A 144,179-nucleotide genomic window follows, 5' to 3' on the forward strand; every position below is an offset into this window, starting at 1 on the left:
TAATGACGACCCGTTAGTTCCCGAAGATGAACACCATAAAGCTCTGTCCAATAGTGTGCCATTTCAGGAAACCCCTTCATTGACGAATGCGAAAAGAAAAGTTTTTCTTTATAATCGTGGAGACTACGATTCAATTAATTTCGCCCTTGAACAAGTTGACTGGGCTTCCATTTTCTCTACCTCTCAAATATAACCAGCGCTTGACGGTTTCTATACGTTTTTGAAATACCTCATAAATCTTCATATTCCTCACAAACTTTCGTGGAACTCGAAATATCCTCCTTGGTACAGTGCTGCCCTTATTAAGGTAACTAAGGAAAAATCAAAATATTTTAGCAAATATAAAAAACACAAGAATCTGGCTGACTATGACGCATTTTCTCTGCTTCGTAAACGGCACAAAGACTTATGTCGGAAAAGCAAATCCCGTTTTTTGAGTAATATCGAATACAATATATCCTCAAACCCTAAAAACTTCTGGAGCCACGTCAAATCTTCTAACGCATCCCAAGGTGTCCCAAAATGTATGCATTTTGGAGAGCTGAAAGCCAATAATGGAACGGAAATTGCACATTTATTTTCCAAATATTTCAGCTCAGTTTTCAGTAAACCCTCCGATTCACTTACGCTTGATCCAACTGACGTCGGGAACCATACATCCAATATAAGCAATATTGAGGTGACACGAGAAATTGTCTTAAAATACCTTAAGGAAATTGATACTCGCAAAGGTGCCGGTCCTGACGAAATACCTTCAATCTTTATCAAACAATGTGCACACAATCTAGCCTTACCCCTTTCTTTAATTTTTAATCGTTCCCTAACCGATTGCACTGTCCCTGTTATATGGAAATCTGCTTATGTGTCTCCTATCTTCAAAAATGGCAAAAAAACAGACGTTAAAAACTACAGGCCAATCTCCAAACTTTGTATATTTAACTAAATTTTTGAAAAAATAGTCTATAACCAACTATATTCTGCTCTTAAGCCCAGCCTGAATACGACCCAACACGGTTTCATTAGTGGTAAATCTACAACCACAAATCTTTTAACCTTTACAGAGTACCTGCAGGATAATTTGGATAACAGAATACAAGTGGACACTGTCTATACCGACTATAGTAAGGCGTTTGACAAGGTCGATCACTCAACCTTGTTGAACAAGCTTTTAAAGATTGGTATTCACGGCAATCTTTATCGTTGGCTCTCTTTTTATATCTCCAACCGTAGTCAAATAGTAGTGGTTGCTGGATTTAAATCCGACTCTGTTGCTGTTACATCGGGAGTTCCTCAAGGCAGCCTGTTAGGACCGTTACTATTTAATATCTATATCAATGATATTGGTCGCTGCTTTTTATACTCGCAGACCATCTTATATGCAGATGACATGAAAATCTTCTCACCTATTAAATCAATCGAAGACTGTCACAAGCTGCAAAAGGATTTACAAAGTTTAAACGCGTATGTTAATGCCCATTGTCTGGAATTAAATATATCCAAATGCTTCATCGTACGCTTTACTAGAAACAAAAACATATTTATGCACGAATACTCAATTAATCATCAACCTTTATCTACCAAATCAGAAGTTAAGGACCTTGGGGTTATACTTGATAGTAAACTGAATTTCAATAAACATATTGACCACGTAGTCACTAACGCATCTTCTATGCTGGGTTTCATAATCCGTTCCTGTAAACAATTCAAAGATATTGCTACTTTCAAAACACTGTATTTCTCATACGTTCGTAGTATCCTTGAATACGCATCACAAGTGTGGAACCCAGGCTATGCAATACATAAAAATAGAATGGAAAGTGTTCAAAATAGATTTTTAAGGTACCTTAATTACCGCTCCTTTCGATCTCATATTAGTAATGAAGACTCTGCAAAGTTCTTCAATATACAGACGTTAACTCTCAGAAGAAATATAGCAGATTCGGTAATGTTATTTAAAATTACACACAACTTAATCGATAGTCCTGATCTTCTTCAACGCCTATTATTCCATGTTCCCAATCGCAACAGCAGACAGTCGCTTACTTTTAATCTCCCTTATTGTAAGACCAATTCCAAACAAAACTCATTTATCTACAGATCCACCCATTCATTTAACTTAAATTACTACCATACTGACATATTTAACTCGACCTTACGTAACATAAAACAAAAACTCAATAATCAACAAAACTCATACTAGAAGTTCAATTCCTATATATTCCCGTCCTTTGCCTCTTAATCCTTATCCTATATTTCCCCCTCCTCCCCCCCACCCTCCTTTATTTTAATATTTTCTAACTAAACAAGAAATTAATTTAAGAGAACATTTCTATGACATTGTATACCATTAAATATTCATCAGTGGAAAGTTCGTAATTGGCATAATTAATAATATTATTATTGTATCATTATATAATTAAAGATTTGCTGTCAACTTTTCCAAATAAATAAATAAATTTAGCATTGTCGGTGATTGAATCGGTACATGCGTGCAATCTATAGACCCAATAACTTATGGAAATCGCGCAGTTTTGTAAAATGCCCTCACTGTCGCCGCAATTTTACCATTCCTTGTTTGATGATGTTTCAAAACGATTGTCTGACAGAATCGATTTGTCATAAACCATCTCTAACCCTGCCCCTGAGTGAAATGAATAGTTTAGAATTAGAGGTGGGTGAGTGGTATATATATAGCTCGTCTTGATACTTGGAAGAACTGGTACAAGTGAGAATAAATACTTATTCCAAATAACTGTAGGTACCTACTTAACAGGGATGGTCATAGACATATGAATATTAGTAGACCTGCCCTAAGTGATTAAAAGCGTATTATTCCCCACTCCCCATACCGGTTCCATTGGAGCCGGCTGGGCTCGCGTATGGCCTCCCTTGAATCTTGAGAATGTGACGTCATCATTCTTGTGCGAACTAGCGTCAAGCTATGGTCGAGTTCATTTTACGAAATAACACGGCAAAATGGTGGCTTGCGCTATGAAAACTTGTAAAAATAGAAGTGAAAAAGAGAATAAACCCAATTGTCGTATTACATTCCATAGGTAAGCATTATTTTACTTTGTTTTAACCTTATTCACATCGTATAATATGGATCAGTTTTAGAAACAAATACTATCACGCCATGGACGCGAAACACAAAGCCGTGCACAAGAATTAGGGATGTGCCTTCGCCTTTTGCGCTTTGATAAAATACTTATAGTATCATTTGGAACTCCGTCGTATTAATAAAGGATAATAAACCAATAATTTTTAAATTTATTCCACTTTAATGGCGTTATTACTAAACGAGTTTTGAACTTTACATAACTCATAAACAACACTTAATATAGGATAAATGGTTGGTAGATCAGTTGTGAAAAATTGGTATGTTTGGAAGTAAAATGTAGGTACAGTGAGCATGTTTGGAATGAAAAATGTATGTGTCATTTTGCTGTCCGATGACATTTTTTTATCTATTAAAATTAAAAATATTTTCTATCGCACGTCACCACCGATCACATATTATCTTTCATACTATCACACATCGCAACGGACCACGTGTTAGGTACGCGCTTGTTTCGTATGTATGGTACTGCTGGAACGAGAAGGAGTGCATATCACGTAATGCGCTAGGTTATACCAAGTGGCGATGTGTGATAGAAAATCATGTTTTTTGTTTTTAATTGAAAAAGTGTCATCGGAAGGCAAAATGATGTCCAAATTTTTACTCCAAATACTCTTAGGAATCGCTGGTAAAAGCTGTGTGTATATAATTTCATTTGTTTTTTTAGTTGTTTTACTTTTCTATTATCTTCTTAAAAGTGAAATGTTATATATTTTCTTAAAATTGAAATGTTATATATTTTCTTAAAGATTTCAATATTTTATTATTAATAGGTACAGAGCGGTTGTGACAACCCTCCAACATTGGTCGAATGTAGCGATTCTCAAGTGTGCGCATCGTTGTTACTGGGAAGTAAATTATGAACATTTATAAAAGTGTCTTAACTAAATACGTAAACTAAATATTCGACTCTGAAAATAGAAGAAATTTTTTTTGCCGAATTTGGACTTCGCAAATTTGTTCATAACGTGGCGAGTAATTTGCGCTCCCATGTAAAAATGTCTATTCATTCAAAAGCAGATTTTACTTTTAAGAACTAAATGGTGATATTATAAGGCGAGATGCCTATATACTATCAGATTGATTTATTGACGAATCACAGTCAGCTTTACCCTCTTCGTTCTTCAACAGTTGATTTTACCCCTCACCCTTAATTTCTAGTCTATTAATATTCATATGTCTGTGGGGATTGTATGCCCAACAATTTTATTTCCCTAGATATCAGAATAGATTTGTTTTGTGCGGGGTATTGCTCAATCAGGAAAAACTTATTCCCCACAATATTTTACCGACGAGTCAATTTGACGAGTTACAGCTCGATCGGATGTCGGGAAGTGGGTTAATTTCCACTTCCAAGGTTTGCATTAATTCGTTCACAAAAACAATTGAAATTCAAAAAGATGTGTCTATTTAAAAAGAGGTAGAAATTGTAATCTTTGGTACCAAATAAAAAACGAAAATCCATATTATTATAATTTTTAATCATATTTAGTCATATTGTATCACATTGTTGAATGTTACAATACATAACATTACATCCATTCATAATTAAAGTATTCATATTAAAAAAATATACTTCATTCCTTCTATATATCTATTAAGTGGGAATGTTTGTAGAGGAGAATCTTGTCTGAGAATATTTTAGATCTTGAGGCTGAGAAGTCCTATTATGTATTTACTATGATATGATACTTGTACATTTAATTTGCATTGTATGCAATACATATCAAGACAAACGAAGTAGTGGGTTCACATTACATTTCCTTCTTATTACATATTATATCCACCAGAGTCGCTTAGCTTGGGACTGTTTAAAACTCCATTATATTTGAATGGTCGCTGTGAAATACTAATTTTCCCGAATGATAAAACCCGTTACAGCTTTTGATCAAATTGTGATTGGCTGTCATGTTGTTATGCTTGTCAGCTGATCACAATTTGATTGAAAGCTAAAACAGGCAGAGAATCAGAGGCCAAATGTCAAACTTCAAAATGGTGCTGATCGTCGACTTGATGGAGTTAGAAATAACCCAACCTTACAGTTACTATGTCTTTCTTCATGCGATATTCTTGTAGTTATTTGAAAGGTCAATAAAGTGTGTACAAATCATAACAAAACAAAACATTGTTAAGAATGTTCACTTTTGAGTTTATTATAATGTGTTGATCTTTCAAATAGCTACAAGAATATCATACGAAGATCCCAGGGCTTAGTGGTAATTAATAACAATGGTAAACTTGTTTTTCCAATTAACAAGTTTAAAAAAAGTTTATAAACAATTATTTCTTGTAGTAATTAAGTTGAAACAAAGTTGAAGTGATATTGGACAAGTTTATCATAACAATTATTTAAATAATTTGGATAGTGCCAATAGATCTTCTCACAGAAACTCTAATCTACGACCAATTGCACCTAAATAAGGAATAATTATCCTACTTACTTAATGTCAACAAGCTCCGGAATAATAACAAGGTAGTATCACATAGAATGTCATTTTAAAAAACAGTAAGGCCGTTAATTTACTCTCAATTTACAGTGAAACTCTCGTATAAGGTTTTCCAAGGAACTAATAATTATATATGTCGTTTCACTGTGAATACAAAGAGATAACATAAAATTACACTTTCCAATCTTCAGATGGCTTTATAAACATTCATTTTTTTGTATATTCTTTTCAAAAAAAAAATATTTTACATTTTTTTTCCTTATTTGTTAAACCTAGGCTTTGAAAACTTTTTTTAATTGAGAATAATATATTATGATACATGGTTTTAATAATTTTTAAAATTGTTTACATATTTCAGATACAATTGTTTTTTTTTTTAAATTAAGTTTTTATTTGTCGACTTGATTTTCGAATTTCAATAATTTTCGTAGTTGTAGAGTGGAAAATAAAATGCATTTTTTTCCTTGCTCCACACAGGAGGTCCTGAGGAAAAAATCCCTTATGTTTTTCTTGCCCTGACGCGAGTAGGCGGTATAAAGGGGACACTTTCTTTTGAATCACAAACCATGTTACACAAACCTAGCGTAGCCGCTAAACTAATTGAAAACTGGGATGTTTTTCTTGCCCTGACGCGAGCAGGCGGTATTAAAGGGGACACTTTCTTTTGAATCACAAATCACGTGTTACACAAACCTAGCGTAGCCGCTAAACTAATTGAAAACTGGGATGTTTTTCTTGCCCTGACGCGAGCAGGCGGTATTAAAGGGACACTTTCTTTTGAATCACAAACCATGTTACACAAAGGCCTATGTCATTTTTGGGGATGCTGTGTGGGGGGTCTTTTTAGGGAAAGGAAGGAGAGGAAGTAAGGTATGAAGGATGGGTAAATATGTCCAGGAGCGACAGACGTATGAATCCTTCCTTCCCACTGCAGTGCGAGGCGACGGGTCGAGAAAGTCCAGCTGGAGAGGTCAAAAGGTCTCCCTCAACCAGTCTTTCCCGATACGACCCGCCACGCAGTAGTTGGGTAGACGCATCCGCCACCAAAACAATATTGATATTTATTTATATTTCTGGTTCATTGATTAACCATTTTACCGGGTCAAGTTAATATTTCCACTTACCTAATCCATAATAATACATGAAAATTGCTTTAAATTAATGCATCCACCATAAAAAACACAAAACACTTTTATTTTATGCAGGCGGCCTTTTTTTATCTTTGGGATTGTGATTTCACTCACATAATACAAATTATATAAGACCTACCCTTCTTTTAAATAAAAGATTATAAATAACTTTATTTACATATTTAATTCACTATAATTGCGGAATGATGTTAAATAAGTGAAATACTGATACCTACAATGAAACCCTCTTATAAGGTTTTTCAAGGGTCTGAAAAAACTTATATAGAGACCTTATAGTATATGAGGGTTTTACTGAGATTGTTATATGAATATCATAGTAAAAAAAAAAGCTTGATAAGCAAATCAAGTTGAAAAATTATTATTATATTATTTTCTTTAAAGAGCCAAGTAAATACATAATTTCACAAGCAAACATTTAAAAAAAAATAAAAATACATTACACCATAGACAAAAATTGGAATTCTATTATGAATATATATACACAAATGATAGTCAAACAGTCTGGTTTTGAATATGTAGTAAGTATCTATGGAGAGTTCTGCGGTAGATCTGCAAAGTAATCTATGCAGGTGGCCAAAATAGGAACTAATGAAAAAAAAAACAATATTTTCAATTCATCTTTATATCTTGTATACAAAACATTAACAGCAATGAAGCTCCGCTCGCATAGATAAGTTTGTAAATATAAAGCAGGTTAAATATTATCAGAATATTTTATGTTAATTGCTTTGGTTGGAAGATTTTCAAATAATTTGCAGCTGTTTTGAACAAAAAGCCAAATTGTAAGATTAAAGTGAGCAGCAGCTACCAAGTAGACAACATTATAAGTAAGTATTTATTCAAATATGCACGAGATAAATCTAAATCTATCAATGAGATACATCGATTCATTATCAAAATATGTATAAAAATATAAATATTTTATCAATACAGTGAAACTCTCCTGTGATGTTATTCAAGTGACAAAAAAATAAGTAGTTATGTGGGAACCTTATAAGAGGGTTTTACTGTAATTAACCCCATACGGTAAAATTGGCGAGAAGAGGGGTTACGCAGTTGGAGTGTGGGTGCTAGGAGGTGGACCTGATGGACTCCTCCAGCAAGGGAGTGGTGCCCCCGCTCTCGGAAGCTCGTTGCGACTCCTCAATGGACCACTGCTCCTCCTTAGCGCTGGCGAACATGAGATAGAACAGATTGCAACCCAGATTCACGGCGGAAGCCAGGTAGAACACCACTCTCCACTGGCTGAGGGTTTCCTGTAATACAATATTGCACAATGAAACGTTGCTTCCGAGATATAAAATAATTAGAAGTAATCAAGTATCATATATGCAGTGCAGGAACGTGAGATATCCTCAGAAATGAACGAAAACATTTAAAAAAAACCACCCCTATCCCTTGAAGTAGAATTTTGATAATTTTTGATGGAATTTAGCACACTTGACCTTCAAAATAAGAGGAAAATTACTGTCTATGTGTGATTTCTAAAAACTCTTCGTAAAGTCTGGGACTTCAGCTAGAAAGAATTATAAAACAGACAATTTTACATGGCAGGACACATGTAAGGATGGAAGATTGCTGAACTCCAAGTAGGCTTCTTCATAATAACCATGCAGGAAAGAATGGTGGATGGGGTGAAGACAATCACATCCTCGAGAACAAGAAGCTAGAGGAATACAGCGTGAGACTGAGTAATGAGTGGATTAACTGACCTGCCCTTGTATAATGACTCCAATGGCATAGGGAGCCAGGAAGCCGCACAGGTTGGCCGCTGCATTGGTGATGCCGTACATAGTTCCCGCGTACTGCGGAGAGAGAGTCATGTGGTTCATCTGGTTTCCTGCATAGACGGCTCCCCCAAAGGCTCCTGTGAACGCCAGCAGTAGTAGAACAGACAGCTGGTCGCAGCCCACCCAGGCCACTCCCAGCAGGCCCAGGGAAGGGACCACAGACGCTAAACAAAGAGGAAACTAATTATTCTGCATTCAAAATTTGAACATGACTCGAGCTATTACACAATATAAAATATATATAATGTCTGCACTAATGTATATATTAGTGCAGACCTGGGTAAAATCACGGATATAAAAAAATCCCGATAAAATGCTTGGAAGCAACTATATTGACCACTATACGACCACAAATGAACAAACATAAGAACGGCAGTATAATTATGTATTTTTGAATGTTACGTAAACACATCCGAAATGATATTGTTTAATAATACATGTATGTTCAGGACTTGCCTATTGTGTTCCACAGTTTGTAGGAATTGACCTGGGATATGTAGTCCTTGAACACAAGCCAATCTGCAAATATACTGATCACTATTCCCGCCAGCCAAGAAGTCAGGTAAGGCATGGCACTCAACAGAGCATTCTGAAAGTGAACAAATTCTAAATTAAATCCTAACTAAGATATTCTGCAAAAGTCGGCCTCCGTTGTCGAGGAGTTAAAGTTCTCTAATCCCGGCGTGCACAAGTAAATTTTATTTGATTAATTAAAATTATATGTAGTATATTTGCGGCACGTTCCAGAGTGGAAGATACTCTCAGTATCGCCCTGGTGCAAGACCACCATTCAGAATTGAAACGTTGCTTGAAATGGCTTTGGCCGTGTTTGGTGACTAGATCTGAATAGCCAGGTACTACCCACCTTCCTCCTCCCCATCTCCTTCCCCTCCCCACTTCCCCCAGCCTCACAACATATCCCAATTAGGGATGCCATAGTCTCACTAGCTCCAGATGGGTGGGAGCAGTGGAGACTCTTCAATTCAATTCAGTCTTCAAGGGACCGAAAAACCTTTTATTTGCGAACCTTGTGTATGTTTCACTGTTTTAAGGATTGTGACAGATTGATCAGAAAGGTTACTCACCCGCTCTAAGTTCATGTGCAGGATATTGTTCATATAGGAGGGGAGCTCCGTGAGCTGCGTGTAGAACTGCCAGGACATGCCGCACTGGGTGATGAGGATTGCCCACAGCGGCACGCAGCGGGCAAAATGACCCCACGGAATCGGCCCATGCTTTCTCTCCGCCTGCTGGGGGGATAAACAAACAATATATTCAGGTGCAAGATTGGTTGCTGTCACCTTCAATAACTATACAGGGTGTCCGTAAAGTGCACTAACTTCGGGAGGTGATTCTACATGATGGTAGGAGTAAAAAAGATAAATAACTTTTTCCGTAATTCCACCTTTTTTTCCCATATAAAAGTCCTTGGTGAAGACAAACTTACCCGAAAAATTCACTGTGAGCTTGCCGAGAACGAGGTGGCAACGTTGTGATCGCCCCGTATCCATTGAAACCGCAAGTAAACAATAACATTAGGCTGAGTGTTGGAAGTTTACAACTATACTACAATTCGTATGTTTTAAACTAAATTCAAAAGAGAACTGTACTAAAATTAACAAAATGTAGTAACACTTGGAATGATAAAATTATTTAACTATGCCACTACTTTTGACTAATTTAACGAATTTTCAAATTGTCCACTTTCCTTTTGTATTTACATCATGTAGCCCGTAAACCCAATGAATGACTGCCCATTCTTCATGGGCGAAGTCACAGCAATTAAAATTACTCACAAATAAACACAATGTTAAAAGTAAGTCTTTAGAAAAAACACGCACTTAATAAAGATGTTCTTTCAAGTAAGTCTTAATGAATGCACACTAAGATAAAGACATACTACACTAACATGTTTTGATTAATCTTGTTTTTAAAGTTAAACACTTCTAGATACATCAAATGATGTAGATTCACCAGTTTTCCGCCTGTACACAAATACTAACATTAGAAGTGTCATTACATTACGCGTATTTCTTGTATTTTTGAACGAGTTCAATATTAAATTCATAGTTTAATTTTTATCTAAAAAAAACATGTTGAAAATTGCTACAAAATATGACAGTAAACTACACTCCAAATACAGGCTTACTGCTGATGGCTCTGTTGTAACCTTCCCTCTTTTTCATGGCTGTAGACATGAAACATAAATAGATAATACAACAGAGCTCTCAGCAGCAGGAGCTTATTTCGCACATTTACTTATAGCACATTTACACAACACATCTGTCTGTACAAGATCGCTAATACCTTGTACCCCCGATATCAAATACCTTGTCTCCCGCCTTCCCTCTCACTCACTCTCGTACGAGTTCAGTGCATTCGCCATTCTCTTCAAGATCACATCTTACCGCTAAACTAGCAAATTCGCCCACGGCCTTTCCGCAAAATAAACTATCTCCTAATAACTTCACCGCCCGCTTTGAGTGTCGCGCGTCATCTACCTGCAGAGAATTTGCTCCAAAATATGTGGTGAGTATTTATAACACATTTTCTGATTTGTGCAATGGTCCTTCTATTAAATACACAATTACACCATTTACAGATCATACTGTGTTACTGTTTGCAATATAAAGATAAAATGTCAGTGTTATTAGTGCATCATGTCAAACATGACGTACTCCCGCCCGGTCGTCAATGGAGATAAGGAGGAATGAAATGCATTATGCAAAAGTAATAATAATTAACTAACACATGGTGGAATGTTATGACCTCAAATCTCCATATCTATGTCACACATTTAAAAAATATGTACGTATAATTAATTAATGTCCACAATATTATATTATTATTATTTTAAAAGAACAGGGTGATTGAAATAAAACCTGTGCTTCTGGGGAGTCATTTTTGAAAAACACTTACAAAAATCACAGTTAATAATTACAATTTTGAGAACGAAAAAAATAATTCTGTTAAAATATTATATTATAACTAACTGACGTGTACCCGTCGTTGCTCAACTTTACTCTACTTTCTATAAATATAATATTCATGTCCGGAAGAAATTCTCTAAATGATAGTGAAAACTCAATCAAAATCCATTGAGTAGTAGAGAAGAACTAAGAGCACAAACAGACAGACTATAGGTGGGTACTTTACCACTTCTCTGAATTCTTCACAAAATCAGTTCCAATTCCGAGTCATATTAGATTTATAGTTTTTACCGAGTTAACATTGTGCCACTTCAGATTCTAGTCTTACGTATGTTTACTGTTAAATGGTTGTTTCAAAGCTTTACAGTTTGTAGCAGTTCAATGTTGCCTGCTACGTTTTCACTATTATTTTGTGACTTATACACACTGGCGCCTTCGAGAAGAGAGCTGGAGACTGACGACACGACGGGACAAATTTAGTAGCATTCGGGCAGCCTTCTGGGAACCACGCCATTCGGGAGAGGACACGAGCGAGCGCTCCAGACGACATTCTAACGACATTAATCACGACATTTTATCGGTAAGAAATGACGCAGTAGTTTTGTTAAACGTTTTGGCTGGTCATCGTTTTGCTCCCGTCTAAATTTAATAACATGTAATGTGTTGTTGGGCGCCCTCTTCTAGTTAAACAGGTCAGAACATTATGTTTCACACTTTGTCACACCTATTTAATTTGCTACCTATTTTAATTAATATCCGAGCGCTCAGAACTTCATTCTGACGCTAACGCCTTGGGATGTAACATTTTATTTGTTATTTTAGATGTATCTTGCTCTTGCACTTCACGTTGTTAAAATAAATGCTTGTTGAAATTCTTAATTCTTTCATTATTGCAAACGTAACAACCCGTTGTTGGTTCCCTTTCAGATTGTTGCAATGGCGACCCTCGTGGTTATAGCCGTTTTTAAATTTACAATAGTTGCAAACTAATTAAACTATTAATTGTTGCAACAGTGGTTTTATCTTCTGCTACAAGTTCATGATGCATATGCTGAGAGTTTAACAAAAATTGATCGACACTACAGCTCACCTTTTTGCTACTTTAGAAAACAAATTTATGCTTTATCAAAACAAACCAAATTTATGAATTAGTTATACTCTTTGGGTATACAAGAATTATATTTAAAAATTACGTTAAAAAAGTAGCACGATAATTTATAAAAAAATATTAAACATACAAATTTCTGTTTTCATTGCATGGGTGTATACTCAAAGTGATTGCGTATTCCTGGGTAATGTGTAAAATTATTCAAGTTCAATGAACTTTTAGGACGGGTTGTTTTGGAGAATTTTAACAATTCTTCAAATTTCAAAGTTAATTTTCAAGTTCTGTGAAAGAAGTTTTCAAGGTCTGTTATTATTTCAGTTCTTTCAATCAACTAGCCTATAATAATATAAAAAAAAAAACTAAATAGGACTTTCACAGAACCTGAAAATGAACATTGAAATTTGATGAATTGTTCGAATTTTGCGAAACAACCCATTTAAATTTTGTAAATTAGAACTAAATCACATCAGACCAGCGATTAAGTAGGTACCAAAATTATGTTATTAATTAATAATTCTTTATTTGAATTGTGTTTTTCTTGTTTAAATGTTTGACAGATGTCTTAAATTTTCAAGTTTACTAACATTCCAAAGATAAATTTCTTCTTCTGGAAGGGAATGATCCTGAGGCAAATATTTTCAGTTTCACAAATCCTATAATTACAGTATCCCATGTTTGATAAACTTGTCAAGTTCTGCTGCATGCTTAATTTGCAAAAAATATATAAATAGCAATTGGTTTCTATTTATGTTAAGAGATGCGTTGAAGTTACATTTTTTCTCAAACAAAGTTAAGTTTGTAGGTTAGGAAATTTTATTTTTTTATTTTATAAATTTTAAAAGATAACAATTTTGTAACAAATTCAAATATGTATAAATTATTAAAATAACCGGTAAATATTTACCTACGACTACCGTTTTTTACACGCATTTAAAAATAAACAATCATTTGATTCATCTTAATGACAATAAACAACAACTTTTTGCATTTATGATTTTGAAAAATATTGATATTTAATATTATTTACGAGAAAATTTATTAATTTTCTCCTATTCCGCCTCACTCTTAATACGCAATATTTCACTTTCAGATAAATGGATTTAGCTTTATTAATTCAAAACATGATTTATTATGTCGGGGGAGACGGAAAAATGCGCACTTTTAATTTTAATTTCGTTTATTAAGTCACTTACGCGATATGTCAATTAGTATGCGGCGCCGCCGAAAGCGACTATATTCATATCAAGAGTTGGATTATATTCATAATATCGTATCATACCTACAAAATATTTCATAGACACTGCTGCCAACCAAAAAAAAATTAGTATTGCCATATAAAATAAATAATATCATCGTGTATAATTAATCCATATTAATATGTAAGTCAATGTATTATTTATAACAAATAATCAACATATAATTAAATTAAATAACCCGAATAACAAACAAATAGAATAAAATGTGATTAAACGTATTCCGTTTAGGTAGTTTAGGTTCGGTTAGGTTAGAACATGGAAAATAGGTATTAGAATTAAATCACAAACAAGTCTATACAAACCTAGCGTAGCCCACATACTATTTGAAAACTGGGATGTAACTCTAAAGGGGACGCGAGCAGGCGTTATTAAAGGGGCATTTTTTGCTATAGAAAATCACAGTTAGATTAGGTTAGGTTATATATATTCATTTAATATTTTCAAGATTTTATTTTCTTTAACTGAATTAGTTCGTAGGTAGGTACTGTACCTAACCCGCGCACTGGCTAGGTAAATAACTAGTTGTATCAGGAATACAATGTCACATTATTTTGTTTCTTTGAAATCTCGTGTGACATCAGAGCATTCTGGTCGCTTGCGGGCTCAATAGGTCGAAATTTTTGCAAACCCAGTTTGCCACCTCTTACCAGACCTGACGGCTCACTAGCAAACACCGCCACCGAAAAGGCAAACCTTTTAGGGAAAATGTTTGCGGAAAACTCGACCCTCGACGACGGGGGTGCTGTTCCGCCGTCGGTTCCTCACTGCGGCTTCTATATGAAAAAGCTGAGGATCCGGCATCGGGATGTACTCCACGTCATACGGGGGCTCGATGTTAACAAAGCTAGTGGACCTGATGGAATACCTGCCCTGGTATTGCAGAGGTGTGCTGCGGAAATAGTTCCAGTTTTGACAAAGCTCTTCAAAATGTCCCTGAAGTGTGGCACTGTGCCCTCTGGTTGGAAAAAAGCGGTAATTCACCCTATTCCCAAGAAAGGTGACCGCTCCAACCCGGCCAACTACCGCCCCATAGCGATCACATCAGTTCTGTCCAAAGTGATGGAACGTGTGATCAACGACAAACTGCTCACATACCTCGAGAAGAACAAAATTATCAACGACCGTCAATACGGATTCCGGCGGAACCGCTCGTGCGGTGATCTTCTCGCGTATGTGACGCATGTTTGGGGGCGGTGCCTGGAACGTCACGGTGAGACCCAAACGGTCGCACTAGACATATCCAAGGCCTTTGACCGGGTCTGGCACCGAGGACTTGTCAACAAATTGCATTCTTACGGACTTCCCGCATCCCTGTGTACGTGGATTGCTGACTTTTTAAGGGATAGGTCGATTCAGGCGGTTGCTGACGGTTTCACCTCTTCCTCGCACTCCATAAATGCTGGCGTCCCACAGGGATCGGTTCTGTCTCCGACTTTGTTTTTGTTGCACATCAATGACCTTTTGACATGTGCACCGATTCATTGTTACGCGGATGACAGTACAGTTCATGATAGCTTTTTGTTTGACAAGCCCCCAAAGGGCACACAAACTCCAACGGCTCGGAGGGCTTTGAAGCAGAGAATGGACGGTTATCTCGAGAGTATTTCCTCCTGGGGTAAAAATAATCTCGTCGAATTTAATGTTTCAAAGACCCAATCCTGTCTGATTACGTCTAAAAGGGATCCAAATGATAATCTAGTCTCATTCAACGGAAGCAATCTTCCGAACAGGCCTTCCATTGATATGCTTGGTGTAACTATAAGTGACCAGCTCAGGTACGGGGGCTCCATCGAAGCTAGAGTAAAGTTGGCCTCTCAGAAGCTGGGCGTACTGTACAGGGCCCGCAGATACTTTAATAGTACACAACTGCTCACCCTGTACAAATCGCAAGTGCGCCCTACTGTCGAATTTGGCAGCCATCTCTGGTCTGGAGCCCCAAAATACCTGAAAAAAACCCTTGACTCTGTGCAGAAACGGGCGGTCCGTTTGATAGATTCCCCAATCTTAACAAACGGACTGCAATCTTTAGAGCACAGGCGTCAGGTAGGTATGCTGTCCTTGTTCTATCGGTATTACAATGGAAGATGCTCTGAGGAACTAGCGTCATTGATCCCTTCGGCACCGGTGCGTAGTCGGGATACACGCCAAACGCGCGCCCAACATTTGTACACAGTTGACACTTGTCACATGAGAACGGGTCGCTTCTATGATTCGTTCTTAAGTTCAACAGCTCGGCTGTGGAACGAACTGCCGGCCTCTGTGTTTCCTCCCTCCTACAACATGGGACTCTTCAAGACCCATGTTCACTCCTTCCTCTCCACAAAAAGACCCCCCACACAGCATCCCCAAAGATGACATAGGCCCTGAGGGAAATTATTTTCTTCAGGGCCTCCTGTGTGGAGTAAATATAAAAAAAAAAAAAAATATCGCGTAAGTGACTTAATAAACGAAATTAAAATTAAAAGTGCGTATTTTTCCGTCTCCCCCGACATAATAAATCATTTTTTGAATTAATAAAGCTAAATCCATTTATTTTAAAGTGAAATATTGCGTATTTACCGTGAAGCGGAATTCGTAACCTTTACCGAAAATTTTCCATACGACACACCATTTTGACACACCGAGTTCTCGCATACTTCGCGTTTGTTATTACGTAGTGTACGGCACTGCCAACATAACAATTAAAAAACACAATCGGATAGTTTTTAAAATTTATATGGCAAAACGGTTTTTTATATCATAGGCAATGAAAAACATTTTTTTAAATGATGTGTTAATTTATTTATACATAAAAAATATTGTAAATAAAAAACCCGTTATTTATTAAAATTAACGTATTAAGGGAAGGTTTTTTGGTAAAGGTTACGAATTCCGCTTCACGGTAAATATGGAATGTTTACTTTGAATTAATACTTGAATTTAGTTATATTGTTACTAAAAGTTACTATAAATGTTGGGGAACCTTTAACCTTTTGAATGCCAGTAGGTAGAAGTGTAGATGTGCACAGCAGGCCGTGAATTTTTAATCGAAATAAATCATTTTTAAATCTTATTTTTATAAATTAACAACATTACACCTTGAAAGGATATTTAAATGACTTACCAAATTTATTCAATATTCAAGAAAAAAAAAAAAAAAAAAAAAAAAAAAAAAAAAAACGGGACATTATGTATGATACAGAGGCTCAAAGAAGAGCGAGTAAACTCGCTATTTTTCTATGGCTGGCCTGCTGGGCACGGCCAAGAATGCGAGTAAACTCGCTCTTGGCACAGAAGCGGTTAATAACGCCTGCTCGCGTCCCCTTTAGAGTTATATCCCAGTTTTCAAGTAGTTTGTGGGCTACGCTAGGTTTGTATAGACTGGTTTGTGATTTAATTCTACCTAATCCAACCTAACCTAACCTAACCTATAATAATCCAACCTAAACTATCCTATAATAACCCAACCTAAACTATCCTATAATAACCCAACCTAACCTAACCTAACCTATCCTAATCTAACGTATATATTAATCCAACCTAACCTAACCTAACCTATCCTAATCTAATATATAATAATCCACCCTAACCTATCCTAATCTAACATATAATAATCCAACCTAACCTAACCTAACCTATCCTAATCTAACATATAATAATCCAACCTAACCTAACCTATCCTAATCTAACCTATAATAATCCAACCTAACCTATCCTAATCTAACATATAATAATCCAACATAACCTAATCTAACCTGTAATAATAATAATAAATTTTGTGAATGTTTACTTAAACCCCTTACATGAATTGTTGTATTAGTGATTTATGTTGAAATCAAGTGTTGTTTTTTAAACGGCTTCATGCTTTTAAACGAGTCACGCTCCGCGCTAAATGCGTTCCGATTTTGGCGAGCGTCACTCGGGCTCAAATGACATTGTAGGTATCCTCCAGATGCGGCAAAATATCTCATCAGCCACAAGAATGAAACCGATGTCAGAATTTAGATAAAAATTCCCTGTTTACGAATATATCGTTCGGCCAAAATTATATTAAGGAGAACCTTGTGGTCTACGCGGGTAATTTAAAAATGTCGCTAGAAGAAAGGTATTTTTCGCTTGAATAATCGCGTAGACCACAAGGTTCTCCTCGGCCGAACGACATATTCGTAAACAAGGAATTTTTATCTAAATTCTGACATTGATTTCATTCGTGTGGCCGATGAGATATTTTGCCGCAACTTAGGATACCTACAATGTCATTTGTTAGGTACTTCTCCCCACACAAAAGTTGGCTGAACGATTTTTTTTTTTCATAACAAATTTGCAATCAACTTTTGCCGTTAGTTTTGGTAATGTGGCACGTCGGATATTTTCATCCCAAAAATGACACCGGAAGTCGTCGCTTTCCAGGACTCCTCCCGGGCCGAAATCTGGATGAATGCGTTTTTTTAACTAATCTTATTTGGGGTTAAAGCCCAGTACTAATTTGGTTCATGTGGCCTATGGGATGGGATTTTTACGGTCATCGCTTGGACTAATACTAGGACGTGCCCTATGACCGTCTCGTAGTCCGCTGGACGAAAGTTTAGTTATAACAGCAATTTTTATTTTTAAGGTACGTACATTCATATATTCTTTTATTTATTGTTAATGTTGGCGAATCTGCTACAATAGAAGCTCCGGTTCCATCTACGTCAAACGTGCCTAAAATTAGCTACCTGTGTCCATCCAAGGCCCGAAGGATGACCAAACACCGTTGCACCAGATGTACAAAGGCTATTTGTGGTCCACATAATGTTGACATGTGTGGTCACTGTGTAGACTGATATTAATTTGTTAATTATAAACAGTGGCGGTTTTCTCTAAAGTGCGTTTGTGCGGCGAACCCCCATTAAAAAGATGAGATAATAAAACATCCTTGTTTTATAATAATATAAGCACATTATAGATAGCACGCTATTAAAATTTCGCCTTCAAAACCCGCGCCACCGAAAAATACGATACCCATTCCTAATTTGTGCGAGTTGAAATCCGCGCCAAACTCTTCATACAAAATAATCTTAGCCGGTACAGACCCTATGACGGTGATATATACAAAATTTGGTCTTTCTTTGCAAAAATAAGACAAATTGTGTGCGCCGAACACGCGTTATGATACCACGTGACCTCCGAACATTGACGAATGTAACCGAAGAAACCCGAGAACTTCGCGGCCGACGTTTAACCTTTGAACCATAGGGATGCAAGATAAGTGTTATTTTTTTTATGTTATATTATGGTATTTAACTTTGTAGTCATTTTTGTACATATTTTGTTTTCTTGTTTCTGCATTTCTCCAACCGTTTGCTTATGGCATTTGTAAATCTACTACCTATTTTTAAATTTATTTCGTGCCACCTTTATTTGTTTTTTTTATGTTTTAAAATATCTATTATATATTCTACGAAATTATTCTTCTCTAAAAAACAATAATAATTAGCAATATACCTACATTGAGTGCTATAAAAACATTAAACAATTTAATTCCTATAAAACTTTTCTCATTATCTAATAATTGTGTCTAGGTAAAGTGATTTAAAAACAATAATATGTAGGTACCCCTCCCACTAACTTTATTTAAGTTGTGTGACTGCTACCGTATTCGACTATTTGACGAAGGACAACAGTAAGTAAATTTTAATTAGATTTGTTTATCTTCTCTTGAATTTCTGAACCCCCTGTTAAAAAGACCACGAACCGCCACTGATTATAAACCTTACTTTTGTGCCATGTAACAAGTTCCTATCTTAATTAAATATTTTTTATTTATTTATAGTCTTTTATTGCATAGTCCACTCGACGGAAGTGTAGTTACAATGAAACAATGAAAACAGTTTAGTTATCTAGGGTTAAAGAAACCTGATTTTTTTTAAATTCTTTTTATTAAAAAACACTAACATTAAGTGGTTTTAAAGAGCCTTTGCATGCAGTTGAATTCGACTAGTTTACCTATATTTTTTCACGGGTCTTCGCTAGTCTTAAACTAAAATTACATCTTTTTATGACGGGGTAGAAGAAAACAATATGAATTAAGTTTTCATAAATGTTCAAATAATTAAGGTTCTAGCACTCTGTAGATGAAATATGCAAATAGCTACCAGTTTATATTGCATTAAACATATTGCTTCAATAAAGGTTATCTGCCACTGGTGACTAATATAACTGACCTCGCGGAATCTCCACACACTTGTGATGGTATTCTATTGCTGAATACACTTTGACTTTGTTATAAGTACCAACATTTAGGACGGGTTGTTTCGGAGAACTTGAACAATTCTTCAAATTTCAAAGTTAATTTTCAAGTTCTGTGAAAGATATTTTTAAGTTCTGTTTTTATTTCAGTTCTGTCAAGCAACTAGCCTATAATGATATAATAACAGAATTTGAATAGCACTTTCACAGAACCCGTAAATGAACGTTGAAATTTGATGAATTGTTCAAATTCTCCTAAACAACCCGTCCTTAGGAAACCAGTATTTTGAAAGATTGGTATCTTACACTCCCTGAATAAATCAATTGGATTGGTTGGAAGAAATTGTCACCAGCAACAAATTGAGGCGGACGACGAGCGGGCGATTTGATTTTTATACAAAATTATTATTCCGGGATTGATGAAATTTTGTACACTTGACTGTCTACATTAAAAGATAAGAAGTTAAAAAAAAACAATAGAAGTGTACATATATCTTGCCAGAAAATCAACAGCTTGCTTGGAAATGGGATTATCTTATTTATACTGTCTGATTTTCCATTTCATATCATTCGCTGTGCTCATGCTTATCCTTAACATTAATTTCATTCCATTCTGTCAGATATTGTCATAAAACTAATAGTTTACAAACCACCAGATTCTGCTAGAAGCCGTAGTATACATGTAGCCGAAACACATTTCAGTGTTTCACATACAGTTTCAGATAAAGCAACTATAGTAACAAAAATTATGGTTGTTTTAATTAAGAACTGTTATGCGTAGTGAAAGAGTCTGCATCATAAAACCGGGATTAAAAACTTAAATGTCAAGATAACTAACGTGAGGTCCTATGCTCCATGAGATGTAGTCGCGCTCCTTGGGGCAGATGCGCGGGTGTGTCTGCGGCGTGTCGTAGACCAGCAGCAGCCAAGCCACGTACCAAAACAGACTGATGCCGCCAAACAGGTAGAAGCACAGTGGCCAGCCGCCCCCGTACTCCAACGTGCACAGCCATGCCGACACAGGCAGCGAGATTATGGTGCCAAAGTTGGAGCCTAAACAATTTAACAAATGTTTATATAATGACGAGAAATTAATACGTAATTAAAAATATGTATTACAAATAACACTAGAGTGACAATATTAACCTCAAATTCTTTACGTTAACCCTCGGAATGCGGGAGTTTTTTATACAGCCTGCGTATTATGAATTTAATTTCAATCATCAAATAAGAATAATTGAAGGAAATCTCTGTACAAAGTTGTAGGACTTGTACTTGGACATATTTGAGACTTTTATTGGGGCTCGAATTCAAGTCAAGCGCAACTTCTTAAGTAGTTGCCTCATTGCAGAGAATCCTGACCCCACTCCAATTTCCCTGGTGAACAAGGCTTCGCACTCCTCGTAGTCCTGCGCTGCATGGAGAACTGACATAGGTGATATTTGACGATTCCAACGCATCGGTGATCTTTGCCATAAGTTTATTATATAAAGTGATTAAGTTTATATGCAAACATGAAGGTACCTGCATAGACCAGTGCAGCAAACTTGGACCTTTCTTCCGGCGGTATCCAGCGGGCCAGCATGGCGTGCATAGCAGGGAAGGTGACTCCCTCACCAATGCCCTCGAGCACCCGGATGGCGATGAACATGGGATAACTCCAGTAGGCGGCCAAGGGGCTCAGCAGTGTGAACAGGCCGGTGAGCAGCACGCCAACGCCGAACACTCGCTTGCCGCCAAACAGCTCGGCCAGCCGACCGCCGGGTATCTGAACATGTAAATGCAGGTAGACTTTCCTTTAATTTAAGCTCTTAAAACTCTCGATGAGCCGATTGTCGCCACATTGTAACATTGTGGGCAGGTCAAGGTAGTATATTTGTAAATGTGATGTAAAGCTGGATTAAATGAGGGAGGAAAGGCCCAAGTAGCTCCTTCAACATGGGTGTTGTTTTACATGAAGAGTGATTTATTAAAGAGAAACACTGCCAGTATGAACAACGAATGGGTGTTCCGCTTGTACGGTACGATATTTTAATAAAATGTCTATTTAATCATACTACATACAGCAAAAATTTTATTAATTTTAATTTAGCTTACCTGCGTTAATACATATCCATAGAAAAAAGATCCTAAAACAATCCCTTGTTGTTTTTCATCCCAATTAAAGTCACCGTTTCTCTGAAAAAAAAAAAAAAAACATAAAATTATAACACGGATTACCATATAAATATCATATAAGGAAGTAGAGTTGGGTCAATTGATCATTTTACACGACCCGGGTCACTCACAACCTGCTGGCCAACTGATCGGGTCGAGAGTATCTGCTCTTTTATTGTCATACCCGACACCCGAATCCTGTACCCGATCATTCAAAGAGTACTTTTGTTTGACGTAGTAGATAAATGATACCCAATTTTAGATTTCAGTTATGTACCATCTCTATTTGTCTGTTTTATTTTTAGTGAAATACCGCAGAAGAGTCCCAACTGCTCCCAACTGTTTGGAGCCAGTTAGTCTATGGCACCCCCAATTGGGGTATTTTGTGAAGTAATTTCAGTCACACCTGTGATGTACAGGGTGCGCCAGAGAAACTTACTTATTTGAAAGTTTAATAAAAACAAAAGCACTGTAGTTATTGTTGTAATTCTTTTTTTATTTGAAAATGCAATGTATCAAGTTTTTTTTCATACTGTTTTAAAAATTACATCTTTTAAATGGCGACCCTCATCGCGCATACACTGGTTAAGTCGTTTTTTGAAGTTTTCGTCCACTCTTCTCAGCATATCAATCGGAATATTGGCAATAGCATCAGGAATGTTGTTCTTCAGGTGATTTATGGTCCGTGGTCGATCGACATAAACAAGGGATTTCAAATAACCCCATAAAAAAATCACATGGAGTCAAATCCGGAGAGCGCGCCGGCCATGGGAGATCGTCTCGGAGAGAGATGAGGCGGTTGGGGAAATGTTGTCGCAGCAAATTCATGCCCGCTGCTCTCTAGACCACAGCATAATGGCAACTGACGAGAATGGAAAACAAACTTGGGGACGTCCTCCTCCAGATGCGCCCCCTCCCGCCCCTCTACTTGCCCAACTCAACGGTCGGGAATTTTTTCAAATAAGTAAGTTTCTCTGGCGCACCCTGTAGATTGTAGTATTCGACGCAAATACCAAAACGCCACCCGCTATCTTTTATTTCATTCATACGTACATAATCTATGAATGTCTTATCTTTGTCATACATGAACAAGTTTGAATTAAGAATTTATTGGAAAGAGTGTTTCTTACTTGGCACATTTACGAACAAACACGTGACATGCGACATGCGTAAAATTTTTGTATATGGTGGATGTTTGTCACCTTGAAAACAGGTCATTTTTATCCTTTTTAAGCTGTGGTATGATTTGCTGACGTCTGTGTTACCTCCCTCCTACAATACAGGACTCTTCAAGACCAAGGTTTACTCGATCCTTTCTTAGAAAGACTTACCAAACGGCATCCCCAAAGACAACATAGGCTCCAAGGGGATATAATATATATATAATATATATAATAATAATATATATAATATATACATAATATATACAAAATATATATATATATAATATATACAAAAACCCTGAAGAAGTGAGCGTTGCTCATGAAACATGTTGGTAATAAACAATAAAAGTGGTTAAAACGAAGTATTTTATTAATTTTTAATATAATATATATATTTTTTTTTTATTATTAAAAGTATACAATACAGAATATAGTATATTATATAAAGCATTGTACTCCCAGGAGTTAATAAACTCATTGCGGGAATGATACGCATTACATGAAACATATAGTTGTATGTATTAAATGGACATATGATGGGACATACACAACATTATTATTTCAGATAGTCATTAATAAGTTGAAGTTTGAGCATGTTAGTTTGGGTCTTTTTACATTGACTTGCACATTTGATCTCGTTGGGTAGTTGATTATATTTTGTGTGAGCTATGTATTCTAGGGATCTTAGTCCATATTTTGTTGATTTGATTTTTGATATATGAAGTTTGTTGTGATTTCTTGTGTTGTGTTGGTGTACGTCGCAATTGTAATAGAGTGTAGTGTCGGAATGTGCCGTGTAGTGAATGAATGTGTTAATAACCTATTTGTATAAATATAAATTGAAAACGCAAGTAATTGAAAATAAAATACCAAGGGTATTGTGGTGTTGTCTGTTGGGTCCAGCGCCGGGCAGACGTCCAGTGTGGTGTTGGTTATGTTGTTTGCAACCACAGTGGAGTTGACCATGGCCACGATGGCCACTGACAGGTTCACCCGCATCGCGTACACATTGGCGAACCCCAGGAATCCCATGATCCCCAGGACTGTGCGTGCTTTCATACATTGCGCCGTGTCAACCACTAGAACATTCAAATTAAATGTAATAAACTAACCACACACAACTCTCTCCTGGTAAAATATAATCTGTAGGCCACCCCCGAGTGTTTAGCTACGTTTGGTGACTGAGCAGGGGTGTGCCGGTTCTTGGAGTGAATGTCTGAGGAGACTGGTTGAGGGAGACCTTTAGACTTCTCGATTCATCACCTTGCACCACAGAGCAATACGATTGTCACTCCTGGACACACTGAGCCCCAAATTCCACTCCACCCCTCATACCTTTTCCTTCCCAGAACTTCCTCTCCTTAAAAAGACCCTCCACACAGCATCTCCGAATATGATATATGCCCTGAGGGAAATTATTTTCCTCAAGACCTGCTGTGTGGAGATAATGAAAAAAAATGGCCGTTTAATATCGAAAAAATGTGTAAAGAAGAACCTAGGAAAGGTATGAGTGTCTATTAATATTGCTTATTATTGTACATGAAACTGTATATATTTATGCCAAGAAAGAAATAGTGGAACATTGCTTAATATCAGTAGGCAACAATATTACTATCGCAGTATGACTATATCGTTTTAAAGTACCATTTTGGTGTGACTCATAACAATTTATTTACACAAAGAGATTATTAACAAAATAATGTTATCGTTTTTACAGATACCGAATCTTTTATAAGATCACGACAAAATACATAAGACTAGTTATATTTTTTTGTAAATAATAAAATCGGCGTAATTGTATATTATTATTATCATATACGAAGCCAAAGTTTTTTAGGTTAACTGTTTATAATGACATAAATTATAGAGGTCTACCTGTTACTGGTATTAAGTTTTGATCATCGATTGCTTCTTCGTTATCGAGATCAGAATTGTTGACTGATGCGTTCTCTCCCGAGGCAGCAAACATTTTGAATTACGTATAATAAACGTACTCATTTGTCAAATTGACCGAACAGTGTTTACAAAGACATCGCAATAATATGTCAAAAATATAACTATCAACACTTTTTGTGTTATACTTATTTACATTGCGGAAACTGGGAGATGTTAAAGATTAGATAGGTTTTTGAATAAACTGGGTTAAATTGTTTGTAAAGATGACTAAACGGAATGGGAAAAGGAAACAAAGCTTATCTATTACAGTTATCTGAAGTTTGAAGACATTAAATGTGACGTAAACGCAAAGTACACGCCATAGATATATTATGACTATCTGTATTCTACGGAGTCCACACACACTCACGCCTCCCCCTTCTGTCAAACGTCAAATAATCTTCAAATAATATGGTCAAGTCAAACTAATGGCTGTTTTACACGGTACTTTGTTTCATACCAATCCCCAAGTTTCGCTATATACAGGCACTTTTCGAAAAAAGACTCATCGGGCCGCTTGCAAGCTCGTGACGTAGCTCGAAGTCCATTTGGAGTCCGAAAGGGAACGAAGGGATGACCTTCTTCACTTTTCACTAAGTATATAAGTAATGTTATTTTTTGTAAATTTCATCGAATATACAGACGACTTTAAAAAATTAAAGTCGATAAAATGTTATTTTTTAACACTAACAATTGGTATACAGTAGTGAATGGTAGAAGTCGGGGACGCCTTAGGAAGACTTGATGCATTATCTCTAATGATAAACGGAGTAGAATTAAAGTCGATGCAATGTAGTTTTTTAACAGTAATTATGTGGTATACAGTAGAGGTGAGTCGTACTAGCTCGTCTTGATACTTGGAACAACTAGTACAAGTAAGAATAATGACTTATTCCAATTACCTTTACCCTAGTATTTCGCACTTGTACCCAGATAGTTGATTTATGCTTGTACCTACTTACCCACCTAGCGTGCACGTCGCCCGTACCAAATACTGCGACGAGACGTGTGATGGCGCCTGACGGAACAAATATTTGGGAATAGGTGATATGAATTGTGGAAATGGAAATGGAAGGTGTGTGTGTGTGTGTGTGTGTGTGTGAATACTTAATGTAAATACCGCCCAACTGCTCCATGTATCATAACTGAGTCTGGAGTATGGCATCCCCAATTGGGGTATCTTGTAAGGCGGAAGGTGGGGAGGGGAAGTGCCTGGCTATTCAGATCTGATTACCAAACTCGACTAAAGCCTTTTCAAGCATCTTTGGAGGATTGGTTATCATCGCCAGTTTAAATGGATTGTTGGCTAAATGATTCTACTCACCTAAATAAGAAGAGTATTTCCTTGGTATTCAAATACTAGGGAAACACAAGCCAGTCTTAGAGCACTCCAAGATGTCCTTGCGGAAAAGCAGTCTAGAGTGTCAAAGGACCAATAGCTACGGATAAGCGGATACATATCTGAAGTTTTCCGATCAGTATCACAGCTGCTGTTAGAAAGAGAGGCTTTCAAAGCTGATCTGGCAACAGCCAATGCCAACTTAATGGTGGCAAAAGGAGAAACTACCATTGAAAAAGCCGAAAACCAACATATGCTTCAAAAAATCTTGCAGCTGGAGTCGGATCTGGGACCGGTGATGCGCAGAGTAGCTGATGCCACGGAGGCAAGCCTTTCATTTGCGGACATGGTCAAAAATGATCTTCAGAAGACGGCACCACCAATCAACCGCTCAGGACCTAAAGTTGGGACCCCCAAACCAGCTGTATGCATCTTCCCAAAGTTGGACTCTGTAAAAGACAGTGAAGGTACAAAGCAGCTTCTAAAGGACGTGTTGCGACCATCAAATCTTGGGATACGCGTTACGGGTATGAGGAATATCCGAAACAAAGGAGTTGTGATCCATACTGCCACTAAAGAAGATCAAGAAAAATTTTTGAAAACCCCTTGCCTAACTAACTCGGACACTCTGAGCGCCAGATTACCTACAAAACGGCATCCACGAGTGATTTTTTTCAACGTTCCTCGTGATTTAACAGACGAGTGCTTCCTGAAAAGTGTCTTAGCAGGAGTACAGGACAAAGCAGACCTAGAGTCCACAATCAAAAATTGTAAGCTTAGTCACCTAGCTGGCGCTCGAACAGGAACAACTTGCCACAGAGTCTACGAGGTTCCTGCTCGCACACGACATGTGTTGGTGGAGCAAGAGAAGGTTTTTGTGGAATGGAATGTGTGCCGTGTCCGTGATTTTATTGGCCTTACAATATGCTCCAAGTGCCAATTGATCGGACATTCTTTCAAGTTTTGCAAGGACAAGCAAAGATGTGGACACTGTGCAGGCGAAGGTCACGCCAGGATAAACTGCCCAAAAGCTGCCGCCGAGCCAGTTTGTGCTACCTGTACCAGGTTTGGGAAGCCCGCAGCACATCCGACTGGAGACAAGGACTCATGCATGCCCGGCCTACAAAGCTGCCCTTTCCAAGGACTTTGCCACTATTGATTATGGCCGATAATTATGTTGAAGAAGATGACGAGGTAGAATTCGATAATACTAATGATTTCCAGGATTGGCTAAATGTTCATAGTAACTATAGTATGGAAAATATTAATATTGTTCAGTTGAATATTAGATCGATTTATAAATACTGGAATACTCTGAATGTCTACTTAAATTCTTGTTGGAAACATATTCATGCGTTAATGTTATGTGAAACCGCTATAACATCAGAGCTAGTTTGTCTGTATAATATTCCTGGATTTAAATGTTACAATTATTGCCGAAGAAAAAAATCGGGTGGAGGTATATTGTTGTACGTTCGAGATGAACTCACATTTCAACAGAAGTCAATAGAAACAAATCATTTTGAATGTGTGCTTGGCTCTATGACACTTCCAAACAAGAATATTTTAAACATCATAGCTATATACCACCCTCCCAACTCCAACAAAGTTCAATTTCTCAATGAAATATCTTCCATTCTGTCTAATATGTATAAGACCCAGAGAAAATATTGTACTTATAGGAGATGTTAACCTAGACCTTTTAAATTATCAAAACCCACTTATTATGTCCTATGAAAATATAATGTCTGACAATTATTTAACCAAATGCATTTGTAACGTAACTAGGGAAGCGGTTCTAGCAGGAAAAATTACTCGTTCCTGTTTAGACCACATATTTGTACGTTTTAATAGCGGATGTCAACAAAGCAATACTCTTTCTTCATGTGTATGTAATAATATTAACATAGCGGATCATTTTTTAACTGCAGTCAATATTAAATATATTGAAAGGAAAAAAGTCGTAGAACACGGGGAAAAAATATCGATCTTATCCCAAAACAAAATTGACAAAAATGTTTATAATTTTAAGTGGCATACCTTGTTTGAGGAGCAAGATTGCAATATGTTATACACTAAAATTAAAAATAATTTTCAGGATTTGTATGAACAAAGTAAAATCGTTATGTATTATAAACCCAAAAAAAGACCCCTCGCAATAAAATCTTGGATAACTTCTGATATATTAGAAAACATAAAAAAAAAGATTTACTGTACAGAAGGTGGAAAAATACTCCTACCAATAAATTCTTTGAATTAGAATATAAAACTTACAGAAATAAGGTTACAAAAGAAATCATTAAATGTAAGTCTACCCTTTTTAACAATAAATTTAAAAATTATTTCGGAAATACCAAAAAAACTTGGGATGAAGTAAATAAAATATTAGGACGCAAGTCTAAAAGTAGTTGTGACGAAATAATCTCAAAATATATGTTAAACACGCATAATGAAGAAACCGTAGCAAATATTTTACGAGCAGTGTTAGCTCTATGATACATAAATGTGATTATATAGCTTCGACCGTCAGACCGACAGAAGTTCAACATAGTATGTACCTACCAAGAGCTACCTGTGAAGAAATTAATATCATTGTTAGCAAACTAAACAATTCAAAGTCACCAGGGATTGACAATATTCGAATGTTTGACATTAAGAAATATATGTATTCATATTTTAGGGCCTGTCATAACTCATTTTATCAATATAATTTTAAAACAAGCAGTGATTCCCGATGAACTTAAAAGTAGTATCATTAGACCGATTTACAAAGGCGGCAAACATACAGATGTACAAAATTATAGGCCAATTAGCATTTTGCCAGCTCTAGAAAAAATACTTGAAAAATACATTTCTACAAAACTTAACAAATATTTAGAATCCTTCTCCTTGCTAGATCCCAACCAGTATGGTTTTCAAAAGAAAAAAAGTACGGAAATGTTGCTTCAGGAATTTTCAAATCACGTAAATCATGAATTAAATTTAAAAAAACATGTGTTGGTTTTATTCATAGATAACTCGAAGGCGTTTGATACCATTGATAAAAATAAACTTTTAGAAACAATGGATGCAATAGGAATACGAGGAAAGCTACTAGTTTTGTTAAAAAATTTATTATCAGATCGACAAATAACAGTAAAAATTCTAAAAAATTTTAGCAAAATAAAATATATTTCAACAGGTGTTGCACAAGGGTCAATTTTAGGGTCAACCCTGTATATTATATACGTCTCAATTATGAGTAAATTGTTTTCTTTCATCAAACATTTTGTGTACGCAGACGATACGGCACTCGTAATATCACACAAGAATTTGATTACTGTAATGAACCTTATGCAGCTTGATTTTATTGCTCTCCTAAAATGGTCTCATGACGCGGGTCTCATAATAAATGCCAAAAAAACTAAAATTATGCACATAAGATCACCACACGCCAGATACAATTTAATCCCTTCGTTATATACACATACTTTTGACTGCTTACACAGAAATGTTGCACAGCCCTGTTCATGTGAAACCATTGATTTTGTCAAAAATTATGTATATTTGGGTGTTACTATTGACTGCCACCAGAAATGGGATGTACACATTACTAATGTTTGTAAACGTCTACGGTCTATTGTGGGTAAAATTTATAAAATAAAATATTTTGTGCCTGTAAGTACTTTAAAATTAATTTATCTATCTCTGGCTGAATCCACAATCCGTTATGGAATCACTTCTTAGGGACATTCTTGTAAAACTAATATATGTTATATCCAAACATTACAAAACTCCCTTACAAAATTGTTAATCCATAAATATACCAATGCACACAGAAACGACACTAAATTAATATATAAGTCTCTGAATGTTTTACCTGTCAGAGGATTATTGTTTTATAATATTGTAAGTCAACATCTTTATTGTCTGATTCCTTGTATAGGGAAAGAGTTTTCCATAAACATAATACAAGATTAACCCAAAATGAAGGATTGGTGGTCCCAAAATGTACCAATAAATACGGTGAAAGAACCCTAAACTTTATTGTACCCAGAATATTTAATAAACTACCAATGACAATTAAAAATATAAACATTTTTACAGCCAAAGTCAAATATAATCTAAGGAAATGGCTATTAGATACTGAGGATTTATATTGATGCACTACTGAAGACCTTGTTTTCCTAATTGGAATTCACATTCTAGGGAAATGGAAAATCGTTATAAATTTGTATTACCTTATGTATATTAAAACCATAGAAGTACTTGTTGATTATATTCATTTGTTCATATTAAATTCATTTGTGCTTGTTTTTGTTATATGAGGCTTATACTACTTCTTACATATTTATATTTATACAATTCTGTAATTTAACCAACTTGTCATTTATTGTTAATTTATCATCAACATTATACATACCTACATACTGTTTTACCATTGTACCATGTTATTGCAAAAATGTTGTCATTATGTACCTGCTGACAAACTACATAAGTAGTTTAGCAGGTTTGAATGTTAATAAATAAAAAAAATAAAAAAATCACGTAGGCGAGTAAGCGAGATGCCTATAGATGTCCCCTGCCCACGGTATGTACACGCAAGATGTGCAATACTTAAGAACAAATACTAAGTACGAAATTATCTTTGACATAACTGTTCCAAACATCTGTTCTAGTATATACGCTTCACCTCTAGTATACAGCAGGGAATGGTAGAAATAGGTGGGGACCCCCCAGGAAGACATGGCGTGTTTAAGTGAAACAAATACTTATTTATGGTAAAATTTGGCGTGAACGCCATGTCAATGTTTGATGAACGAAGCGAAAAGGGTGTAAGGAGAATGTATTACGTGAAAGTGAATGGAAGAAGACGAGGATGCCCGAGGAAGGCACGGCACGATCAAGTGAAAGAAATACTTAAAAAAAGAAACTTTTTCAATTCTTAACAATAATATTATTTCCACCCTAAAACTACACCCAGTTTTCAGAAATCCGTCAGCATTTTTGTAGATTTGTTCATACCACTACATATTTTGAATACCACTGTTGAATTTGGCAGCCACCTTTGGTTTGGAGCCCCAAAATACATGACTACGTTCACAAATGGGTGGTCTGTTTGATTCCAAACGATTGCAATCTTTAGAGCACAGGTGTCAGGTGGGAATGCTGTCCTTTGTTCTACCGTTATTTGAATGGAAGAGTCATTTATCCCTTCGGCACCAGTGCATAGTTGGGAAGTTTATGCTTGGTGGCATTATTTAACTCATGAGAATGGGTCGTTTCTACGACTCGTTCTTGAGTTCGGCGGAAGATTAAAAAAGATAAAATTTTTATTTCCTAAACTTCACACCGAAATTTCCCTAGAATTTCAGAATGGATTCGTATGGGGTATTCTTCATTTGTTCAGTACCATGTTGCTAGAGAAAATCTGTGAATAATAATTCCCCACAATATTTTCAAAGGGAATATTTCAGGAAAAATTATTCCCTACGTAGTTACGACGAATTATTTCCCGAAACGTAGGGTAGCTACGTTTCGGCAAATAGTTCCCCACAATATATTGTCGTGTCCTCTAGTACGTTCCAGATAAAAGTTTTCGACATTTCCTCGGAATATATCAAAATTTGACCTAATTTAGTCAACATACCAAAATTTCCCTAGAGATTATGCCTTTTCCCTAAAAATAATTTTCTCCCCCAGATCTATGGAAATTTCCCTAGACATCACATCACTGCCTCCCTTCTACAATGTTGGTCTCTTCAAGACCCATGTTCACAACCTTATCTTCTTGAAACACACTCCACACAGCATCCCTAAATATGACATAAGTCCTGAGGGAAATTATTTTCCTCGGGGCCTCCTGTGTTGAGTTAATGTTAAAAAATACCTCCGTCTTTATCTATGTTAAAACTTGACTTATTTTAGTATAATTATGTTGCATTATAAATAAATTGTATGTAAAGATCTCGTGTATTATTTCCTCAAAATAAAAACTTTAAGTAGTATAAAATAAAGTGGCTATCCGCATCTCTCTGTTTGTGCGCTTACTTCTTCTAAACTACGCATCGGATTTTAATAGGGTTTTCACTATCGTTTAGAGAATTTTTCCCGGAAGGTTTTTGTACACAATACATGCATATAAATAGAAAGTAGAGAGAAGTCGATGTTTTGTAATCATGTCGTAAAAAGATTACTTTCGGGCGCTTACATTGCTAACGCTGGATAAACCTTATGAGATACATCAAAATAATGTACTGCGGAATTTTAAAAAGGCCTACAGAATAGTCCCCGATGGTATATGAGAGAACCGGTAATTTAATGCGTTGATTACAACTTACATTAAGTAATTACTTACCCTTAAACAAATCATTAGCCAATCTAATAAAGGGAACAAAGGGGATGAAAGACAAATATACAACGTTATTTAAATAGGTACAAAAATAATGTTTATTAAACTTTTATAAATAATTAAACAAAACAATAATATCCTATAATGTACAAGGTAGGGCAAAAGCAATGTCATAATGTAAATGTGCCATAATTTTTGCAAACGGCGTCAAATGTCATTGGGCTTTGACATTTATGTTGTAGAGAGATAGAAAATTAGTTGACGACAACAAGCAATGGAGCGATACACACCTAAAGATGCGGAATTATTGTTATTTCATTTTTGTCATCCTGCACCATGTGCGCGAATGATTAAGCTTTTGGCTGAGCGTCTCGCGCAAACCTTCAAATAAACTTTCCGTGAAAACAGAGCCCAATTTTTTTAATTTCTACAAAATGGCAGCTAATTCAAACTATGACATTAAGACCGGAAATTGGTCAAATAAGCAGTAACAATAATTCTCTATCTGTCTACAACATAAATATCAAAGCACAGTGATATTTGAGGCCATTTCCAAAAATTATGGCACATTTTCATTGTGGCATTACTTTTGCCTCTTCTTGTATATCGTTTACAGAAAACATCAACAAATTGTAAATTTTTTTAAATTATTTACAGTTGTTGTGAAGGGGAAGCAGGAATTGTACAAAAGTGCAAATAATATCGGTAGTAATCTTATTCCCAAACATTTCTTAATTACTAAGGACGGGCTATTTTACAGAATTTGAACAATTCATCAGATGTTAAAATTCAAGTTCTGTGGAAGTATTATATAAGTTCTGTTATTATTTAATCACGGGTCGGTTGTTTCACAGTACTTGGATAGTAACCGAACTTGAATATTAACTGTGAATTGTTCAAATTCTGTGAAACAAGCCGCCCTAAGAGGAGCTATGAATAATTATTGCAATAAATATACAAAAATTTAATTTTGCATTGTATCTTTTTCAATCATTAAGGTGCCAAAACACCCATGCATAAAAAAAATATCAACTATGTACATACATATTTATAACTCTCCACTTACTTCAGTTTAAAAATGATAATCAGATAAAACAGAGCACGGACAAAACAAAATATGATAAAACAATGGTTGGGTTAGGTTTGGTTTGTTTGTTCTTGTTTATTTGTTACTAGCTGTACCCCACCACGCGTTGCTGCGGCTCAGTATGTCTGTGCAGATAAAGAAACAATAGCGCGTTTTACTTTTACATCCAACAGGTGGCAAACTTTAAAAAAAAAGGTTTACCTGTTACAGGTGTCATCTATATAACATAGATATATTTAAAAAAACGCATGTGTATTGTAAAAGGGCGCAATTTCCCTGTGAGAGGTCCATTGCAAAAAGGGTGCCTTAGTACATATCGGCGTTAGCTCAGGTGGTAGAAGGTGAGGTCATGATCATCAGGGGTCAGGTCAGCTTCTGCTTTTACACGGGGAACTGATTAACAAACAAACCACTTCGAATTCGTCAAAGGAAACGCATTAATGGGGTATGATAGTATATTCACAAAGCACAATTACAAACAGGTACACAAATGAGATGGGTCAGTTACATCCTAAATATCCCTAGCGTTTCGTTAGGAACAATCTCTCTTGATAATTTAGGTTCTGGCTGGCAAGCGTGGGTGTAGGCATAGATCAAGTCACAAAAGGCACATAAAAGGTAAAGATAGTTAGTCCGCTTACATGAATCTGTAGTAGGTTTCGCGTACATGATAAACCACAAAAGGAGGGTTATCTTCCGTACTGTACGCGCTATTACGCGTACATTTCTCCATGGTGAGTAGGCACAGCGATTAGGTACAGGCTTTGAAAATACTTGTACAATGCGGCCGTTTATTTAGGCGCGCAAACACGGCGTCCTCGTTGTTAGCAGAACAGACATGTAGGCAGGGCCAAAGCTAGATTGTGAGTGAGGCCGTTGGTGGTTTGAATGCCGGCGAGTGTGGCGTGGAGCAGTTTTACCAACTTGGCCGTGCGCGAGGCAGGTGCGCGCGCACAGTGACAATGGTAACAACCACCGCTTACTGATTTGAATTCGCGGGAGTTTTGAACGTGTCCGATTCGTTACGTGACAGTATTCTAATGCAATTTTGTGTCAAAATTTCAAAGCAAACCAACATTTACATATGTTTTTATATATGTACCTATATTATATAGATGTCATCTGTGACAGATAAAAACATGCCTTTTTTTAAAAAACGCCATCTGTTGGACATAAAGACAACACACACTATTGTTTCTCTATCTGCACAGTCAGACTTAGCCACAGCAACGCATGGCGGGGTACAGCTAGTTTGTTTAATAGAATATGTATTTTTTTCATTCAGTAATTTTAGTTCAGTGTTTAGACGAAAAAACGTAAGTTGAGATATTTAAAAAAAAAAAAATAATATGTATATTTCTAACAATAAATTTTAAAAGCTTATTTCAGCACCATTCAAAACCAGTTTTTAGTTTTCAGATGTGTTCACAACTATCCCATGTATTTGAATATTATAGAAAAGCAGATTTACACACAAATTCTCCGACCTTGTGATAGCATTTTTAAGAAATATAATATATGCTGTCAATATGCAAACGGAGGTACTGAGGGGTTAAATATATTCCATTGTATTCCCAACAGTTACTAAACTGATTGTGGGATCATATGCAGTACAGTACAGTTTTTTATATATTATTATTTACATACGTAGGTGTAAATTTATATTTCAGTGCCGTCTCACATGTTGAGACGTTAGTGCAGAGGTCATGTATTTCACTGTCAACTAAATTTATAATTTATTAGCAGTGCTCAATATGAATTTAGATATTAAAATTTTCCATGACTAGTTAAACCAAGAAAAACACTTATTTTCGTCAGGCCTTAAAATTTCAACTAATCTGAAAATGTAAACATTTGGATTTTATAATCGTTGACTTAACAAAACTGTTAAATGCTGAAAGTTGTTATTTAACCCCTAGGAGCCGTAACCCTGCATTTGCGGTGTTGAAGAATCACGTCAAAGCACTGCAATCGTAGTGTTAATCTTATACATTCATTTTGCCGTCGGATATTACCTCTACTGGGTTAGTTAAAGACAAAAATATTAAATGTCACCTTATCAAGTATGAGATTGTCTTTGATTTATTGAAGTTTTGTTGTCGGCTCCTACGGGTTAAATACTAACTTTATTACTGGGATTTGAACGAGTTTCGACACTCTTAAAAATATAGCATTTTGCATACTTATTACATATTTTATAGCTCATGATGGAAATAACGGAGCGGCCTAAAAATAATTAGGCTAGAAATTAGACAAACAAGTGTGCAAATTTCATGATGCTTAAGCTCAATATTCGAGAGAATTTCTGTTTTAAGGGTTATCCAATCACAGTATTCGTTTAAACTTTCTATGTATTCAACAACACAACAACAAACAGTATTTCCAGGTATTTTGTGGTTATTGGCTATATTAAAACTATGTTCCTACCTAACTTGTGACTATCCTTTGTCAAAACACAAAATAACAATATGAATCTTATATAAATTGTACCACAACCGAGTTGATGTCTTTTGCTAGTAAAAAAGGGACTTTAAACAAATAATAAATTAAGTAAATTTTAAGTAATCTTATAAATAATTTTTTGAACTTGAAGGTGTATGTTGGCACGATAAAGCTATTTTTTGCTGGAAAATAAATTAAATGAGTATTAAAAAAATGTTGTGTCTGTGTATAGGAAGTTGTAGGGTTATGTGTTGTGGGCTTCGCGGTCCATATTTGTGTCTGGTGTCTGTATCTTATTTTAACATACTCTCTGCGGGAAAGGTAGTTTTCTACGGTAGTTTTTCGCCCGCGTAGTGTTAATATTTTTAAAAGACCATGTTATTCATAAACCAGTCAAATTTTGCAAATTGTGGGTTGCTTGGTTTATGCATAACATGGCCAATTGATAATAATAAAGTGTTAGCATTGTGACACATACGACTGCAATACAAAACTTGATTTCTCAGTCCGTTGTGTCGTATCGCGTTCCAGACTAAAAGACGTATATGTATGTTGTATCGCATCACATCTCCTCTAAAATTATGTCAATAGACGTGTCTGTGATCGTATTAAATCACCAAAGACAGAGGATACACATGCGTCCATTTTAATGATGACCTATAAATAGACTACGTGTTAGTTTGTTTGAATGTTTTAAAAATGTATTTTCCACCAATAATGAAGCCATCGTGCAGACACACCAATCGTATAATATCAATCTCCAATAAAGTCTTTTATCGCTCAATATAATGCATATATATTAAATAATGAACCCAACAATCCGCAGTCCTTAACCAAAATACCGCATTTCATAATCATTACCCACTGCCTGAAACATTTAGATTATTTGGCCGTTTGATCAGTAGGGCCATATGGCCATTGCAACATACGGCATGACGAAACCCATGATAACGCTGGAGATGAGGTTTACGCTGTGGTTGTCGAGGATTCGCCAGCCGCTGATGTGCTTCACTCCCTTCCCGGGAGATGCAACGATACGTCCATTCATGTCTATTCCTGAAAAGGATATCTCAAATTATTAAGAGAGTGGGAGAAACACAAATAATTGATCAAATGACCATCACTCTGTTTCCAGTAAGGGATAGACAGAGAGGACACCACTCTGTCTTATTTCATTCACATTCATGCATTCTAACTCTAGTTTTTTATTCACTTGGTCGAGCTATGTCTTCCGTCCACTCTTTCTTCCGTTCAGCCTCTCCAAATGTCCAAACCTTCTAAGCATCCCTTTCTTAATCTTGTTCACTACGCTTTCTTCAGCATTGCATTCTTTATCATTACCACGATCACCACGTAACACCATGTAACAAACAGGGTCAAACATGATTTTACCACATTTACACCTCAGGGATTATAGTTTTTTTTATGTGAATACCGCACAAGAGTCCCAATTGCAACTGAGTTAGTGAGTAAGGCTGTGGTATCACCAATGGGTATGTTGTGAGTTTGAAGGTAGTGGAGAGGAAAGGAAATGGGGAGGATGAGGGTGGGATGTACCTGGCTATTCAGATCTGATCACCAAACATGGCTAAAGCCATTTCAAGCAACATTTCGATTCTGAGTGGTGATACAGAAAGTATCTTTCACTCTGGAAAGTACTGCAAATCTACTATATATATATATTATTTAAAGCTGGTTTTTGAACCCGCGGATTGCTAGTCGCGAGTTTTACCCCTCGACCACGGGGGCCGTATTTAGTCTGTTTCATCTTTTCTCTGTCAGTTCCATGCGTCACTGCCATACATCATCAGTATCAGCACTCTATGGTGGATTGCTGGCCTCGCTTACCAGAAAACTGTAGGGTGGCTCCGAGCAGAGAATCGACGAGGCTCCCCACGAGGCCGGCAAGCAGTCCCACGAGGAGTATGGGCCACTGCACCGGGCTGTTGGCTAGTGTGGCACGGTCCGCCATGTACACCACCGTCAGGTAGTGTGCCGATCCCACCTACAGACAATTTAAACAGGTTCATTTATGCTGTACTTCAACCAACTAAAGACTGTTTTCCAGCGTTGTCCGGAATGAAGGTCACTGACAAGTGTATGCGTGCAAGTGTAAGTGTATGCAACTGGATGAAACAGGAGACAGATTCTATTTAATGAAAATCACTTTAGGATACTACACTATTGGGTAGTGTAATTTACGCTCGGTGGTGGGAAAAATCTAGGATTATTAAAATAATGGATAATATAATCATTACGCTTTTATTGCCTGTGTGTTGTTATATTGTGATGGACTGGTTCCAGTTTGTATTACCTTGGTGTAGTACTTCAGGTAGAGACTTTGTGGATGATCTTTGAGTAATATCAAGGATCGGTAGAGTTAACCACTTAATGCTTTTGAACGAGTCACGCTCGCACGCTAAATGCGTTCCATTTTCTGCTAGCCCGAGTGACGCTCGCCAGTTTCAATTCGCAGCGTATTATGTTTACCTAACAAGAGTAAGGCTCGTCAAAGTTAGCGATGTATTTTACGCAGTTTGCCTCAGAGATTGGTCGTGTTTTTGAGCTTCTTATTTCGTTTTTACTATATTATTTTCACATTTTCGTGTATGTATGGATGCATCCTTTTATTAAACCTGATTTTTTTTTTAAACACTTTTTATAAAAAAACCCTAGCATTAAGTGGTTGATTGTAAGTACACTATTTACAATGTTTATTGTCGCACTAATTGTACAAGATACTTAAAGGAACATTAGGTAAAAAGACAATACGAAAGCAGATGGTGACCGGGTATGTCATCAAAATAACAATTCAACACACCTACAAAAAGTGATATAAAGTCATGAAAAGTGATGAAACAAAAACCAGGTTAAATAGGTTACTTAGATAATTATTAAACCTAGTTTTTGTTTCATCACTTTTCATGACTTTATATCACTTTTTGTAGATGTGTTGAATTGTCATGTTGATGAAATATCATGGAACGGTCCACAAATAATAAAATATTTCGTTGTTTTACATCCACTGCTGAGTCAAGGTACCTTAGAAACAAATTTAAAATGTTCGTAGTCATCAATGTCCTTTTTGTTTGCGTAATATTTTCATATTCTTAAAATACCTATATAGGCTTCAGCAATTTGCTAATGTGTGAGGGGCTCGTGTATGTCAGTTCCATCACTGTTGACGCAAAGTAACATGGAGATCCTTCTTACGACCCCTTACCATGTAGCAGTTCACTTTTGCCCCGCTACGGTTCAAGAATACTTCACGAAACTCTATCGAAAGACCGCCTTCATCTATGGCACTCTTGGTCTATGGTTGGTCGAGAAGGAATTCCAGAGCGCCAGTACCAATCGGACAGCCTTGGAGCGAGATCGAGTCAACAGGAAGGATTCGGGCAACTGATCCAGACGACAAAATTACGGGAGATGCTGATGGCGGATTTAGCTAGTTTGAAGTAATTGCTGGTCATCATGTCTATCTTAAAAATTTTACAGTTCTTTCCTAAGAGCTGTATGACGCAGGACTTACCCCTTAACGTCAACGTGTCTAGTTTTCGAAAATTTTCCACACTGTAGAAAGATAACACGGCAAAGTTTAACGGCGCAATCAAAACTCATGACGAATGTCAAAAATTTCGAATGTTTCGCTAGTTGCTTATGAGTACCGTTAATTGAAACATATATTTCCTCCAAGATTGAAACTAAGAACTTTGCAATGAAATATGGTTTGTGTTCACATTTTGAAAAACCTTTGATGGAGCAAAATATTAGTACAAAAACTGCATGCTTTAAACGATGAATGCGGTAAAATGATACGTAGAGGAACGATCGATGCAATCTATTTTTGCGAGTTTTTAGTGAAATCAATTTGGGACTGGAAGAAATAAACGGGAAAGATCGATCGTGAATTCACTGTGTATAGAAATACACAAAATAAAACTTATATTTTTTCATTTTTTTAAAAAGAAAAATGTCTAGATTTTTTTTCAGCTTAGGTGTGCTCTTCCAAATAAAATATAATAATGAAATAAGAAGAATTTATTTCAGAGAACTTCTGTTGAGCATTTGCGCATTTTTATTTTGATGTAGCTGATTTAAAGGCAGGGTTGCGGAATTAATGGGATAAATTTAATGTGGTTTACCATCAAGCCGCCAACAGCACTGAGGATGATTCCTTCAATGCTGACTCCGCCGTTGGTGCCGCGAGGAACCCTCTTCCAGTTGGTGATCAGCCAAGGGTCCCCGCGGGCCAGGACAGTGCCCAGCTCCGAGGCCCAGGTGTCTCCATTGCAGCAAGCAAATGATCCTGAAAGTCGAATGATTCATGGTTCAAAATGGTCAATATTATTATGTCAAAGTTTATTTGGAATGGCATGTCTGGTTGCGTTGACTAAAAGTGTGGAAGATACTGTCAGTATCGCTTTTGTGAAAGACCACCATTCAGGATAGAAACGTGGCTTGAAATGTCTTTAATTTTTTTTTGACCAGATCTGAATAGCCAGGAGCTTCCCAACCTCCCTCTTCCCTTCAGCCTCACACCATATCCCAATTGGGAATTTCAAAGTCCCCACTGGCTTCGGAGAGCCGGGAGCAGTTGGGGCTCGGGAAATGGGTTCGGGACACCCCAAGGAATCATGGCAGAATCATATGAATCAAATACTTGAGGTTGCACATGTTAAGAGTCAGAATTGTACTTGTTTAACCGCTGGAATGCCAAGTTATCCGCAGAGATATCTAAACTTAGTACCCGTCGAATGCCAGCTTATTCTTAGCGGATAAGCCGGCAGTTTAACTGACCGGCAAACGATTTATATTTGGCGGGAACTTGGCACACCAGGGGTTAAAATAATTAAGGAAAATCCAGAATTTTCAGTAAGCACAGAAAAAAGTATTTATTTTTGAATAGCAAGGAAATCAGAAACCGCTGTGGGATTCAAAATCAATATCTGACTGGCAGCAACGCATATTATCAACAAGATAACTGGCAGACCTTAAATATTATCATACTGACAATGAAATACTAATTGACCTGTTAGTGGCCGAGTTGGTCGTGAGTTCAATTCGTCTACTAGCTATATCCTCCATCAAAATCAATCTATCTGACTGGCAGCAACGCGTATTATCGACAAGGCAACCGGCAGACCTCGAATATTATCATACTGACAATGGAATACTTACTGACCTGTTAGTGGCCGAGTTGGTCATGAGTTCAATTCATCTACAAGCTAAATCCTCCATCAAAATCAATATATCTGACTGGCAGCGACGCGTATTATCGACAAGGCAACCGGCAGACCTTGAATATTATCATACTGACAATGGAATACTAACTGACCTGTTAGTGGCCGAGTTGGTCATGAGTTCAATTCATCTACAAGCTAAATCCTCCATCAAAATCAATATATCTGACTGGCAGCGACGCGTATTATCGACAAGGCAACCGGCAGACCTTGAATATTATCATACTGACAATGGAATACTAACTGACCTGTTAGTGGCCGAGTTGGTTGTGAGTTCAATTCATCTACAAGCTAAATCCTCCATCAAAATCAATATATCTGACTGGCAGCAACGCGCATTATCGACAAGGCAACCGGCAGACCTTGAATATTATCATACTGACAATGGAATACATACTAACTGACCTGTTAGTGGCCGAGTTGGTTGTGAGTTCAATTTGTCTGCTAGCTAAATCCTCCATCATTGCACAAGTAACATCTTCCGTTTATAATTATGGTGGTAGAAGTTTTTCAAATTTTGTCAGATTATTCGTAACACGGTAATGTTAGTCTATCTTTAAAAAAAAAAAGCTTTTTAAAAATGAAAGAAATTTGTTTGGTTCATTACCCAAGACTCCCATGGCCAACCAGGATGGTCTGTAGTCCCAGGAGAAGTTAACAGGGCGCTCACCACAGCCAGCATCCAGGAGGTACAGGAAGCTCAGCTGAGTAGCCATCCCCCCGTTGCACAGGACATGCACCCACGATCTTTGTCCACCTGCAAAATGATACAATAATAATTTTCTTTCTGGAAAGACACTGAGAAAACCAAGACAAGAAGCATGCTGAAATGAATAGGTAATTTAAAAATAATTATTCATCACAAAGCAGAAGTTTGGTTTAGCGGTGGACCCCAGGGGACGCACTTGGGACCACCACTATTTATTTTTTTAATAAATGCTCTCAAAGTTTTCTAAAGATGTATATAAATGTGTTACATTCAAATATTCAGGACTATTCACGCTATTGAGGACTGCCATAATATAATGAAATTTTGCACACTTGACGTTTGAAATAAGAAAATTTCTGTTTACTCTGAAATAAAAACTCTGCATAAAGCATGGGCAACGCCGGAGACTTCAGCTACTAATAAATAAAAAAATAAATAGTACTTTCTTAATTTTGACGGCTTCTAAATTGTTTAATCTAATTCCTATTCCGTCGACGAAGCCTGAGATAAGCGAAACTTGGCTGGCTGTCATCTATTAATTCAATAAAAGTGGTGTATTACAAAGTGTGTTTTTCATTTAGTAAGACAATCAAAATAGTTCAACACAAATTCCAGAGTCACAAGCATTTCAGACTCTGACCGTCAGAACTGATAAATTAAGATTTCTTACTGACAACAGTGCGAATCATTAGTTGAGTGACAGAAAGATTATTGCTGACTTAGTCAATCTTTTTTAAACTGTCAACTTAATAATGAATTGTCGGGATTTATTATGCTTATTTTATAACAACAGCTAGATCAATCTACCACATCTGTGTAAATGCTAGAATTCACAACCTAAAAAACAAATACGGGCACATAATTAATATCTTCAATTCAGCAGAAAATAATGCATAATCTGAACTAGTTGAGTATTTTAGCTGATAATGAAATATGTACAAATAATGTAATATATTTTACTTAATTGGTTCATGTTTTATAGTTACATGTTTTTATTTTCTTTGTTTTATTTGTTGTACCTACTCTTTATTATGTATTGTTTATATTGGTTAAAGAGATTAATGATGATATTAGTTAATGAAATACATATTTCCGGTTAATAAAGATTTATGCCTACCTTCTTTATGATCTTCTTCTAGCTTTGCTTTCTGATGTTCTCTGAATTTAGTCGCTTTAGATGAGGTTAAAAAGAAGACAAGTAGACAGGCGAGGAAGCAGTAACTTCCGATAGTCAGAATCATTCCAACAAAGAAGCCAAGGAATGCCCCACTTAAAGTCAGACTTTTTCTCTTCAATCCATATGTGATGACTGTGAAACAGCTTAAACTGGCCACCAGCCATCTGCTGGGATGGATTATCAAATACTCTGAAAAAATAAAAAAAGGTTATACTTAATAAAATTATACTTCTGCATTAACCTGCTGGCATTCAGCTATGAACACAGCCCTTCAAATGTCTCGTCAATTTTGCTGATTGGTGACCGTCCAAAGATGACAAATCTGTTTAGGTCGTCAGCCCATCTCATCTACAGCAACCTCTGTTTCATTTACTCAACTTTAATTGAACCCAATTATATTTGAATTCCAGTTAACATCTTCCGACAATTTTTTGTATTTCTTGGGCATTAAATATGCAACATTCTAAACACTTTATTTTTGAATTTTTTTTTTTACAATGTAACTTGTTACTTATTTTGTATGATTCGCTACCGGTTTCGTCATGTCCATGTCATTCACTAACGTTTTGAATGGTTTTAAAAACGCTTGTGAATGACACAAACGTGTCGAGACGGGTAAACAGGGTAAGACAGGTAAAAGTAAAAAACAAGGAACAACTGTACATTATAAAATAAAACTATTATTTAAATTTCTTAGTTGTGCCAAAGTGCCAGGCTTAGTTCCATTTGAGTGTGTTATCACTAATTCAGTCATTCCAACGTTGTATCAATAAAGGACAAAAATACTTGCTTTTGCAGGTGAAACAAATTAGAAAGCATGCCATAAATAAAATATCTGAGGTTCACTATTGACTATGTTGATTGAAAATTGCACAAAAACTAGGTGCTCCATATTAGATAGTATATTCAACTCCCTGCTATGAGGTAACTGCTTTTTAAAACAAACATACAAGCAAAATTAAAAATATTTTTATTAAACTTGTCGAATTCTGCTGCACGCTTAATACGCAAACAATATATAAATAGCACTCGGTTCCAATTTAATTTCTACAAGAAAAAACTAATTATGTGGTGGGAGATGGTAAAAGATGAATTGGTAAATTTTGGATAGGGCCTGACACGCTTATTACGAATAATTTTTAGAAAAAAACTTTATATTCGCCTTAATTACAATAAAAGAAAACTTTTTGCATTTCGGGCGGCGGAAAATTATGCATTTTGATTTTCAATTGCGTAAAACCAAAATTCACTCCGCGAATCGATGTGGCGACATTAGGAACGCACTGTTATGTTGGTATCACTGATGCATTAACAAGAGCTAAATACGACCGTTGCTATCTTCGTGGGATACCTAGGTTTGTGTAACATGGTTTGTGATACAAAGGAAAGTGCCCCTTAATAACGCCTGCTCGCGTCAAGGCAAGAAAAACATCCCAGTTTTCAACTAGTTTACCGGCTACGCTAGGTTTGTGTAACATGGTTTGTGATACAAATCCATTTGTCTTCCACGAAGTTAGCCATAGTCGTATCTACGCAATGTATCAGGGATACCAACATAACAGTGACGTACCTAATGGCAGCTGATTGCCGCCGCATCGATTCGCGAAGTGAATTTTGGTTAACGCAATTGAAAATTTAAATTCATAATTTTCCGCCGCCCGAAATGCAAAAAGTTTTCATTATAGTAATTAAGGCGAATATAAAGTTTTTTTCTAAAAAATATTCGTAATAAGCGTGTCAGGCCCTATCCAAAAATTACCGATGAATTAAAGTTCCATTTTTTCTAAAAAATGTTCTCAGGTTAGGAAATATGCATAAATTATTAAAATAACCCAAACCATACCTCAAAAACCTGTTTTGTACATGTATACTTAAACCCCAAACTATTTAACCCACGACTTAAATAGTCGTCTCCATTAGATATTTAAGTTAAAATTAAGTGTTGTTTTTAAAGAGCCTTTGCATGCAGCGGAATTCGACAAGTTTATCATTTTTTTTTAAATGCTTTGTGTCAGCAAAATGTCGGCTGAGTTTAACCGCAGAGGGCAGGCAGTTTCATAGCAGGGAGTGAAACATCCGAGCCAAAAAAGGAATATTTTATCATACCATCGTACAAATCCTTTTCTTTAAAGTACGAATATCCAACGTTGAACAGCCACATTGACATGGACAGGGGAATGGCCAAAGCACAAGCCAAAATGGGTAGCAATCTTTTATCGGATTGCATCTTTGAGGTGTTGGTATTTTCAGTTTTTCTTACTGACGAAGACATCTTGTCACAGTCCTGAAAAAATATAAGATTTAATTAGCACAATGTTTTAATACACGAAGTTCAAGAGAACAATAGAACACCTAGAAAAATGAGTGAATTAGCAGTTTTATAAGAGAATTACAGGACTTTCTACCTTTGATTAAAATGTTTGTATAAAATATTATGGTTGAATACTGGCCGGATGTGGCGCCGGTATCATAGAATAAAAAATATATTTACTATGATAACGATAAAATGGGACAAATTTCCTTGATATTTTTATTTTGACCATAAACTTTCTTGACGTTTCAACGAAAGTTTTTCTATGGTTTATTCCGTCAAAGTTCAAAAACATTTTTTTAAAGCTACATCTACACCATATCTACACGAAAACAACGTAAGAAAAACTTGTCGAATTCCGACTCACGCGTTACACATAAAAAATAATATAAATCCCACTTGGTTTGAAATTAACTAATACAAGAAAAACTATTTATGGTGGTAAAAGATGCATTAACATTCCATTTTTTCCTCAAAGTTAAATTTAAAGGTCAGGAAATACGAATACATTATTAAAATAACCCAAACTAACAACCTAATAAACAAATTTGTTGATTTTTACACCCCCCCCCCCCAAATGTAAATAGTTATCACCATTAGAGATTTGTTGAAATCAAGTGTTGTTTTTTTTTTAATTGCTTTTGCATGAGGCGGAATTCGACAATTTTACCCAGAAAAATTTTAAAGGTTTTGAAAAAGTAAATTAAATTTTATTTATTTATTAAATGTATTTATAGTTCTTTCGAACAAAATTTTTGCTTATTTTCAGAGAAAAGTATTTATTTTTATTGTTGAAAGGTGTGCTTGTGAAGTTATGTATTAAATTTAGTAGCCATATTTAGATAGAAAGAGATAAAATACTTGACGTGTGGGTGACAGAATTGACGTTAGAAACATTAATAATAGTAATCACTAGGTTCTAGAATCGTTTTAAAGAAATAATTTTATTCTAAATTGTAAAATGCCTCCGGCAATAGACTTCGATGAGTGCCTTCGAGATTCTCCAAAGTTTAGGCATGTATTATTTCACTTGTAATTACAATTGATTATTTTTCTAACTACTCCTTTTTATTTACGTTTTTATTATCTCTAGATCTCAACTGGAAGAGGAGGAAACCAGCATCGAACAGTTGGAACTGAAACTGGATAAAGTTTTAAAGATGTGCGGTCTTATGATCGACAATGGGAAGGCATACGTCGCGCAACAAAGGTTTTTATACATCTGCCTTGTCGGTTCAATAACATGAACAACACTGACGCATTCAATTACTAACGGTTTAACTTGTTTTTATCGGTTATTCATGTTTTGGTTCAACTGTCACGTCTTGTTTGTACTTTTAACATTATTTTTACAAATGTTTAATCAAAGTGATGGGATTATATTATACTGTTTTAGTAAATAATTAACAGTTCACTTTACCGTTGTCAATTCCTTAGTAACAGCCCTTGGAGAGTCTTGGCCATCTCCGGGAAATGGCTCCGTTCCTGCCGGTCTCCTGCTGCTCCCTTCACTTCTTTATGATGCCCAAGAATGTGGTGTTTACCTTCACCCTATCCATTCACCTATGTATAGGTCTCCCAACACTCCCTCATCCTGCAGGCTTATTAGGGAGAATCCTCTTTCTTAGTTAGCTATCTTTTATTCTTGCTCCCCTCAGTTTTGTTATTTACGAGTCTTTGTCGATTGGCAAAGCTTGCTTATAACATGGTAATAAAATATAATATTTATGGTGACAGTCTAACAATCAACGAGTAAACTGCTTCAAATGTGAATCTATATACCACCCTTGCAGGAGCTTGCAATCCATAGAAGCAAGAAAAGAAGACAGAAAACAAATGTCTTTTCCTGGGGGATGTATATAGCTTATATGGACTGCTGGCCCCTGTTTCCTTGTGATGTTTATAACAATAACACGTCTAATATTGTGTTTGAAATTGTAAATTGTCTTGTCGATCGTCTTGTGATGTTGAGTTTCTGTTTGGTTGCAGTTTGTTTGCCAATTCTTTGTGGGAGCTCAGTTTACAGTTTGGCGAAGAGCCCCCGGTCATGTCGGCCCTGAACCGCCTCATCCACACCCTCCAGGAGATGAACAAGTTCCACACGATCCTGCTGGACCAGGCTTCCCGCACTGTCCTTAAAAACTTGACAGCTTTTATCAAAGTGTAAGATTGTTCTCTTTTCCGTGGCATGGAAAAAATGAAGAAATAACGCTTTCAGTGTTTGTATTTTAAAGTCATTTAACAACCATCTTCGTGAAGAAAAGTCATAGTTTGAATCCATTAGTGCAGCAGTACCCAACATTTGAATTGACTTGGTGGCCCATTACTTAGCCACTAAGCACATACCCCAAGATGGGAATCCCTGCATTAGTGCAAAGATAATAATCCGTGATTGTTTTTAACTAATGTTTTTTTCATTGTGATTTGACATTTTTATAATGCTTTATGAAAACTGCACGTTAAAAGTTGCAAAGGTATCTCAAAAACATACTCATTGGGTACATTGCTCTTTGACCAAGAATAAACTGGATAATTTGAAGTAGGTATTTAATAGTGGACAGTAAGTATCAAAATTAGAAAAGATGTAGTTATTAATATCATGTCATATCGAAGTAAAGGAGTTCTGTTATATTTTCAGTGACATAAAGGGAGTAAAAGAAAGCAAGCACTACTTTGAGAAGATTTCAACAGACCTCGATGCGGCCCTTACTAAAAATTCACAGGTGAAAAATTATTCTAATTTTGTGTTTTCAACAACCAATCTTGTTGTTTTATTTCAACTTATTTATATCTTTAAAATGGTAGATGCATTTTAAATGATTTTAAAATGGTTTGTATGATTTATGTTTGACCATTGAGGAATTTATATCTCTCTTATCAATGGGTTATATCACTAATCCTGATTACTGACTACATTTTGTATTTTGTATTTTTTTTCAAAATTGTTATTTTTTGCTACCCGTCATATAAACATCGTCTAGTGAGGTGGATAATATAGATTCATAAATGCCCAGGTTGCTAGCAATGAAATAAAAAAATTGTGTGGTTCATACAACTTAAAAATTAACAATTAACATGGCAAGTCTGAAGATATGTGTGGAATACCTAGCGGCCTTGAGGTGATTTTGCACAAAAACGGCACTACGCAAATCATCCAAATATTATCATTATAACGCTGTAAAGGTTTTCTTTGTTTAAATCAGAGGTTCCCAAAGTGGTCTATATGGACCCCCAGGGGTCGATATCGGATTGCTGGGGGTCCATGTCAGCGAGAAAAAAATTTAGGGGTCCACAAGATTCAAATGGGGGTACATACGAGCCGACCCCCATTTACCTCAAGTCAACATTTAGGAGTTCCGTAAATGACACAATACACCTAACACAAATACATAACACAGTTTACGTAATAATAGACTGAGAAATTACTTCTTTGATATTTGTATTTTTATATTTCGTAAAGTTGTTTATTGAGGTATATGAACATAGATATATGTTCCTTTTCTCGTCAGAATTAACATATTGAAGCAAAACATTGCACATCGGAAGCCGCGAACTTTCCTAGATCCCCAAAATGTTTTTGAAAAACGTCCAGGGTAACGTTTATCAACATTTAAATGTACTTCACACAAACTTAAAAACTAAGTTTGAGGACATTTTGACTATGGAAATGGAACTTCGAAGAATCGGAAATTATGTGACAAGAAGAAATGACCGGAATAAGCACTGATAAAGAACTTACGGGGCAGTTCTGTAGGGCCAGCTACAGAAAGAAATTCCCGTTGCTTATCCTGCTTGATTTTCATTTGGTGTAATACTTCACAAGGGCGCTCCTGTCTGCACAATGCAAATACAGAGGAACTATACCGCCACCCGGTTGTTGGACAGGCAAGAAAAGGGAATCTTTTTACGAAAAAATAAACGATGATCAAATGGGACGTTAATAGTTTTAGGAAAATTCAATATTCGGCAGGAAGGGGGTCTACGGAAAAAAAAAAAATTTCTACGGGGCAAAAAAGTTTGGGAACCTCTGGTTTAAATGGAGGAATGTGTTTATGGTAAAACCATCTATTGATCGTGTGAGAAATGTGGAGATCCGCAAAGAATGCAAGGCTGATGTAAGCGTAATGAGTAAGATTAAGAAAGGGACGCTTAGATCAACGAAGAAAGGAGTTTAATGAGAATATATGATTCAAATGCGAACAGTAGAAGAAGTCTGAGAAGCCCGAGGAAGAGATGGCATGATCAAGTGAATCAGATACTTGAGTCGGGCCGTGTCAAGTTGTCAAGAGTCAGAATAATAAGACAATGTATGAATGTGATTGAGTCAAGGAGTGTGGGCCAAGACCGAGTTGTTTGGCGGTCTGCCCTCTCTGCATATCCCTTAGGTGAAAAAGTGTAATGGTTAGTTAGTTACTTAAAAATCATACTGATAATCAAAAGAGCAGCAACAATAAATAGGTTGACATAATAATAGATTCTTGTAACACTACATAGGGGGGGTAATCCCTAGAAAATCTCCTAAACTGAAGGTTCATTAGTATGGAGAAAAGTAATGTAACTTTGTGGCTTAGAAACGGGGTTTATATCAAAATTGCATTGTACAATTTAATTATTAGATATTAAGTAAAGTTATTTTAATTGTTGGGTTCAAGCTCACATTATTAAATTTATTTATTTTTTGGAATAACTTTATTCAGTAAAACCTCAAATTGTAATATTTAATTATTGAAGACAATATTAGCGATTTCTAAACGAAAATCTGAAACAGAAAAATCAGAAACAGAAAAATCAGAAACAGAAAAATCAGAAACAGAAAAATCAGAAACAGAAAAATCAGAAAAGATACGGTTACATCTAGGACTCGAACCCAGGACCCTTGCCTTGCCGGGGCACCGCTCTACCACTGAGCTAATGGGACCCTATCCGCTTCGGTCACTTTTAAATCGCTAATATTGTTTAGAAATCGCTAATATTGTCTTCAATAATTAAATATTACAATTTGAGGTTTTACTCAATAAAGTTATTCCAAAAAATGAATATTCATCATAGACTTGCAGAAAAGTCAATAGATGTCACACATTAAAATAAAATAAAAAATAAGATAGGTTTATCTAAAAGACGCTGTCTAGATTGCATTTAGTTCGGGTTGAATCTTGCGATCATACATAAAGATAGTTTCCAATAAATAATGTGCGGTGAAAAAATGAAGACAATGTTGGTAGTTCTTATTCAAAGTATGATACAGTTAAAAGTGACCGAGGGGGATAGGGTCCCATTAGCTCAGTGGTAGAGCCGTGTCCCGGGAAGACAAGGGTCCTGGGTTCGAGTCCTAGATGTGACCGTATCCTTTTCTGATTTTTCTGTTTCAGATTTTCGTTTAGAAATCGCTAATATTGTCTTCAATACATAATTAAATATTAATTTTTTTGCCTAAATTATTTAAACCTCATCTTATTTCCAAAATATCTGAAGCTTATATAATCTCCAGGCTTCCAAGAACCGTCCCATTGAAATGGAAGAAGCAGCGAATCTCCTGTCGGCCACCAGGTCTTGTTTCCGTCACACGGCTCTGGACTACGTACACACACTCACAATGATTCGAGCCAGGAAAAGGCATGAGATTTTAGCCACGGTGAGTGTATTCACTTATTAACAAAACACCCTTTGCATCCATTCCTAGGAAATACTTCCTTCAAATAGAGTAGTGGAAGCATGTCATCGACGCTACAAACACAAACACATCAAGGTGTCCGTGTCCGGGGGTTAAGTGCATTATCGTCAGAAGTGGTTCTACAAGAAAGTACAAGTAAAAAAGGCATGAGATTTTAGCCACGGTGAGTGTATTCACTTAATTAACAAAACACCCTTTGCATCCATTCCTAGGAAATACTTCCTTCAAATAGAGTAGTGGAAGCATGTCATCGACGCTACAAACACAAACACATCAAGGTGTCCGTGTCCGGGGGTTAAGTGCATTATCGTCAGAAGTGGTTCTACAAGAAAGTACAAGTAAAAAAGGCATGAGATTTTAGCCACGGTGAGTGTATTCACTTAATTAACAAAACACCCTTTGCATCCATTCCTAGGAAATACTTCCTTCAAATAGAGTAGTGGAAGCATGTCATCGACGCTACAAACACAAACACATCAAGGTGTCCGTGTCCGGGGGTTAAGTGCATTATCGTCAGAAGTGGTTCTACAAGAAAGTACAAGTAAAAAAGATAATTTATTTTTCGGAATAACTTAATTGAGTAATACCTCAAATTGTAATATTTAATTATTGAAGACAATATTAGCAATTTATAAACGAAAATCTGAAACAGAAAAATCAGGAAAGGATACGGTAACATCTAGGACTCGAACCCAGGACCCTTGTCTTTCCGGGACAGTGCTCTACCAACTGAGCTAATGGGACCCTATCCCCCTCGGTCACTTTTAACTGTATCATACTTCGAATAAGAACTACCAACATTGTCTTCATTTTTTTCCACCGCACATTTTTATTGGATAAAGATAGTTATTATTATTATATAATGAGCAGGCAGCATTCTGCTGATGCGCTCATATCTGATTTCACAACAAGTTTGACAGTAATTGAGTTGTTTTAAGTTTGAACTAAGTCCTTTCTTCTCTCCAAATGTGAATCCAATAGAGCTTTGAATTGATTTATATTTGTTGCATCGATGACATGTTGTGGGAGTTTGTTCCAAGCATCCACTACTCTATTTGCAAGGAAGTGTTTTCTAGGATTAGATGCAAAAGGCGTTTTGGTAATTTTTTTTGAGTGTCCACGGAGATTTATATATATATATATATTTTTTTTTAATTCCTTTATTTTTCCCAATTTTTACATTAATTACATACAATATTATATAAATCAATAAGAATAATGGGAACCCACTAAGGCGCAGCCTGTGCGTGGGTAATATATTTAAGTTATTATTTTATTGTACCTAGAAATAAACAAATTGTGGGCATATAAAATAAAAACAAGATTACATTTTGTATAAGCGTTTTGTATAAAAAGTGTTTATAATAGTGTATAGTGAAGTTATAAGTGTTTATTGTAATATATGTAATATATGGTGAATATTTTATGAGAAACATAAATTGATACAAATTAAATTAAAAAAGTTTCAACTGCTGTGTCATTAGTAGTGAAGATCTCTTGGATGCCAGGGCAACTGTAATATCCAGATAAAATTTTGAAAGTCTCGATCAAGTCACCCCTTTCTCTTCTTTCTTGTAAGGTTGGTAATCTTAGTTGCCAATTTAAAATATGACATGCATAGAGATATCTATTGGGACTATTGAGAAACAGTTTATTGATATTACCGACTTTACAGTGATCTACCCAAAAGCTTCACATGACGGTCAATATGTGTCTCACAAGCAGGGTTGTCACATTTCAACGTTTTGTTTCTGATCTTGTGTCAGATATTGTTTCGTCGTTGAAATATTATAATTTTATTGCCTTTTATTTACTCTGCGAAAATTCGATAGCGGTGTTGGTTTATTTTTACGAAATAACCATTAATCATATTTAGTATATATGCACTATAATTTCTGTATTGCTGTTTGAATCCATCATATACCTTAGGAGCTAGGAATATATACAAAATGTTGTCGAAACGATGTATTCATTTTTGGTACTTTCCCTCTTTTGTTCTGAGCTTAGTCTTGTCGTGTAGCTGTGATCTCCAAGACTATGAAGCTTGGAGTTGTTCGCATAGTACATTATAAGTGCTTGTATATAAATCTGCCTTACATCTAGTAATTTTGTTATTAACGCTAACTTAGTTCGAGATGAAAAGATCAACCATATAACCATAGATGTACCACTCAGCCAGTACTCAGCTGTCAACAGTTTTTTCCAAAGACATTCAGAGGTTTTCATTGGTGGATATAGTTAGGCAACAATATGACGTCACAAGTCATGGAGATCACCGTGTCTTTTCTACGGTTCCAATTTTCGATCGGAGTTATACCCCGACTTTGACACTTAGGATGGGTTGCTTTATAGAATTTGAACAATTCATCAAATTTCAACGTTATTTTTCAAGTACTGTTATTATTTCAGGTCTGTGAAGCAGCTGGCCCATATTAATACAATAACAGAACTTGAATAGCACTTTTACAGAACTAGAGAACTTTTAACGAGGAAATTTGACTAATTCAAATTCTGTGAAACAAATCATCCTTAAACTAAAAAACATTAGTAAAAGAAATTCTACTTCAATGATTATAAGGGGCAATACTGTACTAATACATACTTATACTAATTATGATTATATAATTTTGTAGAACTATGCAATGTTATTTTTTAAATCTTTTGTTTATGTAATTTTAAAGTTGAGTGTTTATTCATGAGGGGCGAGCAGATAACATATCTGTTATCTTCTTCCTTTCCGCTTGTTTAGACGGCAAATTATGGCAATTGTGATAAGTGGGTGAATAATCAGTTTACCTTTAGTCATGTACCTGTCTACCTGTGGACAGTCAAATTGATAGGTGTGACTAATTAGTACCATTCGTCAATGTGGTTTTTGTGAAGTACAAATTTGCAGTTCAGATTTTTGAATTGTTTAATTATAAGTTTGCGCAGTGATGGAAGTAGAAAGTTATCTTAGTTCTAGCACCAAAGGAATTTGTGTACAATGTGGTATGTACTTATACTCTATCAAATCATCCATCATTCTCAACAGCTGAATACTGTGCTCTAGTATGGGCTAGAAGCGCCCACTCTTCCATGGTCGATGTTCAACTTAATGCCACAATCCGAACCATCAGCGGGACTATAAAATCTACACCTAACCCTTGGCTCCCCGTACTTGCAAATATAACCCCGCCAAATATCAGGCGAGAGATTGCAACACTGAGGGAATACAAGAAGGCGCTACCTTTGCACAATGTTGTCTTCTCTCACCTGCATGCTGTTTGAAGTCCCGAAAACCATTCTGGATGTAGAAGGAGAGAGGCTCCTTCGAGACTCCAGAAGATAGGTGGAAACTTGAATGGTAATCAGCCAACGTGAGAAATGGCCATCCCATGCACGACCCCATTAAGAGACAGCCTGGATTCTCACTGCCTCGTAAACTCTGGTCCGCCATCAATAGGATAAGGTCCTCTTGCAGCCACTGTGGGGCCTTAAAGAGTCGGCGACGTGTCAATGCGGTGCGGTGCAGACCACAAAGAATGCCCGCTGCATTCGTTCCCCGGCGGGATCGATGAGGTTCACAGTGCTACGCCTGAGGCTCCAGACTGACTCACTAAACTAGATGTCCCCCTTTGAACCTCCCACCACAAAGAAGAAGAATCATTCATAAATTTTAAAAAAATTATTGTATACCTGGTTAAATGATAATTTTTCTTCATGTTATATATAAATTTTAGTAATAAATTTCTTTATCCTAAAACTTGTCTTTCTGGCTATCACCCATGAAGCCGGCAGTTCTCTTCAATTTTGTTATTGTTTTTCCAGACAGCAAATGCTTTACAAATTTCGTGATGCCATACCTCACCTTTTCAATTTTTTTTAGTGGTTTTCTGCTCATGATTAAATACTTCAATTACCTTTTGAATAATTTTCTTGATTGTTTGACTTCTCTCGAATATTAGTAAGATGTTTATTGCTACTTTGGTATTATTAGATGTGTTGAACGTGTAGAGCGGATGGGCAGAGAAAGGAGCATCAGAATTCAATTCAATTCAGTTTATTCATTTTAAAAACATTTAATTTTAACAAGTTTTTAAAATATATTGGGTCATGAAAATTCTTACATTAATATAAACAGTGGGTATATCAACTATACTAGTCATAATAGAGCTTGCCTTTTAAAGGCAGCTTCATTGATGCTAAAAATGTCCATATCCGAATTGATTCTGTTCAACAGCAAGAATGCTCTCCCCACAGGCATGACCGAGTATATGACCAGCAAGTAAATGTAAGAAAAAGACAAGGACAAAAACATATATCGAATACTTGATTCGGGTCATGTCAAGAGTTGACATTACATAAGAGTATGTATGAGAAGGGAATGTAAGTGAAGCAAGGAGTGTGTGCCAAGATAGAGCCGTGTGGCGATCCTTCCTCTCTGCTTACCCGTGATGGTTAATTTGTTAGCTAATGATACTCAATTGAGTTTAGAAATCATCCATTTTATTAAAATATGCATTTTTGCTTTCTTGCAGTTCCTGTCATATATGCATGCCTGTTGCACCTTTTACCACCAGGGAGCAGACTTGTGTGAAGACCTCGATCCTTTTCTCAAAACTATAGCTGATGATGTGAGTAAACCAACTTCCTGACTTCTCGTCTCTTGCTGACTTTCCTTAACTCTTTAAACTTGTGGCGTTTCGATGCTAGGTACCCCTGTGCGTGGCACTTCTTTGTTGATAATATGTGTTTGCAAGACAACTGTTGTAACGTCCATGTACTAGAGCTGGGTCAGTCGGTCATCAATCGATTTCAAGTATCTACCATCTCTATTTGACTGTCGCGAGAACAAGATTTGAGATGTCCGATCTACAAAATTCTTTCATCTATGGTCACTCACCACACCGCCATTCATCACAAGACACGATAAATATTTTTTCAAATAAAGTTAATGCACATTGTAGACTTGGAAGTTTTTAAATATTTCTTCTGTCGGAGTTCTAACAGGAACTTTTAGAATTATATAACGTGGTTTGTGTTATGGGGTCTTGTTTTGGTATTAGTATCATATACTTAATATATATATGTGCTGTGTATATACCACGCATACCTTTTTTGTATCTTTAACCCTTACCACTCATTTGTCGGGTGCCAGCCGACATCACTATTTGTACGCTACAACTCAGTTGTAGCGTACAAATAGTGCACGACTTATCTTGTCGGCTGGCGGCCGACAAGATAAGATGTGCGCGCGCGGTGTATTTTCGTGCTCAAAACTTGACACGTGACGTTGTTTCTTGTGATTATTTGATAAAAAAACATTTAAATTCACATTTTTACAAGATTTTGACTGTTTTCCGTTTTTATTTTACTATAAAATAACCTTTGCAAATTCACATAACCAAAAATGGCCGGAACTTGGCGTGATATGGCATCTGAATACCAAGTGTTTTCGGAAGATGAATCTTATGAAAGTGACAATGAGTACTTCATTGCCAAACTAGACAAAGGTTCTAAAGACTGTACTGTGTGCAGTAACAGAAAGATTCCAGGGGGAAGACACGAAACAGTGTGGTTTTGTGAGACCTGTTCCAGAAAACCTGGTCTCCATCCTGGAGAATGTTTTAAAAAGTACCATACTATGCAAAAAAATAAGTAGTCCATAATTTTTTCTGTGAAATGTTTTTTAGTTGAAGAATAAATCATAACAAATGAATTTTTAATGTTTTTTTTGTAACTGCCTATCAATAAATCTATACCATCAACCATTATTTAAATTAGAGTTGGCTGACAAAAAATGTTAAAAAATAATGGAGTGGTAAGGGTTAAGGTACTTGAACTGTCACACTTTTTTTACTTCTCCCAGTTTTTTGTTTTCTTTAATTTTGACCATTTTTGAAGTCTCAAATCTAACCATAAACGATGTTGAATTCTTAATTCTGGCTTATATTATTTAAAAAAGTGTATATTTAACCCCTCTAGCGTTTGAGGTCATATATGACCGGGAATCCATATTTTAAAAAGGTATTTTTATCTTTTTTCTATCATTCGGAAATACATAATTTTTTTGACGTTAGAAAGAAAAATCATAATTCTTTCCAGTTTGCCTCAAATATTTAGACTGGAATCCATAAAATCCTGAAAATAGCCAAAATGAAGAATTCCTTTTTTTGTGCCGCTATCGTAACAATCGGATCAACTTTAAAAATTATTTCTTATTTTTTATTATATGAGTGAGATAAAAGTGAAGGTAGAGTTTTCTTACAAATTCCCTAAACTTGTAAAAAAATTTAATTTAAGAAAAAAGAAGAGTTCTCTCAACTATTTCTATTGTTTTATTATCTACCGGATCTGCCCTAATGATGGACACTGCAACGCTGTCCGAAACATCGGCTAAAGAAGGAGTTAGCGCAACACGGCATAACACCCCAAAAACAAACAAAAAAAAAAAAAAAAAATGTGGTTATCGTTTTTGACAACATTTTTTACGTTTGATACTAAAATTTTATTATTTAGAAGTAGTAATGTTAATTTTAAATGCATACAACGTAAACATAATTTTATCTAGTTTTTAAAACAGTAATTTTTTTTACGGAAAGTTAAAAAATAAGATGTATATAGCACATTTGAAGTACACAGAAAACATTACAAACTGAAAAAATGTTATGAAAGTACTGAAGGGTTCCCCTTTCATATTTGACACCTCACAAATCTGAAATCAGGAGCCACTATTTGCAGTTGCTGATGTAAACAAAATTATAAAGATGCTGATTGCCGATTTGAATGAAGAATGACAGAGGTTCATACAACCAGGTCTAACTAACAATTTTTTTTATTTCGTTTAGATAAGGGATTGTTCTTGGAGGAAAAGATATTATTCCTCCACGGGATTGTTGGATAGGATGTTGTTGTTATTTCTATTGCTAATTAAATATCAATAATAATAGATTTTTAATTTATACAAGCGCTGAATTTATAGACAACAACATCTTGGAAAAATACTAGATAAACTAAGATCACAATACATCTGTTATTGTTTACTCAACATTAGTTTGATAAGAAATGAGATTATTTTTGCTATGTAAGTATTTAGCCACCAGATTTGTATCTTAGATAAATGGGTTGATATTAATGATATCTCCATATGTAGCCGTGCCCTCACCTTATCTTAATTTGTATTATTTGAATTTAGTAACTACACAACATCAGATGATACAACTGGTGTGAAACTGAGGTTGTTCATTTGGAAGGTATCAGTAATCTATGTATGTACATAATATATATTAATTTGTAAATGTTTATAAGGTTTGGCAGACTGAGTACATTTGTCATAAAGCCGTGGAGCCAGGGCGCTGATAATACCTAAAATATTGCAATGGTGTTAGTGGCGCACAAGCTGCTAAATGGGCACATTTGCAATCCAGATATTCTGGAACGAATTTCTTTTTATGTCCCTGATAATTTCATCAGAGCTAGACAGCACAGATTATTTATTTTTCCAAGGGGCAGGACCAACCTACCAATGATCATGCCTTTGGGGAGAATAACTACTTTGTTAAATCACATTTCTTCTGTGATTGACATTTTCAATTTGAACCAAAGAGAATTTAAGACGGCAATAAGCATACTATTTAACAAATCTGGTTAATCAGATAGTATTGATGTATTTACCCATGCAAATAAATGTATGTATTGACTTCTTATAAACTGTAATTTATAAACTGTTATTTGTGAAATGTAAATGGAATATACTGTTTTTCACAATAAATCAATAAAATAAAATCTTATACAGCGCCCTGACTGAGTGCATGATATAGCTGAAGTATGTTTGTGGTAACTGAATATTGAATAAGGAGATTCAAATATAATTCAAGGCTGATTTACACATTGTCAACAAAATCTTGAAATTTTATAAAATGAAACTAAATTTTTTCATTACTAATGGCAATACTGATTTTAGAACAAAAATTATTATTCAAATTTTTAGTTATGTTTGACTTTCAAATCTGACAAGTTGACTAAACAGGAGAAATTACATACTTTGATTTTTGTTGATGTTTTATTTAAAAAAAAAAAACCTCTGCACAAACTACGCCCGTCTTCCACATAGTTTTTGAAGTGAAACTTCTTTAGGCGCGTAATGGATTTTCGATGGACGGAGTAAAACCGAGTCAGGATCGACACGAAAATGCGGGTACCCCCACCACCGCTCACCGTTCACTGTCCCTCTCTCACCATATGCGCTTGTTGAGGTGGGGGAGCCGCTCACGAACGTTCTCTCTCTTCTCTTCTTTCCTCTCTCTCAGACACCAGCGAACTGCGCCACGCCAAGCATCAGCTGCTTGGTTAGTATACTGCGTCGTGAGTGTAATACGAGTGAAATACGTAATTGATTGTGGTTCATACGGTTTAACAAAAGAAGTTTCACTTCTGTCTTGCGTAGGCTTGACACACCCACTTTTTTTATTTTTATATAACGTCCAATAAATGGCTTATTTGATATGAACAAATTCGAATATATATCCTTAGAACACATATCCACTAATTTCTAAACGCTGTTTGATATCGATATGAAAAATAGTCATTTGAATCATAGTCCTCCATTTTCATTTAAGTGATTTTGATAGACTGTAAGCTTTATGACCAAATTAACAGTGGGATCCTCAGATTCTTTGGTCGTGAGCAAGCATTAATTGCTTAAAATGTTTAGGTGGCAACGATGCGCGGAGAGACCAAGGATCTAGAGAAGCAGATGGAGAATCGGCACGCCATCGTGAACAGCCGTGACACGGCGCTGCCTGGCTGCAACACGTCGGGCAAGGAGAGTGAGGCCGGTGACGCCATGACGCTGCCGCACTCGCCCAGGAACTCCGCCGCGCCGCGCATGCAGGGTTATCTCTTCAAGAGGACGTCCAACGCCTTCAAGACATGGAACCGGAGATGGTTCTATCTGTACGATAACCAGTTGGTTTACAGGTGCGTTATTCTATAGATTTTTTAACAATCCTCGATTCCCTCCATAGTTCCCACTGGTGTAGCGGTTACACTGGGATAGGAGTCCCTCTGACTGAGGTGGTACATTCATATTGAATCGTAAAATAAAGTGGGTGTTTCCTTGACGCCATCTGCTCGAAAATGAATTAGTTCAAGCCTCTGGCATATTGACTGTTATATTTATTAAAGATGCTGTCAGAAAGTCAGAGATTTGTGTGTATTTCCACATCTCAATAAAATCAAAAGAAATGGGATATTTCTAAACATTATAATTAAATTACCAGAAAACTAAAAACTGTTTTTGAAAGGTGATCATTTATACTTTCAAATTTTATCATAAACACAATTTTTGAAATATTCAAATTTTGAAAATGAACATAAAAAAGTTTTAAAAATGGCTCACCTGTCGTTTTTTCGGCTAAACACTGAAATGAAATTACAGATAACGAAAAAAATAAATATATATAAAAATGTCCAAATTGGGTAATAGAAATTTCAGGATTATTTTATTATACAAATGTGGTATAAACATTACTGCCATCTCACTTTGTTGTTGTTTAATATAAAAAAAATTCACAAAGTTTCATAAATTTGTTCTCAAATTGCGGTCGGAACCTTTTGTTTCGTAGAGGTGTATACTTTAATTATTCTCTGGTTAACTTATATAATTGAATATAAAGCTTGGTGTTTTCTCTTTCTAATACAGTTTAGTTCATATTTCTAACTATGAAGGTAAGGGGACACAAATATTTCTATGAAAACCGAACAAATTAACCTGACTAGTTAAAGAAATAAAGATGGGTACCTCTCAAGGATAACAGGTGAAACAATATTAATGATTTCAAGAAATGTGTAATGGAGAAATGGCGTGGGTTAGAAAGGGTTTCCACGATTTGCTTTGTATATCTTCTGCCTGGCAAGCGGAAATTCCAACTTCAAACCTGATATCTTTTTTTAAATTTTCATTGTGTTTCTTTAACTCATATTGTTATGATGTTTAATTTAATATTATCTGTCAATATACTTTAACAGTTCCACTTTATGTTTTTCTTTAATCATTTATGTTTTTTGTATACACATAATTTGAATCTCATACGGAAACTTCACTGGTTCATGCAACCATGTAACAAGTCATATATAACTGTTTGTTTCACCAATAAAGTAAATTAGATAATAATGTATTTGTTTATTCAGGAAGAGAACAGGAGAGGACCAGGTGACGGTGATGGAAGAAGACCTGCGCCTCTGCACCGTTAAGAAACCCGTTATCGACGGAGAACGGAGATTCTGCTTCGAAGTTCTCTCGCCTTCCAAGTGAGTTTACTATTCAATCCATTTTGTTTTAGACAACAACACACGATACCTGCCACGCAATCATGCAGTTATTCAACATTCTTAGACATTAGTGTTCATTTATAAATAATATTTAATTATTTGTTTATTTTATTTATTTATCGTTTCTTTACATTGTATCTTTTTTTTAAGTTAGAATTTTTAACCTCACTAGGACAAGCCTGTGTAGAGGTTAGTAATTTTGCTTTAGGGAAATCAACAATTTAAAATGTGCTTGGTTTATACATGACAATTTATGATTTGCCACAGTATTCTAAGTAAATTTTTTTTCAGTATAACCTGTTGAGAAGCAGTTATTCAGATTTTAAATAGTTTTAGTCATGATAGAACAGCCCGTCAGGGAAAGGGGAACAAACAAAGTCACGCGGTAGTGTGACCATTTCCCTTTCTGCGATGTGTCAATAAATTAATCTGATAGTAACAGGCAACTCGCATTGTAATATCACAATTTAGTCCTTCATAGTAAAATCTGCTTACAAATTACTAGACCTTTTTACAATAGCGTGCAAATTGATAACTGCACAAAAAACTTAACTGCAAATCCCAAATCAGATAAAAGTTCGGGATTGTTTCCAAGATTAAATATTTTTTACACTATCTAGTTAGACACTTACCTTAAATTTACTCACCTTACTTATTTATGCATCGTTACGCAACCTGTTTTGTAGACAGTTCGCAGTCTTTTTTTCTCCTCAAATTTGGTATGGATAGCATTACAATTGAGTGTTTTCTGTTTCACTGCAAGAGAGTTACTGGTTAGTTTATTAATTGGTTGAATGCCTTGCCGCAGGAGTCACATGCTGCAGGCCGACTCGGAGGACATGCTCCTGGCGTGGATAGGCGCCCTGCAGAGCGGCATCCGGGTGGCAATCCAGCGTGGCATGAGCACCATGGCCATTAGCGAATCCACGCGGCCACGCGACGTGCCCAGCGCCAACCACTTCAACAACACCAACAACCACCAGTCCAACAAGAAAGTCAGGTAAGAAGAGCTTGATATTTGTTAAATATATATTTACTGTAATATTCTGTTATTACCGGATACTTGTCCGATACCAATAATGTTATTATTTTATGCATTAAATAGACTATGACTTGATGTCAAAAGGAATTTAGGGATAGTAAACTCGAGGACAGAACAGATTATTCGATAAAGTCCACACATCGGTGGCTTGGAGTTAAAATATGTATCTCTAATTTTGGTACATTTCAGTATTTGAAAATGAGTCAAATACTGAAATGTACTAAAGATATTTTTTTTTTTTTTTTTTTTTTTTTTTTTTTTATTTTATTTTTTATTTTTTTTTTTTTTTATAAATTTAATTTAGATTAAATTTGATAATATTATTATTAAGTTCTGCAAGTGTTTTAGTTTTTTATTATTGTGACAGCTGTTTCGGCTTACAAGGCCATTTTCAAACTGTGGTTAGTCCACATTGAGACGACGTTTTTATACTATTTCAAATTTAAATTTAGTATAAAAACGTCGTCTCAATGTGGACTAACCACAGTTTGAAAATGGCCTTGTAAGCCGAAACAGCTGTCACAATAATAAAAAACTAAAACACTTGCAGAACTTAATAATAATATTATCAAATTTAATCTAAATTAAATTTATAAAAAAATTAAATGGAGTTCTACGAATTAAACACAAAAACAATAAATAAAAATGTACTAAAGATAGTCTATATTTTTTTGGGTTCAAATATTGCCTAAACCTACCAATCCCAAAGATATGAAAATATATTTTAAATCCTCCAGGCAATGTATTTATGGGCACTGATATTGTATCTCCTTAACAATATAATTTATCTTTATGCTAAATGAAAGTCTATGCTAAAATATTGTACAAGGGCCATCCAGAAAGTAAGGTTGCAAGGGCTCCCGAGGTCGGGGGAAATGTATTGTTTCGAAGTTGGCACACCCGGCATGCAGGGGGGATCCCAACGGTCAGTTTGTTTTGTCCCACATGTTTTCGGCCATTTTGATCAGTCACAGTCAATAAATTCATCCGATGGAGAGGTCGTCGCGGTTTCCCGCCACCTCCCGTCTGTGCGAAAACGCGTGACCACCGGGTCTGAATTTTTTAATCGTTTTGCGCAGGAGGGAGAAGCTTTTCTGGAAGGATGAGATGTAGGTGTGTCACTACACCCCAGAATCCAAAAAAAATCACTTTAGTGGAGTCATTTGTCTTCCCCAGCCACCAAAAAGTTCATGAAGACTCATTCAGTCAGAAAAGTCATGGCATCTGTTTTTTGGGACCGTAAGGTGGTCTTTTTGGTGGATTTCATGCTTAAAGAGACTACCATTATTCAAAGGCTTACTGCAATACCCTAAAAAAACCGTTCCATTCAGAACCGCGGAAGGGGAGTGATGACCCGGGAAGTCAGCCTCCTGCATGACAATGCCAGTCCCCACAGCGGGCGAGTTTCACAGGACCTGCTGACATTGCTTGGATGGGATATTGTCACCCACCCCCCCTTTTCCCTCAACTTGGCGCCTTCGGACTATCACCTTTTCACTAAACTAAAGGAGTTTTTGGGTTGGAAACGTTTTTCCATCAGGAAGTCGAGGAAGCTAAGAAGAAGAGGCTGAAAGAGCTGGCGGCGGAGGTCTATATGACCCAGGCATACGAAAGCTGGTGCCCCGACTACAGAAATGTCTCGATCTCGACGGTGATTATGATAAAAAATATTTTATTATATTTGTGAAATATTCTGTGAATTTCTATTAACTCGATGCACCGGGTGCTATAAAATGGGCACATCGAGATGTACTCAGTCAGTCATCAATTAGCAGTTACAACAGTGACCAACCTGCAGGTCCTGCGAACACCCGCTGCCTATTGAGCGGCCACTTGGCCGATGCTCCCAGCATCGCGCTCCGCCGTTATTTCACCGCGCCGCTACAGGCTACGGACTTACTTACCATTCCCGGCTTTACACGGACATTATATGAGAGGCTACGGATTACCATGGACTCCTCGGTATTACATCAGCGCCCTAGCACCAGATATCATCCCTGGCCTGCGCTCCTCACGCGCTTAGACCCCGCGACAACTTCGCCGGTTTGCGCCTTGGCCCCGTGGATCGTCGCCGGCCTGCATTTCCCGCAAATCTTCCGACCAAGTCCATCATACCTTCGGCTATCCTGTTTCACACTGGAATACCCGGAAGACGCCACGTCATCCCCAGTGCAGAACACATCTTCGAGTCTGGTATCCACCGACGCGGTGTCGAGCCACTGATATTACCGCCTCGACCACCCCACAGCTGTCATCGCCACTAATACCTGGTATCATCGTCATCGGTCTGGAGTTATCTCACAACTGCGCTACTGACTCACTCAAATAACCGCTCTCACATCACACATTGTCTCACTACCACATCCCCGAAAGTTTATAATTTATGTCTTAAAAATTTGTGTTGTATTTTTTCAATAGACCCTTGAAAAATGAACCTTGTAATAGGTGAGTTCTTGGCTGTTTATCTCCGAACTAATAAGGTATACAAAATTTTGAAAGTAGATGTATTACAAAAGTCTTTGGCAGTTTAGGTATAAATTAATAATGTCTGGTATACTAACAATCACATAAAAATGTTGCATATTATTAAGCGGGTTTGTTTCTTTCAGGATGTGGGAGCAGTTGTTGAGCATTCCCGGAAATAATGTGTGCTGCGATTGCGGCAATCCAAATCCTCGCTGGGCCAGCATTAACCTGGGAATCACACTGTGCATTGGTAAATACACACAATCATCTTAATACAACACTGTTATGTATGTAATGTTAGATTTTGAGTCTTAGGGTTTGAATGCAAGGAGTGTGTGCCAAGACCGATTTGTTTGGTTTTTCATCCTCTACCCATCAGTCTATCCGTATCAACAGCCTATCAACATAGAACATTCACACCGGGAAACATTCACGTTATAACATACAAGTTTTGTTGATTTGATTTTGTAAATGTGGTATTTTGTTTGGGCAGAGTGCTCGGGAGTCCACCGTTCGCTGGGCGTGCACCACAGCAAGGTGCGCTCGCTGACGCTGGACGAGTGGGAGGGGGACTCCGTGAAGGTGATGGCGGAGTTGGGCAACCGCATCGTCAACCAGGTGTACGAGGCCACGGCCGCCAGCACCACCATCACCAGGGCCACACCCAACTGCATGGGGTGAGTGCATTAACCTTTGGGATCTTTAGACATTTTGTCATCAAGTTCTTTAAAAGACTGTCATATTCATGATTTATTTACAAATATTCCCAGTTCACGTTAATTTTCAAATAGATTCGCTGTTTTGGAATGTATTCCAAAATGAAATACTGTTTTCTAAAGCAGATGAAAGACTCTTTCACATTATAATATTATAAATGGACATTTGCACTTAAAAACATTAATTAATTAACATTTTGTTTTATCGCTTACAGATTGTTTTTTTCTTGTAAATTGTAAAAATATTATTTTGTGTAAATACTTCTTTACACAAAACTAAAAACATATTTAATCACGCAAATGTATTTTAAACGTTATCGTCACTTCTTTTTTTGTTTTGTGTAAAAATCATTAATAAAAAAATCACTAACTTTGACAAATATTTTTCAACATGAAAAAGCAATTGTAGGCAATAACTTTTTGGAATATATTATTATAAAATTTAAATATTGAAGACAATATTAGTGATTTCTAAACGAAAATCTGAAACAGAAAAATCAGAAAAGGAAACGGTCACATCTGGGAATCGAACCCAGGACCCTTGTCTTTCCGGGACAGTGCTCTACCGACTGAGCTAATGGGACCCTATGGGGTCCTGGGTTCGATTCCCAGATGTGACCGTTTCCTTTTCTGATTTTTCTGTTTCAGATTTTCGTTTAGAAATCACTAATATTGTCTTCAATATTTAAATATTACAATTTGAGGTTTTACTCAATAAAGTTATTCCGAAAAATAAATATTATAAAATTGTTTGAAAGTGTCTATGCAAATATAATGCGTGGTTTTGCCTCTTTCCAACACTGATAAATCATATATAGCTCACAGTATTACAAAAGGAGAAAGAACCACTTTTATGAGCCTGTCTCAATTTGTGCCGTAAAGTACACAAAAATAATCTGCTGCTATTGATGTACTATGCTCTAAAAGGCACAAAAATACCCAAGGAGTTAAATTATTATTCATGATTTTTTTTTTTAGTTCCGTGCGAGAGGCGTGGATCAAAGCCAAATACGTTGCCCTGATGTTTGTGGGGGAACTACCATCGGGAGCGGGGGTGGCGCCATCGGACGTGGCAGAGCCGGGGCAGGGGGAGGGAATGGGAGAGGAAGGGGAGAGAGAGATGCCGGCGGTGGCTGGCAGCAGGAAGTGGTCGGTGCGCCGGGTGCGCAGACGGCCTCGCTCACGACCCCGTCATAGGCAGCCCATCAAGGAAGAGGAGACACCCAAAGGTGATATGTTCATTTATCTATGGCGAAGAAAATTGATTATGTTTGTTTACTTACAGCTTAAAACACACTGTGAACAAATTATTGTAAAAAATACGTAATATATATATAAAATCTAAAATGGCTCAAATATCCTGAAAGAATCCAAATCAGGTTTTGCTGGATGTTATTCCATTAGAATGTCAAAAAAACAAAATGGCATTGATTGGTTCTAAAAAAATCAACCAGTAAAAAACAAAGTTTTTTCTATCTATTTTAAAATGTCGTTTTTTTTTGGTTTGACTGAGCACTGTACCTTCCTTCCCAGGGACTGGAGTCAACTGTGCTAACTACCTCGCCAAACGCCGATCAGGTAGAACCGACATTCATTTTGTATATGGTAATGTCATCCGATTTCATGCATATATGTCCGCTTGTGTGTGTACCTGATTCCCACCAAAACTTTATAAAATGCATTTTCATTGATAACGATTTTCTGCGGAGTTTCAGCTCGATCGGATGGCGGGAAGTGGGTTAATTTCCGCTCCCAAGATTTGTATTAAATCATTCCCGAAAACGAAAAATGTACTTTAAAAAAAAGAATGATAAATCTTCCCGAGTTACGAATAACGGTCGCATTGAGAAACTCCCACTACCATCACACTAAGCAGAAATTTGCTGGTGTCGTAATGGAGTACTTAGCCAGCCGAGGAATTGACACCTGAGTGGAAACCCGAAGCGTTTGAATATCATTATGATGCTTTGATGACAAAATTCCATTTGATTATCGGTAAAACAACTGGCCCTTAAGGCCGGTCGCACACCGGCAAGCCATATGTATATTATCTCCATAAATCGTTAGTAATAACATAGATCATTTTAGAAATGTATTATATATTTGTACATGGCCCTTGAGGAGATTTTGCACAAAAACAGCGCTATACAAATCATCCAAATATTATTATTATGCTGTGGAAGTCAAAATTTGGAGGGGCAAATTCTTGCAGCCAGTGTAGCAGCCAATATCACCAGTTCAGCTAATATCAACATGAAAAACGACTGTGGCGACAAATGCGTTAGGACTGAGGCAACCACATTCATTTTAACTAGTTATAGTAAGACGGCTCTCAAGCTCGACTGGCTCCCGTAGCCGGTGAACTTTGGCTGTCTAGTGCGTTTGCTTGCATACATTTTCATACAAATTTGAAGATCTTGTTGTACTGCATATTTGGCGCCTAGCCTAAGAGTATAAAAGTGGCTGCTCGCATTCAAATTGGTATCCTATGGACAGATAGTTTTATTTTATTTTATGTTTGTTATGGGTTAATAATAATAGAAAATTTATATAATAATAACAATAAATTAATCATCTCAAGTACATTGTGCAAATAAGTATATGTGTTACATTGTGATTGTGTGTGTGCTAGTACACTTTGACTTAATCACACTGCATAAGGGGTTAGAGTTTTGGTATTGAGCATAAATGGATTAACTGTTTTCTTCTTTTTACCAGAGTGTTCGTCAGGCGAACTGTCTCCCAGTTCCACCAGCTCGGCCAGCAAGGGCCCCGGGTCCACTGACCCCACCTCCAGTGGGCACAGCAAGGTGGACTCCACCGACACCGGCAAACTTGACTCCGTCAGTCCCAGGGCGGAGAGGGAGGGGGTGCTCCTCATTGGAAGTGAGCTGAGTTCTGCGGAGAGGCCCACGGCTATAGCACTGCCCAGTGATCAGGAATCTACCGAGGGAGAGGAGTCAGACAATATCACAGGTAAAACTTATATATTATATACATATATAAAATACCTAAAAATATTTAAATTTATAATTAAAAACCTTTATAACTCAATCCCTCTGGTTTATTTTTGACTGGACTGGTTACACCCTGCAACATATCTCCAGACTGATAAAATTTCAATGCTAGGGTTTATTTATATCTTCTGTCAGGAATGAAGATATTGGCTTTAAAATGTGAAGCATTTGTTTTACTAATTATTAATTTGATTTATTACCGACAGGAGTGGTTTTACTTAAGTTAAGTAGATGCGTTTTTTAATCATAAAGTAATGTTATAATTGAATTCAACAACAAAAAATCATTTGCAAATCAGATATAACCTAAAAATAGCCTTAATTTGTGGTCAAATAATTTTTTTTATAAATATGTACATATTTTTGAAGAAGAAGATAATACATACTAATAAATCTAAACAAAATATGAAACAGAACAAGACACAGAAAATAAAAAGAAAACGCTCACAACTAGGAATCGAACCCAGGATCTCTTGTTTTACCGTGACAGGCAGATAACCTTCTAACTAACTAACTTATTAAGCCACGTCTGGTAGACAGAGAGGATGGACCGCCAAACAACTCGGTCTTGGCACACACTCCTTGCCTCATTCACATTCATACATCGTCCCATACATACTCTTCTATTATTCTGACTCTTGACATGGCCCGACTCAAGTATCTGATTCACTTAAATGTGCCATGTCTTCCTGGGTGTCCCCTACTTCTTTTACCATTCACATTTGCGTCATATATTCTCCTTACACTCCTTTCTTCGTTCATTCGCTCTACAACCTTCAAAATAAGTTAAAAAGAAAAAGTTTTTACTGAACATACACATTTTTTTAATTCCTTTTTTAACGTTTTATCAAATTCTCCAGATTATTCTCTTCAAATTCTACCCTAATCTTCAACCTTTTACTAACCTTACTTTTTCCCCAACCGTTTTCCCACCAAAACTTCCCATTAATAATCTGTCTGTCAAAACTAACTCCTTTGTTTCTATGTATTATAACAAGGTACCTACCCCAATTTCTTTAAATACGTATCCATTATAAAATTTTATAGCTAAAACAGGACAAGCTTTGATTCAGAGTCCAACATAACATCATAATTTATGAATGTAAAACCGGTTCGCAATAAGTTTGCTTTGTTTTTAGAAGAAGAAGACATGTCAGTGCTGACCCCCTCGCTGCTGCTGTATCGTGCGGCGGGGGCACACAACCTGCCCGTTATGTGCCAGGCGCTGGCCCTGCGCGCTGACGTGCTCGTGCCGCACCCTCAGCCTGCGCACCACGCACGCACTCCCCTCCACGCGGCTGTGCTCAGCGTAAGTAACTGTACAATACATAGTAATAAGTCGAGCTTCTGAAATTTTTAACATGTGGAGTTGAATACAAAACTTATACTCGGTGTCCGGAAACTTATAGTACAAGCGGGAAACTGGGGAATCTATATCACATTTGGAGTTGATTTTGCAGTATTGCTTTTTTTGGTTTGAACTTTTGTTTTCGAGTACATCGAATCCAAAGGTTGAATTTTTAGTCCAATTTTAAAAAAATTCGCCAGGGGATTTATAACAACTGATTGATGTTTATTAAAATGCGTCAAAAAGTAGACCTTGCTCAAAAAGTTTCTTTTTTTTAGTTGCTAATAAAAAAAATAATAAAATAGAAATGTTCAGATTGAAAAAAAAGAGATTTTTTTTGGGTTCTCTATGTGATGTAGTTTCACCAGTTTCCCGCTTGTACCTACAACAAGTTTCCGGGTATGTTTAATGGTGAGAAATTTTCTTTAATTTCTTATTTTTTTGGCTTTACTTTTTTGCTTAACATCACAATTCTTACCATTCATTTTTATTTACATAATATTTTATTTTTGTTAAAACTCATGTTTTTTTTATAGGGTTCGGTCATGGCTTGCTCATATTTACTGATGAATGGAAGTCGCATCAACGTCCAGGATGCTCTAGGAAAAACAGCTCTCCATCTTGCCACAGATGCCGGAAACACTGCTCAGGTTTGTCTAATGATTTCATCAATGATAGTAATTTATGCATAAGTAAAAATAATGAAATCTAACATGAATTTTCTATCCACATCTCGGACAAAGAAAATTAACAATCTGACACATTATCGCTAACTTTCTTACGACTATGCTATTGCAATCTACACGTTGCAGTTGATTAAAGTCTAGGACAGTGTTTCTTAATAAGGGCCGCATGTCCCACCAGGGGAAATTTGAATGCTTGGGCGGGCAGCGTTCAAATCATTGATTCCGAATACATATAAGTGTTTGTTTGTAAAAAAAATCACACAAACCTGATTTTCCGAGACACAAAAAGATGACAACAATAGTGCAAATGTCGAACCACTGTCTAATCACTCCAGGTACTGATAAGAACAAACTGAGTAGTTTTTGAGTCTACAGAGGCACACTCATATGAACATTTTCCTTACATTTATATAGAGGATTAAAGAATGCTTGGTGAGACTCCCCCTTGCAAACATGCAACTATAATTAACTTATATTACTGGTAGTAAATACTTTGTTTCTTTCCATTAGGTGTGTCTACTTCTTCGCCACCGGGCCGACCAGTCCATTCAGGACAACGAAGGCAATACTCCTCTGGATATAGCAGTGGCCAATGCTAATGCGGATATCGTCACTCTGTAAGTACATTAAAATAATCAAACAACCGGCCATATAATATGTCACACAGTTAGGGGAAAGGGGGCAGAGTAGAGATGGACGTGACTATTGGGCCCTACGTACCATTTAATCTGGTTGAGTTGAACGTAAATGAATGGTAAAATGTAGATGAATGGTTGTACCGCCAGAGCATCCAACAAGTTGAATCATCTGTAGAGCATTTCAACAGTTGCCAGGCGCGACTAATGAAAAGTTTTGAAGGATTTTTTGACATTATATAAGTATTTAACTTGCTTGTGGGGTACTACAGGGTGCAGCAAAACAGACAGTGCCGTTTTGAAGGGCCGGTACATCTCGTCTTTATTAAAAATGGCCGTTCATTTGTCGCCACCCAACGGGCCTTTTGGCAGCAATTTGCGACTTCTTACTGTTAGGCTACTTAAATTGAACCAACCATCATGTCGTCTGTACACAAAACTAAACGGTTGACGCACAATGGTTGAACCAACCAAATGGAGTCGTCTGTAGGGGGTTTATACGTGATGGAGTAATTTGGCATAAAGTGACATGCTCCTCACATTCAGGAACTAAAAAAACCCCTCATAATATGGATAACTTGTGAGTAACCTGTTTACACATGAACTTTTGTTGCAGTACTTTTAATATTAAAAAAAATAATTAAATCCCCTTTTAGTTATTTGGTTTTGTATGTAATTTTTTTTTTAATGCATAGTTATCCATCTATTATTATTTTTTTTAATGCATAGTTACCCATTTATTATTATTTTTAAATGCATAGTTACCCATCTTTTATCATTTTTTAATGCATAGTTATTTTTATTTATTTATTTATTATTTAACATTATAAATGATAACAATATGCAGACTTATAAATAATTTGTTCATTATTATTCTATTATTATTATCCATCTATTATTATTTTTTAACGCATAGTTACAAATCTATTACTATTTTTTATATTTCTACCAAGAAGTAGAAGAGTAGTTTAAGTCAAGCGTGACATTGAGAGGTGCTACTAAAAAGTTTCTTGCTTTGCATAATGGACTCTCCAATATGCAAAAATGGTAGGTTTTGTATCTAGCCTGTGTTCTAATTCTTTTTTGTGCAGTCTCCGTCTCACAAAGCTGAACGACGAGATGAAGGACTCGGAGATGGGAGTGATGGGGGACGAGACATACAACGAGGTGTTCAAGGACTACACACAGATGGCGCACTCACACCCCGAGCGGCTGGTGCGCCCCAACCAGCGGAACAGCGTGCTCAGCCAACAGGAATCTTCTGACGAATGACTTCTCCGTAGTTAGTTTCTAAGCGACAGGTTTCGTCTGATGAATGACTTCTTTTGATCTTACCAATCTGTGAAGCTGAATGATTTCTGTATACCTAACCTTACCAATTCATGAAGCTGAAACACTCCTTAGCTAACCTAGCTAATCTGTGAAGCTGAATGATATCTCCATACCTAACCTAACCAATCCGTGAAGCTGAATAATTTCTTCATACCTAACCTAGCCAATCCATGAAGCTTGATGACTTCTCCATATCTAACTAACCCAATCCACAAATCTGAATGTCTTCTCCATCCTAGCCAACCTATGAAGCCGAATGACTTCTCCTAATCTAACCTCTCGCAACTTGTAAAAATCTTCTGAGATGTACGATTTCTCCTAATCTGAACTAACCCAACCAGTGGAAATCGTCCTTTGAATTACATACTTATCTATTTAGTAATTATTAACACTGTGATTATTCATTTAATATTTTTTCTATGGTGTATTTTCGAGCCTTTTTCTGCTTATAATCTTATACAGTGCTTCCAATATCAGCTTTCTATGCCGTAATGATTCCAAATGAATTAGTGACTACTTAACATGCATTAATTTTCTACGAAAAACACTTTTCTATATTACTTCCTATGATATTCAATTTAGTCAAACCATGTCCTATTGGTTGGTTTTACAGTAATACAAAGGCTTCGTTATTGATTCTAATCATTCCGTTAATGTAATTAATATTTTTTTATTCGTAATACATATATGCAATTAACGAAAGACTTCAAAGCTGTTTTGTTCGATTCTGTTTATACTAAATTCTTTACCTGTATGTGTATGTCTAATTAATTCTGTATTTCGTAATATTTTTTTCGAAAGGAGAATTTTCAAAAATCACAGAAATCGAAAATAATTATTTTTTGAAGGTACTGCATTAAAATCTTGGTAGATAATCAAGGAAAATTATCCAGTATTTTATAATCTGATTTCTGACAATTTTGATAAAATATTTGTATTTCTTTTATGCGATTTATATGTGCTGTGTCCGTGCATTAATAAAAAAAAATGTTTTAATAAATTATATCGCCAAACACTTAGATCTGCTAGGTTTAATATCCATTATTTTAAGTTAGATTACCTCTATCCTTATATCATTTCTTCTCACTTTCCTTTAAGCTTTGTATTATTTTCTTTATTATTAAAAACTCATGCATTTATTTATGTATTTTAAATATAATTTTTTTATTAGATTTTTCAAACATTGCTTTTTAGAATGTTAAAAAACATTTAATTATTCCACATATAATTTTATTCTAGGGTTTTAGGTATTGTTGTATAATAACTATGTGTATCTATAAAATGTCATATACCTATAGTGTAACTGTTATCTTTTGAACCTTTTAAAGCCTCTGACATTTTGCAATGTATGTTTCACATTATGAGAACTGTTGGAATGCCGATGTGAAAAATATTTGCACATTACATTCGATTTCAGTTAAATTCTCTGTTTTTGAATTTATTTCAAAATAAAATACTTTTGATGAAAGACTCTTTCACATTTTAGTATTTAATACCGACGTATGCAATTAAAAATATTAAAAGTTTCTAACCGATGGTTTTTATCATGTAAACTGTAATTATGACTGCTTTACACGAAACTAAAAGTCACTAACTGATGGTTTTTATTGTGTAAACTGTAATTATGATTGCTTTACACGAAACTAAAAGTAGCTTACCGATGGTTTTTATTGTGTAAACTGTAATTACGATTGCTTTACACGAAACTAAAAGTAGCTTACCGATGGTTTTTATTGTGTAAACTGTAATTATGATTGCTTTACACAAAACTAAAAGTCACTTACTGATGGTTTTTATTGTGTAAACTGTAATTATGATTGCTTTACACGAAACTAAAAGTAGCTTACCGATGGTCTTTATTGTGTAAACTGTAATTATGACTGCTTTACACTACTAAAAAAATATATTTAATTAGACAAAGGTATTATAAAAGTTATCACTTCACTTTTTTTCATTTAATATGAACACATTTATTAAAAAATTTGCAAACCTTAACAAATATTTATCAAATGGTAAATGTTGTTTCATAAATTTTTTATTAACTTTTCGGGAGCATTTAGGGTGAATTTTTTAATGCAAATTGAAAGCGCGGCATTCTCTTTTTCTAACACTGTTTAAATCATATTTGTCACCGTAATACAAAATGAAACCGTGTCAGATTGGGATATATATCTCCCAAAAAGACTACCTTTGCTCGTTATCTGTGAAGAATATCTCCCAAAATCGCCCATGGGGTTAAGCATGAAAACCTTATAAATGGGTTTTACTTTATTCCACATTATATAAGATTTGTTTTAAGATTCTCATGGCCAATAGTATTATATATGTTGTTTGACTTGATCTACCCTGATGATGCACACCACACGGAGAAAGTTAAATAATATACATAATATTATATGCATCAGTTATTGTTATTCCAAGATTATTCATACAAATTAAATGCTACATATTATTCATCTAAAATGTAATCATAATAATAATGAAAAGTGTATGTTTATCTTTACTAACATTATTTTCTATTTAGTTTTACAAAGATTCTCAAATATTTCCAAAAAATATCTTCTTATTTTAAACCATGTGCCACTATTTGATAATCAATATATTATGTAATCTTATTGTTATATTCTTAGCCAAAAACATATTATATTTATGTACAATTCACCTACTATGTATGTACACACCTATTTGTGTATGTGTGGGTAGTTAATTTAAAAAAAAATGTATTTGTAAACTCCCGCTTACTGGCTTTTGATAAAATACGCTGTTACTGCTAAATATGTTAATAACATTAAATTAATTAAAATGATTTAACTAGGGATGTAATGATACCCAAACAAATACATATATCGCTGATACTTCTTCGCCACCTTCTAAGATGGTGGCCTTGTTGGATACTAACTTTATATCCTGCTAGAGTTCGCATGATCATGATCATAAATAAACTACTCATAGATCGATATCTTCGGGGCTTTTGTGTGAAACAAATTGGTCTTCTATTTAAATATGCCATTATGTAGACAATTTTTTGCGTACGTCACCCACCATCGACAACGATAGAGGAAACTCAAAATAAATGGCGCGACCATAGACAATATAATACTAATTCGGAGCCTACTTATTAGCCTAAAATATTTTTAAAATAAAGATGTTTGAGATACCAAAATATTACATCACGACAGGAAAATGAAAAACTCACTTACCTTTTAAGCATTTTTATTTCTGCAAGACAATAAATTATAGATACAGGTTAAATCATTAACGAATAAGGTAGAATAATGGAATTCTACCTAGCATGATATAATCACGATCCAGTACGGCCTCACAATACGCACATTCCTGGCAGGAACACGAATCCTGTCTGAAAAAGAAAATAGATTCATTTCTGCGATGAAGTTAAATTAAGACTATTACAAATTAGCAAATTAGGAATAAAACAAAGAGATTCTCAACTGTTTTTTGGTTACAAATACATCGGTTACAAAATTGGCAATGCGTAATTTCATAACGAACCATTCGGCCTTTTGCTTCCAATTGAGAAATAAGAGCCACAAACTGAGACATCTTGCTAATATTGGATAAACAATATATTAAAATCCGCCAAAACTACACGACAACTACGTAGTTCTATCAAATAACCATAGATGTACCACTCAACCAGTACTCCGCTGTCAACAGTTTTTTTCCAAAGACAGTCAGAGTTTTTCATTGGTGGATATAGTTAGGCAACAATATGATGTCACACGCCATTGAGATTACCGTGTTTTTTTTACGGTTCCAATTTTCGATCCGAGTTACACCCCCCTGATGGTGATTCCTACTACGAGCAGTCAAATCAGGATAATCAATACATATTATTCTATCTACCAGACTGAAGAAAGTTTAAATTAAAATTATTATTGAGATGGTGATATTTCTTTGAGCAAATTGAATAATTCCTTATTTGAAATAAAAAAAGTTAAATATAAATAGTTTATAATTAAGTAAGTAGGTATTTAAGTATTTACTTATATTTTTTTATGATTTCCAAGGAAATTTCGGTTTTGATTTAATAAATAAGAGAAAATTAAAAATATACTTTTTTGGATGTGAGGTCTACTGTTCACAGAACTACTAGTCTATTGAGTCATAGACGCTCGTATCGGTATTGCCGATAATAATCAGTATCAGTTTTCTATCTGCAAAAACAAGTACCTATCGTTACATCCCTAGATTTTACCTATGTGAAACCTTCCCAAATAATTTTATAAAAGTGCAGAGCGTCAGTGTTTCCAATATTTATAATGAAACTACAAATTTAATGTGTAGCTTTCATAAATCAGGGTAAATCAATTAATTATTATATCAAACCAAAAATATTTATAAAGTGTGTTATGATATTCCATCAAAAATTGTTTATTTTAAACACACTGATTGTATTTATAATATGTACACAATTTTGAAATTGGGATGATACAATGGGTTGATTCATAAGTTGGAAGCATTTTTCATTTGGTTAATGTCATATTAATGCCATATTTTTTATGTGAACATCGCACGGGAGTTCAAACTGTCCGAAGCCAGTGGGACTATGGCATTCCTGATGTATCTTCGAGTTTTTCTAACAAACTATCTTAGTCAATAAAACAGCGGCTCCAACAAAACACTTGGATTTTATTGTGATAGATTTACAATGGACCCGGATTTCTTAACTTGCAGGCGGTTGGAATAATCTTAATCTTGTTTATTATCCTGTTATTCTCTTATCTATAGGTAACCTAATAGATTAAACTAGTGCCATCTATGGGTGAGCTCACACACTGAACACATACATTAAATAACATTTATTTACGCTCTCCGGGATTCGAACCTGCGGTTCGAATCGAAGGTTCGCAGTCGAGGATATTAACCACGAAGGTAGTCACGTTGTTTGAGTTTGATCGAGGAGTTAGGTGTCAAAGACCACTAGAACCTTTTTGTGATCTTCATGGGAAGAACGCCATTGATTGCTAACATTACAACTGCGGTTATTCAAGAACTCTGGTACATCCTCCTGTTCTCCTAATCTTATTAATAAATTTATAAAATGCTTTGAACTTGTCCATCAACCCATTATCATTGAATTTATGTCAGAGGAGCATTCAAAAATGATATTTAATTTATTTTTAATATCAAAATAATACCTGGCTTTATATGAGCATTTTAAAATGATTTTTAATGTTGTTACAAAAGTATCAAATACTCGCGGAGCTCTCTTGACGTTAAATTAAAATTATTTTATACAATAAGTGATTTCTTGTCTTACTCTTTAAGACTAAAACCAATTGAACGATGGCTACCTATATTTAGGTATCATCGCTCTTGGCCTTGAGAAATAGCTGCCTAAATTTAGGTATCAAATATGGGATAAATAATGAAATATAAGTGGATTCATTGGCTACAGTGAATTAAGTAGTTTATATGGTTCCGCATTAATATTCGGAGGTATGAATGAGTGAATCCAGAACCGCACACCCAGAAATCTCCATCGCTCGAGGCATTTTTTTTGTAAAACACCATCGCTCAAGTGGTTAGACAAATATTCCACATACAAATTTAAATACCAAAACAAGTGGTTTTATAATATAAAAACAACGAATTTAGAGCAGTGAAAAAAAATTGTATCTTGTAAAAAAAATTACTTTGATGAAGTATTTTTATGAATTTTCTTCTGTTGTACTTAATCTGATAATTATTTCAACCCAGTCTGAAAAAGATACCTCATCATTATTTGCTTGTGAATAACGTCAATTAATGAATTTTGCTCATATTTTAATAATTTTGGAGAAGGCCAAGACAATATTTGACTTCATAGCTTGAAATTATGTATTAGCAATTGACGTAAAGCTTGTAAGGACATTATCATTGCGTATGCATTTGATACATATTTTTTACTGAAAACTTAAGAAAAATAACACATTATTATTACATTATGTATTTTGATTAATTTTCCATGTGAAATAAAATGTACATGTTATATATGCTTATTACATTTATAATTAATCATTATTTGTACATTGTTATCATTGTTTTAATCATTCCTTTGTAGTTTTTGAACCCCTTTGTGACCACTGGTTGTCCACTTCAATATAATGTATCACAAAAGTTGCATTGTTTACACTGGTTTTGAGTCACAGAAAGATTTCATTTTAAAATTATTATGGTGTATAAAGTAACGACCACAGCGTCATAGAAGCACCAGTCACTTCCGAGGACTCCAGTTATTACATGATCGCAGACCTACTTGCTTTGTCTTTCTCCTCTTAATTTTACTAAAACTTCAAAACCTCTCTATCGTTACCGCTGCGCGTCAGTATCGCTGGGCTCGAATATGCTCCCATACATTTGTGTAGTGCATATCGTGTTCTGACTTTGTGCTCGGAACTCTATCTTAAGGCACTGAATGTGCTGGCACCATTGAAGAAAGAAGGAAGAGGTAATGGCGCTAGTGCAATCGTGCTCAAATGGGTGTAGCTTACTAGGCCAGTATGATTTCACCACTCGGCGGGAGCAAACTGTTCCTTCATGAACAATAAAGTGCGTTTGTTACGTGTAAACTATGAAATGCAGTGTGAAATTTTGTAAAAACTATACAGGAAGAATGTTAATAAAAACTAGAGATGGCATTACTTTTCACTTGAAAGTATTTTTACTTTTGATTTTTATAATAAATTGCTCGTTCCCGCAGCGAGTTTCTGTTATGCGATATTGGGCATTGAAGAAAGTTACCTTAGAGCTCTCAGTCGCGTAGCATTGGTTTGTCAGATGGGACATTGTTATTCTAAAGGTCGACACATCGTGTTGATTTCAATATTTCTTTTTATCGCTAGATGTCACTCATAATTACATTAATTAAATAAAAGAAACATTAAATCACCTTTTTACTAAATTATTATTATTTAAATGAAATCTTGTTTATTTCTATTGTAACGTGTCACAATTAGGTTTATTCAAAAGTAGAGATGTTATTTAATTTTTAATATCCGCCATTTATCCATATGTCCATCCACCTCTCTAATAGTTGGCTAAATGTTTCATCGGTGTGCCGCCAGATGAATGGGCGTATCTGCCCCAAAGGTACCCGCACTTCATACTTTGTCACTGCAAGCCGGAGACAAAAGTTTTGTAGGAAATATTTATACGACCACCTCCTCTCCCTTATTTTCTCTATGGCTGGCACAATAGGAACAATCTTACTCAGAGGCAACTCCCAGTCATGTCGGCCAGGTCTGATGTGTCAAACAGACTGGTTTAACCATCTCGTATGAATGCTGCCAAATGTGGGGTCATCTTTCTACACTCGGGGTCCACATTCTTGGAATTACCTCTCATTTAGTTTGAGGTCAGAAACTAATTTTAAAAACTTTAAAAGAAATTAAGAATTATGCTTTTTAGAATAAGCCTCCATGAAATGATTTTATCACAAAATTACGCTATATAAAGTTGACTGCACACTAAATCACATTTCTAGTTGATTTTTTGATATTACTTTTTTTTTATTTGAGCTTTTGTTTTCGAGTAAGTATTACTATCTATTAACACATTTCAGCCGGGTATTTTTTTCGCTGGTGCTAAGCTGAGTCCGGGCGAAAATAAAGGTCCCGTGCAAATTTTTTTAATTTGTTTTAAATCTTCGAAAATAATTAAAATATTTTAATAAAATTTTTAAATAGTGGCTCAGCATACACAAGCTATAAAAGTACTAAACGAAAATCGAATATTATTTGAAATGCAACTCAATTAACCTTATAATATTTTTATTACGGTCCGCCTATCGGTATTTCCTCACACCTGGTTTCTTTAAATACGCCCGACATCTCTCGCTCTCTTGTACATAGGAGTTGAGAGGGTGCAGAACGGAGAAAGAGATTCGAATCGGGTTTCAGTCATAAAAACCCCCATTCCAGGAATTGAATTATTTCACTAACAAATAATATACTATCCTTTTGTTTAAATACCGATGTAAACGAAAGGCACGAAAATAAATTTGAATAGAGACTTGCATTACGATTCGATAATTATGTACATATAATTGGGACCTTTACAAAGAGATTGGTATATAATATTCATGTAAAAACATTGAATAATTCTGTCTTTTCTGCCATTGAAATGAAGCCGGCGCAAAAAGTAAAAATACTCTTCCCGTCCTTAAGCAACAATCGACCGAACAGGTAGAAATACCTTTCCCGTCTGAAGTGTGTTAAGTAAGTTAATATCGCCTGTTTAATGTCTTTTAAAATGCTCAGAACTTTTTACCCTCATTTGTGGGGTATAACGGCGCCTTCCGTAATTACTGATTATGTCTATAAATATTTGTTATCTATAAATATTAGTCAATTCAATCGCCCTATAAATCTGAATTTGAAATAAATTGATGACGATGACAATAATAATCAAAACCAATGCACTAATGGCATGTGTTTTAATAATAACAGAACTGGCCCTTAATATTCCTGGCTCCACCTGCTCAGATTCCTGCAGCCCTTATTCGTCTGCAGTCCTCTAGCTTTTTCATCTAATCTTCCACACAGTCAGTTCACCTTTTCTGGGGCGCCCACAAAGACGACTTTTGGCGTCTTGTCACCTGCTAGTCTTTCCATATATGACAATATCTTACATTTCTTAGTACACTTTAGTAATGTTGGCCTCACTGGGCTTACCCGTGCTGAGGCCTTTGAAACCTAATGGTTTCATAATCAATCAAATTTTTGGGTTTGAAACTTTTTGATTCCTGAATCAATAATAATTATTGTAAGTTATGTGATTTTCAATTTGGGAGGAATTAAATTATTGAAAGTTGTGTTAAGTTTATTTTCAATCTGGGGGGAATTCAATTATTGAAAGATGTGTTGAGTTTATTTTCAATCTGGGGGAATTCAATTATTGATAGATGTGTTGAGTTTATTTTCAATCTGGGGGTAATTCAATTATTGAAAGATGTGTTGAGTTTATTTTCAATCTGGGGGGAATTCAATTATTGATAGATGTGTTGAGTTTATTTTCAATCTGGGGGGAATTCAATTATTGAAAGATGTGTTGAGTTTATTTTCAATCTGGGGGGAATTCAATTATTGAAAGTTGTGTTAAGTTTATTTTCAATCTGGGGGGAATTCAATTATTGAAAGACGTGTGCTCATTTTATTAATTTTTATTTAAATAATTAAGGTTAACAAAATTAAGATTTCATACAAATATTTAAAAAAACATTTTTTATCATTAAGAGTATATAAAATCACTTAAAACTATTAGGATTTAGAGTATTAGAATATAGCTCAAGTAAAACAGGCTTTCTTTGTAATGCAGGACTCTTAAAAGTAGTATAAAAATAATAATTTGTCCAATTAAGATTACTGAATTTTTAATTACATAATAATTTTGAGTGCTAGGTTAGGTTAGGTTAGGTCCTGGCTGTGAAAGAGATAATATTATGCATAATCAAATTAAATTTTAATTGATTCTATTATTTATAAATAATATTAATAAAATTGATTAGTTCTGTTTAAGTTGCAACTAGCCAGAACGTACACAAATCTACTTGAGTACAAACACAACGGAAACCCTGCTTTAAAATATAAAAACAAATTAAACATATTTAAGTATATTGGCACTAACTTTTAAATTATCTTTTACTACTAAGCTTTTAAAATATCATAAATAAACTTCTTACAAATTAGGATATGATCATATGATGCATAAATACTGTACATTTCCACTAAAATTAAAAAATACATCCAGCTTCTACAATAACTATTTTTTTATAATTATTCACAATAACATGTGCGGTTCCAAAAGGCAAATTGACTATATTCTGATTGATTCTATTTTGTGATTATTTAAACACATCAACATGTTTCATTGTGGAAGATTTTAAGATCATAGTTCCTAAGAATTTAGAAAGGTAGAAGCCGCTCCAGTTGAGATTATATTTACAATGATCTCATATGTATTCTGTATAATCAAGGATAATTAAGTTTAAAACAGAGAAATTGAGGTAGAAAGCATTTTGTTAAGAAAAAAATACTTAATTTTCATTAAAACTATTTCCAGACAGAAAATTAAATTAGTCACTATAATATTAAAACCTTGTTATTTGGTTTGAGAAAAATATCAAGAGGAAATTGAAAGGTTTGCTTACTGTACGAATGAAAAACATATTTATTTGTGTATTTTATTTCGCTAAGTAGTTTATTTAAGTAGTTTTCCGTGATGTTTTTATCTTTCTCTTGATATTTTTCTCTAACAAACAAAGTCTCAATTTAGGCTTGCTGCTGATTGATCCGTTGTAACCTCTCTCACATTCACAAAAACGAAGTATGCAACAGAAATAAAGGTTACAACAAAGCTCTTAGCAGATAAAGTCATTAAAATAAAAATAAAATAATTTAGTCCATAAAATTGAGCGCAAATCTGCAGGTTCTTATAGTATGTTGTATCCAGCTTAGCCTATCTGCCACAGATAAGTCGAGCCGTCGAGAACAGAGACATTGGCCGAGAGATTGTGGGCAGCCTTGGCCATGGGGAGGAATATTGGAGACCTCGCGTCCACTGGGAGTTCAGCGATCATGAGTTGGTCTCCTGTTTCCTGCAGTGGTAGACGTAGGCACTAGCGGACAGGTCGTCGTGGGTCCGCATGCACTTCTGTGTGGGCGGGCACTCGCAGCTCTCATTGCGCACGTAGTACTCCAGCTTACGCGACAGCGGGAAGTAGACGGCGTAGCCGCACGGGCACTCGGGGCCTGGGGGCTTCTTCACTTTCGGCTGTGGACAAACAAAACATACTAATTAGTTTACTTTTATTTTAAAACGGTTACTTAATACAGTTATAAAGCTTTAAATTCGTGAATATACATAGCTAAAGTCATTTCAAGCAATATTTCTATAATGAGAGTATTTTCCACTCTGATAAAACAGTATCTATATTTCGTTATTATTTACTGTCGGATTGTCGCTTTACTATCACACTGTCAGATTCCCGCAAATAGAGTTACATGAAACTGTCAGATTCCCTCGAATAGAGTTACACGAAACTGTCAGATTCATGCGAATAGAGTTACATGAAACTGTTAGATTCCCGCGAATAGAGTTACATGAAACTGTCAGATTCCGGCGAATAGAGTTATCTTTACATATGCGACGAGAAAAAGTGAAGAGCTATTATTTATGTATTAACGAAACCCGCAAGACGACGCCTGAAACTGAAACCATATCTACACACACCTGTAATTTAGGTGGTTTTACTGAAACCCGCTAAAAGAATGAGTAGGTATCATTCCTTTATCCTTACCTAACTTAAACCTTCATTACTTACAAATACCTCATTTTTTAAAGAATACACTGATTAGTTATAATTTCTAGACTATACACTTATTGGCCGATCAGCCACGAGTCCTTCCTTCATCAAAATTTTATTTAAAAAGTATTACTAAGTATTAGTTATTTCTCGCGAAAAATAACTAGTACTTAATTAACTTGACTAACTTGTCAAGATGCAAACTGAGACATTTTGTTTATATAGAATAAAAAACATTTCAAGTACCTACATAATCGTCTTGTAAAATATTATTATACGTCACACGTAGGTAGATACCAATCGACGGAACGAGAACAAAATGGTTAGGTACCTACTGCGGATTATCTGTATATATTTAAATAAATGTTTCTTTGTCCAATATGGACTCGAAAACTAATGGACCGATTTTGTTGAAAATTTCAAAATTTGTGGTAAAATGTGACGTGAGTGATAGACGCAGAAAGAGGCCGAAAAAATAGTCATTGGCTGAATGGAATGTTACTTCATTCATAAAACAGGTCCCTGGTCCATTCAAGATCGGGCAGGCATTGATGTACTGGGCACTGGGCAGTAGTGGGCAGTGGGCAGTGGGCAGCCATTCTTTAAGTCGGTGGAATGGGGCTCTCCATCATTGATAGTAGGTAATAATTGTGAGGGTTTCATAACAAGACTCGCGATACTCCGGACATTTCAAAGCTCTTTTTACCAATTGAACAATTATTTTTTTGGAAAAAATCAACCCGTAAAAATTAAGTTTTATTTTTATTTTACACTGATTTTGAAATGTCTTTTAAAACTTATGACAGAGGATTGTAACCTTCCTTCCCAGAGACCGGAGTCGACCGCGCTAACAACCTCACCAAATGCTGATCAGATAGGACCGACATTTATTTCTGCTGTAATGTCATCCGATTAGTATGCGTACGTGATTGCCGCCAAAAGTTAATATAATGACCGGTCAGTGGTTGAGTGGGCATAGCGTTTGGGTCTCACCCGAGCGTCGCGTGTTCGATTACTCGGCTGGCTAAGTCCTCCATCACAACACAAGCAACATTTTCGGCTTTCTGTGGTGGTAGTAGGAGATTTTCAAACATTGTTGGGTTATTCGTAACCCGGGAATGTTTGTCTTTCTTTTTAAAAAAAAAAAAAAAAACTGCATTTTCAGCAACCAGTCTATCTGTTGAGTTTCAGCTCGATCGGATGTCGGGAAGTGGGATAATGTCCGCTCCCAACATTTGCATTAAATCATTCCCGAAAACAAAAATCAAATTCAAATAGATGTAAGTATTGAAAACATAAAGTCGAATCTTGTTTTACTTTTTCACAGCTGTTTGAAATGACATTGCGAGCTTAAAATACTTCCGATGACCTAGATATTCCAAACTCCACTGTTTACTTAATGGGCTTGCGTTAAAACACCGCACTAATCAGCAGTAACAACGTGTATCAACAATGATCGCCGTCATTTGAAAACTGTCGTTGATCGATGGCACTGACTTATCACGTGACACACAAGTCCTGTAGGTAGGTACTGTAGTCGGCCTTGGACATTTTCATCTTATCGCTACATAACACGTATCACAGAACATCCGAGTGCTCCAATTACAGTAGGTACCTACAAACTACCCAGACCCGGCACTTACGAGTCTTACTACTTACAACTTACAAGTACAGAGTACGCCGACTACAATTATTGCTGTTGATAAAAAAAGTACTTATAATATGATCGTTCCTCCGCGGGGGCACGACTGTAACATCAAAACACTCGTCGTGTTATATTAAATTATATCCGATAAGTTATCTCTTCAAGTACTCACAGTACTTCGCACGGACAAACAGAGGACGAACCGAATGTGTTTAATTTTAGATGCCGTTTTGGAGGCCAGAATAGGTGAGAAAATAATAATAATATTAGACATTTCATGCTACGTATAAACGGCGCGAATTGCCGCTTGTGGTTGATTTGTTCCTTTCCCGTAATTCGTGCCTCGGGTCGCGGAAAATTTGCTCCGTTTATACGAACTCGGGAGTTCCTGCGTATGCAATATCCATCATTTCCAATGATTTTACAAGTACTTATAGCGTAGGCCAGAAGTAGGCCAATGATCATATTAAATTAATTAATTATGTATATTATTTGACAGTGAATTTTATTAGTCATGTTTCCACGGTTAGTGACCTATGGCATACAAATATGGGTTTGTACTAAAACACTCAGCATTGATGATATGTCGTGGAATTTTTTTCCACGCTCTGTTTGAAGAAATGTTTCCGAGGATTGGATGCAAGGGTGTTCTGTTAATTTTGTAAGTCTCAATAAAGTCACTCCTCTGTTCGTTCTTTTAACGTTGTTAATCTTGTTCCTTGAGAGATTACATCTGGAAATGGGATCACACAATATTATGCGAACTAAAAAGTGGAGCTTTTACATATTAAAATCAAAATGTTAACAGGATGACTGTAAGAGAGTTGATGCGGATGAAGCCACTATTGCTGAAATTGCAGACCGTGGCCCAGAATAGGAAGCATTGGAAATGTGTACAGGAGGCGTCCTGTGTCCAGCAAATGGGACACCAGAGAAGATTAACAGAGATGAAGCAAATGATGCCACAATTGCTGAAATGTCAGACCCTGACCCAAAATAGGAAGCATTGGAAATATGTACAGGAGGAGGCCGATAAGTAGCATCTGAATATGGTGAACACTTTGGTAGGGCATACCAGACCACGTTGAGCCAGGTCACAGTGGATCGTGCTTAGAATGTCCCCGAGGACTTGGCGAATCAGCAATTGATTTTATCGCATACCTAAATATTATTGCCCCCAATTTTCTATCTCGGATGATGTCATCCCACAGAGGAAAGAATAAGCCATCAGCTCTCTGAGACGCAATAAGTGATTTAGAACGTATTTTGTGTACTTCATTCATATTTTACAACTTACGATAAATTCGAAGGAGGCAGAATTAATAGGTCCGGTACGTAGTGGCCGGTTTTCGACTTATCTCTTCCAAAAACTTGCTATTTTTCTGTTTTTTATTGACAACTAATTATCGACACAGTCATCAAATGAATTTCTTCGCAATTTCTATATTACGTAAGCACGCGACGGTTACTAATTCAAACAATTCTGAAAATCTGAAAGTTTCAGCGTAAATTATAAAAGATAAAACGAAAAGACACCAATCAAAATGAATTTGAGATATTCGATCAAAAAGTATTACCTAGTTTATTAGGTCAGCATTGAACTACAATTTAAATATAAAAACGAATGTTTGTTTGTGCCCTATAGACTCCAAAACTACTGGGTAGATTTAGCTGAAAAATTTAAAGTTTGTTCTTATTAGTACCAGGAGTGTTTAGATAGTGGTTTAAGTCGTCGGGGACGCCGAGGAAGACTTTATGCATTATTCCTGCACGGAGTCAAAATAAAGTCGATTATAAAGTAACAATGTGGTACACAGTAGTGAATGTTAGAAAAAGTCGAGGACGCCCTAAGAAAACTTCACTCTTATTTCTGCATTAGAAAGAGATATGGAGTCGAGTTATAGTCCAGAAAATGTAGTTTTTTTAACAATACACATATGGAGATGTCCAGAAGTACAGAAGATGTAGATTTTTAACAATAAACATATGGAGATGTCCAGAAGTCCAGAAGATGTAGTTTTTTTAACAATACACATATGGAGATGTCCAGAAGTCCAGAAGATGTTATTTTTAACACTAAAAATGTGGAGATGTCCAGAAGTACAGAAAATGTAGTTTTTTTAACAATAAACATATTTAGATGTTCAGAAGTCCAGAAGATGTAGTATTTTAACAATAAAAATGTGGATTTCATGATATTACGTGAAGTTAATGGTAAAAAGACTCAAATCAAATAATTGGTAAAATGAGGCATGCGTGCTGAACGAAACATGTACTCGTAGTGTGTGGACTATGTATGATTTGGAAGTGAATGGTTGAAGAAGTAGAGGACGCCCGAGGAAGACATGGACGATCAGGTGTAACAAATACTTTTTTTCAAATACAATTATAGTATTTAAACTTTTAAATGGCCTTAACAAAGCAATGCCGGGTACACGTCAGATAGTTGCTTATAAAAGCGCGAATTAGTCAAAATGATCTACTATTCTTGATGAAGGTGTATTTGGCCTGTTCGCAAGAGCCTGAATTATGAGAGTAATTATTGCATAAACATTCTGACTAATCTCAACAGACAGCGTAGAACAACATAATTACCATACATTTAGCGAGTCAGTGAATTATTACGTGTTTTCCAGAAATCGGTTTACGGAAAATATCACTCAGTAAATACATAAACACCAGAATGTAACTACTACTGGTGACGATTAACCTATATCGACGAGTAAACAAAACGACCCAAACTTGCTTCTTCTTTACTTCTTGCATTTACGTCATACTCGTTGTTTTTGTGGACTTTTGTACGTACGAGTACAATCTCTTGTGTCTAAAAATAATTTTACATTAATATGACTTAAATACAAAAAAATACAGAAATCGCGAAGCAAAATTGGGAAATAAGAGCAAAATTCAATATTCTACTAAATTACAAATATTTTTTACATCTACTCTGAGGTTCTTTGGGGATATTATGCGATGGGTCTGTTTAGAAGGAAAGGAGTGAACTTGGGTCTTGAAGAGATCATTTTAGTTGAGGGAGAAATACAAAAACCGGAAAGTCAAGTTTCGACAGCAAAAATTGTCCACCGGTGTCGAAAGAATCAATAGATCCGGTTCTTTAAATCACTTTCATACCAGATATAAATACTATTAAGATAACTAGATGTAATCCACCACGCATAGCTGTGGATCAGTCTGTCTGTGCAGATGAAGAAACAATAGCGCGTCTGGCTTTTACGTCCAACAAATGGCGCTATTTTTTCAAAAAAGCATGTTTGTCCAACAGAAAAGCATGTTTGTACAGCGCACTTGATGTGATTTTTCACAAAAACGGCGCTATACAAATCATCTAAATATTATTATTATTAAAATGAGATAAAAATAATTTGGCATTCTCAGACTATAAAAATATTACCATTCGTTATTTCGGCTACTGGCATTATACCTAGCTCTCTCATTAAAAATTTAGGCGTATTAGATCTATCAAAAAAATTATATATAAAAATGCAAAAATCAGTCATTTTAAATACATGTAGGATAACGAAAGATTTTTTAAATATTTATGTTGAGGGATCAGTAGGATTTATAGGCCCTGTTAGAAGTTCTACCGAGCCGAACCCTCTGATATGAAAATATCTGGAGTCGGTGAATTATTTTCCCATTTGATCTCTGGTGAATTGATATGTTGTTCTTGTATTGTTTTGTATTTATTTTGCTTATATAATGCACTATGCATAATGTTGATTGACTAGATGATCATTTGTGGAAAAGTGTGTGGAAGGGTTTAGTTTTTCCTATAGGGAAGATTTAACCCGGACATAAAATCGGAAAAGAAAACGATTCCAAATATATAGTGATAATTTTTTAGTCATTAATTTACACCACTGCGACATGATGTACGAATGAAGCCAGCACTTCCAGAGCTTTTTCTTTGATGTAGCGAACTTCTAATCAACTTTTTTTGCTGTTTTTGTCGTTAAAACAACGTAAATGTAAACATGTCTCGACCGTTGGACGTACCTACCCATTATAATACAGAAAAAAATAACTATAGGTATCTACTATCAGCTTGTTTACAAGCCGAGCCTTGGATCTCAAGGCCACGAGAGTAGTCTTATTTGAAAACCTTGAGAAATAAATAAAACTCTTCTATTAATAATGATAATGGTTGTTTACGAATTCCCGATCCACTAGAGTTGTCAAAATTACGGTCAATGACTCGGGCAGCCATTTCTTATTTGGCCGTTCATTTGGTAAATATTTTTTTACTCGCTAAAATGTCTCATCACAGATATGGGTCAAATGGTATCCTTAACGATGATGGACATTATTCGATCCAATCATGCCAACGTCAATGATCAATAAATTTCTAAAAACAATTTCGTGACTTGCGAAAACAAAACTATAAAACACTGATTTGATTTTCATTATTTAAGTAGAGTACCGTCCGTAAAGCTTGCCAAGGTTGTTTAGTCGGTAGTGTCGCTAGTGTAGATTTTGTGGATACAAAACTATGGATTTAAAAATAGTTTGTTCATATTCCATAGTTCTCTCTTTGGCCGTTTTGGAAAATTTTCGAAGCCAACCTTTACACTTAGGGGCCGTTCAAGTATTCCCCCCACCCCCCATGTCATCAAAAATAAGCAAAGCAAAGACCCCACTGCCCCCCTATAGTGCTTAAATAATACTTGAACGGCCCCTTACCTATATTTTCTTCAAGGGAGTTATGATTTTTAAATTAACCATGATAATATTAAAAATACTAATTTCGGTTGTGATTCTGTTAATAACTCCTCTAGAACTTGGATTTTTTGAATTAACACGTCATTTTCAAAATTAGAACTGACTGTGGGAACACTTCATCATCATTCTGATTCAAAATAAAGGAGACGCCATATTGTTTTTTCATATTTCATATTTTACCGCTCAATAAGGAAATGTTTTTTGAAGCTTGTGGGAAGCCAAGATAATACCTTGCACACACATCGCTCTTGGGATCATTTTCCCAAAAACGGCGCTACACAAAAATACAAATCATAGGCGCAGTTCGGCCCAGGGCCGACCCTGAAGTCAAGTAGTAAAGCTAGGTTTTAAAAGCTGCATTTTCTACTCCAATATTTTCTTTACTCTTTCTTGCTAACACGCGAGTAATGCAATTAGCCTGACAGCAGGCGTTTCCCGGTTGCACGTTGTTGGATCTAACAAATTAATTTACGCGAGCCGAACTACCGAACTCAACTTATGGGAGAGAAACGCCGCTTGCTGTTGCTTCGTTCTTTTTCCGTAATTTGTGGCTCGACTCGCGTTTCGGTTCGCAAATGTACACATACATTACGTTACGCATCTGCAAGATTGTAAAAATGTAAAATCTTAGAGGACGTATTTAGGTTGTACAACCAGAACGAATGTAGTATCTACAAACGTTTTTATATAAGTTGAGATTGGAAGTTCACGTAAGGTCAGTGTTTATATTATTTACTTAATTTTCAGTCATCATTCAGGAGACATTTGGATTTTTTAAATCATTATTTATAGCTTTTCTTTGTTATTATTTTGATATCATTCTATATCCTTTACAATCTCTGGGGATGTTGTGTGAAGTATATATATTTAAGGCAAGAAAGTAGTGAATCTGTTTCTTGAAAATACCAATATACCAATAGGGTTGATGTATAGGGTTTTCCAATAAGAGGTGTTATTTTGAATAGCCCGCTATTTCGGTAGATTACTTTTAAAGGTTACTTTTAAAGCTGTCATTTATTGAAATTTGACATGTAGAAACTAATAACAATATACGCTTCAACAACCCATTGAAATTATTAAAATTCACTCGAGTGAATCAAATGCAAATCATCTTGAGTGATGAGGCCCATTTCCACCTCGGTGGCTTCGTCAACAAGCAAAATTGTCGCATCTGGGGCTCGGAAACCCCAAGAGTTATTGTTAAAAAGCCTCTCTATCCTCAACGTGGGACTGTTTGGTGCGGTATATGGTCCGGCGGAGTCATTGGACCTTACTTTTTCGAAAATGAGGCTGGAGCAACAGTTACGGTGAATGGATTGCGCTATCGAGAGATGATTAATGATTTTTTATAGCTGGAATTGGATGGTATTGATCTGGACAACGTTTACTTTCAACAACAAGACGGCGCTACGTGTCACACAAACAACGAAACCATTGATATTTTACGGTTGAATATCAAAATAACACCTCTTATTGGAAAACCCTCTATGTTGCAAAAAAACGGTAAGTCATTAATTTAAGCATAAAAAAGCTAAGAATTGATTAAACAAAAACCACGCCATTATGCAATGTCCATTTGAACTTTTATCATAGTACCTACCTAATAAGAATTTGAAGGTCTTGCCTATTTCTTATCATCCAATTCTTATTATTTCCTGAGAAGGTTCTAATCAGAAAAGGAAGTTAGATAAATATTTTTCGCGTAGGTACTTGATCCAAGGCAATAAATTTTGGTTCAATGAACTCCTTAGGGCAAGTACTAGGTCGTGTTTCAATAAACGAACGAAAAATTTCGATAACTTAGGTGTATATATTTGTGTTAACATTGGTGTATATGCATAGCCTGGATCTATGTTAACATTGGTGTATATGCATAGCTTGGATCTATGTTAACATTGGTGCATATGCATAGCCTGGATCTATGTTAGAATTGGTGTATATGCATAGCCTGGATCTATGTTAGAATTGGTGTATATGCATAGCCTGGATCTATGTTAGAATTGGTGTATATGCATAGCCTGGATCTATGTTAGAATTGGTGTATATGCATAGCCTGGATCTATGTTAGAATTTGTGTATATGCATAGCCTGGATCTATGTTAGAATTGGTGTATATGCATAGCCTGGATTTATGTTAGAATTGGTGTATATGCATAGCCTGGATCTATGTTAGAATTGGTGTATATGCATAGCCTGGATCTATGTTAGAATTGGTGTATATGCATAGCCTGGATCTATGTTAGAATTGGTGTATATGCATAGTCTGGATGTTAATGATATTTAAAAAAAATATTTAGCCGATCTCCACATTTCTCATAGATCATAAATGGTTTTACCACACATACCCCTCAGGGATCTACTTTCCACAGCATTCAGTCTACTTTCATCCTTCCTTTGCCAGCTACATGCCTCACTGCCATACATCAGGGTAGGTAACAGCACTGAATTGTGCACTGCTAGCTCGTATTACTAATTAAAAAAATAATAATACATACATTTTATCGCTTGTCTGACGTGTTTTACACTTATCAGTTCCAATTGTGAAAATGAAAAGTTCATTAAACGGGGATGAATAAGTTTACGGATTACGCAGGAACCTGTTCATGCTTGATCATTTCAAAACCATTTGAATTTACTTGAATTTTAAAAATTTTGATTCATATTACCGGGATTACCGGTTGACATCGCGCTTGGGTCCCACAATAAATTCGGTCCAATTCCTCGGCTGGCTAAGTCCTCCATCACAACACAAGCAACATTTTCCGCTTTCTGTGGTTGTAGTAGGAGATTTTCAAATATTGTCAGGTTATTCGTAACCCGGGAATGTTTGTCTTTCTTTGTAAATAAAAAAAAATATCAGAATACAAGAGGGTAATAAAGGGTAATTTTGCGTTGCGTCTTCACGCTTACATGAAAAATTCACCCCGTTAAATAATAACGAACCATCAATCAATCCTCGCTCAACGGAGGCAACACTTGACAGGACAGGTAACGAGGTACATAATCAATTGTAGGTAGGAGGTAGCAAGCGGCAAGTGGCAAGGTAGGTAACTAACCGAGGAGACAGAGAACAAGCCAGGCTGGCTAGACCCCCGGCAACGGCCAGATGGGCGGGTGCCGCTAATTGCAGTGACTCACCTCACTCACCTGGACCAACGAGACGGAGAGTGACTCGTCTCGGACAGTAAAACTAATTACGAGGAGAAATGCCGTCTGCATACTTCGGAGTGCAGTATGCAGACAATTCTTGCCCACTACCATCGGGAATTTTTCTGAGAAGATCTTTTAAATAAATAAAAACAAGTATTGTAACCATTGGTAGCAAAAAAAAGTGCGTTTCGCGAACTACAGGGTTTTCCAATATAGGTGTTATTTTGATATTCAATCGTAAAAGATCAATGGTTTCGTTGCTTGTGTGGCACGTAGCGCCGTCTTGTTGAAAGTAAACGTTGTCCAGATCAATACCATTCAATTCCGGCCATAAAAAATCATTAATCATCTCTCGATAGCGCAATCCATTCACCGTAACTGTTGCTCCAGCCTCATTTTCGAAAAAGTAAGGTCCAATGACTCCGCCGGACCATAAACCGTACCAAACAGTCACACGTTGAAGATAGAGAGGCTTTTCAACAATAACTCTTGGGTTTTCCGAGCCCCAGATGCGACAATTTTGCTTGTTGACGAAGCCACCGAGGTGGAAATGGGCCTCATCACTCAAGATGATTTGCATTTGATTCACTCAAGTGAATTTTAATAATTTCAATGCGTTGTTGAAGCGTGTATCGTTCCATTTTTATTAATGGCGTAGTTTCTACTTGTGAAATGTTAAAAAATGACAGATTCTAAAGTAACATCTACCGAAATAGCGGGCTATTCAAAATAACACCTCTTATTGGAAAACCTGTATAATGGTACTTATATATTTGCGAACCGAGCCAAGAATTACGGGAAAGGAAAAAAGCAACTGCAAGCGGCGTTTCGCGCCATTTGCTCTTGCTTCGTTCCTTTCCCATAAGTTGAATTTCAGTTATTCTTATATCAGGATTTTATAATATCCAGCCATCAAAGCCATTATTTTTATGAAACTGCTACAAGTGTCGCAAATATATTGCGAATCGCGCGTACACACCAAGCGCATCACTTGCATTGCTTGGTAGTTTGTTTTGGCGTAGCTTGGTGACAGTGCCTTATCTCTTTTTATCTATTATCATCAGGCGTTATGGATCTTTGTCATACCAATGAGAGTGTGATTTATATTAACTCCACACGGAAGCATGTTTGGGAATGCTGTGTGGAGGGTATTTTTGAGAAGTATAAGTAAGGGTTATGAAGAAGGAACAAACCGAGGCAAGTGATGTTGACAGTTGAGCAGTAAAGTAGACAGAATACTATCTGTCCTTATGGATAAAAATGACTATTGCTTATTAATTAAGAATCTCTTCAAATTATTGGTAATCCGGCTTAAAATGGGATTGCATAAGTTACGAGTGAATTAATAAGTTTCCTGATAAACTTTTAGTAAATTATGAATATATTATCACGATGTCGGAACACGTGTTAACGAATATCAGAAGATATTTTTTTGATAAATTCGAATTATTATCATAATTTTGATGAATTCAAAATTATGTTTTGACCTTATTACCAATAATTTGACGAGATTATTAATAAATAAACAATACTCCTTTTCTCCGTGTGTTCACCGCTATACCCTTGGCGCACCTTCCATCGAAATACCGGTAAAGCGAACACAGATTTATCGCCTGGCGTCTATATTCTAAAGATACCAATCTTTCAAGTAAGATAGGGAATTTATCAAATAATTTGGCTGGTTTTACTCAGAGTTAAAATTTTTTTCTAAGAATTTATCGACCAGTTATACTAATCAGAAAGAGTTATAATACAAAGTGTCCGGGTGTAAATTGCGGTAACTTCGGGGGTGATTCTTCATCATAGTACAAGTAAAAAAAAGATTAACACATTTTTTCGAAATTTCAACGTTTTAACGTAGTTTTTAGATAAAAAAAGTTGAGTTGTTTGTATTAGAAATTAATGATTCTTCAATGGAAAAATATTTTTGCATTGGAAAGTAAACATTTAAATTTCTAAAAAAGGTATTTAACCTTTTTACTTCTACTATCATGTAGAATCACCTCCCAAAGTTAGTGCACTTTAGCCCCGACACCCTTATTTATTTATCGAAGATTTCATTAATTGATAACAACAAATAGTAAATCGATTTTAAAGATTTTAGATTCAATTTTTATCAAATGACCTATTCATTATAATATAATAATGTTACCCGCCAAATTAAATATGAAATACATATTTGTATTTCTTCAATTTTTGCACACCGAAGTGTGGATACGGGCTAATGTCTGAGCATAACGTAAAGATGTTAATTGTTGCACCTTTGACGTCTACTGCAGTTGGGTAGGGATATAATGGTGTTTATTACCGATTGCAGTTGAATGACCTGGCCTACTACCTACTAGGTAACTACTAACTACTATAATAGCTAGGCAGGTACCTCCTCCAGTGCGTGTTGATTCTTGAGACAAGTGGCAAATTGCTTGTCAGGGAAAACTTTTCAAGTCAACACTATTTGACGTGCTGTAAACACTGAATGTTTATTTAGTTCGATATACTTGTTGATATTATAGATGCAAAAATCTTGAAAAAAATTTTTTGTAAAGTTACCTCTGAGATTGTAATCGCGGGGTAGAGAGTGGAAGATATGAAAACTACCTTCTAATTAATTGTTCTTGAATAACTGCTTTAGTAGTGCTAGCATAACTTACCCCTCAGTTAAAGTCAATCATAAGGAGATGATGGAAGTGTACGTTTTTTAAAATATTGTATTTATTCTCTAAAATAGTTTTTAACGGGTTTTTGTGTTTTGTAACCATCATTCCAGGCACATGTACGGCGAAAACTTACCTATGCAAATATTGCTAATTTATTAAGAATCTCTTAAAATTATTCGTAATTAGATTAAAAACGGGATTGCAGGGCCTTAACGAATGCATTGATAGGTTTCCTGATAAAATTTTAGTAATGTATTGTCAGAAACAAAATATAAACATTTTCGCATTTCGTCATTACAAATTGTCAGGTTCACGAACATGTGTTCCGACATTATTACGAATTTACTAAAAGTTTATCATGAAATGTCCTGCAATGCCGTTTTTAACCAAATTACCAATTAACTTGAAGAGATTCTTAATAAGTTAGCAATACCCATTATTCTCCGTGTGCCCTTTGTTGAAGCGATCAGTTAGTTTCAGACTTAATTTTTTTCTGAAAAAATCGAGACGAACGCAGGAAGATACTAGATACCCATTTCAAAATCTATGGATTTACAAAATAGTTAGTTCTTTCGAGAGTACCTCTTAAGGTAACCAGCACAGATAAGGTTTTTTTCACAGATAGAGTTTTTTGCCAAATGAAAAATACTTTCTGAAGCGTTGCTACCTTGGAACCTATCACGTATGGTAATTGATTTTACATCATTTGTGGGTGTTTCAGGTGTATCAGATGTTTAAAACATAGAGCTACAATTAGAGTCGCCACTGCGTGAAACTTGTTCCACTATTAGATAACTGCTGATTGGATTCGATAGTTCTAGTTAGCTTTGGGAGAGTTGGAGGTCAGTGAAGGTAAAAAAGCAGAACCTATTTCTTGGCTTCATGTCTCATCTAAATATAATACATCGATGGTTTATAATAGTGATCACATAATGATATACAAGCCTGTATTGGTAACTCTAGCGTCTACTAGAAGAGATAGCTAGCGTCTACTAGTATAGATAGTATATCTACGTCAGAGAATGCATCGGCTGCATGCTGCATAGCTGCATAGGCCGGCGTAGACACCTTGGTGCCGACGTGTGTCACGCCACGCGGACCACGTGGTCGTGCTCCGTGTGGCCGGCCACACGCGGCCCGTCAACCACGCAGCCGAGCTTTAAAATAGACCGACACTAAACTCATTTTACTATATCGATACCTACATTAAAATGAAATAAATTCATAACTGTATAGGTGCGTAATCTTGTATAAACTACCTATAGCTTATAACATCTGTTTATTAAGAGCAGCTAGAACCGTCTAACGGTGAGCTCTTGTGTCATGAAATTTGTGTAGCTTTTTCTGTTTGGTATTTGTTTCTAGGTCAAAGCAACTATTTTGAGCTAACAGCGTTGGATTAATTTAAATAGAACATGTTTACTGCTGTAGAAATGAGGTCTTTGAGACCTATGTGTGGTAAAACCACGTATGATCGTGTGAGAAATGTGGAGGTTTGCAGGGAATACAAGGTTCATGTTAGCGTAATGAGTAAGATTAAGAAAGGGATGCTTAGATGGTCTGGAGTGTAAGGTGGTAGAAGTCGGGGACGTCCGAGGAAGACATGGCACGTGAGCCAAACACTTGAGTGGGGCCATGTAAAAGTCAGACACTTATTTAAGTTAAGAAAGTGAAATGTAAAATTTGTTTAAACTTAAAAAAAATAAAATAAAAAAGAATAACATAAGAGTACGAATGAATGTGAATGAGGCAAGGAGTGTATGACAAGACCGAATTGCTTGAGAGGAAACGGCGTGACTTTAGTTAGTTAATCAGGCATTAAGTAAGTTTATCATTTTATTAATTGAAGGCCTGCTATTTGAAGAGTTTATAACATTTAAACAAAATGTTTATTGAACAGTAACTGCAAATAATTAGGATCAATAATCGTAACATTTAATAGTTCTGTTATTATTAATTGGAATTCATTATTAGAAAAGGTACCGATTAAAAATTTTGAAAGTAGGCCAAAGCCGCGTAGTAACAATATTAATAAACAATCAATAATCATCGTTGATTAAACTTCTTAGAAACATTGCAGTCAGCTAAAAAAAACTAGAACACATATTGAAAAAGTTGTTAAAGTTTTGTAAAATTATGATTATATTCATCTGCATAAACTATTATTGCAGTCGTGTGTTTCGTAACATGCTTTTAGTACATTGACATTAATCTAATCTGAATGCAAGTACAGTTAAATGTCGATTATCCGGAGTTCAATACATTAGCCACGAGTTTGAACTAAGGGGATCCCGACGATCTCAGCGATTAGAATATTGAAAATTTGTGAATATAAAAAAAAAATAAAATAAAAATCGCAAAGTATCTACTTATGTGTTCATTGTTTTATGTTTTATTAAATAATGCTACTGATAAATTTGGGAAACCATTTCGGGTACCGCCGCCCCGTAAACCATTTATTGGATAATAACCATAACCAGTTCGGGAGAGGCTGGTTTGGGGAGACCCTTTAACCTATCCAGCTGATCTCTCGACCCATCGCCTTGCGCCGCAGTGGGAGGGATAGATTCATGCGTCTATCACTTCTGGACGTACTGATCCCTAGATTCCTTTTCACCCTTATACCTGTTTCCTTCACCATCCCCAAAGATGACATATCCCCCGAATGAAAATAATTTTTTTCAAGGCCTACTGTGTTATCGTAAAAAAATGTCAATTAATTGTGGAAAATTTCACGAACTTTCAATACCGTTATATGAAGATTAAAACTACCATACATTTTTATTTGTAAAGCGGTACACCGATTTAAGTAGAGAAGTTATTGGTGGACACGTTTAATTGATTATTTATTATTAATTTATGTGCAAACATTACGAGGTAATTAAGACAAATGAATATGGATTAGATCTTTAATTACATTACTTGCACAAAAGATGCTACGAATGACCTAACAATACATTAAAAACTCCTTCAGTCTCACTCACTATAAGCGGAAAATCTTTCTTAGTTAACATAGAAACCTAACGAAACCCACGGTGCATTTGTCCACTTAGCTTTAATCGGTCGCAAAACATCGCATAAAAGTTTTGTGAAAGCTCTATAACATTTTATTACGAATAACGATGCTAAATTACAAGACATGTGTCTATCCGTTATCCGTTATTCGTTATCCGTTACAAGTTAAGTCGTTACAGGGTAATCTAGCGGAGCGATAACCGCGATTCGTTGACAATGCAAAATAGTTCCTTTATGAATTGAACGTGATTCGACGTATAAAGGGCGAGGGTGCGCACGTGCAGTAGCAGGGGCAAGTTCACTATCTCTAGTTAACATCACCAGCCACCTACTATTTCTATAGCCACGTGGAGGCACACGTGTCACTGAACGCAATCACTAGCAAGGTTGCATCAGATGCAGTGAACACATTATGCAGGAAGGTACATCTAGCAGTGTAAGGAGAGTGGCTCGTTATGTGGGACGCAAAAAGGATTCATAAAAGCTAGACAGTTGAATATTTTTATGATATTATATAGATATAGATACGTACCCGCCGTTGCTAGACTTTTCTCTACTTTATATAAATACAATACGCAAATATACATATAAACTTTCCGGAAGAAATTCTACCAAAATCCGTCACGTAGTTTAGAAGAACTAAACGCAGTCAGACACGGATAGCGACTTTATTTTAGTTATAATAGAGATATTAATACGCTGTCTGGATGACGATTCTGAACCCAATATTTTAAACCAATGTGTATAGAGAGAGAATATATAATACGCATTACAGTTTTATGTCGTTTATGAATATATCGGAAAAAACTAAGTAGTTATAATAGTAATTACATTATTGATTAAGTCTTCTGTGATAAATTTAAAAAAATTATTAAATTGACAATTTCCAATTTTTAATTTCTAATAAGTTTGTTTTGCTTCAAAATCTTTCGTTCTTATCAGTTCCTAGGTAAAGTGAACTAATGTCAATGAATATTGCGTCATATCATACAAAACGACGTCAGTTCATAGGTAGTACGTTACACAAGTTAAACTGAAAAAAATCATTATTTCACAGCGAAAAAAATTCAACAAAAATAATAACGCTTTTGGAATAATTTTAATTATTTCATTTGGGTCAGTTGTGTCCCGGAATTTTAACAATTTAATTTAAAAGTTAATTGAAAGTTTTGTGAAGGTTCTATTCATGTTCTGTTATTACATCAGTATTGGTGCTTCGCAGAACTAAAATAATTATTTATTTATTTATTTAAACGCCATAAAATGGCTTTTACAATAGAGTGATTACAGAACAAGTAATACGTACACAAAAATATTGTTGCAAGTGATACAGTTGTTAATAGAAGTGCAGTTAAACAATACATAATTAAAAGAAATATCTACTAGTATAGAATAATAACAGAATATAATATTATATATAATAACAGAACTTTAATATGACTTTCCCAAAACTTGAAAATTAACTTCTTAATTTGAAGAATTGTTAAAATTCTGTGAAACATCTGGCCTCTAATCATGTGTAGTAAAATGAATTGACGTACATATATCACGAAGACAACAGAAAGTCAAAATAAATAAAAAAATAGATTTTAAATAAAATAGTAATTTACCTCAGCTACCTTGTCTGCCTTGTCGAGGTTCATGCCACTGGCTGCTGTCATCATCAGGGCTGCGACCACCACCACCACCAGGAAAGCACTGCTGAATTTGATCGACATCTTCACAATCTTTCAAACCGAAAGAAAATTCTCAAAAACCTGACGCTTCTCGGAAAATTGGAACTGAGCAGAAATCGAAAACTCGATCAGAAAATTTTCAGAGCGCGGGAAATGACGAGGTAATTCGCGAACTTGTGCCGTTACAAACACTACACAGGCATTGAATAAACATATTTCTCAGCTCCCGCTTATATAGCCGCGATACCGCCCCTCACCCCCTCCACACCCCCTCGCCCTACAGCCCGCGCCAGCATGTATGATTCATATTATTTTATTCTATTTCTCTGGAATTGGCCAATTTCTCGGATCATAGAGGATTTTATGGAAAAGTTTGCTAGTGTAATAATGCAACAATACTATGTAATAAAACTAGGCTTATTTTTTTTAGATTTAGACGAGGAATTAAGAAATAAACGAACGTAAAGTAAAATATTTATTTATAGATGTTGCAGGCTGAGAAATGGTTCAGATTTGTGGTATAAATTTTCAGGAGTGAAAAAGTAACGGATCTTGAAAATACTTCAAACTAATTAACTAGTTAGGTGCTGCGGGTTGATATTAAATAACGTTTTCAACTTCATTATCGGTTATAACTGTTGATTAATTTGAGGCTAACTGAGAATTTTAATTAGTTAGAAGTTGTACAAGTTAAATTTTGGCCAGCAAATGTAATAATTTTTATTTTACAATTCCTTACAAATGTTGAAAAGAATGTGACATTACTGGGATTACACCCCGTTCTAAAGTCACATTGTACATGGTTTTGTGTGTTAATTGTAAATTTAGGTAAGTTTTTTTGTAAGTATGTTAATTTTTTGTAGTTTTTGTAAGTGTGTTTAAAAGAACGATAGAACCCAATGAAAATTATAAAGCAAAATTATAGAAGAAAAACGTAATCATTGTTAGGTGGCAACATTACATCTATATTCCTTCTTCCCGCCACCATAATGCATATCACTAATCCTTGTTAGGTGGCAACATTACATCTATATTCCCCCTTCCCGCCACCATAATGCATGTCACTAATTCTTGTGTGGTAGGTAGCAACATTTTTTTTTAAAATGAAAGATATACATTCCCGGGCTACGAATAACCTGACAATTTGAAAATCTCCTACTACCACCACAGTAAGCGGAAAATGTTGCTTGTGTTGTGATGGAGGACTTAGCCAGTCGAGGAATTGAACACACTACGCTTGGGCGGGATCCAAACGCGATGTCAACTCAGCCACCGATCGGTCAAAACTTACATCATATTAAATATTACATCTATATTCATCCTCCCCGCTTTCATAATATATATCTTAATACTTCTTTTGAAGTCGGTTATTTTTTAATGGTTTTTATTGCAAAAGGAAAGATATTAAATAATATATTGCAAATTTCTCTGCTCTAAAGTCGTTTTAATGGCAGGTCGGTGTAATGAATGTTGAAATCATGATATTATGAATCAATTATTTTGTGTGTGCAAAGTTATCCTGGTTTTTGAATGTGTAAATTAACATATCTTTTGAATATAATTGTTTCAGAGACATTAAATTCAGGCCATTAAAAACAGTCTCTAGGGTTCTGATGGAGAATTATTTATTAAGAAATATATATATTTTAATATATTACTAGGTACTAGTCTCAAGTGGTCAGAACTTCTTCATGGGATTGGAATTAGGTTAGGGCCGGTATATCAGTGTACTCAGGATTTTTATCAGTCGGCTTGTCAGGATTCCTACTTCCTACCGGAGAGCAACTTGATGAACGTACATTTCTCTCAGGTTGACCAAAAAACCACAAAAATACTGGCTCTGTACATGCCAAAGAAATACTAACCGCAGCGTAATCCCAGGAGGCTCTATTCATTAAATAACTCATTTGCTTTATTTTTTTCTTGCCGTTTTCTTAGAAATAATTTCATTATAATAATCATTCCTATCTATTTAACACACTTGATATAATTTTGTTCAGGGAATTGATTGCACAATAAGGCATTTATGTTTTTGTATCGTCGCGGCTATGCTAACTAAATCTGATGTAATTTTAAGATTATGTTAATTACAAATATATTTATCTATTACACGCTTTAGCTATTTTGTGTACATTTAATAATGCAGCAGTTTTTTTGTAAATGGATAAATTGAAATTAAATGTTTAGGGGAATACTCGCACATATAACTTATCAGTTTATCATATTTTCTTATTTGCTTACCTAGTGGTACTTACTTTGATTTTAAATTATATACTTCTTATCGTTCCTGCCAAAAGTTGATAACTTCGAAAAACATGTTTTGGCGTAAACTCAATTTTTAAGTTTGATCTTCATTATACAGTCAGGGTTTTGGGAAATAAACTTAATGTTAATTTAAAAAAAAATCGTAAGTGTTGTTTTTTAAACAAACTTGACTATGCTTTTACAATTTTTTTGTCAATTAATTATAAAAAAATGGAGTTACATACATAGTTTTTTAAAAAAGCAGTAGCTAAAAATCTACTTAGTCAGAAAATTAATAACAACATAACCCAAAATTATTCCAGCATAGATTATACATAAACATTAAAATCAAAAACAAAAAAAACATGGTTACCAACTTTTGGCAGTAACCCACGTTATATTCTTTTTAAATCTGTACTCCTTAATATTTTTAATATTCTATACTTTTTTACTCTCTCAAATTCTTCTATATTTCATACTTTATATATTCATCCGAATTATTTTATTGTACTTTACTTAAACACTGTAACTCGCACAGGTATTTAAACTAACATCAGTTTTCTAAATTTTCATCTTTCTAAAAATGAATTTTTAGCTAAATTTTAATTTTTCTAAAAATTCATTTTTTTTAATTTACTTTTTTAAGAAATCCATTTTAATTTTTGGTTTTTCCATTATATATTCAATACTATTATCAATATAATATTATATGAATTAATACGTTATTCTTTGTGCTATGCATAAAAAACTTTGTGTATTTTATCATTAAAAATAATTATATTTGACAAGTCAAAATATTTCACCTCTAAATGAATATATAATATGTCTCAACGCCATTTAGTACGAGATTTAGCATTACCAAGAAGTTTTCTAAAAAAAAATGGTTGTTTTTTAGTGAAAAATTTAATAAGTAATAATTTTTGATTGTAAATACCAGTATATATTGAATAATTTGGCGGGTTTTGGATAAGCCGACGTAGCGCAATTGATAAAGCACCTGACCTGACCAATCAGAAGGATGCGGGTTCAATTCCCGTCGGCGGCATGTATTTTTTCTCCGAAGATTTTTTCAATTTATGTAGGTGTTTCAGGCTAATAATTTTGCTTAAAATTAATACATTTCTTTTATTTTATTTAAATTCTTCTATAATTAATATTTGATATAACCTTTTGAATTATTTTAACAGAACTTAATCGAACATAACAACACGGGCCTAGCATGGTTGTCGAAAAATTCTCAATGACTTTAATAGATAATAATAGACGGCCGGCATAGTCCAGTGGTAACGCATTGGACTGCCATTCCGAAGGTCGCGGGTTCGAACCCGGCGTGCGCAAATAAATTTTATTTGATTAATTTGTGTTATTTCACAATTAATTAATTAAAATAATATATAGTATATTTGCGGCACGTTCCAGAGTGGAAGATACTACCAGTATCGCCCTGGTGTAAGACCACCATTCAGAATTGAACCGTTGCTCCAAATGGCTTTAGCCGTGTTTAGTGACTAGATCTGAATAGCCAGGTACTTCCCCATCTTCCTCTTTCCCTTCCCCACTTACCTTCAGCCTCACAACATCCCCCAATTGGGGATGCCATAGTCTCACTGGCTCCAGACGGGAGCAGTTGGGACTCTTGTGAGGTATTCACTATAAAAAAAAAAAAAAAAATGCACTGAATAAAGAAAAAAAAACATGAAAATAACACTAAATAATAAATTAAAAAACATCTTAAATAAAATGAAGGTTATAATTAGTAATATAGAAACATATCTACAAATGACTAAATAAAAAATAAAAATGATATTTTTCATTGAAAAAAAAATAAGGTAATAATTTTGTTCGTTAGTATTCGGTTTGAAATTAATTTATTTAAGAAGGTATTTCGAGAGTCGATAAAAAACATTGCAGGAAACAATTCAATATTTAATTTATTATTAAATTACACATTTTAGAATGCCGCTAACGTGTGCGAGTACGCACTACACCATATAGAAAATGAGTTATTTTTTTAATACGCGGCATTCCAAAAGTTAATTATTAAATACATTATGAATTATAACTGCTGTGAATTATTTTCCTAGTGCCCTCGAGATAACCCGACCACGCTATAGTATTATTAATCAGGTAAAAATATAATGTTATTAAAAAAATAAAAACAGTCCGTACTTTATCTTAGTTTACAAGTAAAAAATAATATTGTTTCCCATTCTTAAAATGATAAGGCAGGATATAACTCATTGTTTTTATGTAGGTACATTCTCGTATTCATTAGAGATGGTCGATATTCCTGTCCCGGTTACATGGAACCGGTTCCTTTGCTATCACCGGAACCGTCGATATTTTCCGAGGAACCGATTATTTTGGAACCGGTTCCTTTCAGAAAATTAAAAATTATCAACCACCCCTCTATGTTTTTTTTCTCTTCGATGCACCGGTTTCACATCGGTATCCGATAAGTAAATCTCAGTGACAAACCACTTCAGATATCATTAGGGTTGCCAGATCGTCCAGATAAAAAACAACATTTTTTTATAAAAGGGTCACCCTTTGATTTTTTTGGTAAAATTTATCGAAAATCAAAGGGTCCTTTGATAATCATAAACCCCATTGATTTTGGCCAAAAAAGGAGAAAATTACCGAAAATTTCTGAGGGTGAACAAAACGAAATACTTAAAACACTTAACAACATTAAAACTTATATTATTACTATTGGGTAAGCAGAAAATCACTTTTTAACGTATTTGGCACTAGATGCTACTGCTTTAAATAATCGTTTATTGCCTGAAATTGTATCTTTAAAATCACTGCAACTGACATTGAAATTGAAAAAAACACGCTTTACGCTTTTTACGATATTAACACCTAGTCGATTTCTTTCGTCAGTCCATACATTACCCATTACACTAAAAACTCTTTTTATGAAATCATTGGAGACGGGAACACTGCACACACATTGTACCATTTTCAACAGATTTGAGCAAGTCTTGTTAACACCCACCAGAATCGCTCACGGCGTTTGCTTTGTAAATTATCTCGTGAATAAGGTATATATGTCGCGTATTTAAAAAAAAACGGACAGTCTATTGTCCGGTTTTCCAAATTTTCTAGACTGGATAGCCGTTCGAAACACCGTACTGTCCGGTCCAAAACCGGACATCTGGCAACTCTAGGTATCAATGATGTTTATAACAGATTTCCACATCTAAACATACCAATTACGTATGTAGATGAACAAATAGGTAGGTACTAACTTTTAGATCGATCTATTTGAGCTAGAGTTAGGTTAATCGAATGATTCGTCAATTAATGTAACAATGACGCTTTATAATAATGTTACATAAAAATCACTTCACCATTATAGGCAATATTTAGTTCTTGTTAGACTGCATTTTAAACTTTTTACGAGTTTATATTATTATTTATGGTACCTACATGTAACATTTTATTATAGTACTTATCCGCGAAGACGCACGTAGGTAATTATGAGGTCTCTTTGGTTTGGTTAGAGTTGGAGTGAAACACGCGCAAGTGGCCTATGCACGAAAACGCACGTGCACGCTTCTTGTGACTGCCGCATCAGATGACTTCATTCATTTTGCATATTTCCCTGTACCTAAGCCCGACTTACACGGTCTGTGTTTTGTCAAAAATCTCTTCGTAATTTAAAACTTTCGTGTTTCTTAAAGAAGTGCTATATCTAGGGCAGAAAAATCCTGAAATCGGTGACCACCGTAAATAAACAAAAACTAAATTATTTAATTAAAAAAAAAACTTAAGTTTGCTTTATATTTTACAAATGGTTTATTTGGAAATAAAATTCGTGTTAGAACTCGGGCGAAGCCGGGTAGTAAAACTAGTTATTATTAATATAAGTAAAAACAAAAACTTATTCCATAAGAGGCAGGTACCTCTCCCACACTTTTTCATTTCTATCTATTAGGTTATTAATTTATTACTACTATTTCTCTAGAATACCACAAATTATTTAATTCTCATGCTTTTCTTTGTTTTCAATCTATTTATGTAAGTAAGTACCTAACTACTCAAGATTGTGATCACAGAAAAACTTTAAAGTGAAGTGATATTTTATATAAACATTAATTTCATTAATTCACTTCTACGGAAGCTATAACAAGTGCCAGATATCAACTTACCTCTGGCTATCTAGCCGACAGATGTAATATCTACTACGGATAAGGCTAATCGCCACTTTAAAATCACAATAAAAACTATTAAATGTTACGATTATCGAGCATAATTTGTAGTCATGTAAAGTGCTTACTGTATTGATAATTTATTAAATCTATTTTATCTGTTTTATCCATAGCACTTTTTAGAGTGAAGGGCTATTTACCGTAATTTAACAAATCTAATGTCTAATAAAATAATAGTAGGTACGTACCTACCCGGATTAACAAAAATTTCAACACTCTCTCAGGGATATTTTATACAGTGCTCTTGGCCCTGTAGAATTATTCAAATTAGTATTATTATTATAGGTAATTCAGAGCTTTTATCGGTTTTGACATGTAAATTGCAAATTGAATAAGTTGTGAAAATTTCACTAAGCAAGAGTTCGCCGGTCGTAAGTTTTTAAAGGGACATCCTTATACATATATGAAAATAATTTAATGTCCCATAGATCCATCTGGAAATGATGGTGAATGCTTAAAATCGTTGATTTGGCTTAGAAATTTCAGACAGAAAAGGCTATGCACATTTCACGACGCAAGTTTTAGCTGCTTCATACGAACAGATTTTGTGTTTTAATTTCAAACGAATAGGTCCTGCTTTGTGCGTACTAATAATACGTAAGTTAAGACATACCTATTATTATTTTTTGTCGATCTAATTTATTTGTTTATTCTTGTTGCTATTTCGGCACTGCAGAATATATATCGTCCAAACTTAAAGTTATTTATTCCTTCTCTATTTCCTTTACTTGGAATAGTAGTAATGGGTCAATGGCTCGTGCGCCTGCGTAGGAACTTGGGCCTAAGGACCGCAGGACGTGGAAGAACAAAGAATATAAGGATCTTCTAGCGCTGCCTCAATGATTTACGATAGTGTGATTCCTGTGAGTGTGATGTAAACTACCAAAGAACAGAAGAAAGAAATGATCGCCCACTTTCATCTGTATACAACTGTTGTAGGTAACATACAACCAAACAGTTCTCCAAATACTACAGCCTTCAAATACCCAGTGATACTATGTCATCCCCAATTGGGGAATCTTGCGTGGCAGAAGGTAGTGAGGAAGGGTATTCAGATCTTGTCACAAAACATGGCTAAAGCTTTTAAAGCAATGTTTCAATTCTTAATGGTGGGCTTTAACCACAGCGATAGGAACCGAAAGAACTTCCCCTCCGGGAAGTGCCACAAATATGCCATAATGAAGGACTTAGAATTATTAAAACTTTATTTTTTAAATTCATTCTCTGTCTACCCCTGCGGATAACCGGCGTGATGAACAGTTAGTTGTTTGTATCTAACTTTAGATATAATGAGTGTTTTGAACTAGTTTCGTGCATATTTCAACAGCGGGCCTTCTGCTTTGTTTACTTTTTTTTAGGAAGGAAAAAATATTTACGCCAAACAGTCAAAAAATATTTAGTCAACAGATATGTTTTTAGGACGAAACAATCATGACACAAATAATTATTTGTTTATGTTCCTGTATACAACAATATAGAATTATTGCTTTGTCGTACTTTTTAACTGGAACACACCTGACTGTGTATGTACGTGATATTAGATAGGTTAGTTCATGTATGTTATAAAAAAATAACAACAAAAAAATTGCAATGCAGCGTTTAAACAGCAATTAGAATAATTATATCATGGACAACTGACACAAATGACTAATTCAATGTTAATTCGATGCGTACTCACAACAATTGTTGAGAGATCCTTGTATATTATAATATAATATTGTCAACAATTATTGAGACATCCTTTTATATTATAATGTAATAATGTCAACAATTGTAGAGAGATCCTTGTATATTATAATATAATAATGTTAACAATTGTAGTGAGATCCTTGTATATTATAATATAATAATGTTAACAATTGTAGTGAGATCCTTGTATATTATAATATAATAATGTTAACAATTGTAGTGAGATCCTTGTATATTATAATATAATAATGTTAACAATTGTAGTGAGATCCTTGTATATTATAATATAATAATGTTAACAATTGTAGTGAGATCCTTGTATATTAAAATATAATAATGTCAACAATTCTTGTGAGATTCTTGTATATTATAATATAATAATGTCATCAATTCTTGATATTAAAAAATATATATATTTTGATACATGTCATTGGAACAGTTATAAATATAAGAATACAGTGCGACATATAGCAAGTAATCTCATAAAGGCAAAGTCTGTACGTGGGTATGAGAAAAAGTAATTATTATAGGAAAAAACCTGATTATCAGATTTCTTATTCCCCCAAAACTTTTTGGATTTAATGCCAAAATACCCAAACAAACTGAATAATATATTTTTTAATCCAAAGTTATATTTTTTTTATTTATTTGTGTTTTAAATTATAAAATATAAAACATGAGAGCTTTCATTTCATGATTTTAGAGTTAATTTTTGTGAGCAATTGTAATTAACGTATTTAATTAAAATAGTATTCTTATCCAACCTACTATGTAAATATAATCAAATATAAAATAAAACTACATACCTATTCATTTTTTATTTCAATTATAAAAATTAACTTAAATACTTAATAATAACGTTAGTAAATTTAATTTACATGAAATTTTTATAAAAATGAAATGGAGTTCTACGAATTAAACACAAAAACGATAAATACGTTTTTTTATGTTAACCTGGGAATTTTTTTTTTATCCAGAAAGCTAAAAAGCTGACTGAATTTCGCCAAAATTGTAAAATGAAATAATACAGTATATAAGATAACAAATCACTTTGGCGAAACGGCCGAATTGTTTTTGTTATGATTAGTAATTCATTCATTCATTCATTCGTTGATAAATTTTGAGACAAACTAGTTCGCAGTAAAATTAGCTCAACTATTATTTCACCAATTAATTATGCATTGTCATCTTTAATTAATTTAACACGCAGATTGCCCCATAATATAAATTATGCGTAGCAATGTTTTTGCTTAGTAATTCTGCTAAGCTGGTATTTATTTGTATAAATAAATAAACATAGTTTAGTTTTAGCTAGCAAAGCATAATATTTATCTTCCAGGACAAGATTGTACTTATTATTAATACGTCCAATTTAGGTCTAGCGTTCAAAATAGTTGTGCAATCAGCAGTGGGTTCTACGTCTTATTCTGATATCCCAATTCAAACATAACATTATTAGGATAATAGATTAAAAACTTTTTACTGTCCTATTCCCGATATCTATATAACTTTTCTCTGGTTTTCCCTGGTTTCGTGTAGGTATGAAATATAATAATTGTTTAGTACTGACGATTGGTATTTGAAATGGACTGTAATAACGAGAAGAAAGTTCAAGCGATCGTGTTTATTGACAACAGCGAATATTCTAGGAGTGAGGAAAGGCAGGCCTTTACCTTGGGAATGATGTTGGTTTCTTTTGGAGTCTCGTTTGTTTTTGGAAGATTCCGTAGGTTACTTATTGTTCATAGGCGTATATCTTATGCTACGTGTACATACGCGAGCTGAATTGCCGAACTGCCGAACTGAACCTCAACTTAGCAAATGTATACGTACCATTATAAGCACCATTCATGTTAGAGATTTCCACAATACGAACTCTTTTACAATCACCACACGACATTATTTAATGCACTACTAATAACTTTATATACTTTTAACGGTATTATCGATACGAGGAACGAAAATAAGAAGCACTTTCAACGATGGCGACAAGTGGAACATAAAATAAATAATACTGGCGTCGTTCTTTTTTTTCAAATCTTCTTTCTTGCTCTCTTCCAGGGTAAGACCTTTAGGAACGGAGCAAAAACAAGGGAAAGGCAATTTTTGAGTAGGAACTGGGATTTGGAATAATCCTAAAACTGTTTCAATACAAAACAATAATCGTCATATTTATATCAAACGAAATAGGATAAATTATTCAATTTTGTGAAATAATTTTATACTTATCATAAAAATACACCGAGGAGACCGCAGAATTAGTAAATCACAATCAAATATAATACATCACGCACTAAAAAATATGGGATAAAATCCTACACACTCTATAACTCTCTTCCAGATATGTATAAAAACAGCTAGCAAGTACAAAACATTCAATGTAAGGCTTTAATGTTTTTAAACATATACAAACGAAAATGTGTAATCTTGTCGTGTTGTATTTTGTCTTGTTTCTTTCTTTCTCCTTTTCTATCCCCTGTATTTGTAATCGAGCATAATCTATTTTTTACCAATGTTTTAGTAGGTAAGTATCTTCTTGTAAATTTAAACCTTATGTGTAACCCTGTCTGTTTCCTTTTTTGTTTGTTCTACTTAACCTCTCCTTTTCTATTTTTGTACTGTCTCGAATGTGAAACTTATAATTTTGATATCAAAAAATACCAATGTGAAATTGTAGCTATTAACTCCCACCTATGTATTATCAGTTCCTCTCGTCCTACAATGAATTTTGTAACTCATCGGGATTGCTCTAGCAAGAAATAAAAATATTAACGTTTTTTTGAAAGGGCCTTTTATTTATCGTGAGGACAAAAATAGATTTCTCTCCGCGAACAGGATGTAAATATAATGAAAATTTATTCTAAATAAAGAAGAATATAATACAAATCTACAGTTTTATTCCGAGATTTAAGAAATTTTACGATCTCGACTTTCACAACAAGAGGAAGGTCACTGTCCACATTGTATTTCGAAAAACTTTGATTAAAGCCCGGGCAAAGTCGGGGACTTCAGCTAGTTACTTATAAATTAATCAGTATACACGTTAACTGTTTCGAAGTGGGCTGTTTTTAGAATTGATAAGTAAATTTCCTGTTAGTATTTCATCACCGGGTTCAGAGTGACAATTCACAGTAGCAAGGTTTTAAATTTTCCACACACGTTTTGTCAGTTTTCGTGGAAATTTACTCCCAAACAAAGTAGGAAGATAACATTTTTTTGTTGTTATTCAATCACTCTAAATCGGTCAAATCAACTAGGAAAAAATTACGGCATGTCTAAGCTTGCATTATTATCAGTTTAAAAAAATGTTATTATAAACATCGCTATCAAACTACAGATATAAAATAAAATATAGTCTTGTGTATGACAGTTTTATAGAAGAGAATCCCTTTCATCATTCTCTCGGAGGCAAATCAATTTATTGCTGAATGAAGTGACTCCAGATGCCAACATCCCATTTTGATCTCCAACAGCCTCCCAACTTCGAATGTATTCTGTGACGTTGTTAAGAATTAGCAATTTGACCATCACGCCAGCAGTAAGCAGAAAGGATGGAACGCCAAACATCGGAATAATTCTCGACTCGTTTTTTTTATGCAGGAGTCCGAACTGATGTCAACCGTCGGTGGCCAGTGAGACTATGATATCTCCAAATGGGGTTTGTTTTGAGGCTGATGGTAGTGGGGAGGAAAAGGAAACCTGGCGATACACATCTGGTCACCAAACCTCTAAATCTATGTAAATCAGGAATGGTGGTCTTACACTAGGGCGATACTGAGAGTATATACCAGTCTGTAAAGTGCAAATATACTACTTATTTATTATTTTAAATTAATAAATTATTAAATAACAGGAATTAATCAAATAAAATTACCTACCTAAATATTGAACTCTCCCGGTAGTTCTGCGACATCCTCCCACCATCACAAATAGAGTCACAGAAGTCACAGTGCTTGAAGTATAGAGAGGACTACAAATGCATGATGAGATGCCTGAAAGTTCTTAGCAATTTTCATTGTCTGAAGTTATTGCTTGCAGTCATTGCCTGAAGTCATTGCCTGAAGTCATTGCATGAAATCATTGCCTGAAGTCATTACCTTAAGGCATTGCCTGAAATCATTGCCTGAAGTCATTGCCTGAAGTCATTGCCTGAAATCATTGCCTGAAGTCATTGCCTGAAGTCATTGCCTGAAGTCATTGCATGAAATCATTGCCTGAAGTCATTACCTTAAGGCATTGCCTGAAATCATTGCCTGAAGTCATTGCCTGAAGTCATTGCCTGAAAGTCTGAAGAATGAAGGAAGAACGAATATAATTAAAATAAATTATTTTGCTCACTCTAAAAATATAATATTACAAACAATGAAAACATGTACATATTAGTTCATATCACGTACAAGTACTAGTTGTGACCGTTATCTTTTTTATTTTCTGTGTTTTGTTCTGTTTCATGTTCCATTTAGATTTGTGGTAATTATCTTCTTCTTCTATGATATATTGCATTGACGGGTATAACCATGTTAAAAATTATACCTATCAATGTTAAAGAAAAGTTGTTCCAATAAAATTTATATATAAACCGACTTGTTTTATAATATTATTATTGTTACCCTCCCTTCTCCGTTGTCGATCTACAATCTAAATGGCCAAAGATGCACGGAGAAAAATGAGTAGTGCTAATTTACTAAAAATGTCTTCAAATTATTGGAAATCCGGTTAAAAACGGGATTGCAGGCCGTTTCCTGATAAAATATATTCCTAATTTATCGGAACACGTGTTCATGTCTATATATATATATATATATATATTAGAATTCATAACACATTCGTATTTTACTGAAAGTTTATTAGAAAATAAAAATATTTGGTTGATTTAAATAGCGCCGTTTTCGTGAAAAAATACCTCAAGGGCGTAGTACAAATATATTAATTCTAAGACTTTACGTCTAAGACTTGTTGTACTACTGACTTAAACCTATAAATTTATTCGTTAAGGGCCTGCAATCCCATTTCTAACCGAATTCCGAATAATTTGAATGTATTCTTAGTAAATTAGTAATATTAAATATAAGTATTTTTGCGGGAATTGAACCAGCACCATTGATAGCCTGTCAGGTGCTCTAGACTATACCACTAAGCTATATTGGCTTATTCCCATCCCGTCAAATAATTCAATATGTACTTTAAGTATTTCGTTCAACAATTATTGCTTATTACATTATTACTTATTATGGGTTAAATTCCAGTTATATTTTCAATTTGTATGGGTGTTTCAGGCGAATAATTATTGAATATAATAATTTGTTTTCCTTCGTGCTATGCATGCTTCTGTGTTTATGTATTATATATTTCTTAATATTGTTTATTATCCGGCATGTATTTTTTGAGATCACCTCATTCGTAAGTACTCGTAGGTCATACGTGGTTTCACCACAAATATTCTCATTTCTATTGCTTTCGATAGTCAATACTCTATAAGGGTTGGTTTCAAAACCCCGTCAGTATCGAACCTGCAGCTTGTGAAAACAAAGTGATTCAGATTTGAGGTAAAAATTCTAATTCTGTAGGTATGTAATACATGGCTGACATTGATTAGTATGTTTTATTTAGTCAATGATGGCGGGTCATTCTTGGATCAATATAAATATTTTTATCATTTGAAATTTATAAAAAAGCGTATATTTAATGGCTCGTGTTGACATAACGTTTTTATTTTCGTGCAATTATACCAATTTGATTACCGAGCATAATAATTAATTCATTATTGTTTTACTTAATTCCGGGTAAAACAAATATATTTATGTTATGTTCAATTTACAATGTATAGGAAGTTTGTACCTTCCCGGAATAACAAATTTATATGCGCAACACTGATTTGGCACTTTTACAAATAATAATATATTTTATGATGAAATCGGTAACAACAAATTCAAATAAATTTTCACAACACTTTACACATATAATTACAAAGTTTAATTTGTAATTATATATAGATATACGAGGCTTTTGGCTTATTCAGAGTGCATCAGGATGATCCGACTTGCCGCACTGTTATTTGGCAGCCACCTCTGGTCTGGAGCCCTAAGATACCTCAAATATATTATTGTGAAATTGAATCTGCACCCTTCTGATTGCCGGTCAGGTACTCTACACCACTAAGCTACGACGGCTTATTCTCAACCCGCCAAATAATTCAATATGTACTATTATTTTTTCAACTAATATTGCTTGTTACATTATTTCTTTTTACGGGTTCAATTCCCGCCGGCGGCATTTATTTTACTCGGGAGATATTTTCAATTTGTCTCGGTGTTTCAGCGAATAATTATTGCTTATATTGATTTGTTTTCCTTCGTGCTATGCATAAAAAAACTTGTCTTATAAACATTAGTATATGATTAAATTATTTTTAATTTTTATTTATTTTCTCGCCCAAAAATCACGGGACAGTGAAAAATCACAAAAAAACAATTGCCACGGCTTAGAACCAAACCCCGATCAACTATGCTGACCATTATACCCCTACATAATAATAATAGCTGCATAAATTCATTACATTTACTGAAAATAAGAATTACGTACAAGGAGAGAAAATGATTTTGCCCTTACGATAAATAAAACATGAATTTGAGAATGTTTTATCGATATACCTTCATAATATATCTTGACGATACAATGTTTTTTTGTAATGCGAAAATCTTCGGATTTTCATGAACACGTGTTCCGACTCTATGATGATTTAATTTAATAATTTAATAAAAGTTCAGAAATTTTATTTGTAAGGTCTGCAATTCCGTTTTAAACCGGAATTAATCAATCATAAATTAGCAATGGTAATTTTTCTCCGTGATTTTTTTTTATTTTAGAAATGTTACATATTACCACCGAAATTATATTTGTTTTATTATTGCGAAAATCATAGATAATAAATCAGAATTATGATTTTTTATTTCAATCCAAATCTTACTGTTACGTACACTCCACCAAAATTTTACTGTTACGCGCACACCACCGAAATCTAATTGTTTGTTTAATAATGAAATTTCAAGTAGGTAGGAACTACACCATATATTTTTATTGGGATTCGAAAAACCGTCTCTGTCCATCACCCCGCACCGAAGTGAGAGGGATGGATTCGTACGTCCGTCACTATTGGACACACTGACCTCCGAGATTCCTACACACCCTCATACGTTTCCATTCCCTCAACTGTCTCTCCTTCCTTTCCTTAAAAATACCATTCACACAACATATCCAAAGACGACATAGGCCCTGAAATTTTGTGTATCATAAATTCATCAACCTACCCACATTATTTTGGCTTATTTGGCAATTCATTCGGGGGCGAAAGAACTATCAAGTCCAAAATTAATAATCCTCGAAAGAACTTTACAAATCGTTTGTTTTACAAAGCGACAAATTTTATTATTGATATAAAAATCAACATTATTAGATGTACAAATCGTTAAAAAATAAAAAAAATTAACCAATAAAAAATGTATTTTCATTTTTTTTGTCTGACTGAGGATTGTACTTCCTTCTAGGGACTTGAGTCAACCGTGCTAACAACTTCGCCAAATGCCGATCGGGCCGGCCCGACATTTATTTCGTATATTAACCGCTGTAATGTCATCCAATTTCAGAGAAATGCATATATATGTCCTAGTGTATGTGCGTGATTGTCACCAAAAGTTCTCGTCGACGACGAGTCCATCAGCCGAAATTCAGCTCGATCGGATGACGGGAAGTGGTGTAATTTTCACTTTCGTGATTAAAATTCATTCATTCAATCACGAAAATAAAAGTGAAATTCAAATAGAAGTATGAAAAATCAAAAAAATTAAGTGTGTGAGGACAACAATAATCAACAAATAAACTAATAACTATTCCTCTCATTTCACGAAATGTTTGAGCCCCTTTCAACCTGAATGTAAAACAATGATAAGAGACAACTTTTTTGAATTTCTAGAAAAAAAAATTATCTTTAGAGGTTATTGCATGGGCTGTCAACCCCGGCCTGTCATGTGCCTGATATCAAGATGCGTGCGCATTTTACGACCATTATGCCAAGAAATAATTATTGATACGGGGTCAAAGGATCGGCCTCCGCTGTGATAGTGGCTAGATACTTTATTGTCACAATTCAGATATACATCAGGGGAATATTTTTTCCGTCAGTAGGTTATCAGAACGCATGGTGGTCAGTGTGCAGTATCATCTACGTACTGATAGTAATGATTAATGATGAAATGATTAGTGGGGTTGAACTTCTCGATTGATTTACAATGCACACGGCGTGTTTTCACAGCTTTCAAAGACGGGACAATACCCTATTTATTTATGTATAGAGCGGAGATAGTTTACATATAGTTCTCGTGAGCACTTAGGTCATAGGCCCATTGTGCTGTATCTCATTTTACCTCATTCCTTTAACAGTCACCCGGTCCCTTTTATAAAGTTCACCAGGATTGTCATTGGATATGTGGCTATGTCTTCTGGTACCACAATGTGTCTTCCCAGGTCTCATCTCTCTCTCCAATCCCCCTTGGTTCCCAGAAGGCCCCAAAAGGGAAGAGAGCCTCACCTCTCCTCTCCGCTCCCCTTTGGTTCCCTGACGGCCCCACAAGGGAAGAGTTCACAGAGGTGGCCTCGTCTCTTCTCTCCACTCCTCCTTGGTTCCCCGAAGGCCCCATGGGGGGGAAGAGTTCACTCCTCGTTGTTTCCCTGAAAGACCCACGAAAACTTTTTCCACGAGGGAAAAAGGCATCATCTCTCGTCTCCACTCCTCCTTGGTTCCCTGAAGTCCCCACGAGGGAAGAGGCCTTCGTCTCTCCACTCCTCCTTGGCCTAAAGGCTCCACGATGGAAGATGGTTTCGTTTCTCCTCTCCACTCCACCTTGGTTCCCTGTAGGCCCCGCGACGGAGGAGTCTACTTCTTCTTAGTTCCCTGAAGGCCCCAAGACGGAAGAGGACTTCGTCTCTCCTTTTCACTCCTCCTTGGTTCCCCAAAGACCCCACGATGGAAGAGGGTTTCGTCTCTCCTCTCCACTCCTCCTTGGTTCCCTGAAGGCCCCACGACGGAGCAGTCCACTCCCCTTTGGTTTCCCGAAAGCTCCACGAGGGAAAAGGATCCCGTCTTTACTCTTATTTATTCCCTGAAAGCCCCACAAAGGAAGGGAGAGTTTTAAAATGGTCCAATTTTTACGCCACGAGTATCTAGGGAAATAGAAGGTCCACTCCAATAGAGTCCCGAGTGGTGGGGTAGAGTCTAAATACTCCGAGGCAAAGTTCGTGACACTATTCCCCAGGTCATTCAGTCTGAGCACGATAGCTCACACCTTAGCTTGGGATGCCTATTGCAGGTCGTGTTTCCACTCCCTGAGCGATGGGATCGCCACACTCCCTACGTTAGAGACAATACTTTAAAATAAAGTCTGAATCTTACCGACGTAAGCTAAGAAGCCGTGCACAAAAATATGCGACGCGCGGCCCTTGTGAATTTTAATAGTTGAAATTTTGACGTTGTTTGATTCAAGGTTTGTAGAAAATATATAGTTTTTTACGAACCTTGGTTTTGATAATGTAATAAAATCGGTTCTAATAACATTCTTATCTCTTAGGAATGTTGGTTTAGGATTTTTTTTATAAGTTTTCCGTTGAAAGGAACCCGATATGTAGGTAGAAGGGTGCACACTATTTCCAAGTGCTTTGATGACCTTATATAGAAATATATACAGAAATACAGAATGTTCATGACTTGTCAAATCAAAGTACCGACTATTTAAATAAGTAGGTACATTCATTAATTAAAATGTAATTAATCTGTTCACAGTATTAATTTATTAATTAATTAAAAAAAACTTCAACATCCCTGAGGAAAATAAGATATAACACAAGCACGGGTCGTAGTAGGTATTTAGGTGTAGGTAGATCAAAGCCAATTGGTTTTGTTTTGGATGCAGACATTCTGATGAAAGAAAGGTACATGATGCATGTCGATTCTACGTTTCTGCCTGTTTTGATTTTATTTTTTACTAAACATTATTTTAAAAATACAAAGTAAAATAGTCTATTCACCGCCCGTCCTCCTCACTAGGTATTCCTGTTCCGAGGCGGACTATAGGTTGTTGTATGGGTGATTTTCAGAGAATAATAAATCTTCATGTTTGTTGACTGTAAGTTGTGTTAATGTTACATCATAATTTTAATGATTTCCTCGTGTTCATGTTTGGTTAGCCATATTTTGAATGTGTTTTATCTCCATGGTGTTTTTAATTTCAGTGCATTATGTAGTTTTGTAGAAATTATGGTTTTTCTGGAGAAAAGATTTATTTAATTTTGGAATGGTTGGTAGATTTGAGGTTTTTGTCCTTGTAGTGTAGGTGTGTTGGTCAGTAGGATACTCATAAAAGTTTAAAAAAATCTCTTGATGAATAAAAGTTAGTTAAGTTAAATTCTTCTTCTTTCGTATGGTGGAGGAGGGGGGGGGGTCAGAAATACTTCTAGGTCTGTTAGTCAGTCTAGGGCCTCGGGCGTCGTCCTGTGAACCTCAACTCCTGTGGGGAATGAATGAAGCGGGCATTCGTCTGGCCCGTACCGCATTCACACCGAGCCGACTCTTTAACCCTTCAGTACTTTCAACCCTTTTGATAAGTTTACAATGTTTTCTGTGTATTTGAAAAGCGCGAAACTTATCTTTTCAGTGTTAAAATAAACATTACCATTTCTAAATAGTAAAATTTCAATGTCAAACGTGAAAAATTTTGTCAAATACCTACGCCACACACAAAAAAACACATTTTTACTTAAATTTTTCCTTCAATCGTAGAAAAATTGAGAAAACTCAATATTTCGAAAACACATTCGTTTTGTTTGGGGAATTTGTAACAAAACTGTAACTTCACTTTTATCTCGTTCATAAAATAAAAAATAAGAAATAATTTTTAAAATTATTATCTATTCTTAAGTTAGTTAAAAGAAAAATTATTCCGATAAAAAAAATAGTCAAAGTTAGTTCAAATAATGCCGACCTTAATGGTAACTGGACCTTATCGGTTAGTTAAGCAATTAAAAGAAATAAAAAAAATATATAGTTATATTACATAGATGTACATTGTACATGTATTATTGTAATTTTAAACCGCTTTATACCAGATACGAAGTAAAACGTATATACAGTTAGTTATTACAATTGCGTTCTAAATATATGATAGGTGTCTTTTAAAGGTCATTCTAAGTAGATTCAGAAAGTAAAGTTATCATTTATTTTATCAACACTATCTTTATTATTATTATGCATTTCATATCGCTGGATGTCATTCCCAATTGATACCATTTGAAGATCCTGGGTTCGATTACCACTTAAGACCGTTATCTTTTTATTTTTCTGTGTCTTGTCCTGTTTCTTGTTTTGTTTAGATTTATCAGTATTAGCTTCTTCTTCAATGATATTTTACATATTATGTTAAAAAAATACATTTTCACGAATAGTACGCCCGGTCTGTGATAATTTTCACATCATCAAAAATATACGTAATTAAAATTGTTATCTATAATACATTGTAAATATTATGATTTCAAATTTTGTTTCGGAAGTTTATGCATTCCTGAAAATCAAAACCGGTTCAAACTGCGATACGGAAAAAACTCAAATACGATAATTTTATCTTAACACCAATTGAGTTGCTTAAAGCAACAAAAGCCCAGCCCAAAGTTTGTTCTTATTAGTGCCGGGAGTGTTTAGATAATGGTTTTGATGTTAGAAGAAGTCGGGGACGCTTGATAAAGACTTAATGCATTATCTCTGCACTGTAAAGACATGAATCAAATTATTATTTGTGGTAAAATGAGACGTAAGTTATGAACGACGAAAGAGTGGTAAGGAGAATGTATGACTTGGAAGGGAAGGGTGGAAGAGGTTGAGGACGCCCGTAAAGGACGTGGCACGATCAAGTGAAACAAAAAACTTATTACAATACAATAATATTATTTCCACCTTAAACATGTACTATTAATAAGTCCCCGAGCAAGGTCGGGTACACGTCTGCTAGTTGACCATAAATTCAGAAAACGCCTAACATAGTATTGAAATTAAAAATGGTTTCGCAGCGTAAAGTTTGTTTGTATTGCAACACTAATCCATCGGAGGTTGGGCTGTTGGGGATGTTGTTGCTCACTATTATAGTGATGCGACATCGTGCGATGTTTTAAAGTCTAACCCACTTCTCTTCTAGTTATTATTTCATTAAAAAAACGATAATAAGTGAAAATTTTTTACGAGTGTCCGCAAGACCTGGTTTTGATAATATCACAGTAAATGTATTAAAACAAATAAGACAATTAATATCCAAACCAATTGCAAATATCATTAATAACAGCATACAGCAAGGAATTTACCCAAAAATTTAAATTTACATAAAAATACAATAATAACCCCGATCTTCAAATCAGGAATTACATCTGACGTCTCGAACTACCGTCCCATATCTATTGTATCTAACGTAGCAAAAATATTTGAAAAAGTCGTAAAGTCACAATTAACTAAACATATCACTTCAAATAAAATCATTAATGATAATGATAACCAATTCGGCTTCAGAGAAAATTTAGGTACCCAAGATGCAATCGCAAAAATAACCTCTATAATATATAATGCTCTTGACTCGGGAAATAAATGTTTAAGTATATTCATCGATCTAAGAAAAGCCTTCGACAGTATAAGCCACAAGAAGCTAGTAAAAAAATTTGAAAATATTGGAATTCAAGGAACAGTTAAAGAATGGTTTAAAAGTTATCTTCATAAAAGACACCAACACGTAAAAATTAACAATATATTGTGTAACCCACCTATTACGAATTTGGAATTCCTCAAGGGACAGTTCTAGGCCCAATATTGTTTATCATTTACGTGAATGAAATGCTTACAGTACCAAAAAATGGAAAAATCATATCTTTCGCCGACGACACAGTTTTAATCATAGAAAAAAAAACTTAGGAAGAAGCCTATCAAACTGCGAACGTAGAAATAAACAACTTAAAACAATGGTTGGATGACAACTACCTCTCCTTAAACTCTGACAAAACCTATTTCATGACTTTCACATTATCAGACAAAATGCACCCAACAATAAATTCCAATATAACTATCCATAACTCTTGTGATAATTATACTGACAACTGCAATTCACCTAAATGCTCAAAAATCTCAAAAAAAAGTAATATTAAATATTTAGGCATAATTATAGACCAACATATTAAATGGACTGAACATATTGCGCAAACTGTAAATAGAATACGTAAACTTTATTACGTATTCCTCAAACTAAGAAATATATTACATAAATCTTTGCTACTAAAGGTTTACTATGCATTAGCCCAATCAGTTCTGCAATACGGAATAATAGGATGGGGAGGAGCGTATAAAACCAACTTAACCCCACTTGAAATAGTACATAGAAGACTCATCAAAATAATTCTAAAGAAACAATTACACTATTCAACCCAAAAATTATTCGATGAATTCAAAATATTACCAATAAATAAAATTTATCAAAAAAACGCATTACTACAAATCCATAAAGACAAACTAACAATAAAGTCATTTAGCACCAGACCGAGAACCTTAGGACAAATAATAATCCCTAAACTTAATACTACAACAGCCCAACATCATTATACATACTCAGCAATAAAATGCTTTAACGAACTCCATATAGAAATACAATCCGAGAGGAATTATGAAATTTTTAAACAAAAACTCAAAAAACATTTTATTATTAAATAATTTTTAAGTATGTGTTACGATGTGCCAACCTATATTTCCATTATGTACAAAACAAATGCCATCTTATAATTTTCAATACGTATAAATTTTTTTTTCATTATGTACAAAAAAAAAATTGCAACTTATATTTTCATGAAACGAATTTTCAAAAGTAGTCCTTCATGCATCCAAATTGTAACAACTGACAAGTATGTATAGTACTGTCAATTTGATAGTGCTCCCTCCCTAAACACGAGAATTCCTCAATTAGGGAGGTATTGTTGCCACTAATATTATATATATGGGTTAATTATGTAGTATATGTATATTGGTTAATAAATAAAAAATAAATAAAAATAAAAATGCATACTTTTACAAAAAAAAAACATTTTTAAATAGTGCCTACGTACCTATTACATACACACCTGAGTACTTATATAAACTATTTTTATTACGTATTTCTAAAAAGTAGGTCACCATAATTTACAATATAAACTCATAAATTTGTTTATATTGTATTTTTATTACATCGTTACACACAGCTAGTCTCCATCTTTAATGTTAAATCTGCAGGTCTATCACTTGTCTATCATGTAGCAGTGCGGGTCGTAAAAATAAGGAGAACAGATGCAGTTGTTTATTAAATTTGTTATTTGTTATTTCTGACACGTCAGAACCGTACAAGATTCCAATGGGACTTCGCCATATCCGATTCGGGGAATTTTGTGAAAGGAGGAAAATGGAGAAAAATGGAGGAATGTGGAGAAAGTGGGAATCTCAAGTTATGGGAACAGGAATGTTGGTAAGAAGTGACAAGATTAATTTATTACGCCTTCGTCCAACAGTGACTAAATAAGATAGAGAGTGACTGGAAACGGTGATTCTATAATTTATTTTAAAGGATTTCACTCTGGATTTTTTGGTTTTGGACGGTGAAAGAAATATTGTGAAGCCTTCACACAGCAGAGGTTTGAGAATTTTTTGAAATGTGAACATCTCACAACTGTCAGGAGCCAGTGAGACCATGGTTTCCCAAATTAGAGTATGTTGTGACGCTGAAGGTGGTGAGGAGTGGCTGTTTATTATTTATTTTTATGTGAATACCGCACAAGAGTCCCAACTGCTCTCAACCTCGTCTGGTGCCAGTGAGACTACGGCATCCCATGGGGTATGTTGTGAGGCTGAAGGGAGTAGACAATGTAAGGTTATTGAAAAGAGGAAGAACACGGCTAAAACCATTTCAAGTAACTTTACAATTCTGAATGGTGGTCTTTCATCAGGGCGATATTGAGAGTATCTTGAGAGTATCTGGAACGTGCCGCAAATATGCTATATTTTATGTATTATTTAAAATGAAATAATTGTTAGATACACAAAGTAATATAATAAAATTAAGTTGCGCGCGACGGGATTTGAACCTGCAATCTTCGTATTCGTGGTCGAGAGCATTACCCCTCGTCAAACGGAGGCTTGGCACTTTCACCATGGCGATACTGAGAGAATCTGCCATTAGGGATTGAGAAAGGCCAGTATTAAATAAAATATTACACAAACTAAATTACTTCATACGAACTACGTCTGCCGGTTTCAACTAGATAAATCCGTATTACGCTTCATCTAAGGTTAAAGTTACTCTAACGACCATCAATTGATAAGGAATAAAATAAACTTACTATTATCATCAAATGAAACACCGCCAAGTACCTACCTACTTTATTACAACAAATTTAGTTGTATTTTAATGAATTAATCCACACTATAAGCTTGGTTGTATTTATTGCCAAAGATAAATCATGTTAAATAAACAGTCCTTGGGCTCGAAATTTTTGCATTTACTTACCACACGCCTTTTTTAGGGGTTTTTACACAAAACTAAACTGTCTCAGTAACAATCTTTTAAATTAAATTTTTTAACTGATAAATTGAAGATTTCCACTGACTCGGTATAATTATTTCCCTCCATAAGTATTCTGGGCAATGAGGAATTCATATGTTAGTTAGTCCCAGAATTTCAGCACTGAAATAAATCTCGACTTCTAAGCAATTCTGGACTATCAAATGCATAATTTAGAATTTTATATAGAAAAACCAAGGCAGTGAAAATCCTTCTGTCAGACAATTAAATTAAATTAAAACAAGTAGGTACTTATTTGAACAGGATATCTCGCGTCCAAAAAAATAGTTTCACATTAGCTCTTACTTAATAAATCAACAACAAATTTTCCACTGAAATCGTCTGTTTTGTAAATGGCACTTGAAAACTCATTTATTTAATTATAAACCATTAATATATCACGCAACATTTCAAAAAATTTCGAAGATACAACTTGTTAAAATAAATGTCACCGTCTAACCGTCTAGTCTCTGGTAGCATCTAACAAGTTCACCATCTTGAACCGGAACCAGAACACAACAAACAAATTTACAGGCAGATGATTTTCCGATTGTTCGAGTTAAAATAGGATCCCGCTCAGTCAATATACAATCATTTCGAGAATCTAATTTAAGCAATATTTCATATAAAACTGGAGCAAACCTGGAAGATGATCTGATCTGATCTGATGCTGTCAAAATTCATGTTCTGTTAGGTGCCCCAGTGGAAGCGACCCAGAGGCAGGCTGATGAAGAGGTGAACTGACTGCGTGGAAGAAAACTGGAGCAAGCCTGGAAGGCTTACTGACTGTTGAAAAATGGCCCTCCTGATCTGATGCAGCATGGATAAAAAACATTAAGAATCTCTTCAAATTATTCGTAATAATTATACGGATTACAGGCCCTTAACGAATGAAATAATAGGTTTCCTATTAAACTTTCAGTAAAATACGAATGTGTCATCAAGATGTCGGAACACATGTCCATAAAAATTCCAATATTTTCGCATTTCGTCATTGTATATATTATCAAGGAAAATGCAGGTGCATGAATACGTGTATATATATTACAAATATACTAAAAGTTTTTCAGGGAACGGCCTGCAATCCCGTTTTTAACCGGATTATAAATAATTCATTTTGGCAACTCACGAAAAATACTTAATTTCAAAAGTAAAATTTCAGAAAGTCGTAAAATGGCAAATCTCCCTCAGTTCAGCAATAGGTTCCGGCTTCCAGCGGCGCACAGTGGGCTGAAAATCGCCTTTCATAGACATAGAGACTTGAATTTTCAAGGGTATTTTTTTTGGCTAGAAATGGATTCTGCTGATCATTACTATGCTATAAAATGTCGTACGAAGCAATTGCGTGTACAAATGAAGGAGTTATAATTTTTTTAAGAAAAATTTGTATGGCGCTGACATTAAAAATGAGGCTATCTCTGGAATCATAAGGTTGGCCGTTCTATCTTTACACACAGATAATACTACTATTTATTTGTATTTTTTTGACATACTTCATATTGTGGCGCAAGGTGCGACTTTTTTTTTTTAAATCCTAAAGTTGAAAAAAAATCTTTTTTTTGTTGATGAATCATTTTAATGCTTAAATGCTTTACATATGAGTATGCTTTGTCTAGCTTACAATATTTTATTTACACTGCAAGCCAAAACACTGTGCACAGTGGGCTGAAAATCGCCTTTCATAGGCATAGAGACTTGAATTTTCAAGTGTATTTTTTTTGGCTAGAAATGGATTCTGCTGATCATTAATATGCTATAAAATTTTGTATGAAGGAATTGCGTGTACAAATGAAGGAGTCATCATTTTTTTAAGAAAAAATTGTATGGAACTGACATTAAAAATGAGACTATCTCTGGAATCATAAGGTTGACCATTATATCCTTACACACAAATATACTACTATTTATTTGTATTTTTTTGACATACTTTGTACTGTGGCGAAACTTGTGATTTTTTTTTTAAAAATCCTCAAAGTTGAAAAAAAAACTTTTTTATGTTGAAGATTCATTTTAATGCCTAAATGCTTTACATATGAGTGTGCTTTGTCTAGTTTACAATATTTTATTTACACTGCAAGCCTAAAAGCATTTAAGCATTAAAATGAATCATCAACATTAAAAAGGGTTTTTTTCAACTTTGAGGATTTTTAAAAAAATAATCGCACCTTGCGCCACAATATGAAGTATGTCAAAAAAATACAAATAAATAGTAGTATTATCTGTGTGTAAAGATAGAACGGCCAACCATATGATTCCAGAGATAGCCTCATTTTTAATGTCAGGGCCATACAAATTTTTCTTAAAAAAATTATAACTCCTTCATTTGTACACGCAATTGCTTCGTACGACATTTTAAAGCATAGTAATGATCAGCAGAATCCATTTCTAGCAAAAAAAAATACCCTTGAAAATTCAAGTCTCTATGTCTATGAAAGGCGATTTTCAGCCCACTGTGCGGCGTTACTCTGAAACACTTGCGATCAACTCTGAAATGAGGCAATATAAAAAGTAAAAACCAAATGACTGCAGAAAGCGCGCAGCGTGACCGTTGCATTTTTGCTTCGCTAAAATATTTAATAATTAATATCGCACCTAACCTAAGTTTCTCAAACTTATTTGGCGCACATCTTTTTATTCAGGGAAAACGTAAAACCAATTATAATCTACGCATTCATAGATGGCGTTAATTGAAATATTTTATGAAAACATACTTTTTCAAGTAATGCATTAAAATATTAAGACGAATTATTTATTTGCGCCCGGACTGCCATACTACCATAATGATTAAATACTTTTGTCCATATAAAAAGTAAATTCTTTATAGAATGGCATACAAATAGAATATTGGATTGAATCACCGATACTTTATTTTTTATTTTTAGTGATTATTTAAACATTGTACATATAAAATATGATGTTAAATATATGTGGACTAAATAAAAAAATAGGCGGACTAAAGTTACTCATTTCTGTTTTATTAGTTTTCTATTTCGTTTTCCAAAATAGAATACCTTGCTACCATTGAGGTAAATAATAGATAGAGCCAACATTGGTGTTCGAATTATGGTAATCCAAATGCTACGGGCCGCCCGCGCCGGCACCGGGAATTCCGTTCGTTGAGTTATTTTACAATCGGAAGGATTCGGGCGACATCAATAGCCGCCACACACCCCTTCCTACTTCCCGCACGGGAACAACATTTTACTGATTTTGCAAGGAATATAGACTCTATCTAATATACCTCAATTATTGAAACTTGATGTACACGAACTGTTTATAAGTTAATAATTAATCTACCTACTTAGTGCAGTTAACACCTGTCAAAATATCTCCCGATCTTTAGTTTAAATTGAAGTCATTTAACGTATAAAAAAAAAAAAACTTTAATAGTGAATAATCAAAGTTTAATGCATAAAAGAGTGAATTTCAAATAAACAATAATAAAAATTCAAAAACTTTACTCAACAAACCTAACGGTCTTCCGATATCTAATTTGTCAACACCATTGTTTTCAGTTTAAAATAGTGCAAAAACAAAAAAAAACAACAGTAGAAATGAACAAAACAGTGTTTCCCTGATAAATTCAACATAAATAAAATAAAATAACAATTAAAAACTTTATCTAACTACCCTAAAACTGATCAAGAACATTATCTAGTGTCAAATAGTGTTTCATATATTATAATAGATCGCAAAAAGTGATTCTCAAAGCAAAATCCATGTGATCTTAAATTATATTCTGATACATTCAACAACAATATAAAAAAGAAAATCATAAATCATTCGTTATAATTTAAATAATTATTTATAATTTGTCGTACTACACCATCTATCGACAAATGGACCAAGCGAAACCAGTCACCTACCGAGCAATATCTTTCAAAAACTAGAAGTAAACCAATAGATGTCACTACAGTGTTAATTTAATATATTTTTACTACTGTTATTAAATAAATCAATTACCATTATCAAATAAAATCAAGAAACCTCGCATAAAAGACAAATATACAGAAACCGAATAAATAAATACATTATTACAATAAACGTAAATAATAACAAAAATGGACTGCTATAGTTGCGATAATATTATTAGTCCAAACAAGAGCATAAAATGCAGCATATGCTTAAATGCATTTCATTACACCTGCATAAATAGCACCGCAGAAAAATTAAAAAAAATGTCAAAAACACTCAGAGACAACTGGAAATGCAAAGAATGTAAAACATTGGATCCTAAAACTCAATCACAATCCAATTACACTCCTTCTTCTAATAAGAACTTTCGGCCTTCCGACTCAACACACACTGAAAACCCAGAAAATATGAATTACATTATAAATTACATCGACAAAAAATTCGATGAAATGAAAACAGTGATTTTAAACAAGATAGAAACGGAATCTGCGGACAATAAAAAATCGCTTCAATTTATAAGCGACCAATACGATACATTAATAAAATCTATTGAAAAAATTCCACAGTTAGAAAAAGAAATATCTGAAATAAAAAATGAACTAGAACAAAAAAACATAGAATTCAATAGTATTTTAGTAAAAACAACAGAAATGGAACAGGCGACACTGGAAGAGTATCTCGAAATATCAGGTATCCAAAATAATGATCCTAAAATGACAAAAAACATAATAAAGGAAATAACTGCTGCGTGCGGAGTTCAAACTGAAGACACAGAAATTTCGAATATAAATCACATCCAAGATCGCCGACCAAACCACCCACCGAAAATAACTTTCAAATTAAATAACAAAAATAAAAGGGATGCCATACTATCATCAAGAAAAGGTCTCACCACGGAGGCAATACACCAGCCCGGAAAACAAAACATTTACATTGGAGAAGTAATGACGCCATATTACAAGCAACTAATGTGGAAATTAAAAAACCATGCAAAAATAATTAACTACAAATTTGTATGGTTTCGAAGAGGCCATCTATTAACCAGGAAGACCCCGGAAGGCAAAATTTTCAATATTAAACATTGTGATGACATTAACAAACTAACATAAACACAACTCCACACGTAAATACACTTCACATCATATACTTTCACAATTAATCACCAACATGGCGGATTACATGGAATATACAGACTCGGACAACCAACACTACTGTGTAAGTACAAACGATTTTAATATATGGACAAACATCACAAAAGAAAAAAATAGAATCAAAATATTACACCAAAACATTAGGTCAATTAATAAAAATTTTGATGAATTTACGATATACCTACAACAGCTTGATAATAATTTTGATATAATTGTGCTGACAGAATGCTGGTTGAACGATAAATATGTACCAAAAACAATAGAAAACTATAACACACACCACACAAAAAAACACAAAAATCAAAATGATGGCATAGTCATATACATCAATGATAAAATAAATACAATCGTCAAAGAAATACTCATAATAGACTCCAACTGCATACACATAGCATATGATAAAGAAACGTGTATTCTTGCGATGTACAGATCTCCATCCAAAAACGACATCACACATTTCCTAACTGCACTTAACAATACTTTAAAAGAAATCAACAAAAATAAAAATATCATCATCATTGGAGATCTAAACATAAACATCTTACAAAACGGACACCCACAAAACATAGAATACCTAACACTACTAGCACAGCATGGACTGGAGCCAACGATAAAGATTCCAACACGAGTCACACAAAACACAAAAACTTGTATAGATCATATAATGATCAAAACAAAACTAAAAACCAAAACCGTAGTACTTGAAAGCACTATCACAGATCACTACATGAATATGATAGCAATAGACACCGAAAACACAAAACCCAACCAAGACAAAATATTCACAAAAAAAATAATTAACTACTCAAACTTGAAAGAAAAACTCAAACAAATAGACTGGAGTACAATATACCAAATAGAGAACGTGGAGGAGGCCTGGGATAAATTTCATAACATGTTAGCACAAGAAATAAATAAAAACACTATCATAAAACAAGTAAAACTCACACACAAAGCTAAAAAAATTAAACTATGGATAACACAGGGAATATTAAACTGTATTCGTAAACGAGACAAAATTCACAAACAAATTAAATATACACCCTACGACATGGAACAACTTAACTACTATAAAAGATATAGAAACATCTGCACCAAAATTATTAGAGTGGCTAAGGAATTATATTATGGCGAAAAACTTAAAAAAGAAAAAAATAACCCAAAGGAATTATGGAAAATATTAAAAGAAGTCACATACACACAAAAATACAAACAGAAAAATACTATTGAAAATCTAAATATTAACTCCAAAAAATTAGATGTCAATACAAATACAGAAACTATAGCAAATCATGTGAATAACTTCTTTGCAAATATAGGAAAAGTTTTAGCGAACCGTAAATTGCATAACACAAACACACTAACACAAACAAATAGATCAAATATCAATAAAAAACCGACACAACACAGATTTACAATAAAAACAACCTCGGAAGAGGAAATTAACAAAATAATAAACACATTAAAAAACCGAATTGCTCCTGGATTAGATGAGATAACAACGGATTGCATTAAGATATTAAAAAATGAAATTTTCAAACCTATAACACACTTAATCAACCTTAGTATAACACACTCCTGCTTTCCTAGTACTCTTAAAAAAGGACTAGTTATCCCCATTTATAAATCCGGAGACAAAATGGAAATAACTAACTATAGACCAATCACTCTGTTAAACTCGCTATCAAAGATTTTCGAAAGAGTATTAAAAAACCAAATTATAAAATACCTTGAAGAAAACAAATTAATCTCGGATAACCAATATGGATTTAGAGACAAAATAGGCACAAAAGAAGCTTTAGCATGTACAGTAGATTATATACATAGCAACTTAGATCAAGGGTACAAATGCATAGCGATATATCTAGATTTAGCTAAAGCCTTTGACTCAATCTGCCACAATTCACTTTTTAAAAAATTAGAAAACATGGGTATCAAAGGCAAGGAACTTCAACTATTTAAAAGTTATATGAGTAACAGAACTCAACAAGTCAAAATTAACAACCATACTAGTAAACCACTGCCGATTACATATGGAGTTCCACAAGGAAGCATACTAGGGCCCGTTCTTTTTACTATTTACATAAATGAACTTTGCAGCATGAAAATAGACGGTGAAATAGTTAGCTATGCTGATGACACAGTTTTACTTTTCAAATCTAAGGATTGGAATAATGTATATAACATAGCGAATTTGGGAATCTCGCAAGTGAAAACATGGCTAGACTCAAACATACTTACACTTAACATATCAAAGACAAAATTCACAACATACAGTATAAATAGCACGGGACAGCCAAAAAACAATACAAACACCATAAAAATACACGAATGTTTAAACACCAACATCTGCGATTGCCCTCCTCTAGAAAAAACAGAACAAATAAAGTATCTAGGAATCGTAATTGACCATAACCTTAGATGGATACCTCACATCAAACATATCACAAATAAACTTCTCAAAACAATCCACATTTTCCTTAACATAAGAAACATATATAAAATAAAACAATTGAAAACAATATATTTTGCACTCTGCCAATCAATAATAGAATATGGAATTATTGCTTGGGGAGGAGCAACAAACTCGGCTATCAATTACATAGAAACCGCACAGAAAACGATCTTAAAGGTAATACTAAAAAAACATAGACTGACCGATACAGACCAAATATTCAACAGCTGTGACGTACTAGATATACGCCAATTATACGTTAAAACACTACTAAACTACATTTTTAACAAAAAAAATAAATTTCAACATACACAAAATAACACTAACAGACCAGTTAGACAAGCGTACAAAGAAAACATTAAAACTCCAACAGTAAATTCAACATTTGGACAAAGACACTACCAATACCATGCTATAAAAGCTTTCAACAGTCTAAAAATTGAAATTAAAATTGAGGAAAATAAAAATAAATTCACACACAAAATTACAAAATGGATTAAACAACAAAAAAGACAATATTACCAAAATGTCATAGCATAAAATAAAAATAAAACCTACACGTAACACACAAAACCAACATAAACACACATCACTCACAAACACACAAGATTATTTTCATTGTATTATTTTTTTAATTTTAAATGTATTATTATGTATTTTTATTTTTAATTTTAAATTTATTATTTTCTTTTCAAATTTACTATCTTCTCTTTAAATGTAATATGTAGATAAGATTTTCATATTATAAAATGAAGGCCTCAGCACGGGCAAGCCACCCAGTGAGGCCTACATTACTGGAAAACATAAATTGTAACAAAATAATGTACCAAATAAAAAAAAATAAAAATAAAAAGTTTAGCATAATTCCAAGAGATATTTTTAATCTGGTATTTCTGAAGGTGACCTACGCCCATGAAGATCATAATGAGTCCTGATTAGTTACACTACCATGCGTGCACTTGGTGCTATAAAGTTAAACAATTCAATTTAATTTAATCTCCCACTGTGCAGGCATTTAAATCCGGAGAGATTGTATTAAATTATATCATCGCCTCAAATAAAGGAGCATGCATGCATATATGTATAATATGTGTGACGTGAGATGCAGCATGATGATTATTAATTGATTGAACACAGTAAAGTCTTATGACTGCTTTACACCATACTTTTTTCTAAAAATTGTGTTTCCTGAGGATGAAATTCAGGATGAAAAAAGGACACGTTCTACTTGTTTTTATTTATTTTACTTATACGTCCAACAGATCTTCGCTGTTTTAAAAAATCATTTATTTATCCGTCACAGGTGACATCTATACTGCGAGTATAGGTATAGATATAGAAAAAAATGCGTTTTCGAATGCAACGTCGTGGAAAAATTTAAAACCAATAAGTGAAGAACTTTCGGAGATTTTAGATTTTGAACAAACCAAAACTTACATATTTATTTATGTATATGTATATAAGTGAAAATGTTGTATAATTATTCAGTTTTATATTTCAATATGTATTTATTATTTATTTTGAATTGTTAGGTATTGTGAATTACGCGTGAATGTTTGATGATTTGACATTTTGTTTTGAGGAAATCATACAGATAACTTTACATAACTCATAGAATAGAAAATATTTATGTGAATACTTTTACATACTTTTATTAATTGTATTTATAATTTTTTTTTCTTGTTTGCTTTTAATAATAAAATAAATTTAGTTGAAATCTCATTTCTAAAATCTGGCCCCCCATTTCTAAAGGTTCTTATCTTAGTGGGGAAAACATTATTAAATAAAATTTTGTTAATACAAATAATAGTAAATACATAAAAATAAAATATAACAGAGCAAGGTGGAGACGTAGGTTGTGGCTCTAATTATAAAATGTATAAAAAACCTTTAATTTTAATAGAAAATATAATTTATTTTGACAAATAAATTTAAAAGTCTTATGTTAAATAAATTATCACTGGCCCAAACATTATATATATGTATATAATTATTAATTAATTAATTAATCCCAAACATTATCATTATACGAATATCACATCAATCAAGATAAGGTGATCAGGTAGTTAATTAGGTACCTATAAACATCATTATGATAAAGATTTAAACTAAATATTTAAATAAATTTAACGAATAATTAATTCAAAAACAAATAACAAAAATACTTTTGGCCGTGAAAATCTTAAATCATATTTAACCGATTGAAGTTCACCCTGAACCTTCATTTAAGGGTTACATAAAAAAAACATATTAAGGCGATGCACTCCGTCGTGTAATATTTTAAATTGAGCCGCTATCAATAACAACCCTTACGTAGATGGCGATAAGGTTTAAGTTCCCGCTTAACACCATCCACCTGTTTTGATTTGTGCAAGAAAAAAACATGGCCAAAAAGTGCTTTTTATTTTATTTTGTGGATATTCAGGCATAAATATTATTTTTTTCGATCATTTTATAAATATCTTGATTTGCCACATTATACAATAAATTCATAACCGAAAATGGGTTCATAAGTAGGAGATTTTGAACTTTAAAGCAGTTTTCATAGCCCTTTACACTATTTTTTCTGGGCTTATAAAAAGACTTATCTAAAAAACACTCGATTATTTCAAAGGCCAAGATGTATTCTACTCGCAGTATTTAATTAAAGCATCTGAAACATTTCTAGGCGACCAAATTTTCAAACCAAAAACACATGATTTTGAATTACTACGTATGGCATGGCCTTAAATTAATAACAGGGATACAGTGTATTTATAGGTAAGATAGAAGAGGGAGAGGGGACATCATCTTTCGTGGTGGGAGGTAGGTAAGAGAGAGGGGTAAAAGTTGGTGTAGTGGAGGGAATGTCTATAAAATAACCCAATTTTTAAGTGATAAGTCCCATTAGATAAGTCTAATTGTTTATTTAATTAATTGGTTTTATAAAACTCTTTCTCCATGATGGAACGGAATCAATGATCGCGTTTTATATGAACTAATTAAGTTTATGACTCGTGTATACGTTTTCTTTCAGTTCCAAGTTCTTAGTTAGTTTACCTCCATACATTGGTAAACCAGTTATTTTGCCGATTATTGACAGCTTATCTGACACCAATCTTTTTCTTCCATCTTGGTCAAAACAGAAGAATTCGCTTCCTTCTGTTCCATTTTTCAAATAGTTTCAAACTATGTAGTGAAAGTTAGAAAAGGCAGGTAGGTACTGTGTATAAAGAACATATCGGTAGGAACCAACCATTTTATCATTGTTCTCATTTCCAATCCAACACCCTTTAGGTATATGATTCAGTCCTGTTATTAGTTAACAGGTCTATGTACGCAATTCCTTCCGCTGATAGAATAATATTATTGTGTTCATTCAATGAAGAGAGGAATGCGGCCGATTCAGTGTCGGCCGCTGATTGGTCCAGCCCAGGCGAGCCCCTAAGACCTACGACTACTAGGAACGGACTTGTTTACGCATTCAACTTATGAACCTACTCACATTTTATTTACTCCTAGTTCTAAGTGTTTATCGGAGTCGAACTGTATTATAAGGGCCCCCCGTATGGAGCATCCCACACATTAAGAGTGTAAAAGGGCTATCGATATTTTTCTTTTGGATTGGCTAAAATAGTTATTTTTAAGACAATCCCGCCAAAAACAAATTTAAATCGTTGCCTAAAATGATTTGGATTCTTGCATCTGCTCGGAAATCCGAAGTTCAGATATTCCCGAACAAATAAAAAATGATATATGTATTAAAAAAGTCGTTGACCATTTTCGTGGATCGCTAATTCATTCTAATGTCAATTTTCCATATAACTTGGGGAATTTCCCCTTGAAGTTCCCTATTAATTTGCATTAATAGCACCTACCTACTTAATTTTCATTAATAGTACCTACCTTCTTAATTTACAGTAATAGTACCTACCTACTTAATTTACATTCATAGTACCTACCGACTTAATTTACAGTAATAGTACCTACCTACTTAATTTACATTAATAGTAGGTACCTACTTAATTTACATTAATAGTACCTACCGACTAAATTTAAATTAATAGTACCTACCTACTTAATTTACATTAATGGTACCTACCTACTTAATTTATTTATTATATTCGTTCATCATAGTTCTAACCCTTGGCGGAATTTATGAACGTACGCCCGTTTATTTCTTCAGAAATTCAATCAGGTAAATCATTCACATGTCGCCCTCCAGTGTCTTAAGATTTACAGTTACATGATATTATTACAGTTACAGATACAGTTTTGATATAGCGACATCTGTGTTATCATGAGCTCTGGATCTTTGAGTTATCCATTTAACTGCCAAAATTTAAGACCATATTTACACGATTTTCTTCATTTTCTTTAATAATGTATGGTTAAATAAAAATGGTGACTTTGTCAATAAGAGAAAAACAATTGCCTGATACAACAAAAAACTTTATGCAAAATATCTTAAACTGTTGATTTCATTTTATGTCTTTTCGTACTTTGTAAAATAAGTAATCAGTTGTAGTAAGCGGATTCAAATGCCTACCAATATTTCATTGAAGTAGAAAATAATACTGATGTATCTAAACGAAACATGAAACAGAACAAGACACAGAAAAATAAAAATATCAATTGATTGGTATAACCTTCAAAATAAGTTTAAAAGAAAACGTTGTTCCTAAACATATTTATATATTTCATGAAAAAGTTGTTCCTAAACATACTTATACCAGTATGTTTCATGAAAAAGTTGTTTCTAAACACACTTATATATTTCATGAAAAAGTTGTTCCTAAACATACTTATATATTGCAAGAAAAAGTTGTTCCTAAACAAACTTATACGAGTATATTTCATGAAAAAGTTATTCCTAAACATACTTATACGAGTATATTTCATGAAAACGTTGTTCCTAAACATATTTATACATTTCATGAAAAAGTTGTTCCTAAACACACTTATATATTTCATGAAAAAGTTGTTTCTAAACACACTTATATATTTCATGAAAAAGTTGTTCCTAAACATACTTATATATTGCAAGAAAAAGTTGTTCCTAAACAAACTTATACGAGTATATTTCATGAAAAAGTTATTCCTAAACATACTTATACGAGTATATTTCATGAAAACGTTGTTCCTAAACATATTTATATATTTCATGAAAAAGTTGTTCCTAAACATACTTATATATTTCATGAAAAAGTTGTTCCTAAACATACTTATACGAGTATATTTCATGAAAAAGTTGTTCCTAAACATACTTATACCAGTATATTTCATGAAAAAGTTGTTCCTAAACATACTTATATATTTCATGAAAAAGTTGTTCCTAAACATACTTATACGAGTATATTTCATGAAAAAGTTGTTCCTAAACATACTTATATATTTCATGAAAAAGTTGTTCCTAAACATACTTATATATTTCATGAAAAAGTTGTTCCTGAACAAACTTATACGAGTATATTTCATGAAAAAGTTGTTCCTAAACATACTTATACGAGTATATTTCATGAAAAAGTTGTTCCTAAACATACTTATATATTTCATGAAAAAGTTGTTCCTAAACATACTTATATATTTCATGAAAAAGTTGTTCCTGAACAAACTTATACGAGTATATTTCATGAAAAAGTTGTTCCTAAACATACTTATACCAGTATATTTCATGAAAAAGTTGTTCCTAAACATACTTATACGAGTATATTTCATGAAAAAATTGTTCCTAAACATACTTATATATTTCATGAAAAAGTTGTTCCTAAACATACTTATATATTTCATGAAAGAAATCCTCATACCTACTATAATATTCTTACACAATCGATTTTTTTAATACGTGCTCTCTTCATCTATACCTACTTATGGTGCAAAACAAATATTCAATTCAAATAAAATAATTAAAAATACATTGATTGATTAATCGCGTCTTTCCAAGAAGATTATACTAAATATAATAATTGATTCGTTGGTTGGATTGGGGGCAATTATTTAATTCGAAGAACAGAATGGAACGATATTAATTGACAATAAGGCATAACGTGCAGCTGGTTGTCAAGAAGGAATTAATCATATCTGCCTTTCTTGTCGAACGGTTAAAATGGCCGAGGTAGATAATGAAAACTAATAAGTTTTAAACTAACTTTAAAATTAAAACTTGTAGATCAGTAAACTGAACAAATATGACATTAAAACACGTCGAACAACCTCAACAAGCCTTTATTTTTCCCATATTTAATTTAAGAGGAAGCTACAAGCCAAAAATGTGTATATTCTTGGTATACCTTATATTGTAGGTAATAGGCATTCAAATCGCTTGACAAACGGAGTCTAGAAACGTTCGATTTCAAGCATAAAACTGTTTTTTGTTTATTTTGTAAACAATTTTATAAGAAAGCGAAAAAGTTAATCAAGTGAAACTGTCACAGATAATCTTAGCTACAATATTGTAATTTTAAAAAATTGTTTCCATTACGCGTTCATACATTTATATTGAAAAAATGTTGTGGTCAGTATTTTATATTTATATTTTTTATTTAGTACTTAATTTATTTTCTTATTTGTATTCTACCCAAGCGAAGCGATAGTATAACCTTCAATTTATCTAAAGCGTATTATTTGGTATTCACAATGTTTACCAATTCGTTATAAAGATTAATCAAAATAGTGATTTAGCATTAAGCTTCGCCTTAAACTAATTTGTTTTTAGCGTGATGTAAATTATTTTAAAACTACATATTCATATTCTATATTATATATTTATATATTCATTAGTTAAGATTAAGAACCGTTCTCATCATAGGCGAAGTTACTGACATCGTATAGACGTACGTACGTAAAAGGTACCATGTATAATTTAATATACCTAATCACTTGTATCATGTACTCTGTATGTCTAAAAAAATAACCACCCTGTACAGAGAAAAATTAGTATTGCAAATTTTATTAAAAATCTAAACGGTTTTGCAAGTTATTTACTGTTAACATTTTAATAAATTCCTAATACATCTTAACACGTGTTCATGCACCTGCATTTTCTTGATATTATGTAATGACGAAATGCAAAAATATTAGGATTTTCTTGAACACGTGTTCCGATATCGTTATAATATATTCGTATTTTACTAAAATTTTATCAGGAAACGTATTAATTCATTAGGTTAAGGCCTGCTATCCCGTTTTTAATAATTTGAAGAGATTCTTAATAAATTAGCAATGCTAATTTATTTTTCTTCGTATAAAATTATAACCTATTAAAAATAGATTTTTTTGGGCTTGCGAAAACCAAGTGGGTGTAATTCCGTTGATGTATTATTTTCGTCCTTGTGTAATTATTGTGGTGTTATTTTAGTACCTACGTGAAATTCACACTTGAACATTGACACCTTTCAAAAGAATGAAGTTCGTTGACCGATTGAAGGAAGTACAATTAAAAGAATACCCTTACGTATCTATTTAAGTATTTTTTTCATCATAGGGTTTCAGTCGTGTGCTACGACAGCCACGTCACGTAGGCAAATGGGCATTCCGGATTCAGGGACGGCCACGTGCTTCAGCTCACAAGGAACTAAGGAACCCTTGGAACAGCCAGAATAATTCAGTCGTGTGCTACGTCAGCCACGTCACGTAGGCAAATGGGCATTCCGGATTCAGGGACGGCCACGTGCTTCAGCTCACAAGGAACTAAGGAACCCTTGGAACAGCCAGAATAATTCAGTCGTGTGCTACGTCAGCCACGTCACGTAGGCAAATGGGCATTCCGGATTCAGGGACGGCCACGTGCTTCAGCTCACAAGGAACTAAGGAACCCTTGGAACAGCCAGAATAATTCAGTCGTGTGCTACGTCAGCCACGTCACGTAGGCAAATGGGCATTCCGGATTCAGGGACGGCCACGTGCTTCAGCTCACAAGGAACTAAGGAACCCTTGGAACAGCCAGAATAATTCAGTCGTGTGCTACGTCAGCCACGTCACGTAGGCAAATGGGCATTCCGGATTCAGGGACGGCCACGTGCTTCAGCTCACAAGGAACTAAGGAACCCTTGGAACAGCCAGAATAATTCAGTCGTGTGCTACGTCAGCCACGTCACGTAGGCAAATGGGCATTCCGGATTCAGGGACGGCCACGTGCTTCAGCTCACAAGGAACTAAGGAACCCTTGGAACAGCCAGAATAATTCAGTCGTGTGCTACGTCAGCCACGTCACGTAGGCAAATGGGCATTCCGGATTCAGGGACGGCCACGTGCTTCAGCTCACAAGGAACTAAGGAACCCTTGGAACAGCCAGAATAATTCAGTCGTGTGCTACGTCAGCCACGTCACGTAGGCAAATGGGCATTCCGGATTCAGGGACGGCCACGTGCTTCAGCTCACAAGGAACTAAGGAACCCTTGGAACAGCCAGAATAATTCAGTCGTGTGCTACGTCAGCCACGTCACGTAGGCAAATGGGCATTCCGGATTCAGGGACGGCCACGTGCTTCAGCTCACAAGGAACTAAGGAACCCTTGGAACAGCCAGAATAATTCAGTCGTGTGCTACGTCAGCCACGTCACGTAGGCAAATGGGCATTCCGGATTCAGGGACGGCCACGTGCTTCAGCTCACAAGGAACTAAGGAACCCTTGGAACAGCCAGAATAATTCAGTCGTGTGCTACGTCAGCCACGTCACGTAGGCAAATGGGCATTCCGGATTCAGGGACGGCCACGTGCTTCAGCTCACAAGGAACTAAGGAACCCTTGGAACAGCCAGAATAATTCAGTCGTGTGCTACGTCAGCCACGTCACGTAGGCAAATGGGCATTCCGGATTCAGGGACGGCCACGTGCTTCAGCTCACAAGGAACTAAGGAACCCTTGGAACAGCCAGAATAATTCAGTCGTGTGCTACGTCAGCCACGTCACGTAGGCAAATGGGCATTCCGGATTCAGGGACGGCCACGTGCTTCAGCTCACAAGGAACTAAGGAACCCTTGAATCAGCCAGAATAATTCTATATGAACACCAAATTCGCCATTTGAGGGAAACCTTTAATTATTTCGGGTAGCTATTAAAATTAATCAGTTCTTAGTGAAAAAACAAACTGGCGATAAAGTAGGTAGTATATGAAATATAATAATAATATTTGGATGATTAATAAAATTATTTATTTTTCTTTGGTGCAATCTTCACTCATATACGGATAGGATGCATGCACATATAAAACCTTTACAAATAACTCAAAATTATATCATCAAAATTATGTATAATCGGAAAAGAACAGATGAGTTATGAAAAGAATCTAAACTATTCTGTCTCCGTAAACTATTTATTTTGCAAACTATGAAATACATCTTTAAAAACAAAAATTAATTCGAAATAAATGAAAACAGAATCAACATTAGAAATAATAATGTATTTTATACTCCCCAAACGAACACAAAACAAATGCAAACACACTGCAGTTTCATTGGACCTCGTAATTTTAATCTTTTACCGAAAAATATTCAAGTGATTACTAAACTTCCTCAATATTTAAAAGAGTTAAAATTATGGCTTTTTGATACAGCAGTTGAAACTTTTTTTTATTTAATTTGTATCAATTTATGTTTCTCATAAAATATTCACCGTATATTACACTAAACACTTATAACTTCACAATACACTATTGTAAACACTTTTTATACAAACCGCTTAGACAAAATGTAATCTTGTTTTTGTTTTATATGCCCACAGTTTGTTTATTTCTAAGTACAATAATATAATAACTTAAATATATTCCCACGCACAGGCTGCGCATTAGTGGGTTCCCATTATTCGTATTGATTTATATAAAATTATTTTCTTTAAAATTAAAATTACATACAATTAGTGTGAAAATTAGGAAAAATATAGGAATTTAAAAAATATATATATATAATATAATTCCACAATGATCTATCTTATTACTAACTATAGACTAGGGAAACAACTTATGGCTAATAATCACTAATACAAAACCATGTGTGTGTACAATGCATTTGACCAATGTTAGAATGTACAAATATTATTATCGATTTATATTTTGTACAGGAAGATAATATACAGGACCATATTTACCTGGTAGGTCACTTGAGATTAATATTGTTTAATGTTTATATAGAAGTGTAGATACTGTTCACACGCAGAGGACATAATTGGAACATATGTGATTTAAAATGTTATTATTAATTCCAGTCAGATCAGAAGAAAATCATGTTTTATGTTCTGCGGTACAACAGTACAAGGATTTGATTAGAATTTATCTTCTTACATGTGATTCGTCCCTCCGTAATAATAATAATAACAACATGGCATTTATAAAGCGCAGTTTAGTGTAATTTCACTTAAAGTGCGCTTAACTATAACAAACTTAAAAGTGGTAATTCAGTATTAGTGGTTCTTAAAATTATTCCTACAGTGTGCCTTACCCAATACAGATTTAATATTCTAACACTAAATATACTGTTTATACAAAGTGTTGACAAAACTTAGAATAAAAATAACAGCAGGACAGGACAAAACAAGAATAAAAAGTAAAACAAATCCTCGTATAAAACAGGAGGCAGTTTGTGCTCAGAAATGAGAATTTTCTGAGCACACATTTTAAAATGGTACAATAAGGAGGCAACCGAAACCAAACAATTACCGGAAGTTTCAGAATATGGCTTATTATAAAATATTCAAAAGAAGTTAAGATTTATGAATGGTAAGATTTTTAAAATAATTTTGTTTTTAAAGCCCGTTTAAATTCAGCCAATTCTGGAGATTAGCAAGAGGTGAGGGAAGTCTATTCCAGATGAGCGGGCCTGTTACACTAAAATAACGATCATAGTAAACGGCTCGATTTGACCTAGAAAGTTCATATGTGACGGATTCAGGATTACGGCTTAGAATAATGTAAATCCAATAAAAAAGTATAATGCATAATGTAATATATACTTTTTATTTCATTATTATTTTAATACTATACTTATCAAACAACTTATCAAAATGTTAATACTCATCCTAATTTGACTGTCCTAAAACGGGAATCCTCCTTGTTGGGCAGTCAAAACATTTCTTAAATAATGTATATAAATGCATAATCTTTTACTAAATAAAAAAATAAATGAAAAATTCCACCCAAACACCTATAATTATCACAGAATTTTTTAATGTTTTTTATAGGTTTTTAAACAAACTAACCATTACGTCGTTTCGCCTGAGGGATCTTATTTCTAAAGCATTTTAGCTTTAAAATGTCTTCTAGCTTTGTTAAGCCATCCTGGGGTGACTTATTACAAATAGTACTAGGTATAAAAATTACGTACTAATGTTATAATTTTTATTTATAGAATCAACGCATTCATTACGTGTCTGTAAACAACTATAAGAAAATTGGTTGTTGAGAAGGAGGTTAAGTGATTTTTTAACTCTGCAAGACTAAACATTTGTCAATTTGGCTAACACTATCAACTATCACAAATCTATGAGTGTTAGTCGAAACGACTTAGAATAGTCTTCTAGTGTTATAATTCCATAAAATTCATGCTACATTTACAACCGGATTCTT

General features: G+C 34.7%; 4 protein-coding genes across 10 annotated transcripts; 1 reads left to right on the top strand and 3 right to left on the bottom strand.

Annotated features, from left to right (window-relative positions):
• Window positions 1-4,584: 4,584 nt before the first annotated feature.
• On the bottom strand, window positions 4,585-25,596 carry LOC149420144 (putative inorganic phosphate cotransporter). Of its 2 annotated transcripts, none has more exons than XM_089636418.1 (10): window positions 25,206-25,596; window positions 24,201-24,409; window positions 22,108-22,188; window positions 21,535-21,778; window positions 20,849-21,063; window positions 9,592-9,753; window positions 8,963-9,095; window positions 8,429-8,670; window positions 6,259-7,972; window positions 4,585-6,144 (listed from the first exon to the last, which is right to left on the bottom strand). In XM_089636418.1, exons 1-9 carry the CDS (start codon window positions 25,297-25,299, stop codon window positions 7,787-7,789), a joined length of 1,566 nt encoding a protein of 521 aa, XP_089492544.1. In that variant the 5' UTR covers window positions 25,300-25,596; the 3' UTR covers window positions 4,585-6,144; window positions 6,259-7,786. The 2 variants fall into 2 exon arrangements, with proteins under 2 accessions (XP_089492544.1, XP_089492543.1); XM_089636417.1 differs by having other exon boundaries at window positions 9,592-9,756.
• Window positions 25,597-33,027: 7,431 nt separating this feature from the next.
• LOC149420145 (transmembrane protein 19) lies at window positions 33,028-46,138 on the bottom strand. Its single transcript, XM_089635998.1, has 7 exons — window positions 45,999-46,138; window positions 45,700-45,877; window positions 43,534-43,782; window positions 42,315-42,464; window positions 40,610-40,773; window positions 38,313-38,469; window positions 33,028-37,520 (listed from the first exon to the last, which is right to left on the bottom strand). The coding sequence occupies exons 2-7, from the start codon at window positions 45,863-45,865 to the stop codon at window positions 37,363-37,365; spliced, it is 1,044 nt and encodes a 347-aa protein (XP_089492124.1). The 5' UTR covers window positions 45,866-45,877; window positions 45,999-46,138; the 3' UTR covers window positions 33,028-37,362.
• A 640-nt stretch (window positions 46,139-46,778) lies between these two features.
• CenB1A (Centaurin beta 1A) lies at window positions 46,779-79,123 on the top strand. Of its 4 annotated transcripts, none has more exons than XM_089636419.1 (17): window positions 46,779-46,918; window positions 46,998-47,114; window positions 47,894-48,067; window positions 48,543-48,627; window positions 51,393-51,536; window positions 56,096-56,191; window positions 60,271-60,536; window positions 61,749-61,868; window positions 62,698-62,889; window positions 65,541-65,647; window positions 65,891-66,074; window positions 67,092-67,342; window positions 68,832-69,089; window positions 70,269-70,438; window positions 71,014-71,127; window positions 71,674-71,780; window positions 72,890-79,123. In XM_089636419.1, the coding sequence occupies exons 1-17, from the start codon at window positions 46,866-46,868 to the stop codon at window positions 73,068-73,070; spliced, it is 2,619 nt and encodes an 872-aa protein (XP_089492545.1). In that variant the 5' UTR covers window positions 46,779-46,865; the 3' UTR covers window positions 73,071-79,123. The 4 variants fall into 4 exon arrangements, with proteins under 4 accessions (XP_089492545.1, XP_089492546.1, XP_089492547.1 ...); XM_089636420.1 differs by having other exon boundaries at window positions 70,272-70,438; XM_089636421.1 differs by lacking the exon at window positions 47,894-48,067.
• Window positions 79,124-82,277: 3,154 nt separating this feature from the next.
• On the bottom strand, window positions 82,278-101,516 carry LOC149420147 (uncharacterized). 3 transcript variants are annotated; one of them, XM_089636001.1, is made up of 2 exons: window positions 101,271-101,516; window positions 82,278-83,903 (listed from the first exon to the last, which is right to left on the bottom strand). In XM_089636001.1, exons 1-2 carry the CDS (start codon window positions 101,358-101,360, stop codon window positions 83,706-83,708), a joined length of 288 nt encoding a protein of 95 aa, XP_089492127.1. In that variant the 5' UTR covers window positions 101,361-101,516; the 3' UTR covers window positions 82,278-83,705. The 3 variants fall into 3 exon arrangements, with proteins under 3 accessions (XP_089492127.1, XP_089492126.1, XP_089492125.1); XM_089636000.1 differs by having other exon boundaries at window positions 101,262-101,516; XM_089635999.1 differs by having other exon boundaries at window positions 101,253-101,516.
• Window positions 101,517-144,179: the final 42,663 nt, after the last annotated feature.

This window comes from Hesperophylax consimilis, chromosome 10 (genome assembly GCF_061612785.1).
Source record: "Hesperophylax consimilis isolate HC1 chromosome 10, BYU_Hcon_1.0, whole genome shotgun sequence".
Classification (NCBI taxonomy): domain Eukaryota; kingdom Metazoa; phylum Arthropoda; class Insecta; order Trichoptera; family Limnephilidae; genus Hesperophylax; species Hesperophylax consimilis.

What these genes read in the sequence shown, in the direction of transcription:
- LOC149420145 (XM_089635998.1), bottom strand. Translation starts at nt 45,865, where the DNA reads ATGTCTTCGTCAGTAAGAAAAACTGAAAATACCAACACCTCAAAGATG. An exon ending in AGAAGAAGATCATAAAGAAG is followed by an intron (nt 42,465 to 43,533) that starts GTAGGCATAAAT and finishes ATCATTTTGCAG; the next exon opens with GTGGACAAAGATCGTGGGTG. An exon ending in AGCCACCCTACAGTTTTCTG is followed by an intron (nt 37,521 to 38,312) that starts GTAAGCGAGGCC and finishes TATCCTTTTCAG; the next exon opens with GAATAGACATGAATGGACGT.
- CenB1A (XM_089636419.1), top strand. Translation starts at nt 46,866, where the DNA reads ATGCCTCCGGCAATAGACTTCGATGAGTGCCTTCGAGATTCTCCAAAG. An exon ending in CGAGATTCTCCAAAGTTTAG is followed by an intron (nt 46,919 to 46,997) that starts GCATGTATTATT and finishes TATTATCTCTAG; the next exon opens with ATCTCAACTGGAAGAGGAGG. An exon ending in GGAGTCAGACAATATCACAG is followed by an intron (nt 69,090 to 70,268) that starts GTAAAACTTATA and finishes CTTTGTTTTTAG; the next exon opens with AAGAAGAAGACATGTCAGTG.
- LOC149420147 (XM_089635999.1), bottom strand. Translation starts at nt 101,360, where the DNA reads ATGTCGATCAAATTCAGCAGTGCTTTCCTGGTGGTGGTGGTGGTCGCA. An exon ending in AGGCAGACAAGGTAGCTGAG is followed by an intron (nt 83,904 to 101,252) that starts GTAAATTACTAT and finishes GTTTGTCCACAG; the next exon opens with CCGAAAGTGAAGAAGCCCCC.
- LOC149420144 (XM_089636417.1), bottom strand. Translation starts at nt 25,299, where the DNA reads ATGTTTGCTGCCTCGGGAGAGAACGCATCAGTCAACAATTCTGATCTC. An exon ending in TGCACATGAACTTAGAGCGG is followed by an intron (nt 9,096 to 9,591) that starts GTGAGTAACCTT and finishes GTTCACTTTCAG; the next exon opens with AATGCTCTGTTGAGTGCCAT. An exon ending in CAAACTGTGGAACACAATAG is followed by an intron (nt 8,671 to 8,962) that starts GCAAGTCCTGAA and finishes CTCTTTGTTTAG; the next exon opens with CGTCTGTGGTCCCTTCCCTG.